Source organism: Microtus pennsylvanicus, chromosome 13, assembly GCF_037038515.1.
Source record: "Microtus pennsylvanicus isolate mMicPen1 chromosome 13, mMicPen1.hap1, whole genome shotgun sequence".
NCBI classification, from domain to species: Eukaryota; Metazoa; Chordata; class Mammalia; order Rodentia; family Cricetidae; genus Microtus; species Microtus pennsylvanicus.
Genome location: NC_134591.1, coordinates 74551709 through 74695887, shown reverse-complemented (window position 1 = coordinate 74695887; position 144179 = coordinate 74551709). Strand labels below are relative to the sequence as shown.

Genomic DNA, 144179 nt, shown 5'->3' with positions numbered 1-144179 from the left:
CCTGGTGCCCTCCACTTAATAGCTGCCTGGCCTTATAAAAGGAAGGGGGATCTGTCAGGAGCCGTTTCCTCCTAGGATTATTGCAGGAACCATCACCCTGGGGAGTCTGCAGAGAACCACACAACCCTAATTGTGTTAGGAATCATTCTATTGACAGAGCCTACCCCACACCCAAATTGGCTGTTAATGGAGAGCTATCTGTTAGCGGAACCCGCCGCACATTCCAAACTATTTAGAGAACTAGGTGAACTCAACCTGTGAACTCTTGGCCTACATGACCTGACCGAAGGTAACCTCCTGGCCTACGTGACCGTGGACCATGGGGCAAGAATCCATGCCCCCGCCCCCATCCCAAGCCAAACTCCTTACCCTATATAAGCTGTACCCCGTCTCTAGTAAACAGAGGCTCTGACAAACCTAGCATTGCATCCTTCTTCTCTCTTAGCCCATTATCTTCCAGATAGTGCCTCTCCGGGACCCTGGAATAACTGAACTGCCAGGTGGGTTACAAACCCTAGACTAAGTAACCCGCCAAGGCAATCAACAGTTTCCCTGACATCCTTTCCTCAACACTGCCATGTCCTGGTCCCACAACTTCAATGCCAGTGTCACCCATTTCCCACTAACTCAATTCTTTCTATGCACCCATCAACCTTTCTCTAATGAGCAATTATCGGCACCCTTGGGGCTGGTCACAGGTGTCTTAGCACAGAGCTCATCTCCTTGGGTGTACAAGGTTGATAGTGCATAGCCTGACATTCAAGGACCTCCTAACCTATAAGCCAAAGGTGGGTTATTTGTCTGGAGAAGCTCTCTTTATCCTTCCTTACCTGAGACAATCAGCCAGGCTGCCAACTAGAGCAGGAGAATAGTGGATATAGAGATGCTGGAGACAGTGGAATTTGGGTAATTGTGACACCAATTTGTTCATGCACTCCTCTTCCAGCTCTTCCGATCCACTGAGGCTTGAATCCTTCTGAATGTACAGCAGATGGAGGGTGTGAAGGTTTCTCATCTGTCTCAGGTACGGTCCAAAAGGACCCAGGCCTTCTATCTATATATATATCTCAACTTCGGCTCCCACACACAGTGGGGATCTACAGACTTTAAGAAGTCTATGGCAGTGGGAAAGTATTCTGATGTCAAAATCTCAAGCTTTAGACAGCATAAATGAACAGAACCTTTTCTCTGCTGGGCCCATCGCCACAAGTATGTGGTATATTCATGGCACTCGATGTTCATTATTTTTGGGTCAGTTACCACATTTAATTATTTCTTTACTCCCGAGTAAGGACACATCACAACTGGCCTCTTCTGTCTCATGACCTGACAAGAACAGTTCCCTTATAGGTTCCAGTCGTTTTGCTCCAGAAACCAGGGTCCGTATTTGTCAAATCCAAGGAGCAATCTCAGCAAATAACATACATATTACAGTCTTCTTATCCACATCACACTTAAGCTCTCCATTCCAAAAGTTTGCTTTTTCCTATGCATAGAATCAAGGGCAGGGCTTCATGCTCAGGGAGGCATCCTCAGCCCTGTCCCATGTCCTTCCATTCCCCTTAATCCCAGCCTCATTCCACATAAAACTTTGACAAATCCTCTTGAGGGATTCTTCAGTGGCTGTTCTCTTTTGTGTTCTCCACATTTACCATTATTTGCCAAGAGGCTGAGACCAGGCCAAAGCCTCTAAAATCCTCTAAGCAGATGCTATTAGAATTCTCAACCCTCTTTGACCAAATAGTCCTTGGCGCCACATGTTTTTCCTTGCACACACAGAGCCTCCTCCAACCGAGCTGGATCTTGCTTACCGGGGGCAAGGCTCCTCTGTAATCAGCACATCTAGTCCATCAAGCAGAGCTTTCAAAGTCTCCAGGTGTGGGGTCTTCATCAGGACTCCTACCGGAAGGCATGTGATGGCCAGGCAGGCACCATGGCCCGCAGGATGTTGGTCTGATTGTTCCTGAAGGCCACCTCAAATGTTGCTGGTGACAGCAACCAGGGCAAGCCCACCAGAGCAGAAATGGCCAAGGCCTCCTTCTTCAGTAGGCTCTCGAATGCTAGCTGCTGGAGTGTTGGTGGGGCTTGATCTCTCATTGTGACTGGTTTCATGAATAATGATCCTGGGGAAGCAGGCAAAGAAAGAGACCATTCATGATTATAAACTTAGGAAGTCCTTCTGCACACACAGGGAGCTGTCAGGGCAGTCAGTGCTGAGGGATTGTTGAGATTTCTGTTTACCAATTCTCATCACCTTCTGCTGGATATAAAGCAACAATTCACCTCATTGTGGTGTGTAGTCTCCCCAAAGAAAGAGGACAACAGGAAAAAAGAAAAACAAAACTAAAAAGGAGAGGACTAGAGATGGAAACGATTATTCACATTCTGGAGGAAGGAAACTCACTAGAACACTGCCACAACTGTTTACTTCTGGAGCACCAGAATGGCTTCCTGAGTTCTTCTGAAACTAGTAAGACTGAAGGGGTAGGATTTCTAATTAAATGTCAGCTGGACACTGAATGGAAGCAGGTTGCTTTCTGCAAATTCGAGGACATTATAGGTTCCATGATCAACAGATGCAAATACCCTGGCTGTTTAGAACTCACTGTGAACCCTGGCGGTCCTGGAAATCTCTGTAGACCAGGGTGGCCTCAAACTTAAAGATCCACCTCCCTGTGTCTGCTACATGCTGGGATGAAATAGCATTCCAACACCTCCTGTTAGCGAAGATCTTTTCCCATTCTGTAGGCTGTCGTTTTGTTTGTTGACTGTGTCCTTTGCTTCACAGAAGCTTTTCAGTTTCAGGAGGTCCCATTTATTAATTGTTTCTCTTGGTGTTTGTGCTGCTGGGGTTATATTTAGGAAGTGGTCTCCTGTGCCAGTGTGTTCAAGTGTACTTCCCACTTTCCCTTCTGTAAGGTTCAACATTCAATTTATTCATACTGAGTGTATCTGAAAAGCATAGTTTTTTTTCCTACGGGTTAGTGACCAGCCTCCCAGATGGACAGCTCAGATCTTAAAGTTTTCACGTTTACATTTATTTATTCATTCATTCATTCATTTAATTATTTATGATTTTTTGAGACAGGGTTTCTCTGTAACTTTGGAGCCTGTCATGGGACTAGTTCTTGTAGACCAGGCTGGCCTCGAACTCACAGAGATCTGCCTGCCTCTGCCTCCCAAGCGCAGGGATTAAAGGCATATGCCACCACTACCCGGCCGATGTTTATTTTGAAATATACAATGAAATCTTCTTAAAACACTAGTCCTGTTTGCCTCATCTCAAATACTAAATAAGTCATATCATCACTCACCCACACACAGCAAAACACTTGCCCTAAGTTTGTCTTACTTTCTCTGTAGTCCATTTCCACTAAAAGAGCCTTGCTAGCCTGCACTCGGCAGAACACTCCCACACTGACATTGCAGGTTCTAAATTGCAATCTAAGTTGAACACTAGGAGAATGGTATAAGAAGAATTTACCTATAAACACAACATCACTTCCCAGTTTCTCTTTGCTTCAAAGATAATAAACAAGACTTCTTTATAGGCTCTATGGGCTTATAAAATGAGTAAAGCAATGTAGGGAATCAGAGATAAACCAGAAAAAAGGGTCGAAACAGAGTATTGATCTGCTTGAACGGAGGACCAGGGAAAGAGATCATGTTTAGAAATCTAGTACTAGACTTCTCATTAAAAATGATTGCCTGGGGGGAGGAGTGACAGGTCTTGTGTGTTATTAGTAAAGAGGTACACAGGTCTGGTTTTCTTTCTGAGTCTTTTGAATACTTGAAAATCAGCATTCAACATGGAAATGAACTGTGGTTCTTTGAGGAACTGGGTGGTGTTGGAGCAGTAGGATTCAGAAAATTTCTGGGTTAGGCCTGAATAATGGATTTCAAGACAATGGAAGCATAGGCTTTGGTTAGATATTTTGAACCTGTCTCTTGAGTAGAATAGGCCCCACTGTGTGTGCTGTGTGGTGCTCAATTGCTCTAAACACGAAGCTGGTTTTCCCTGACATGGACTCGGTGAAACAATTCCCAGTGCAGAGCCATGAATTCTGACTTTGTGAGTCCTACTGAACCAATGATGCATGTCTCACTGTGGATCATCCAACAAAATCCACTGACATCATTTCTAAAGGTGTTAACATAAACAAGTTGATATTGTAGCCACGGGAACAAATTTTCTCAAACTGGCATCTTCCCAGGGGCCTAATTTCCACAAAATGAGTGAGTGATGTCATGAAACTGGCATAACTGTCCTTGTATCTATTTATAAACCAAATTTCATCACATGTTTTTGGAAATCAGATGCAGAGCCTCAGGGAAAAGAGTGCCAAAGTTCTCTCAATGGATAAGAAAACAACTGCACACACACAAAAAGAAAGGATTCGTGAATGCATAAGTAGTTTCTCATATGGCCACAGAAATAAAAGCAGGTGATGATAACCAGGTGCCGACTGGATGTGCTGATCTGCATGGAAGTTCATAATTCAACTGCCCAGGCTTAGAGCAGACAAACATGCTTGCTTTGGTTTTCTTCTTTTTTGCTTCAGAACATTTTACCTCAGGAGCCCGGTTTCATTCATCCCAGGTGCTTCTGGAGAATGAAGCAGAATGAAGAGAACGATGGAGTCTCATTAACATATCATGCCTTCCTTACTAGTTCAACAAATAGAACAGATGCTGCTGAGGATTTGGAAGGCATTTTGCATGAAGAGTAAGTGCCTTTGTATTTTCTATGTAAATGTCATCATGGATATTCCATGAGGGGTCTAGTGGATGAACAACTGAACAATGCCTTGAATCTTCTGCCCTCTTCTCCCAACCTGCACAAAAATAAATAACACCACATTTTTTTTAGAGACTACACGTTATTTTTCTACTTTCAATTTTTCCAGAGAATGTTCTATTTTTCTCCCAGACACTCTCCAAATTACCAGACTGGGTGCTGTGTGAAAAAGGACTCTATACCTTTTCCGTTATATATAGCCTGCCTCTTCGCAGTTTCCACAGCACAGTAGCAGATGATGCCTCATCAAAAGAAAGCCCATTCTGTTTCAATGAATGCCATCCTAAGTGGGTAGAGGTAATGGCCACATACTCACCTGATGGACATTCCATCAATGTGTGGGTCCTATGTTCATTGCTAGGACAACTAACATTTGTGGTACTGCTAGCCGTGGAGAGTTTGCGCATAGAGTTTCAGTTACTCTCTCAGATATTCTGCATGTGGTCACACTAAAACTTTTAAAGGTGCATTAAGATTGGAAGGAGGAGACCTGTCCACTCTGAACTTCCTATGAGTTCCTGTTCTCGATAGTTCACATATATACCTGCACAACCACTGGGCTTCAATTTCAAAGTCCATTTCTTCACTCAAACGTTAGCGTAAAGAAGGAATGTATAGAATGTAAATGATAGGTTTGTGTTCTTTGAAAAGCGAAGCTGACACTAATAGTGGTGACTGCTCACTTCTGCTGTCACGTGCTTTAGTGACAGCTGTGGCATTTGATAGTGATTATGAACAATTTCCTTTTCTCAAATGGCCCCTGAGGACACATCTCTACCCCTGGCCATGGTCTCCCTCATACTTCACTTCAGCTGGAACTGGGTTGGGCTGACCATCTCAGACAATGATCAGGGTATCCAATTTTTCTCATATTTGAGAACAGAGATGGAAAAAAGTATGCTCTGCTTTGCCTTTGTGAACATGATTCCGCTCAACATTCATTTGTACATGTCAAGAGCTGAAGTGTATTATAACCAAATCTTGACGTCATCCTCAAATGTTGTTATCATTTATGGTGAAACAGATAGTACTCTATCTGTCAGCTTTAGAATGTGGACATCTCGAGGTATACAGAGAATTTGGGTCACCACCTCACAGTTCGATGTCAGTACAAGTAAGAGTGACTTCTTGCCTGAATTGTTCCATGGGACTCTAGCATTTGCACACCACCATGCTGAGATTTCTGGTTTTAAAAATTTTATCCAGCCGGGCGGTGGTGGCACACGCCTTTAATCCCAGCACTTGGGAGGCAGAGGCAGGCGGATCTCTGTGAGTTCGAGACCAGCCTGGCCTACAAGAGCTAGTTCCAGGACAGGCTCCAAAACCACAGAGAAACCCTGTCTCGAAAAAACAAAAAACAAAATACAAATTTTTTTTTATCCAGACAGTGAACCCTCTCAAATACTCAGATGAATACCTGGCAGGGCCAGAGTGGATGAACTTTAACTGTGGAGTCTCGGCTTCTATGTGTAAGACACTGAGGAACTGCTCATCCAACAGCTCATTGGAATGGCTGATTGCACAGACATTCGATATGGCTTTTAGTGATGACAGCTATGACATATACAATGCTGTGTATACTATGGCCCATGTCTACCATGAGGCACTTCTTCAGCCAATGGGCAATCAGGAAGTACACTTGCCTAACTGCCTGAAGGTGATATTTCTATTTTTTGATACTCCTTGTTTTCTATATCAGTCTTTATTAGAGTCTCAGCTGTCCCATTCTAGTGGGTTAGGATATATTTCCCCATTTGGAAAGATTTTTGAACATTTTTCCTCTTGAGGAAGTAAATTTAGAGGTTTGGAAAAATCTCAGTTGCAAACATTGTGGGGTGGGAGACACAATTTCTCAATGAAAACCCGTGATTCTGTTATAGAGCACCTGACTATCTTCACCCCTGTTGTAATACTGGAAACATAGGAGTTTTCTTCATTAATTCTCTCCATGATAAAAAGATGAGCTTTTGTTCCTTAATTGTCAAATATGTGGTGATCAGTGTAGGGGATGGTTTGCACAGGTGTTCTAAACTGATTCTGCCCCAACTCTGACCTCTGGAAAACTCACGTGTGTGTGAGTGGATGGTTCTTATAGTGTATGGGTGGATATTTGTGTGTTTCTCTGTGCATCTGGGTATATCTGTTTGGATGTTAAATATTTGTTTCTAGCTATCTGCATATCTACCTGTCTGTATAAGTAAGAATAAATTGGTCTTGTGTCAATGTCTTTCTCTATGGGTGTATTTCTGTGTGTCTCTCCCTATGAGTATTTTTCAGTGCACGTGTCTACAAGTGTCCATGTGTTTTCTTTGTCTGTTTTTGTGGTTGTGCTTGTACTTATGCATATTTATGTTACTGGGTATGAGCGCCTTTTGGTGAATGTGTTGTAGATATGTATGTCTGTGTTTCTGTTCCTCTGTATGTGTTTCTGTCTGTCTTTGCATTTGAGGATAAATTTGTCTCTGTCAATGTCTCCCTGCATGGCTCTTTATATCTCTGTATGTCTCCTTGGGCATATCCATCCATGAGTTTGTGAACATGTGTGTGGGCCTGTGTATGGTTTTTTTTGTTTCTCTTTCTCTGTGTGTGAGTACATAAGTCTGTCTCTGTGTGCCTGTATATTCATATCCTTTCTTGGGTTCAGGTGTATGTATGTGTAAACAGTATATGCCTGTATTATGTATGTGTTTATATATGCATACGAGTCTGTGTGTGTATGTGTTTATGAATATTTAATACTTACCATTGGTGTCTTCATGTTTGTCTGTGCTTATGTTTGCTAGTTCCCCTGAAAAAATAAAATTCTAGGACCATTATTATATTTCCATTTATCTACTTGCTTTCATTGACACATTCAATGAAGCCAAGTTGTTGACATTCAGCATGCTGGTGTTCTACAGTGTCTGGGTCACCTTTCTTCCTGCATACCATAGCACCAAGGGCAAGGTCATGGTGGCTGTGGAGGTATTCTCCATATTGGTCTCTGGTGCAGGCTTGCTGGGGTGTATTTTTATCCCTAAGTGCTACATAATTTTGTTAAGACCAGAGAGAAATTCTCTTAAAAGGTTAAAGGAGAAAACATCTTCGTGAACTACCATTTCCTAAATTAAAAGTGAAAGCTGTAGTTTTGGGAAAAAAAAACTGTTATGATACAATGGAAGATGTAGGTATTAGCTAGTGACTTTTACTGTTTCTTCTAATGAAGATGCCTAGAATTGACATACATACTACTTATCTGAACATAATCTCTTGGAATTTTCCATTAAACCACTTAATTAATAAGACCTAGCTATTGGATATTACTGCATCATGGAAGACTTTTTTTGCTCTAATATACATTCAGATTTAAAATATACTACAAGTCCTTCTATTGATGTCTGAGTGAATGTGTGCATTTTACAGCCAGTGAGTATTGAGACTAAAGATTCACATCCTCCATCCCTATACTTTTCCCCAAATTCACTATATCTCTATTACCCTTCAAAAAAGTACAGGACTCCAAGAAACAACCACTCTACAGGGATAAAATATACAGTGAGACAAGACAAAAACCCATTTTGTTAAGTGTTTCTGAGAAATTTGAGTTTTTCTTTTGAGAATATTCAGTTAGTTCGGGATCCATTCAAAATTACAATCTTTGGTTTTTGATATATATATTCTCTTGAGTATTCAATATATCTTGGATATTAGTCCCTCTGTCACATGTTGAGTTGCTAAAAATATTTTCCCGTTATTTAGGTTGCCTTAGAGGAGCTTTTCAGTTTGATGAAGTCCTATTTATGAATTGCTGGACCTATTATGTACGCTATTGCTGTTTGCTTTCCAGAAATTCTTCTACCAGTCCAATGATTTTGAGGCTCTTTCCCACTTTCTCTTCTACCATGCTCAGTGTTTCTCTTTTTATGTTGAAAAGTTTGATAAATTTGGACTTGAGTTTTGTACAGGATGATCAGTATGGATATATTTATTTTCTTCTATATGTAGACATCCAGTTGAACCATCACTTTTTGTTGAAGATTCCATATTTTTTTTTCAAATATGCTTTTCTGACTTGTCAAAACTAGGTGCCCTAGCTGTATAAATTTATATCTAGGCTTTCAATTGAATTCCATTTGATTGATTTGTCTCTGTTTATACCAATGACATTTTTTAATAGTGAAGGATTTTAGTACAACTTGAAATCAGGAATGCTGAAACTTCCAGAAGTTCATTTATCATTCATTATTATTTCAGCTATTCTGTTATTTGTTGTTTATCAATATGAAGCTGAATAATTTTCTTTGGATACCTGTGAAAACTGAGTTAGAATTATGCATTCTGATGGTAATCTTAGCTCTGTTTTTCCTGTTTGAGTTCCTAAAGTTTTAACTTACTGATATTTTTCACTTTGGGTCCTTTTTACTAATTATTGACTTCATTTACATTTATTGGTCTTGGAATGTTTCTTTAATTTCCTTCCAACTTGTTTGTGTTTTACTGAATTAGATTTGTAGACAAATGGATGGAACTAGAAAAAAAATCATTCTGAGTGAGGTAATAGGTGGTTATTAGGAGGAAGGTATAGGATAACTAACCTACAATCCACAGTGCCAAAGAGTCTAGGTAACAAGGTAGACCCAAGAGGATTGCATTAATTTCACTGGGAATGGAAAATAGAAATTTTCTCCTGGGTAACTCGGGGGCTGGGAATTATCAGATGGAAGGATGGGAAGTGGATGGAGTTGTTTGATTAGACTGAGTGTATGAGGTAAGTTAGAGGCAGCCTGGAGGATGAGAGTAAAAAAAGAGATATCTTCATAGAAGGAACCATTACGGAGTTTGGGAGAACCCTGGTGCCAGTATGATCTTCAAGAATCCACAAAATGACCCCAAATAAGACTCCTAGCAATACTAGAGAATGTGAATGAACTGGCTATCTACTGTAATTAGACTGAGACTACCCTAATTGCTCTCAGAGACACTCTATCCAGTAACTGATGGAAGCAGATGCAGAGGTCCACAGACAAGCACTCCATTGATCTTGAGAGTCCTACAGAAGAAAGGGAGAAGAGATGGATTAGCTGAACCAGGTTAGTCATGATGGGGGAACCCACAGAGATAGCCAACCTGAGTTCACTGAGCCTAATGGATGCTATACCAAGAGTTACAGAGCTTGCATGTCCCGAACTTGGCCTCTGCATGCATGTGTGTGACAGTTGTGTAGCTTGGTCTGTTATTAAATTTCTAAAAGTGAGAGCAGGACCTATTCTTGATGCTTAGCTGACTTTTGAAAATATGTTCTACATGCTGAATTACCTTGTCCTGCCTGGACTTATGGAGAAGAGTTTAGTCATGCCTAAACTTGTTTAGTACAAGTCCATGAGAGGCTTGCCTCCTTCTGAATGGAGATGGAGGAGAAAGAAACAGGTGGGGAGTGGGGTAGATAGGCAGAAGGAGGAGACCAGAAGAGAGGAGGGGAAAAATAAATGTAAAATAAATGAGAGAATATTATTTAAACAAAATTGAAAAAAAATCAATTTCTGACATAAGCTAAAATAAACCCCATCATATTCATACAGGCTATATTAAGGTCTTGTTATTGGGCTTCTGCTATGTTGGAATATTTAAAGGCTGCAGTGGTAGTGTTACAGGGCACTAGTGGAGACATATGGCCCTGGCTGGTTGTCACTGTGTTCTATGGTGATGTCTAGATATCTAGGATTAGGAAGATTGCACTTTTAGGTTCTGATATCTGTTTTTTTTCCCCTTTGATTAGTGGCTGTTTTGTTTCTTGGTTTCTGTTTCTTCTCTGGCTTTTAGGAGAGTGATGGGTGTGTGGTATCTGGTAGGAAATTTTCTGTTGACCTGATTGGTGTGAATAGTGAGGGCGTTAGACATGGCACTGAGGAATGGGGATAGGCTAGGAGTCTGAAGTGTTTCCAAGGAAAGGGAGAAGAGTGTTCAAACAGGATATGTTCATTTAGTCTTCTTGAAATGAGGATACAAGGTAAAGAGAAGACACCAGAGGAGGTCTGGTATAAGACAGCGGATAAAACTGAGTATTTCCATAAGGAGGTATAGTGCTGAGTTAATGATCTACACATAGTCTACCTTCTTTCCTGGCAGCAGTAGTATTTTCGGTAGCAGGGCATGTCTTCTGGGCTTTTGGGACTGTGATAAAGCTAAGTAGAGTGGCTAGGAGGGGAAGATTCCTGGGGACCCTTGGGAGGTGGCACAAGGGCTAGAGAAGGCTGAAGAAGATGTTCCCTTTTGGAAACCCTTCCTCAACTTCATCGGTTATGGATGACCCTGGGTAGTGCCGCAGAAATCAGGACACAGGGGATGCAGAGTAGGAGATACAGCTGCATACTTTATTGCAAAGCCAGTGCTCTTTTTATAATACTCAAATCACGATTCATACTAGGTTTCCATAATACATGAAAATAGTTTCATAGACTAGAAACTTGGTTGCAAATAATTTCAAGAGCTCCATGCCCTAGCTAATCTAAACAAAAAGCTCGGTGTTATGGGAAAAACTCTTGTTATAATATACTATGTAAAAACACCTCATCAGAAGACAAACCACAACCTAATCAGAGCCTTTGAACTACAGTGCACATCTGTGTTCTCAAGGACTGACCATTGGCAAGGCACTCTACTGATGGGAGAGGTTTGCCTCCTCCCAACTTGGTTTGCCAAGCCTATCAGCAAGAATGCTGCCTCAAGTCTCCCTTGCACAGAGTTTTTATGCAGTACAAAAGAGACCCTGTACAGTTCCTGAGCGAAGCTCAATGTGAGCCTAAGGTTATGTGTCTGTGGGAAAAGGGGAAGGTGCAGATCTTCGCTCACCTACCTGGGTTCCTAGTGAGAATGGCCTGTGGTTTCGCCTTTTAGCTTCTTTTGAGAACATGTATTTTCAGTGGGAAATTGTACCGACGAATGTGGGCATTGGATTCTCCTTAGATGATATGGACTACATAGAGTTTGAGACAAATACAGGAAAATTCTCCTGTGTGGAGGGTAATAGATATTCTTTAGTAACTGAAATGAGGAATTCAGTTTTGTTGCTTTTCTCTAGATCCTGTTGAAAACTAGCAATCCACATGTATCATGTCCATAATCACTGACTTTGTGATGAACTGACGTTGTTGGGATGAGTTTTGGATATATAGGTAGGGACATGACAGGACATGCTTTTTATGGGAGCATATTAAAACTTTCGTTTAGATGTTACCTTAAATATTTCCAATGTTCTAGGCTGTGCCGGGAACTGTGTATTGATGTCTTTCTCACAATCATCAACTGTTTTATATTTGTCTTTTCACCTCATACATTGTCTGAAAAAAAAGTTGAATAAAATAGTCAACTGACAGAATAAAAACACATCTAGGTTTCTTGAGACTTCACACTCTGGAGTTTTGTTGATAGTTATTAATCCTTTCAAATAACTATTGAAATGCCCAGACATGCCTTACACTCTATTTATTTATACTTATATGACAGTGTTGCTAGCATATACATGTGTGCACCATATGCAACCTTTGTGCCTATACCGTTGTAATCTCCTAAAACTTGAGCTTTGCTAAGTTGTGAGCCATGATATAAGTGCTTGAAATCATACCTAGGTCTTCTATGAGACCAGTCCCTCTTCTTAACACTAAGCTATCTCTCTCTGTCTTCAAGTTCACAGTTTAAAAAAACTGGGAAACCAACTAGAAATTCGAAAACTTTGATGCTACACGACATGATATATGGCTTCCTAACACTGTGGGAACATGTAGGAAGAGAATATTAATGGAAAGGTGTCAGCCTAACTAGAGGGCAGGGTCACATCTTTTACTACAACTAACTTTAATTAGCCTGACTTCAGATAAAACCTCAGCCGTAAGGGACAACAGTCCTGCAGCATTTAAGAGGGCAGCCTGTTCTCCCAGAGGGTCAGTGCTCACTTCCCAGCACCCAAATGGCAGCCAACAAAAATTATAAAGCCAATTTTTCTAAGCTCTATTCTGGTCTCTGTAGTTACTGCATGCATATTAGAGGACACCCTTATGCAAGAATTGGAAATACAATATTTTTAGAGAAGAAATATAACACTTACAATGTGGGGTCAGAGATATTTATATTGCAAAAATAAAGGTCTGTGGTAGTTTCTACTATTCAGCGGTTGTATTAAGACCCTGTTTTCCATCAATGGAGATCTCACAAATGCAGAATTTCCATGGACAGCATCACCTAAAATTCATAATACTGCAAGAGAGCAAGTTAATGAGCTGTTCTTCCCTTACCAATTCCTCAACTGTGTCTATATAGTACACTTAGTGTTGTAGGGTCTTATGTCATATGCATGAACAGAGCCTCAGTCATCTCTTCTCACACCTCATGTCCCCCTGTAGATTGTGGAAATTCCCATACCTTAAGATCACAATGAAACTCAGAATCACAGTGCAGAATCTTTCTAATAGTTTGAGTATATATCCAAAGGATACTCAATCGTGCCACAAGGACATGTGCTCAGCTATGTTCATAGGAGCATTGTTTGTCATAGCCAGAATGTGGAAATAACCTAAATATCCCTCGACTAAAAAATGCATAAGGAAAATATGCTATATTTACACAATGGAGTACTACAGAGCAGAAAAAAATAATTTTATTTTGAAATTTGCACTCAAATGGATGGAGTTAGAAAACATCATATTGAGTGAGGTAACCCAGACCCAGAAAGACAGTTATCACATGTACTCACTCATAAGTGGTATTTTTTTCTTTATTAAATATTTCTGCCTCCTCCCCACCACCGCCTCCCATTTCCTTCCCCCTCCCCCGATCAAGTCCCCCTCCCTCGTCAGCCCAAAGAGCAATCAGGGTTCCCTGCCCTGTGGGAAGTCCAAGGACCACCCACCACCATCCAGGTCTAGTAAGGTGAGCATCCAAACTGCCTAGGCTCCCACAAAGCCAGTACGTGCAGTAGGATCAAAAACCCATTGCCATTGTTCTTGAGTTCTCAGTAGTCCTCATTGTCTGCTATGTTCAGCGAGTCCAGTTTTATCCCACCCTTTTTCAGACCCGGGCCAGCTGGCCTTGGTGAGTTCCCAATAGAACATCCCCATTGTCTCAGTGTGTGGGTGCACCCCTCGTGGTCCTGAGTTCCTTGCTCGTGCTCTCTCTCCTTCTGCTCCTGATTTGGACCTTGAGATTTCAGTCCGTCATAAGTGGTTTTTAAAAATAAAGAAAACCAGCCTACAAATCACAATCCCAGAGAACATGGACAACAATGAGAACCCTAAGAGAGACATACATGGATCTAATCGACATGGGGAGTAGAAAAAGACAAGATCTCCTGAGTAAATTGGGAGCATGGGGAACATGGGACATGGTTAAATGGGAGGGGAAAAGAAGGACGGTGAGCAGAGTAAAATGTAGAGATCAATAAATAAAATCAATAAAAAGAGCATTTTGTTGTAGATGCTTATTGAATAAGGTCTTCTGCAAGAAGAGCACACGTATTAAGTGCTGAAACAACAATCTAGCTCCTATAATATTCTTTTCACCTGTATATCAAATCATTCCTCTCTCTTCTAAGTTCAACTCTTATAACTCGTAGCATGCATGAAGATCCTCTTAACATCCTCTGCAAGGTAGACTGTTGTTTTATCTTCATCTGCAGACCTGAGTTCACTCTCTCACAAATATCCTGTATTTTCCTCTCACTTCTCTACTGCCATAAAACCATTCTTTCACCCAGATAGTAAAATAATAACTAAGACTTTATTTTGAGCACTTTGTATTTTAGAGCAGAAAGGTTACTTCCACACCGCAGTATTACCTACTGGCTAGGTCTTGTGAGAGGAATGGCAGAGAGGCAAATTAGGGGAGATATTGTAGACATCATTAATAGTCATGAGAGGAAACCGTGAGAGCTGTTCTGAAAGAAATAGGTCTTGCAATAGAATCCAATATTTGGTGGTTATGAACCAACTATGGATCTAACAGAGTTCATGAAATATGAGTTTAGGAAGAATTTTCCCTGATATTTTAAAGAGAGATTCTCTCTGGTCTTAATAAAATTGGAATGCACTTGGGAAAAAAGATGCATCCCAATAACCCTGCGATAGAAGTCAAGACGGAGACAAAACCACAGTCACCATGACATCGTCCTCGGTTCTATTGTATGCAGGGAGAAAAGTGACCCAGACCCTGCAGAACTCCAGTATGCTGAATGTGAAGAATTTTGCTTTTAGAATCTGTCAGATTGATTCCTAGGTAGGAAATGCACACTGAAGCTCCCCAGAGCCCAGCAAGAAAAAAACAGATTTCACAGTACATTCTAGATGCTCTGATAAAATGACTTAGATTGGTGAATGCACAGAAGTTGAATTCATTAATCACAGCTCTGCTGAGTGTTTTGAAAATCAGATCACGTGGACCAGTGCCCCCTGAGGTCACTGTCTCTTTTATGAATGAAGCCCTCAAGAGAGATGAAGACTGTTTCTTCTACTTGGAGAATATATGTTATAAGTTTTCTGGTTTGCATTTGCCAGGCAATATAAATTACCATAGAAACAATACTAAATTTAATAAATAGATGTTGTTGAATATTATTTTAACTACACAAAGCGGTGTTACATTTGGTTATTCTGCAGAATATTGCTGCAGCTATGTAAGATGTGTTACTTTTGTTTGTGCTGTGTTTGTTTAACGATAAAAAGATGTGCTGCATTTGTTTCACATTGCCTGTCTGCAGCATCTGATTGGTCCAATAAAGAACTAAACAGCCAGTAGCTAGGTAGAGAAAAGATAGGTAAGGCTGGTGGGCAGACAGAATAAATAAAAGAAGGCTCAGCTGAAAAGGCAAAGACAGGAAGAACGAGAGAAGAAGGTGGAGAGAGCATAGGACATGCCCATAGCAAGGAGCCTGGCAGTCAACAGCCAGCCCGAGATAAGGGAGCAGTGAAAGGAAGATGGACAGAAGGGAGAAAGATAATGAGCTCCAAGGCAAAGGGAGATAGAAGAAAACAGGTCCCCAATCACCACTGGACCCAGCCTCCGATTTGGGCTATGGTATTTTACCAACCCTTTGGCTAAAACAGGGCACACAGGTATCAACAATCTGATCTGCTAATTGTAACATCTCAAGGGCTATGCAAGGAACCATTGAGCTGTTTCACTACATAAGAGGCGTTAGCAATATTAACATGTCACACAAATGAAATGATAAAACTGTGAACAAGACATTTGTTGTACTAGCCATAAGTCCTCCTGCTCCTTCAGCAAATCCTACCAGCGTGTGCCACAAGAACCGGCCCAGGCAGCATGCAGGCTCGCTCAGAGACCTTCTGCAGCTACTACACGGATTTCTCGGTGCTGCCTGAAAGCCTAACGCATCCCTCTCCCTACAACAATGAGAAAATATTTTTACCAACTCCACATCTGACAGACGTCTAATATCCAAAATATATGGAGAACTCAGGATACTATAAATCAAAACAAAGACTACAATATTAAATGGGTCCTGAACTAAACAGAGAATTCTCAAAAGGGAAACTCAATTTGCTCAGAAACACTTAACAAGATGTTCTTTTTTCCTTGTCTCACTGTACATTTTTTTTTCATGTAGAGTGGTTGTTTCTTGGAGTCCTGTACTTTCTTGAAGGGAAATAGAGATATAGTGAATTTAGGAGAAAGTATAGGGATGGATCATGTGAGTCTTTAGTCTCAATGCTCACTGGCAGTTAAAGACACATATTCACTCAGACATCAATAGATAGACTTTTAGTTTATTTTAAATCTGATTGTATATTAAAGAAAGAAAAAGTCTTCTGCAATGCAGCAATGTCCAATAGGCAGGTCTTGTAAATTAAGTGGATGAACAGAAGATTACAAGAGATTACGTTCAGAAAAGTAGTATGTGTGTCAATTCTTGACATCTTCATTAGAAGAAACAGTTCGAGTCACTAGCTAATGCATACAACTTTTATTGTATCATAACAAGTAGTTTCATATCAAAACTACAGCTGGCAGTTTCAATTTAGGAAATTGTTGTTCAGGAAGACGCTTTCTCCTTTAACTTTTTAAGAGAATTTCTTTCTGGTCTAAACAAAATTATATAGCACTTGGGGATAAAGATACACCCCAGCAAGCCTGCACCAGAGGCCAAGATGGTGAAGACCTCCACAACCACCATGACCTTGCCCTTGGTGCTATGGTAGACAGGAAGAAAGGTGACCCAGACACTACAGAACACCAGCATGCTGAATGTCAGCAACTTGGCTTCATTGAATGTGTCAGGGAGATTCCTGGCCAAGAAAGCCACAATGAAGCTCCCTAATGCAAGGGAGCCATGGTATCCCAAGACACAATGAAATGCAATCATTGAGCCCTTGTTACACACAATAATGATGTGACTGTGTTCACTCTTGGCATCAATTTCAATAAATGGAGGAGAAACTCTCAGCCAAATTGCACAGAGAATAATTTGGATGAGGGTACAGATGACAATGATGAAATCGGATGCCCTTGGAATCAGGTAGAACCTCATCTTTCTTCCGGGTATTGTGACTTTGAAAGCCAGAAGCACAGTCACTGTTTTGGCCAACACAGTAGAAACAGCCACACTGAATGCTACTCCAAATGTGATTTGCTGCAAGATGCACTTAGCTGCACTGGGATGGCCAATAAAGAGCAAGGGACACAGGAAACAAAAGATGAGTGAGACGAGCAAGGTGTAGCTGAGATTCCGGTTATTGGCCTTCACAAGTGGAGTGTCATGGTGCTTTATGAAGATACCAAGAACCACAGATGTGAAGGCAGTGAAGCACAAGGCCATTAAGGTCAGAGCCATCCCCAAGGGGTCTTCATAGGTCAGAAAGCTCACTGTTTTGTCAATGCAATGGATGTGTTCTGCATTGGCATACTGGTCCTCAGGACACTTTACACACTGATCCACATCTGATGGAGAAAAAAACTATGATTAGTGAATCTTGAACATTTTTCTTTACATTTTAATAATTATGTATTGAAATGAGCATTGCAATATCTGCACTTGTGCTGAGGAGGACATTGAAAGATAATGCTGCATAGCAATACTTCCATTTCACAATACTCATTCCTTATCTCTTCACGGAATGAATCCAAACAATCACTACTTTTTTCTATTAAATGTGTGTTAATGTCATCATTTGTCATGTTATATTGAAAGATGTTTTTAGTAGAAAGACAGGAGATAGAGAAGGAGGGAGAAGGGAACAGAACAAAGGAGAGAAGGAGTGGATATTTGGACCAAGAAGACAAATCTTTCTCTGATTAGAGTAGAAACAGGTAATTTATAAAGGTAAAAGGGTTACCCCATTTTAGGATAAAGTGTTAAATTGGATTATCATGTTAATTAGGACAGTCATGAAGGATTTTTGTTAGCTTGACCTCACATTTTGATATCTGGACAATGATAGTCAATCTCAGGTGGAGGAAGTGGATGATTAAGGCAATAGATCTTGGTGACTAGCTTTGAGAATGTAATTGTCTTAGGTTTTATATTGCTTTGAAGAGAAATGATGACCACGACAACTCTTTTAAAGAAAAACATTTAATTGGGTGTCCTATAGTCAAAAGTTCAGTTTATTATCATCATGTTGGGATATGGTTGTATGCAGATGGACCTGGAGTTATAGAAGGGGCTTTGAATTCTGTTTTTATCCATTGGTAACAGAAGTAAACAGACTCACTGTGTGTTCCTTAAGCATATATGAAACCTCATATTCTGCCTCCACAGTGTAACACTTCATCCAATAATACCATATCTTCCCCAAAGAGACCAAATAACCTAATAGGATCACTCCCCATGATGTCATGGGGGCAAATTTTATTCAAGCAACCATAGTAATCTAATGGTTTATAGAAAGGCAAATGGAATGTGAGAGAAGGACAGGGTTTGTTAGAGATATACATATACTGTAGATGGCTACAGTCCTTTCAGAATCACTAATTTGTCTGTGCTTACATGTAAAGTATCAAAAGAGATGGTGAATATGAGGTCAGTTGGGTTTATATGGTGTAAGTAGGAGGGGGAAATGAGAAAGGAAGGTTATATAAATATAATTTTGATGTTGGAAAATGCAAACAAAATGAAATAAATTAAATAAGTTTGCCCTTAGCTGTGTCGTCATCTGATAGTAAGGATGCTCTATTCCTCAGTATGTTTCATAACAAGCAGCAACATGGCAGTTCCCATGAGTGGCAAGCAGTTGAGAGATCTGCCTCCAGGCTGCATCCCCACCCTTGATGTGAAACAATGGTTTGTATTCTGTCAATTATATTTTAAATAAATGTTGTTTGGCCAGTAGCCAGGCAGGAATTATAGGTGGGACAACCAGACAGGAAGTAAAGGAAGGTCAATGAGAACAGGAGAATTCTAGGAAGAAAGAAGTCCATTCCTCTTCAGTCCTGGCCCAGCCACAGGCAGCAAGCAGGCACCTGAATATTCTCTCCTTGGCCAGTAATCCCATGTAACCTTAGAAGACTGCATAGGTACAAGTGCAAACTCAGCAGTTGAAGATCATGCATAGACAGGAGCCATACTAGATGGAAAACAGACTACTTAGGCACTGCCATGACCCACACCTGTTAGAAAAACAGATGAGTAAATGCCAACACAAGAATACATTCAACAAGTGAACGAGCATTATGTAAATGCTATTGATCTCAGCATTTCCTTCAACAGTAAGACCTGAGCATTCCAATACAGCTGAAACACAAGAAAACAGTCTTCAAAATAACTTTAGGAAAATGGTAGTGGCTCTTAAAGGGGAAATAAAAAATTTCCCTTAAGAAATCAAAAAAGGATAAAGAAAGTATTGGGAGAAATCAATAAATCCCTTAAAAAACAAATAAAGCCAAGAACAAACAGTCAAATAGGTAAAGGAAACAATTCAAGACTTGAAAATTGAAATAGAACTATATACAAAACATAAACTGATGGAATTCAGGAAATGAAAAATATGGCTAAGTGAACAGGAACTACTGATTCAAGCATTATGGACAGAATACAAGAGATGGAAGAGACAATCACAGATGTTAAAGATACAATGGAGGAAATAGATTCATAAGTCAAAGGAAATGTTAAATCCAATCAATTCCAATCATAGTATATCCAGGAAATCTGTGGCACAATGAAAAGACCAACCCTAAGCATAATCAGGATAGAAGGAGAAGAATCTCAGTTCAGAGACACAGAAAATATATTTAACAAAATTAAAAAAAATCCCAACCTAAAGAAGGGCATGTGTATGAAGGTACTAGAAGCTTACATAATACCAAATTGGCTAGACCAAAAAACGGTCCCCTCACCCCATAATAATCAGACACTAAGCAAACAGAATGAAGAAAGAATTTTTTTTCTGACTTAAATATGTTTATTTAAAAAAAGAAAAATGTGGTTATGGAGATAAAGCTGCCTCTTTATCCTACAACCATGAAGAAAGAATTTTAAGAGCTACAGATGAAAAAGGCCAAAAAACATATAAAGGCAGATCTGTCAGAATAACACCTGACTTCTCAAAGGAGACCCTACAAGCTAGAAAGTCCTGGACTGATGTTTTACAGACAATAAAGGACCACAGATGCTAGTGCAGAATACTATGCCCAGAAAAACACTCAATCACCATAGACAAAAAAGCAATGTATTTCAAGACAAAATGAGATTTAAACAATACCCATCCACAAACCCAGCAATACAGAAATGCTATAATAAAAATTCCAACCCATGGAAGCTTGCTAAATCCATGAAAACACAGATAATAAATAACTCAAAACAGCAAAACTCAAAAGAAGAGAAATTCAAACACTAACACCACCAAGGCCGAAAAACCACCAAGAATTAATAATTTCTGATCATTAACCCTTCATAGTATCAATGAACTCAATTTCCCAATAAAAAGAGATAGGCTAACAGAATGGATTTGAAACCAGAATCTATCCTTCTGTGGGTTACAGGAAACACACCTCAACCTCAAAGACAGACATTACCTCAGAGTAAAAGGTTGGGAACAAAATTTCCAATCAAATGAATCTAAGAAGCAAGGTGGTAAAACTATCCTAATATCTAAAAAAAAAAACCTTCAAAGTAAAATTACTGACAAGAGATGGAGAAGAAGAACAGTTTATATTCATCACAGGAAAATCCATCAAGATGAAGTCTTAATTCTGAACAACTATTCCCTAAATACAAGAGTGCCAACATTTTAAAAGAAACGTTTCTAAAGCTTAAATCACACATCAGACTCAAAGGGTCTTATGAGACTACTGTGAAATATTTTTACCAAAACACAAAAGAACGTACTTTTTTTTTCAGCATCTCATGGAAACTTATCTAAAATTGACACACACTTGGTCATGAATAGAATCTCAACAGATACAAAGAAATTTGAATAACTCCTTGTATTATATGGAACAAGTATGGGTTAAAGTTAGAGTTCAGCAGCAAGCAATACAAGCCAAAAAAATTGTACAAACTCATGGAAATGCTCTCAACTGAACCATCACTGGGTCAAGTAAAAAAATATAGAAAGAAGGGGCTGGAGAGATGGCTCAGTGGTTAAGAGCATTGCCTGCTCTTCCAAAGGTCCTGAGTTCAATTCCCAGTAACCACATGGTGGCTCACAACCATCTGTAATGAGGTCTGGTGCCCTCTTCTGGCCTGCAGGCTTACATGCCAGATAGAATATTCTATATATAATAAATAAATAAATATTTAAAAAAAATATAGAAAGAAATTAAAGACATCCTAGCATCCAATGAAAATGAATCCACAACATACCAAAACTAATGGGAAACTAGGAAAGTATAAACTAAGAGGGAAGTTCATAGCAGTGAGTGGCTACAGAAAGAATTTGGAAAACCTAGTGTTGTGGTGACGATTCTACTGCAGGGAGATGATGAACTGAGAGCTTTGGCAAGCTGGGAAAACACAACATGTTACACAGAAAAAACAGTTACTGTTTTCAATGCATAACTTTCCAGAGTCAGAAACTCAGTGAAGATCTTGTGAGAGTTCATTGAGTGAATCTGTGAAGATGAAGTCACATTTGTATTTTGAGATGATAGGATGTTGAGATTCCCAAGCTGTGAGATACATACATGCCATGGAAAGCTGCATACAGGGAGTGGAACTAGCAAAAGAGAGACATGTATAAAAATTTTCAGGAATAGAATTAAGTAAGCTCATCTTAGTTTATGGTGTCCCAGCCTTGGTAGAAGAGTTGATCTAGACCAGGGACATTTGCAGAGGCAGAACTGAGCCAGCAACCTGGGTTTGAGCAGAGCTGAGACAGCAAACTCCACAGGAGCAGGTACAGGGGAGCAACCACTGACCAAGTGGGGCAGAGCCAGAGACCACTGCAGAATCGGGCATGAATCTGGGACCTTCCAGGGAGTAGACATGACCCAGAACCCCTGCAGGTCTGTGTGTGAGTCTGGGATCTCTGAGGGAGTAGGCCTGAGACAGGTCCTCTGAGGGTCCAGGCACACCCAAGTCTGGAATCTCTGGAGGGGTAGACAGAAACCAGAGACCTTTGCAGGACAAACCCTGAGCCAGGGTCCTTTGCAGAAGCAGATCCAGACCAGGAACATTTACAGAAACAGGTCTGAGTTGTCAGCCTAAGCCAGAACAAGCCTGAGACAGCAAAATCCATGGGAGAGGGGATAACCCCAGAAGCGCTGAGTGACCTCCAGGAACACGGAGTGACCAATGGGGTAACTAGACCCATGGTAATGAATGTCCCACAAGGAACAACCATCTGAGCCTTGGATCCACTGGCACCTAGATTAATGACCAGAGTCACAGACAGCCCAAACCATACTATTTAGAATAAAAGATGAGTAGACAAGGTGAGAGTACATGCAACACCATAAAGCACAATACACCAGTAAAATCTAGAGACCCTTCAACAGCAAGACAGATGAAGCAGAAGAAAAGGACCTAAAAAATAACTTCATTGGAATGTTTGAGACTCTTAAAGCAGAAATGAGACATTACCTCACAAAATGGAGGAAAAGACAGAAAAAAATTTGGAAGACAAGCCAGGCGGTGGTGGCGCACGCCTTTAATCCCAGCACTCGGGAGGCAGAGGCAGGCGGATCTCTGTGAGTTCGAGACCAGCCTGGTCTACAAGAGCTAGTTCCAGGACAGGCTCCAAAACCACAGAGAAACCCTGTCTCGAAAAACCAAAAAAAAAAAAAAAGGAAGACATTAGCAAATCCCTTAAGAAAACCAAGAAAAAACAATCAAAAATATGTAAGAAACTATTCAAGACTTACTAACTGAAATATATACAATAAAAAACACTCAGATTCAAACTGCCTCTGTGTTTGTTTCTGTTTGTCACCACCAAATCATATCCCACCTGGTCTTCCAGCAGCCATGTCCCACAAGAACCCCATACCAAGCTGGGTTGGTTGGTGGCAGGAGACTGTCAGTGAGTCAAAATGGCAGTGTACAGAAACCAGGGAAGATAGGGAGGAGGGATTATATGAGCAAGGGAAGCGTTGTGGGACAATGGTCTGTACCCTGTCCATTTTATTTTAAATAAACACTGATTGGCCAGTAGCCAGGCAGGAAGTGTAGGTGGGGTGCAGAAAGTAGAGGCACGGCAACAAGAATTCAGGGAAGAAGGAATTCTCAGTCTGCAGTCGTAACATGGTGCAGAGCAAGCAAGATGTGACTGTCTGGCCGAAAAAGGCACTGAGAAACATGGCTAACATAGACAAGAATAATGGGTTAATATAAGTTATAAGAATTAGTTAATAAGAAGAGCATTAGATACTGAGACAATAGGTTAATAACTAATGTAGACCTCTGTGTATTTCTTTGGGAATTAATGACTGAGGGAACTTGGCAGGACAGAAACCTCAGTCAACAGGGGAGGATGAAGATCATGACAGGGAAACCCACAGAAATAACTGACCTGAGCTCAAGGGAGTTCATGGAATCTGTACCAACACCTAGGGAGCTAGCATAGGACTCTCCTAGGCACTCTGCATGTGTCTAACTGTTGTGTAGGCTGGTCTGTTTATGGGATTCCTAGCAGCGGAGCCAGGATCTATTCATGGCACATGAACTGGACTTTTGGAACATATTCCCTGTAGTGGGATGGATTGTCCAATAAAAAAGGAAAGGTCTAGCTTCTGCCTTAACTTGGCATGCCAGGCTTTGTTGGCTTCCATGGAAGGCCTCATCATTTCTGAATGGAGACAGGAGTGGATGTGGGGGAAAAGAAGGGATTGAAAAAAGAGGAGGAAGGAGAAACTATGGTTGGTGTATGAAATAAATAAATGAAAAAACACCCACCATCCTATGAGCTTACTTAAAACAAGCTAGCAAATAAATAACAATGAAAACAAATGTCGAAGAGGAGCAGTAACTCTATCACGGAGGGTAGAATCCTCTCTACATATTTAGCATAAAAAAGCCCTACATCTTGATGCCATCAATTTGTGAACAGACAAGCTCCTTCCTTCTTCCTTTTCTGTGAGATACAGACCCAGAGCGTACTCAAGGGGGAAATAGATACAGATCTAGCACCATGAGGACAAGAACAGAAGAATACTCAAGTAAGAGTGATAGCACAGTAAATGCCATTTACTCTTATGAATTTTTTCATTTAAAGCCAATTCATGCCGGGCGGTGGTGGCGCACGCCTTGAATCCCAGCACTCAGGAGGCAGAGGCAGGCGGATCTCTGTGAGTTCGAGACCAGCCTGGTCTACAAGAGCTAGTTCCAGGACAGGCTCCAAAACCACAGAGAAACCCTGTCTCGAAAAACCAAAAAAAAAAAAAAGCCAATTCATTAGATGCTGTTTATTCCTTTGGTGTATCTTGTATGTCTGAGTGCATAGAGGCCAGATGGTTTGGGAGGTCCTTCTGTTTATGTGTTGCTTTGATTGGATAATGAATGAAGGACTGCTTTGGGCCTGCGCAGGGAATAGACGTAGTCAGGTAAAGCGAGGCAGAATGCTGGGAGAAAGGAAGTAGAACGAGAGAGAAGCAATGGAGCTGCTGCTAGGGACAGATGGTTGAAAACTTTACCCAGTAAGCCACGGCCATATAAATATGGCTTTATATTTATAACAATAGTATTTATATTCTACATATAAATAGAAATAGGTTAAATTATTATGTAAGAGTCACTCAATTAGAAGCTAAACATAATGGGCCAAATAGTGATTGAATGAATACAGTTTCTATATAATTATTTCAAGTCTGGGCAGTTGGGATGAACATGCAGTCTCCCCCAACAGTCAGAAGACAGTTTCTAGAAGTTCATTACCTCTATTTATTACATGAGTCCTGGGGTTGAACTCATAATTAGCTGTAGTAGCAAGGGAATTAATTACTTTGCCATATTATTGGCCATAAATATGCTTTAAAGACTTTTATTTTATTACATGGGGTGAGAACCATAGAGAAAAACAAATGTCATCTGTATATACCCAACACTAAACAAATATCATTTGACTAATAAGAGCTTGTACGTAACAACACCATTCAGATAATTGTGACTAAGGTACTTTCATATCAAACTGTTTTAATATGATATTTGTGACATTATTAAGTGGGTGCTATACATAAAAATATTGAATGTAGGACTCCAGATATGTTCTATATCATGTGTTAGTACTTATCAATATTCCATAGAGTTCAAATCACATTGATCCTTTGAAAAGAGGGTCTCTGGATATTATATAAAGTCTTCTGTCTCATATTTAACTGTGTCTGATTTAACTGTACAAGTAATTATTCCTTTTTTCATTAACCATACAGAGAACTTGCAATTGGTTCCTAACACCCACATAACAGAGTTCTATAGTGAGAGGCTGTGAGAAGGACTTCCCACACCAGAGCTTAGTGGATCTGATGTCCTCTTCCAATCCCCATTGCTTCTTCAATGTACATGGTGCCTATAAATGTCTGTAGGGACACATACACACATGCAGTTACGTACATGGTGCCTATATGTCTGTAGGGACACATACACACATGCAATTAGATTATACAATCACTAGGAAGGACCTTGTTCAGATTTCTCTCACACTGCAGTTTGCATATCAAAACTGTTTCTTTGAGAAACTGACATATGCCATGAATTTTCAGTGAGTCAAAGATGTATGTCATAACAAACAGTGTGACTTAAAGGGGCATTGATATTGATCACATTCCAATAAATCTAACTTAGGAAAGGGGTATATTCTATCTATGTAGCAGATTTTAGACCCTTTGATCATCCGTGTGTATGTTAGAGAGGATGATCAATGTGAAGAGTTTATCTTGGCAGTAAATACTCACTTGTCTCATTAGAAATTTCATTTTCTGGGCAAGGACTGCAATCAAAACAGCAGGCTGCCATTCCCTCCTTCCTGAACTTTCTGAATCCAGGACCACAATCAGCACTGCACACAGAGGGCGGCATCTGAGGAAAATCAGACAAATGATGTTATTAGGAGATCTGCCTATTCATTATATAACTACTATAAATTACCTTGATAAAATATCAATAATTTTATATTATATATACCAAAGAGTGACCATATTTCACTTAGCATATTATAGAATGCCAATTTATGTGAAAGTGTAGAAACAATTTAATATAAAATTGATAGTGTCACATTGCTGGAAATTTAGGAAGAAGAATGAGTTGTTCACTCTGGACAAATAAACATGACAGAGCATGCAAAGAATTTTTTTCTGGGGCTGGAGAGATGGCTCAGAGGTTAAGAGCATTGCCTGCTCTTCCAAAGGTCCTGAGTTCAATTCCCAGCAACCATATGGTGGCTCACAACCATCTGTAATGGGGTCTGGTGCCCTCTTCTGGCCTGCAGGCATACACACAGACAGAATATTGTATACATAATAAATAAATTAAAAAAAACTTAAAAAAATAATTTTTTTCTAATTAATTTTTGCAACTTGACACAAAGTTTATTTAAAATATAGAGGGAACCTTAACCAAAAACTTCATTCCATTTTGTTAACCTGTAACCATAACTGCAAAGCATTTTACTCATTGGTATTTGATGGAGGATGCTCAGTCCACTGTGGGCAGTTCTGTCCCCTAGGCAGGCTGTGTGAGAATTCAAGTGGAAGAAGCCAGGAAGCAGTGCTCCTTCAGGATCTGTACTTTAGTTGCAGTCTTCAGATTCCTGCCTTGTCTTCCCTCAACTCTAACCCATGAGTCAAACCAGCCTCCCCTTCTCAGGTTGCTTATGGTCTGTTTAACCACAGCAATAGCATAGCAAGCTGGGACGAATGGAGAAATCAAATCTGAGATAGCACACATGAACTTCACTAAAATCATCCTGCAAAGCATGACATAGTATAAAAAAATAGAAGAATAGGTAGAGCCTGGTGCATTTTTAGCGATGAATTGCTGAGTTGATGTGCACTGAGCTGGAAGGTGGAGTGTTTCCTGAGAATAAAGTGCCTGACACAGGCTGCAGACACTGCAGAACATGGATAAAAGTTAAATAACTTGAAATTAATTGAATGATTTCTTAAAGTTTAAAATCAAATATCTTCATATCATTAAAAACCTGGTGATAGGGCTCTTTCTGCTGCTTCAGAAAGCTGCTAATACTGCAGCCTCACATTGCATGCTCTGTTTAGTGCTGAGTTCAGTGTTGAGACTGCAGTGTGCACAGGATGCACAGGCTCATTCATATTCTCAACAATATGGTTAGGGACAAACATTCCTTTGTTTTCACAGTGTAGTGGTCTTAGACCTCACTCCTTCTATAGACTAGGCTGACCTAGATCCCACAAGGCTATGCCTCTTCTGCATATTCAGCTCCTGAATGCTGGGGTTAAACATGTATGCCACCAATGGACATATTCCTTCTCTTCTTTTGTTTTTCATGGTTGCAATTTCCTTTTATACTTACTAAAATATTAAGGACTATTTTTTAATGAGAGTAGAGAAGATGTATATACTTGTCTACTTTTTGCCCGTGTATTTTGAGGTGTGGTCTCCATATGCATTTTTAGCTGGCTTGGACTTGCTATGTAGGCCAGACTTGCCATAAAAAGACAGGGTTTTGACTGTCTCTGTCTCCCAAAAGTTTTGATTAATATATGTACCTCAATATACAACTGACCTAACTTAGGATTTTAATGGAAATTCTTGAGTTTCTCTTCATGTAGGATAATGTTGTCAAATGCTTTGTCACAGAAATCATTTCTAAAGTGACTGGGCTGTAAAATATTAATTAATCAAAAGAAAACCTGATTTAGTCAAGATGTGATCTTTCTTTTGTGTCTGTTTTTTTTTATTTTCACTCTGAATGAATGCTGAAATTATTATGTGCACTTTCTGCACATATTTGGATGGTCCTCTAGTTGTATCCATGAGTCTATATATGTGCCACGTTTACATCTGTATATGTTGAACCAAACTTGTATCTCTGAAATGCAGTCATCTTTACCAGAGGAGCAGATATTTCTGTTGTCTCGTTGAGGTTTTGTGCTTTTTTTGTTTAATTTTCTTTTTTGCAGAATGAGGTTGGATATTTGCTTAATGGGTTATGGAAGGGTTATTGCCAACCTTGATGTTTATGTATTTTGACTAGAGAATGGGAAGATTAACAGTAAATTGGTATTGATAATTATTAACTAATTGTAATTGCTCATTGTTGTTATTGCAATATTTGATACTTTTAATAGTTGTTTATCTGTGTGGTGTTCTAGTGCTGTCTTTATATACTTTGATCACTTGTATTTATCTTATTTTTGAGGTTCTATTAGTTCTTCAGGGGTCTTCCATAATAGTGTTAGAATGGTTGTGAATTCCAATAATTTGTGTTCATCATTGAATTTTGCTCTCTCTCTGTATTAGTTACGATTTTTAGGAGTAACAAACTTACAGAACAGAACTGTCTCTGTTTCTGTCTCTATCTCCGGCTCTCTCCTCTATATATACAGATATGCAATTTATTAGAATGTCTTGTGATCTAGCTAACCCAATAATTGCTGGATATGAATGGAAAGTTCAAGAATCCAACAACTTCTCAGTCCATGAGGCTTAATGCCTCAGCTGATCTCCATTATACACTGGAATTCCAAAGAAATACCCTTAATGCCAGTGAAATAATGAACTTGGGAACAAGCAGACAAAGAGCAAATGTTTTCTTTTTTTATTTCCTTATATGTGATTCCAGCAAAGGGTGTATCCAGGATAAGTGGTGGATTTTCCTAAATGAAATGATCTGGATTAAAGTTGTGTCTTCCCAACTGAAAATCCAGATAAAAAACTACTTTCCACACTTAAAAGATCTCAATTAATAGCAGGTTCTCTTTGTCTCTCTCGGTCTCTGTCTCTGTCTCTCTTTCAGTCCGTTGGCCTTCCTTTCTATATATCATACTTCTTTTCCTTTATTTTTTGTTTTGTTTTTAACTACAAAGTTTATCTTTCACCCTGGCTGTCCTGGATCTCACTGTGGAGACCAGGTTGTCCCCCACTTCAGAGATCGACCTACCTGTGCCTCAAGAGTTCTGTGATTAAAGGCATGCATCACTCCTCCTCTTTGTAAGGTGTTTATTTCCTATCTCAAAGATAAGATATGCATAAGAAGTGGATCGTCCCACTTCACATTAAGCAAAAATCCCTTTCAGTTTTGCTCTGCATATTTGGGTTTCATTGAATTCTAAATACTGTCAACTTGATACTCAAGAGGAGGCAACACAGTCTCCTTCATTTATGACAGAGAACTTTGTTGGGTAGAGTATTTGGGGTTTGGCAGTTATGAATCTAACTGCTTCAATTCTGTTACTGATACTGTCCCATTTTCAGAGAGTTCATGAAAAAATCTACTGTAATCCAGGTGGGGAATTTCTATGAAATGCACTTCTTTCCTGACCTTCAACTTCTTCTCTTTGTCCTGTTATTTTTTTTTTTTTTTTAGTTTTTCGAGACAGGGTTTCTCTGTAGCTTTGGAGCCTGTCCTGGCACTAGCTCTTGTAGACCAGGCTGGCCTAGAACTCACAGAGATCCGCCTGCTTCTGCCTCCCGAGTCCTGTTATTTTGAATTCAAAGTAAACTATATCAGGGGAAGGTTCTCTTCTGATATAATGTGTTTTGTATTTAAATGCCTCCTGTTTCTAGATAGCCACATGTCCCATGGTATTCTGGAAAGTCACTGTTACATATTATTGAATATACTGTTGATGCTTATGGTGTATCCTTCTCTTCTGGCAATAGGTTAAAAATTGGATCGTTTAATTTTATCCTATTGGTCTCGCACTTCTTTTATTTTTTCTTATTTTTATCTTCGTCATAGTTTCAGACCTCTATTTTCACCCTGGTCTTTGAGACTTGCCACCCTGTCATCATCTTGAAGTATTCTGTTGGTGAGACTTTTCACTGATATTTTTAAATGATTTCATTTGTCTTTCCTTTCCATATTTTAGTTTGAATTTTTTATTATTTTGTACCTTTTGGGATGTATCTGTCACATGCTCACACAGTTCCATATTGTGTGTAAGTTTTGTGAACTCCTTGCTTTGTTCTGGAGGTTGTTTGACTTTCAATGTCATCTTTGAAGTTTTTGTTCAGTATATCATTGAACACACTCTTGTTTAAACTTCTGACTCTAATATTTGTTGCATGGATGTCTTCATAGTTTCTTCACTTGTTTGTGTATTGAAATTTGCATACCTAGGAGTATAGCCCTGGTTGCATAGTTCGTAATCCTCTGGATTCCTTCAGTGGATCTTTTCATAATGCTCAAGGGAGGCTAACTTACAACACATGTGAAATTCCATTGCTGCTCTCTGAATGGACATGTAGTTCAGTAGTTAAACCTTCAGATCAAATGTCCTTTTCCCTGAGAATGACTCTCCTCATCACTCTGAGAAAGGATATTAACTGTAGATCTCATACTACCTGGGCAACCTGAGATATAACTTCAGATGAAGCTTGAAGTCTCTCTTGAAGTCAACTCCTTTAAAGTTCTAGCCACTTTGTAGTTTGGGAGTTTGATTGAGATATCTTAAAATCACCTTCATGAGAATTCTTATCTATAACATACATAGAACCCATAGAAGAATATACCATTTATAAATTTCCAGAAGCACATTTCTTTACTACTAATACCTCCACACAAAGAGATAAGGAAACTAGATACACACTTGTTTGTTTTGGGTGAACTATGAAAGAATTCATGGGACCAAGAAATGTTCCTCTAGTGAGAAATTTCTTTTACAGTATAAGCTTCAGTGCTAGAGACACGGCTCAGCTGTCAATAACAATTGCTCCTCATGAGCAGATGCAAGATTCATTTGTAGTTCACCCTGTGTAGAACCAAGTTGTCTCCGGTTTCGTGGAAATCAAAAACATTTTTCTGACATGCATATGCACCACACCTTCCAGTACTGCACAGACTACATGCAGATAAAACTTATACCAACAGAAAAGAAAAAGACAGAAAGATAAAACAAGATTACAATTCATAAGGTTTCTAAATGGGTCAAAAGATGTTATGGCAATGCAGGGCTAGATGTATTCGCAATTTAGAACATGTTGGCAAAAATGCTTAAAGCAAATTATATAATAAAAATGAATGATTGGCATATGTTTATTTTACTCATCTCTTACAATTAGCCTCAGTCTCTCAGCATCTGTGTCAGAGGTGCAGCAGAAAAGAGGAAAACCCCTTTGTAGTTATCAGAATGGGACCAACAGAGTATCTCTCAGTTGCAGGAAATAAAATTTAATAGTGGTAACCACCAGGTTGCTATTTATTTTAAAAGCTTGAAACGTGTTCTGATATGATAAAAATCACAGTATACATGTATGAAATCCTGAAACAATTCATAAAATGTCACATCAAAAAAGTAAAAAGAAGAAACATTTTGTAGGAGGCTAGAAAATGGCTCCTAAAGTGACGATCTATTTTTACTAAGTTACATGGAAGTACAAGTGCACCCACGTGACAGTGTTCCTGCTGTGTAATGTAAATCAGCACATCACGTCAGACCTACCTGTCTACTTCCTGTGGCCCACTCTGGAGCGTCTTCATAGAAATGGAGCTGTTGACCATGTGGGAAATATGGGCTAAACATTCCTATCTTCACCTTCAGTCCAAGACCATTTGGGAAATTCCAAATCTGGAAAATGTCATACTCTGGCTGCAATTTTTCTTTCTGGTTCATATTCACTCTGTCCCCAACTGGATTAGTGAAGTGGGTCTTCCTAAGTAAGGAGTACATCTGAAAGACAGGCAGCATTCTTTAGTGAATGTACCCTTCCTTAAAGTCAGAAAATATATTCTGATTTCATCTTTAATGCAACTTTCTTGAATGTCTCCAGGTGAGAAATCCAAATGAAAGCAAGTAGGTAAATGGAAATATAATAAAAGTCCTAAAATTTTATGTTTTTCAGAGGAACTAGCAAACATAAGCACAGACATACATGAAGACAGCAATGGTAAGTATTAAATATTCATAAGCACATACATACACAGACTCATATTCATACATAGATACATACATAATACAGGAACATACTATTTACACATACATACACCTGAACCCAAGAAAGAATATGAATATAGAGATACACAGAGACAGACTTCTGCACTCACACACAGAGAAAGAGAAACCACAAAAACATACACAGGCCTATAAACATGCTCACAAATTCATAGATAAATATGCACAAGGAGACATACACAGATATAAACAGTCATGCAGGGAGACATTGACACAGACAAATTTATCCTCAAATGCAAAGACAGACAGAAACACATACAGAGGAACAGAAACACAGATACACATATGTACAACACATTCACCAAAACACGCTCATACCCAGTAACACAAATATGCACAAGTGCAAGCACAACCACAAAACCAGACAAATCACACATTTTGGCACTTGTAGACACATGCACTGACAAATACACATAGGGAGATGAAGGTGAAGGCATAAGTCACAAACAATCCCACACCAGTTTGGAATTATTATTAATAGAACGGTTATTTATTTAAAGGAGAAAAAACTTACAGAACACCATCCCAGACAACAGCCCTCTGCGCAATCAGGCCAGAAGCGGAGCAGGAAGTAAGAGAGAGAAAGGAGGGAAGTGGCCGCTTTTTTAAACAGAGAGACCACGCCCCAGTGAGCTGGTATCTCATCGGCTATTGTCTGGAGGAGCGGAAGGACCCCCTCCCCCCCCGCAACACATCCCCCTTTTGTTTAAGTAAGAGAGATCTAAACCTACTACGAAATTATATACAATAAGTACAAATATCCTATTCTAACTAGCTTAGGTCTTGTATAATAAATAACTTGGCCAATTCATGAGAGAAAAGTAACTGCATTTATATAGTCTTCAACCCCATCGAAGATCTGAGGAGGGAAATAATGTTACCTGGGTAATTAGGAAGTTCAGTAAAATGACTTCCAAAACAGGCAACAAATCACAGAGACAACTAGCTACCTGGGCAATCACCCAAAGTCACGTTTGCAGCGTTGAAGCAACCAACTTTGGCTAAGGCCTAACATAACTGACATACCATTATTAAAGGCAAGAAACTTTTCAAAACTATCTTACCCTGTCTTGGCAGGATATGACAGTCCTGTTTAATCCATTGATGCACGCTCTGTATCTCTGTCAGTGGTTGAGGTATGAGCATTTCTTTGCCCAAAGGCCAGTTCTGCCAAAAACAAAGGCTCCAGGTGGAGTGTCTTTGGTGCTCAACATTCTCTCAGGAATAGATCGGTGCTGCCAGGAGCAATTGTATCTCACTATCACAAAGCTCTGAATTAGATTAAAGGCCATTTTCTGCAGCTCTTTGAAGAGGTTGAAGATTATCTATTTATACTGAGTATAATCTCTATGTATCTAAAAAACCTGATTAGTCTAATTATAAATGTCAAACTTAGATGACTATTGATCTATATAAATCTCAATATCTATCTAACTTAAAGACTAAGATAATAAACAACTGTGTAACAAATGAGGATATTGACCTCCAAATATAAACAATGTACAAATATACATTGTAATATGGTAAATATATATCAATACACAAACAATATATAAGTATCTTAATCAGAGGTAGAAATGTACACTGCAATATGGTAAATATATACAATATATATCAATACAATATATGTCAATACATAAAAAATGTTTTAAACAGAGGTAGAAACATGCATGCATACAATAGTCAATTTAATTTAACTTTGTATCTATATAAGAATCGATACCACCGGGTGGTGGTGGCGCACGCCTTTAATCCCAGCACTCGGGAGGCAGAGGCAGGCGGATGTCTGTGAGTTCGAGACCATCCTGGTCTACAAGAGCTAGTTCCAGGACAGGCTCCAAAACCACAGAGAAACCCTGTCTCGAAAAACCAAAAAAAAAATCGATACCAATGTATTTGTCTCAAAACAATAACTCACAAGTACCAATAAGTACCAATCTATTATCTCATTATCCCTCTTTCTTCTCCAAATGATCCCCGAGCTTATAAAATTCCTCCCCCAACCCTCAATCATATACTAATTATAATCAACCCCTAAATGATGTCCCTAACCCAAGGGCAAACTTTACTGGGAGAGGGGATGTCGTCCTCTAGAATTACTTCCAGCCATCATGGGGGCGACATTCTTTCTGTTCTTTCTGGGGGATCCTGTGAAAGTAAAATGATGGTTAAATTTCAAGATCAATGTCTTTTAAAATTGCAAATAGTCTCTGAGTATTTTGTGGAGGTCTGGCCAGAATGTTGTACAAGATGTGCACCATTTCAGCTAACCAAGTTGGAACTGTCTTGTGCAGCTGGTACCCAAAACAGGTCTTGTAGTAGCACTATCAGTATCATGATGTCATATCAACCAGGTAGAGTTGTTGTTATGGGGCACCATCTTCTTCCTGGAAACTTCAAATGTCACTGCAGGAGAAACTCATTGTTCATTGTGAAAAACTTAAGCATTAATCATATAGACATATATATATTCAATGAAAGGATGATAGATATATTCGATGAAAAGTATGATAGATATGAAGAAAAGCAAAGATGTTTTCTAAACTCATATTTCTTTCTGTCCCATATCATGGCTCTTGACATGAGACAGAAACTCCAGAAACTCTGGGTTTTTCTCCTACCAACAGGCTTGGAATTGGAGAGGGACTGAGCCATAGTCCAACTTCAAAACCAGCTCAATATATTAATAAATAAATGAACATTAATACATATTTAAATATAAGAGTAGAATAATTTTACTTACGAGACCTGTTTGATTTTCTTGCCCATTCTTATTGGGTTGTAAATAGTTTCCATCTGTCAGTATTCAAACATCCAGGGTCCCTTGAATTTTTTGAAGATGAGTGTTTTCCTGCAGAGATAAGAAGAGAACCCTGCCCCCGTACTATATCTTTTTTTTACCACCTGTATGAATATCATCATTGTGGATGAGCTGTCATTTCTCCTTTCCAAGAGGTTTCTCCTCTTTAAATCGAAACTTTATTAATTTTGATGGTATCCACAATTTTTCTTCCCCTGTGAAAACAAGAGCAAAACCCCCTCCCCAATGTAGCACATCTCCGGGCTTCCATTGAGAGGACAGCACATCTTTGAAATAAATTGGTTGATTTAGTTCAGCAGACTTTTCCATTATCCAATGTCTTTCTTCTGCTGTCATTCCTTTCTCATTAGCATTAAGAAAATTCAAGGTTAATAAAGCATTATGCAATCTATTTCTGGGGGTATTTTCTGTCCCTTTCTGTTTGTTCAGCATGTCCTTTATAGTACGATTTGATCTTTCTATAACTGCCTGACCTGTAGGATTATTTGGTATACCTGTAATATGTTTTATATTATAATAATCAAAAAAGCGTTTCATTTTCTTAGATACATATGCTGGACCATTATCTGTCTTTATTTGTGCAGGTATACCCATGATGGCCATAACTTCCAATAAATGTGTGATTACTGAATCAGCCTTTTCTGAGCTCAGGGCAGTAGCCCATTGAAAACCTGAATACTTGTCTATGGTGTGGTGAACATATTTTAATTTACTAAATTCCATAAAGCAGAACACATCCATCTGCCAGATTTCATTTCCCTTAGTACCCTTTGGGTTACTCCCTGCAGGCAACGGTGTTTGATTATAGAAAGAATAAGTAGGACATCTCTTTATAATGTCCTTAGCTTGTTGCCATGTAATGGAAAATTCTTTCTTTAGGCCTTTACTATTGACGTGATGCTTTTTATGAAATTCTGAGGCTTGCAACATGCTTCCAATCAATAATTGATCAATCTCAGTGTTGCCTTGGGCTAGAGGACCAGGCAGACTTGTATGGGACCTGATATGTGTTATGTACATCAGAAAAAGCCTGTTCCTGATTATGTCTTGTACCTGGATAAACAATGAAGTCAACTCCGTGTCATCTGGTATAAATTCAGCGGTTTCAATATGCAAGATAACTCTTTCTGCATATTGTGAATCTGTAACTATATTAAGAGGTTCTTTAAAATCCCTTAGCACCATAAGAATGGCATATAATTCTGCCTTCCGGACAGAATTATAAGGGTTTTGTTCTCAATTCATCTGACTTGTAACCTGCTTTCCCTGATTTATTTGCATCAGTATAGAATGTACGGCCTCCAGTTATTGGAGCATCACGTACAATTCTAGGAAGAATCCAAGAAGTTCTCTCTCTCTCTCTCTCTCTCTTTTTTTTTTTTTTTTTTTTTTTTTTTTTTGGTTTTTCGAGACAGGGTTTCTCTGTGGCTTTGGAGCCTGTCCTGGAACTAGCTCTGTAGACCAGGCTGGTATTGAACTCACAGAGATCTGCCTGCCTCTGCCTCCAGAGTGCTTGGATTAAAGGCTTGCACCACCATCGCCCGGCTAAGAAGTTCTCTTTATGAGGTTAAGTCTACCACTTTTGGGATAGTTGCTATTAATTTCTCCCAAAAAATTAGCACAAGCTCTTTGCCATGGTTCATTGTCTTCCCATAACTTTTTTATTTCTTTAGTAGTAAAAGGCACTATAATTTCTGCTGAGTCTATACCTGCTAGTTGACGAAGTCTCAGCTTACCTTTTATAATTAATTCAGAGACTTTTTCCACATAAGTTTTTAATTTTTTACTTGGTTTATTAGGTATAAATATCCACTCTAAAATAATATCTTCCCTCTGCATTAGAATCCCTGTAGGAGAAATTCTGGAAGGCAATATGACTAGGATGCAGCTAAGATTTGGGTTCACCCTATCCACATGTGCCTCCTGTAATTTTTCCTCAATCATTGTCAGTTCCTTTTCTGCTTTGGCTGTCAGTTTTCTTGGACTATTCAAATCTTTATCACCATCTAAGGTTTTGTTTAAATGAACTATTAGATCAGGTGTTATCCTAATAGCTGGTTGTAGACTGGAAATGTCTCCTAACAATCTTTGGAAGTCATTAAGAGTCTTTAACCAGTCTCTCCTAATTTGTGCCTTTTGCATTTTAATTTTCTCTAACCCTATTCTGTAACCTAGGTAATTAATAGAGTTTCCTCTTTGAATCTTTTCAGGGGCAATTTGTAATCCCCACCTAGGCAAGACTTTCTTTACTTCAAACATCCTTTCTAAAGTATCTTTATTTGAGTCAGATAACAAGATGTCATCCATGTAATGATAAATGATGGACTTGGGGAATTGTTTACGAATTATTTCCAATGGCTTACTTACAAAATATTGGCACAATGTAGGACTATTGAGCATACCCTGTGGGAGGATAGTCCATTGATATTATTAGGCTGAGAATTATTATAAGTAGGCACTGTGAAGGCAAATTTTTCTCTATCCTTTTCTTGTAATGGTATAGTGAAAAAACAATCTTTCAAATCAATAACTATAAGAGGCCATCCTTTTGATAATAGAGAAGACAAAGGAATTTCAGATTGTATTGGGCCCATAGGTTGAATTACCTTGTTGACAGCTCTTAAATCTGTCACCATTCTCCATTTACCAGATTTATTTTTTACAACAAACACAGGAGAATTCCAAGGGCTGGTTGATTCTTCAATATGGTGAGCATCTAGTTGCTCTTGCACCAGCTGTTCCAATGCCTGTAATTTATTTTCAGCTAGAGGCCACTGTTTGATCCATATTGGCTTCTTAGTTAGCCATTTTAAAGGTAGGGCTGTTGGTACCTCTAAAGGTTTGGTATTTGGTGTATTTTCTTGTACAGCCTAAATGGCTGGTGACCTTTTTTCATAATACCTCATCATATCTTTCTCAGAATTATGAGTTCCTGGAACTACAGGAATGTTAATCTGGGTATTCCATTGCTGTAGCAGGCCACAGCCCCATAAATTTATTGCAATATTGGCTATATATGGCCTTAGTTTTCCTATTTGCCCTTCAGGCCCTATGCATTCAACCCATCTTGTGCTTTGTTTTACATGAGATAGGGTTCCAATTCCCAGGAACTGAACGTCTACCTCTTGAAGAGGCCAATTCAGATGCCAAGATTCTGGAGTGATGATACTTACATCCACACCTGTGTCTAATAAGCCTTCAATAAAAGTGCCATTTATACAGACTCTTAGCTTTGGTCTTTGATCGTTTGATCGTTAATAGAAGTCTGCCAAAATATACGTTTACTCTGTCCTACTGAGTTTTTGACTCATGAGTTTTTTGACTCATCCTCCATGTGTAATTCATCATTTAGACCAGTATTACTTTTTACAGCAGAAATTGGAGCTTTTAATTTTCTTGGTGAGGCATGTTCTCCACTGTGACTGGGAATGACTGGGCCACTGTTGGCTTGGGGGCCTGCAAGAGGCCCCTCAAGGAGTTTCCTGATGATATCGGATTGCCCTGTCTGTCTGTTGTTGACCTGCATTTGTTGGACCAATGCTGGCCTTCAAAGCATCTCCTACATATACCTGAAGGCCGAGGTCTCCTATTTTTGTCATTCCCAGAGGAGATATTATTCCTAGAAATTCTTTGCCTGCAATCCCTTTTCAGATGTCCTATTTTACCACAATTAAAACACCTGGCAGTTTGATGTCTCCTCATTGCTTTGGAAATCGCTTCTCCTACCTAAGATTCATCATTATAGCTAAACATCTCAACATTCATCATATGCTGAATACATTCATCCATAGTTGCCGATCTAGACTTTAAAGGCTCAATTATCTTTTTGCAATCTATGTTTGCATTCTCAAAAGCTAGAAATTCAAGAAGTATTCATCTAGCTTCTGGGTCTGTTACCCCTATGTCCAGAGCCTTAATTAATCTTTGCAAAAAGTCAATAAAGGGTTCTCTCTGTCCCTGCCTAATCCTGGTATATGATTCAACCCTTTTTGCTGGATCTTGTATCCTATTCCAAGCATTTAAAGCTGCTTGGTGACATAGACACAGTACTTCATCATAAAGAGCTCGGACCTGTGGATCAGCATATTCTCTTGCACCAAGAATTTGATCTTGGGAAACCTCCACACCTTTTGCTCTTCCTTGCTGTTCCATATGTTTGGATTCTTCTCTGAAATAGATTCCAAACATCAAGGAAGGTCCATTATCTAAAACTGCAGACACTAACTGATGTAAATCATGGGGGGTAGCTCTAGCATTAGAAGCCCAAGTCCTTATCATTTCCCTAACATATGCAGAGTGCAAGCCAAAATTAACAATAGCTTGCTTAATTTCTTTCAGATCATTCATTGCTATTGGCGTCCATCTAGCTTTTTTGACTCTCTTTGAGCCTTTAGAAGTTGACGCTTTGTCAGAATTAAGTATAGGGTATGTCGCTAAGACCCTGGGTAAGCCAGTTCTAATAGCTGGTGGCGGCATTGTATCCTGTCCTTGTGCCTCCTTACTCTGTTCACCAGCTCCAATAATTTCTTCAATCTTTTCAAACCTTTTTATCATTGTCTCTCTTATATCCTGAATCTCCTGACCTGTATATGTTTCTAGTGATTTCACTGAGGTATCAATTTCTTGGTCCCCATTCTGCACCTGTGATTCCAAAGCTTTAATTTTTTCCTTCAAAGATGACATGTCCTCCCTAAACTTTTCTTGTATATCATGTAGATTCCCATCTTGGAGGTACATTCTATCTGTTACCTTATCAAAACTTTGTGATAACGTCTGAACGTCAAATTCAACAGCCTGAACCCTTTCAGGTAACTTTCTAGTACCCTTGGATATGGAAGCAATTTTGTCTATTATAGTATCCACTTGTTCAGATAACCTCTGATTTTCAATAATTTTAATCCTGTCAATTAGTTGTTCATTATTAGTTTGTAAAGATTCTATCGTTCTTAGGAGTGCCATATTCTTCTGTTCATTATTAGTCTGTAAAGATTCTATCGTTCTTAAGAGTGCCATATTCTTCCTTAATGATAGAATATGGAAAAGAAAACTGAAACCTAGTAACAAGCAAATTATGGTATCCCCATAATCATATAAACCTTGTATGATGTAATCCGTTGTATTAGTAAACAAAGCAGTAAAATTTGTGTTAGAAACGAAAACTGCCATATTGCCTATTATCCAGCAGGTGGCGCTGTTGCCGAGTCACGACAAAAAGGGGGTCTTGTTTCAGTGTCCGCCTTAGTAGATGTTAAAAACTAGAAAATGCGAGTTTCTTAACAAAGTAAATGTAATTAAATCAATTCCATAGACGGAACCAGAAACCCAGAATACAGGGGTAGAGAAGAGCAACCTGGAAGCCGCTTATGCCTCCACATGAGAGAGTCGCCCCGAGGGGTTGCAGCTTTTGGCAACTGCTTGTGCTCTCGTTCGCACCACTCAAGCACTGCACTTGCAAGGGAGATTTAAAAATGACTCAGAACAGAGCAAACTACACGGGCCTGAGGAGTTTAAATCCACGTGGGGAGGCAAACGATAGGGTGCCTGGGGACTTGAAGTCAATCTGAGGTGTCTAAAGGGAAAATATAAAGAACTGCAGCAAGAAAAGCCACTGCTTGATAATTTATGTTAAACTGCTGGCTCCACACACAAGGCACAGGCTGCAAGGCACAGGCCGCGGCTGAGGGAGGGAGGGCTCACACCAAGCCGAGCTGGTGGCAGGCAGCCGAGAAGGGGAAGGAGGGGTCCTAAAACCAAACGTTGGGGGCTGGAGAGATGGCTCAGAGGTTAAGAGCATTGCCTGCTCTTCCAAAGGTCCTGAGTTCAATTCCCAGCAACCACATGGTGGCTCACAACCATCTGTAATGGGGTCTGGTGCCCTCTTCTGGCCTGCAAGCATACACACAGACAGAATATTGTATACATAATAAATAAATAAATATTTTAAAAAAAACAAACGTTGGGCGCCAGATGAAGGTGAAGGCGTAAGTCACAAACAATCCCACACCAGTTTGGAATTATGATTAATAGAATGGTTATTTATTTAAAGGGGAAAAAACTTACAGAACACTGTCCCAGACAACAGCCCTCTGCGCAATCAGGAAGGGAGTCTAGTCACTGGAAGCGGAGCAGGAAGTAAGAGAGAGAAAGGAGGGAAGTGGCCACTTTTTTAAAGAGAGAGACCATGCCCCAATGGGCTGGTATCTCAGCGGCTATTGGCTGGAGGAGTGGAAGGACCTCCCGCAACAGAGAGAGACACACAGAAACCCACCCATAGAGAAACAAATTGGCAAAAAAAAAAAAAAAAAAAAACAATTTATTCACACTTATAAAGACAGGCTGATATGCAGATAGATATAAACACATATTTAACATCCAATCAACATACCCAGAAAGAACAGAGAAACCTACAATCATCCACCCATCCACTATAAGAACCATCCATTAACATACACTTGAGTTTTCCAGAGGGTTGGGGCAGAATCAGTTTAGAACACCTGTGCAAATGATGCCCTACACTAATTACCACATATCTGACAATTAAGGAACAAAAGTTCATCTTTTTATCATGGAGAGGATTAATAAAGAAGACTCCTATGTTTCCAGTATTACAACAGGGGTGAAGATAGTCAGGTGCTCTATAACAGAATCATTGATTTTCATTGAGAAATTGTGTCTCCCAGCCCACAATGTTTGCATTTGAGATTTTCCAAACCTCTAAATTTACTTCCTCAAGAGGAAAAAATGTTCAAAAATCTTTCCAAATGGGGAAATATATCCTAACCCACTAGAATGGGACAGCTGAGACTCTAATAAAGACTGATATAGAAAACAATGAATACTATCAAATAGAAATATCACCTTCAGGCAGTTAGGCAAGTGTACTTCCTGATTGCCCATTGGCTGAAGTAGCATCTCATGGTAGACATGGGCCATAGTATACACAGCATTGTATATGTCATAGCTGTCATCACTAAAAGCCATGTCGAATGTCTGTGCAATCAGCCATTCCAATGAGCTGTTGGATGAGCAGTTCCTCAGTGTCTTACACATAGAAGCCGAGACTCCACAGTTAAAGTTCATCCACTCCAGCCCTGCCAGGTATTCATCTGAGTATTTGAGAGGATTCTTTGACTGGATAAAATTTTTAAAACCAGAAATCTCAGCATGGTGGTGTGCAAATGCTAGAGTCCCATGGAACAATTCAGGCAAGGAGTCACTCTTACTTGTAGTGACATCGAACTGTGACGTGGTGACCCAGATTCTCTGTAAACCTCGAGATGTCCACATTCTAAAGCTGACAGATAGAGTACTATCTGTTTCACCATAAATGATAACAACATTTGAGGATGACGTCAAGATTTGGTTATAATACACTTCAGCTCTTGACATGTACAAATGCATGTTGAGCGGAATCATGTTCACAAAGGCAAAGCAGAATATACTTTTTTCCATCTCTGTTCTCAAATATGAGAAAAATTGGATACCCTGATCATTGTCTGAGATGGTCAGCCCAACCCAGTTCCAGCTGAAGTGAAGTATGAGGGAGACCATGGCCAGGGGTAGAGATGTGTCCTCAGGGGCCATTTGATACAGAAAAGGAAATTGTACATGATCACTCAGGGTAGGATGGAAGGGTCCGTAGGTAAGCTGAAGGAACTAGGAAACAGAGCAGCATGAGGTAGCACGCACTGCTAAGGACTTGTTAAACACACTTTTCTGCAAAGAGTTCTAAAACACCCTCCTTCTGTTACATCTTCCCTCATCTAAATTATAAACTGTAAATACAGAAGTCCCCTAAAGTCTCTGAATAGTACCCAAGGACTAAACAGTTTGAAATAAGTGTAGGCCTCTCCTTCTCACATTTTTCTTAGCACCTGAGAATGGCAACAAGGGAGACAGGATTTCTTGCAAACTCCCACCACACAAAAGCTTACCTGCTGAGGAAGGAAGCTGTCCATGAGTTTCCAATGCATAGAAGATACTACCGAGTTTGGTCCTGTAATCATAACTATACAGGTCTTCATTTTCTTACAGTGATAATTAGGATATATATAATCAGTATCTTGAATATATTGAAGGCAACTGCGATTTTATTGTATAGTCTTACACCCCTTTGACAAAATTTGAAATAGCAAAGACATATTTGGTAAAAGATCAGGGTCCCTGTTGACTTCATCCACGGAAAAAATTAAAGCCAATACAAACTGATAGTTTTCCTTTGGTGTTCTGTAAAATGATACAGTGTTTAATGGGACAAAGACCTACAGAAAATCATGTGCAATGAATACAAGGACTATCTGTACTGAACGATATTCCCAACCACCCCCAATGTTTGAAATGAATCTTCTGTGTTGTGATGTTCAGATGACATAAGAAACTGGAAGCTTGAAAAACTTTAAAATTTCGTGAGAGTGCATCTCCAGTAAAGAAAATGTGCCATCGTCATCTTTCACAGAAAACCTTGTCCATCTCTGTTTTTTGAGTGCGTGCTCAAAAGGTAAAGATAAGGCCACAGACTTTGACCAAAGAGTAAACATGGTCATGGTTTAATTTTTAAATTATTGAACAATAAAGATGCACATGATGTGTGAACCATTGAATTTACTGTATTTTCTGTGAAATTAACTGAATTGGCTAAGGCAGTCAAAATGTCTGATGAGTGTAAAGTAGTATGAACAATATTTGGCTCTTCTGCTTACAATTAGTTATAATCAGTGGGCGATATACTTAACATATTCCATCCTACCCATCTTCATCTTTGTGTTTCTTGTTTATCTTTTTCAGAAATAAAATCTTTTTTAAGATACATTTTTAAATGCATTCAAATACCAGAGATGTATTTTGTAAATATGTATGTTTGTATGCATCTGTGTATATGGACAGTATTAATGCACATTTAGGCCATAAATAATGAATGGATTCCATGGTTTCAAATGATTTTTTTGTTGTAGACTAGACTCGCCTCAAAGGCATTGGGCTATACCTGCTCCAGATACTGAGTGAAGAAATTCTTTCCCAATATTGTTCACCTATTTTATGTTTACACCACTATGCCATATACTCAGTCTGGGTGTATCTGACCAACATAAATATTCTTCTAGAAAATATCTTTCCAGATATCTTTCCAATTGTTATAAAAGGAGCAGCAGGTCACTTCCAACCACTCAGCTCCCCACTAGCTTTACCAGAAATAATTACACTGAAATTGTATCCATTTAAAAATTGCCTGGCCCATTAATTTAACCTCTTATTGGCTAGCTCTTACATGTTGATTCAACCCATTTCTAATAATCTGTATTGCCACTTGACTATGGCTTACCAGTATGAGTATAGCCAGCATTCTTCTCGGAGAGAAAACGCATGGCGTCTTCCACTCTGCCTTCTTCCCAACATTCTGTTCTGCCTACTCTGCCCACCTAATTTTCTGCCCTATCAAAAGGCCAAGGCAGTCTTTTTATTCAACCAATGAAAGTAACACATAGACAGAAGACCCTCCTACACCATCGAATTACAATAACAATAGCATCCTACTGGGATTTATATATGCCAGCATTACATATTTCCAAAATAGAAGACCTTAGTTGTAAAGTGTATGGAAATTATTTATGGAGTTTCATGTAATAACAATGGGTAAGTAGTCAGTTGGAAGAGATTTGTGTTTCTGTATATGGGAAGAATAGTTGTTGTTTCTTCATAACTCATTGTATTTAATCTAACCATTAAATATCAAACATGCATTATCATTTTGAATAATTAATTCAAGTTAAATACAATCACTTTACCACTTAGAAATTGTACCATTGTAGTGATTGTATGTATGAAAATAGGTATTTATCTATATTTTTATAAAATAATGAATTTAGAATATTCTTTATTACCACACAGAAAATATAACATTGAAAGTTTCGGTAACTTGCAACAGGAATCTGAGATTAGAACTTGTGAAACTCAAACACGAAGTCCTATAAACTAAGTATTAAGAAACATCTATGATTTGAGACAATAAAGCGACCTAGTGGATTAAAGTTCTGTGTTTGAAACCAGGTCTGAACAATTGATAAAATTGAAATATGTATATTTCAAAAGTTGTTAAAATGGGCAGAAATAATTAATAAAGTGACTTGCAGAAAAACAAGAGAGGTCAATGCGATATGAGGGTTAGAGAATAAACAACTTAGACATGGAAGGAAAAGACACATGCCTCCTACAGAAGGACAGAGGTGAAGCTGGTAGGTACCTCCTCTATCCCTGTTATATGGTAGTGACAACTCTCAAATGCCACAGCTGTCACTAAAGCAAGTGACAGCAGAAGTGAGCAGTCACCACTATTAGTGTCAGCTTCGCTTTCCAAAGAACGCAAACCTATCATTTACATTCTATACATTCCTTCTTTACGCTAACGTTTGAGTGAAGAAATGGACTTTGAAATTGAAGCCCAGTGGTTGTGCATGTTTATATGTGAACTATGGAGAAATAGGCTCTAAGGAAGTTCAGAGTGGGCTGGTTTCCTACTTCTTGTCTTGATGCATTTTAAAAGTTTTAGTGTGACCACATGCAGAATATCTGAGAGAGTAAATGAAAATCTATGTGAAAGCTTGCCACAGCTAGAAGTACCACAAATTGTCCTAGCATTGAACATAGGACTTACACATTGATGAATGTTCATCAGGTGACTTGTACCCACTTAGGATGACAGTCATTGAAACAGAATGGGCTTCTTTTGATGAGGCATCACCTGCTACTGTGCTGTGGAACCTGCAAAGAGTCAGGCTATATGTGATGGAAAAGGCACAGAGTCCTTCCTCACACAGCACCCAGTCTGGTAATATGGAGAGTGTCTGGGAGAAAAATAGAACATTCTCTGGAAATTTAAACGTAGAAAAATAACATGTAGTCTCTAAAAGAATGTGGTGTTTTTTTATTTGGGTGCAGGTTGGGAGAAGAGGGCAGCAGATTCAAGGCATTGTTCAGATGTTCATCCTTTTGGCCCCTTGGAATTTCCATGATGACATTTACATAGAAAATACAAAGGCACTTACTTTTCATACAATTGGCCTTCCAAATACTCCACAGCATCTGTTCTATTTGTTGGGTCAATAATGAAGGTATAATATGTCAATAAGTCGCCATCATACTCTTCATTCTGCTTCATTCTCCAGAAGCACCTGGGATGAATGAAACCGGGCTCCTGAGGTAAAATGTTCTGGAGCAAGAAGAACAAAACCAAAGTAAGCATGTTTTTCTGCTCTAAGCCTGGGCAGTTGAATTATGAGCTTCCATGCAGATCAGCACATCCAGTCGGCACCTGGTTATCATCACCTGCTTTTATTTCTGTGGCCATATGAGAAACTACTTATGCATTCACGAATCCTTTCTTTTTGTGTGTGTGCAGTTGTTTTCTTATCCATTGAGAAAACTTTGGCACTCTCTTCCCTGAGGCTCTGCATCTGATTTCCAGAAAACATGTGATGAAATTTGGTTTATAAATAGATACAAGGACAGTTATGCTAGTTTCATGACATCACTCACTCATTTTTGTGGAAATTAGGCCCCTGGGAAGATGCCAGTTTGAGAAAATTTCATCCCATGGCTACAATATCAACTTGTTTATGTTAACACCTTTAGAAATGATGTCAGTGTATTTTGTTAGATGATCCACAGTGAGACATGCATCATTGGTTCAGTAGGACTCACAAAGTCAGAATTCATGGCTCTGCCCTGGGAATTGTTTCACCGAGTCCATGTCAGGGAAAACCAGCTTCGTGTTTAGAGCAATTGAGCACCACACAGCACACACAGTGGGGCCTATTCTATACAAGTGACAGGTTCAAAATAGCTAACCAAAGACTATGCTTCCATTGTCTTGAAATCCATTATTCAGGCCTAACCCAGAAATTTTCTGAATCCTACTGCTCCAACACCACCCAGCTCATCATAGAACCAGAGTTCATTTCCATGTTGAATGCTGATTTTAAGTATTCAAAAGACTCAGAAAGAAAACCAGACCTGTGTACCTCTTTACTAACACCACACAAGACTTATCACTCCTCCTCCCAGCCAATCATTATTAATGAGAAGCCGAGTATTAGATTTCTAAACATGATCTCCCTCCCTGGTCCTCCGTTCAAGCAGATCAATACTGTGTTTCGACCCATTTCTTCTGGTTTATCTCTGATTTCCTACATTATTTTACTCATTTTATAATCCCATAGAGCCTATAAAGAAGTCTTGTTTATTATCTTTGAAGCAAAGAGAAACTGGGAAGTGATGCTGTGTTTATGTGTAAATTCTTTTACCATTTTCCTAGTATTCTATTTAGTTTCCACTTGAAACCTGGAGTGCTCTGCTGAGTGTGTGCTGGAAAGCATCTTTTAGAGGAAATGAACTACAGAGAAAGTAAGACAAACCTAGGGCAAGTGTTTTGCTGTGGGTGATGACATGATTAATTTCGTATTTGAGATGAGGCAAACAGAACTAGTGTTCTCCTCAGATCTCAATGTATATTTCAACATAAACATGGACTGGGCAGTGGTGGCGCACGCTTTTAACCCCAGCACTCGGGAGGCAGAGGCAGGCAGATCTCTGTGAGTTTGAGGCCAGTCTGGTCTACAGAGTTAGTTCCAGGACAGCTAGGGCTGTTACACAAAGAAACTCTGTCTCACCCTTTCCCCACAAAATCCCCCCAAACCAAAACAACAACAACAACAAAAATAGAAAGGCTAGAAGCAAGGAAGAGTGGTACATACCTTTAAGGCTAACACTTGGGTGTCAGAGGCAGGTCAATCTCTTTGAGTTCAAGGTTAACCAGGGCTACATAGCGAGTCCCTGTGAAAATCAATTTAAAATAAAAATAATCATAAAAACGAACACACTAGAGAGGCAGTCTAGTTGTAATGTGATAGTCTATACTGATAGCTTCAATCCCCACCACTAAGAAAACCAATAATAGAGAAACTTCTCCTTAGCCTCTTCAGGAGCCTGGTGAGCCTAACTCACTGCACCTGGAAAATGGTCTCTGCAATGGAGACCCTAACAAGAGGCTCTTTCAGCTTTATTGTCAGAAGGACTCCTGTACCAGAATTGGCCCCTTTAGGGGAAGAAAAGGATGAGAAGCAGGGAGCACTTTCACCACTGTTCAGTGGGTGAGCATAGATCAGGGACACAGTTTTATAGAACCCTAGAGACACTGCCTTGAATAGTCGGAAAACAGAACTAAAGAGTACATCTAGGAGGCAGAGGCAGGCGGATTTCTGTGAGTTCGAAGCCAGCCTGGTCTACAGAGTGAGTTCCAGGACAGGCTCCAAAGCTACACAGAGAGACCCTGACTCAGAAAACCAACAAGCAAAATGTAGAAGTTGGGTGGGGCACCGTGCTGCCATAGGCTTAACACTGAGGGTTGAGTGTGCTACACAAAAAAACCCTGTGTCCAAAAAATAAATATACTTGAACAGTACTGAGGGGTTCTTTGCTTTAATCCTAGTACTCAGGTGACAGGGTCTTGGGGATCTTTATGAGATACCGGTCACCTACAAACCAAAAATCTAGTGACCAACCACCCATTAGAATTGCTTCATAAATAAGAAAAACAAAAGCTGGCATGGGAAATACTGTGCAGAAAGCATTTGCTTGTCTTTGACAGGCTTTCCTGTAGCTGGGAGGAGGCTTAGCAGACCCAGGTGCATGAAACCTGGGCTCCCACATCCAGTTTTATGCTGTGTTGAGAATCCAACATGCCTCCTCGGCAGGCATTCTCCAAAGTGAAAAACCAGGCCCAGCCCAGGAAGCTTGTATTTTTCACACTGTAGACATCTATTGTCAAGTCACTTTATGACTTCAAGTCCTGAGTTTTTCTTGAGACAGATTTATGTATCAAGATGGGATTCCATCATGTATCCTTTGACCTCAAATCATGCCATGATTGTCAATGTTTATCACAGTGCGCAGTCGCTATTTGGCTTTTAAGCTTTGACTGGAAAGAAAGTCATAAGGCAATATAATAAGGCCTGTGTTCCCAGCACTTCAGAGGCAGTGCCAAGGGGATCAGGAGTTCAAGGCCAGCCATGACAGCCCATTGAGTTTGAGGCTAGTGGGTTTCATTAGGCCTTTCCTCAAAACACCAGACCAAAACAATGTCAGGCACCAAAAGGCTAAGCGAACATCTCTGGGTTGAACATGAAGCTGAATTTGAGTAAAATTGAGTGTGAGAGGCAGAAGGCCTCTCCCCCGATCCAGGTGTGTCAGACAGTAGCCGACTCCCAGCAGATCATGGCAGTGCCTCTTGGCCCCAAAGACCCCAGCTCTCAGCTGGGATCCTCTGCAACTTTTAGTGACCTTCACTGCTCCCCACGTCAAATCCAGAAGCAGGAACCAGTAAGATTTTGGAATCCCACCCACTTTATCATGATTGAGCTTTACCTTTCTTGTTTGATGGAATTGTACATCTGATTTGGAAGGAAAGAAATGAGAGAGTGTGAAGATCAAGCCCTGCTCAACATCTGCAGAACTGTGACTTTCCCTCGGGAGGGACTGTCAGAGTTCCGTGTATAAGACGAGCAAGGTTTAACATGATGCCAACGTTAGAAAAGCCATCCCTGAAGATGTAAGGGGGATATTTCAACACATCGAGATATGAATGAAGCCTGCTGGGTGAATGCACCTGTAATCTTAACACTGAAGGCAGAGGCAGGGGCATCAACACAAGTTTGTTGCCAGCTTGGTCTGTGTAGTGAGTTCTAGGCCAATCGGACTATAATTAGTCCCTGTTTAAGAAAATACCCACAGAGTCTGGACATCATTCATGTGTTAGTTTTTTTGTCTTTGGAGTCTTGCTTGTCCAATTTGGACAGCATACTGTCAGCAGTTGACAATTAAAGCAAACTCCATATGAAATATCTTCAATGCCCATTATCCTTTTTTGAAATAATTTGGTGCTGCCATGAGTAGACCTGTCTCGCTTTTATGAAATGTCTCGTGTGACTTAAACATCTTAAATGCCATATTTTGTAAGTCTCTGAAGTGTTTGTATACCAACCATTTAAAATATATCTCAGGGGCTGGAGAGATGGCTCAGTGGTTAAGAGCATTGCCTGCTCTTCCAAAGGTCCTGAGTTCAATTCCTGGCAACCACATGGTGGCTCACAACCATCTGTAATGAGGTCTGGTGCCCTCTTCTGGCCTGCAGACATACAGACAGAATATTGTATACATAATAAATAAATATTTAAAAAAAATAAAAATAAAATATATCTCAGTCTGATCTTAAGAAACAAAGCTAACAAGGCCACACATTTGTCTGTTACATGACTAACTACTAACCTGTGTATTTTAATTATCCAAAATAATTTTACTAATAATTTTCAAGGACTAGAAATTGACATCACATCATTAAATGAGCTGCACAGGTATAATACCTTAAACATGAGTAGAAACATATATACAGTATAATAAAAATAAACTATAATTTGTGTCAATATACAAAAATATCTTAGACAAGAATAGAAGCATAATAGAGTATGACAAAATAAACCTAAATTTGTATCCATAAACAAAAATCCATACCAATTAAAACATTTAATACTAATAGTTGCTTTTTTAGTTTAAAGGTAGATTTAATAATCGACCCTTTTCTACGATTCTCCCTATATACCTCTGTTTTCTTTTCAGAATGAGTTCCGTGAATTTAATCCCCTTTTCTTACTTTCTTTCTTGCCCATGACAAATAAGAACTTATAACCAGCCCCGCTAAAGCAATCACCAACATACATAATCCATCAAAAGACTACTCGCTGCAGCTCTTGGGAGTGTGGGCATCCTCTTCCTAAAATTACTTGCTATTGTCTGGGGGTGATGGAATCTTTAGGGTACCCTGAGAAAATCAAGATAATGGTCAAGCTCTGGGAGAACTAGCTGTAGTCTAGTCTCAGTGTGATGGGGAGTAGGGCGTATCTTAAGTCCTGACTGGAGTAGTCTAGGAGGTTGAACCTTCTTTGCTAACCATTTTGAAGTTGTCATGAGCAGTTTGTCATCTAAAGTGATCTTTGGATGATGTTTGGCAGCTTATTGTCATTGCCACAATCCAAGTGGAATCATCATTGTGGGGTCCCTTCATCTTCTTAGAGACTTCAAAGGTCATTGCCAGGAATGGTCATGGGTCACTCACTGCAGAAAACTCAAACATTTTAAATATCATATGCAATAATTTACTAAATACATCTGGGGTACACAAGCTTAATTCCCAGAATCAGCCCAAAATCATGCACAGGAAGCTAGATGAAGCCTATTTCTAAAATTAGTACCCAGCCACTAAGGCCAGCTGGCCTGGGTCTGAAAAAGCATGGGATAAATCCGGACTTGCTGAACATAGCGGACAATGAGGACTACTGAGAACTCAAGAACAATGGCAATGGGTTTTTGATCCTACTGCACGTACTGGCTTTGGGGGAGCCTAGGCAGTTTGGATGCTTACCTTACCAGACCTGGATGGAGGTCCTTGGACTTCCCACAGGTCAGGGAACCCTGATTGCTCTTCCAGCTGATGAGGGAGGGGGACTTGATTGGGGGAAGAAGAGGAAAATGGGAGGCGGTGGCGGGGAGGAGGCAGAAATCTTTAATAAATAAATAAATAAATTTAAAAAAAACAAACAAAGTCGGAAAAAATAAAAAATAAATAAATAAAATTAGTACCCAGGTCAGGCAGTGGTGGCACACACCTTTAATCCCAGCACTTGGGAGGCAGAGGCAGGCAGATCTCTGAGTTCGAGGCCAGCCTGATTTATAAGAACTAGTTCCAGAGCAGGTTTGAAAGCTACAGAGAAACCCTGTCTTGAAAAAACAAAATAAATAAATAAATAGATAAAACCAGGCTGACTTATTGTTGCCTTCCAACTGTACGGGCTGAATGACATCAGCCAGGCCCACCAAGCTCCTGTGTGGATGGATTCCACCTACCTGAGTCAAATAGGATCAGTCTGGACTAGAGATATCATCCCTGCTGCACCAGACTTGAGGACCAATGCTGGCTTGGGGGTGGCACCCACCCATATGATAGTAATGACATCAGGCAGGCAGCAGTTGTCTTCTTGCAAGCACAGGTTTTGATGCCCTGGCTGGCCTTCATGTGGCTAAAAACTGCCTGGGCCAAATGGCATCACAAAAGGCCTATAGATGTCTGTATGCTTGCCAAGGACTTGTGGACCCGGCATGGCCTCTTATTGGCTAGCCACCATCTGAGGGGAATGACATAAGGTGGGCACATGAATGTCTTTCTGCCGGTCAAGGCCTCGAGGACCAAGGCTGGCAAGTGGGTGATTGACAGCTGCCTAAGTCAAATGGCATCAGATGTGTTGGGAATGTCTTCCTGCCAATCCAGGTCTCAAGGACCCATGTGGGCATGTTGCAGGCTTCCACTCACTTGAACTGAAGGGGATCAGGTAGTCCAATGGATATCTTCATACCAGCATGGGTATTGAGGTCCTAGGATGGCCTGTGGGTAGTAAGCACCAACCTTAGCTAAATGGCATCAGGTGAGTAAAAGATGTCTTTCCATCAGTCCATGCCGTGAGGACCCAGCCTCTCCTAGTGGTATCTTCCAAATCGTGTGACCTGAATGGCACCAGGCAGGCCAGTGTTTGTGTTCATGACAGTTTAGGATTGAGTGGAATGGTCCAAAGGGGGTTCATGGATATCTTCCTGCTAGTCTAGGCCTTGAGGAACCCAGCTGCACTCTGAGTGGCTTCCACCCCCTTAGCAGAATGGCTTCAGGTGGCTGGAGAATGTTTTCTCATCATCCCAGGCTGTGAAGACCTAAACTGACCTTTCAGTGACTTTAACCCACATGAATGGAATCTTCTGAGCGGGCCTGTGGATGTCTTCTCATATACCAGGGACCTGAGGTCTCTGGCTGGCCAACAGATGGTTAGCACCCACCTTAGATGAATGAAATCAAGTGGGCTGTGGGTGTCTTCCTGCTTTCCCTGATCTCGAGGACCCAGCCTGACCTGTGATTTGCTATCACCATCATGAGGAGAATGGGAGCAGCAGACCCACGTATGTGTTCCAGTCAGCCTTGGGTTTGGAGAAACTAGCTGACTAGTGGGTACCTATCACTAGGTTGAGTCAAATAGCTTCAGGTGGGCCATGGATGCCTTCCTACTAGTCCAGGACTTGAGAACTCACGCTACTCTTGTGGGTGACTTTCAACCCCATGAAATGAATGGCACCAGGCACGCCTTTGGATATCTTCCAGGCTGCTCAGGCCTTGAGGACCCAGGCTGGCCAATATGTAGCTAGCACCTATCTGACCAAGATGGTGTCAGGTAGTCTGTGGATGTCTTTGTGTCAGTCCAGCCCTTGAGGACTCATGCAGGCATGTTGCAGGCTTCCAGCCACCTGAGCTGAATGAGATCAGGCAGACCCGTGGATGGCTTAGTGTTAGGCCAGACCCTGAAATCCCAGTCTGCTCTAGAAAATCCCCTAAGTTACCTGCCCACTTGGGCATGGCCTCTTAGAGTATAAATGCCAATGTAAAGCCCCTGTTCCCTCTCGTCTGGCTGCTGGATTGGGTTCCTGTTCCCTGTTTGTGCAGAGGACTGTGATCTGTGAGTCTGCCCCTTACTAAATAACCCTTTATGGTACTCCATTCTGAGCTGATGTGGGATTTTGGTTTAGTGTCCATCTTCACCTGGCGCCCATTCTGCAGGACACGGAAGACAGTGACCGACAAACTGCCAATATAGCTGGAATTGCCTTGGAAATTTTCTGCTTCGTGGAAAAGTATTCTGGACATTATAGACTTGTAGGCTGAAGATGGATGCTCCAATGTTACAGAACTTTGGGTGACTGTCCAGGCAGTGAAATGGCTCTGTCAATTCTAGAGTTGTAGAAGTTGCTTACAATGAACTTCCTGTTGACACAGGTAATATTATATCCTTCTGGAGTCTTTGATGGAGTTGAAGAACATATAGTTTTAATTATAGTTTTCCTTAGTTATGATTAAACATAAAGTAGATATGAACAATGTAATTGTAATTTTGCTTGATACCTGTTTTGTTATATGTAATTTTACTGTGTTAATGTTAAAAACTTCCTTTTTATTTAAATAGAAAAGAGGAGGTGATGTGCGATTCTTCTCCATATGCTGTGAATACGACTGAGTAATAAAGAAAACTGGCTTGGCCTGATAGAGTACAGTAGAGCTAGGTGGGGAAAACTTAACTGAATGCTGGGAGAAAGGAGGTGGAGTCAGAGAGCAGCCTTGTAGCACCACTGGAGACAGATGCCAGAACTTTACCTGGTAAACCACAGCCTTGTGGAGATACACAGATTAATAGGAATAAGTTAAATTAATATGTAAGAGTTAGCCACAAAGAAGCTAAAGCTAATGGGCCATGTAGTGATTTAATTAATACAGTTCCAGCCTGTGGGTGGCTTGCTGTGATGTGAGCTAGAATGCAGGAGGTGACTTATGGATACCTTCCCACATTATCTAAAGCTTAAGAACTCCTGCTGGCCTGTTGGTGGCTTCTGTCCACCGAAGGGAAATGGCCTCAGGTGTGCCCATGAATGTTTTCAGCACCAGATGGCCCGTTGATGTCTTCTCACCAGCCTAGGCTTTAGTACACAAGCTGGCCTAGGGAGGCTTCTAACAGCCAGAAAGAAATGACATCAGGTGGTGGCATGGATGTCTTCCTGCCAGTCCAGGCCCTGAGAACATATGCTGTCCTATTAGAGACATATGCCAAATAAGGTTAGGCAGGGAGGGGGAGTCCTACTGAGAAAAGGAGTTCTTCATTTTGGGCCAAACCTAGAGATGTTTGTGGACATAATGAACTAAAATATTAAATGCAGGCGTCTTCAACATCTTCCTGTCTTATTTTCTGATGGAGAGGTGTGATCCTAGGCTTTGAGAGTCTTATAACCTATATCAGAGGGGTCCAAGGTCTGATCCTGGACCATGAGTTGGTAGGTAGTAATTCTAGTAATGGTGGTAATCTTTCATTGGAGAAATCGTATCAGGCAGGTAGCAAGAATCAGAATAAAACATATCACAACTAGGGGGTTAATAAGTGGCAGGAGCCAGGAAAACAAAACACTATTGAGCTAACTTAAATGTACAATGGGTTAAAATATTGAAAGAAAGTTTTTATGAAGTTTTTTTTGAGGGTTTTAACATTGTTTTCAACAACGTTTGATTCATTTACAAAAAGCAGGTTTCTTCTCCCAATACTATGCAAGCTCCCCCATGTACAACAGTTATTGAGTCTGATACTCTTCTGTTTTGGAACATGACTCCAGCAAAAGAACTCATCTGTTGCTAGAAGGATTCAGTGCTGTCAGTTGTGGATGCACTGCCTGATTGAGTTCGTTTCTAAAGTCTCCAGACAGGCGTTGTGTCTGGGTGACAGCAGCTGTCGCTGTCCCAGGAGGCCCAAGGGAGATGGGAAGCCTACTAGTAAAGGGTGGCTTATCTCTTGTCATTTTCTGGTTTGCAGCCGTAGTGTTGGATCCTGTTTCTCACAGAGATAGACCTGTGGAATAATCCCAACAGGGTATAAAACCCTGTCAGGGTCATGTCTATGCAAGGGGATCTTTCCCTTGTCTCTTCCTGACATGAGAAGAAGACGGGGTAATGCACAAGTTAGGCTAGAAACAGTGTCGTTGGCAGCACATCGCTGGTCCGTTCTTATAGGCCTAGGAAAAAGACAAAGGGGTGATGTGGGAGTGTCATATCAATCTGTTGATTTCATTGGCTAAGCAATAAAGAAACTGCTAGGCCCATTGGATAGGCCCACCCTTAGGTGGGTGGAGTAAACAGAACAGAACGCTGGGAGGAAGAGGAAGTGAGGTCAGACTCCACAGCTCTGCTCTCCGGAGCAGACGCAGGAGAGACGCCATGCTACCTGCTCCAGGGAAGACGCAGGCTATGAAGCTCTGACCCAGGATGGACTTAGGCTAGAATCTTCCCGGTAAGCGCACCTAGGGGCGCTACACAGATGATTAGAAATGGGCTAAATTAATATGTGAGAATTAGCCTAGAAGAGGCTAGATAGGAATGGGCCAAAACAGTGTTTAAAAGAATACAGTGTCCGTGTAATTATTTCAGGACATAAGCTAGCCGGGCAGGCGGCTTGGGGTGTTGGGGACAGAGCCCCGCCGCCCATATTACTACAAAGGGGTACGGTAGACATTTGACTACAAAGGAAAATGTCATGAAGGTTGAGGCAGGTGTCATTTCTTTTTGTTTGTTTGTTTTTTGTTTTTTCGAGACAGGTTTTCTCTGTAGCTTTGGAGCCTGTCCTGGAACTAGCTCTTGTAGACCAGGCTGGCCTCGAACTCACAGAGATCCACCTGCCTCTGCCTCCGAGTCCTGAGATTAAAGGTGTGCGCCACCACTGCCCAGCTGCCGGTGTCATTTCTTTTGGTCATCTTTATTACAGAGGTATTTGTGGCACTGAAGCGAGCACTGGATGTGCTAGAGAAACGGAAGAAATAGGGAAACTGTGGTGCCTAGAAAGAAAATGGCCCCCAAAGGGAGTGGAAATATTAGGAGGAGAGGCCTTGTTAGAGGTGGTGTGGCCTTCCTGGAGGAATTGTATCACTGCTGAGTGGGGCTTTGAGGTTGCCTATGCTCAAGCTCCTCCCATTGTCATAGACCACTTCCTATTGCATGTAAGATGTAGGACCCTCAACTATCTCTTTAGCATTATGTCTGCCTGCACAGCACCACGTTCCACAATGGAGACAATGCACTGAACCTCTGAATTGTAAATGAGCCGCTCCAATTAAATATTTTCCTTTATGAAAGTTGTCACAGCAAAGGCACAGCCTAATAAACCAGTTGGAAGAACAGATGTGTGACTGGCCTTCCAGCTGAACTGCCCCAACCTCTAGACCTCAAGACCCAGAAAAATATCCCTGCCCCTCCCACTCCTGTCTCAGAAGGAACAAGGCAGCTTGGTCTTGTTCCCAACTCAGGTGGAACTCCACTGCCCTCATGCAGTCCCCAAAAGCCAATCCGCAGGTGAGAGACCTGCCTTCAGGCAGCTGGACCCACTGGATTCAGTTTCCTCAAGACCCTCTCCACTACCCAATCCTACCTACCGCATCATCCTCCCTACAACCAGCCCTCCCTGCGACTCCATCAGACTACACAGCAACAGGCGCAACCCACAGCATTTGGAAGAACAGATTCCACAGGCAAAGGTACAACTCACAGCAGGCAGAAAAACAGGATGATATGCTAGATCCCGGCATCCAAACCCTCGCAAAGCTCAGCTGGGAAAACCCTACTGAACATGAAGACTTGCCAATCACCAGAACCCCTGGCAATTCAGGTCAGAAGTCAATAAAGACAACAGATAATAAAAGAACAAAGAATCCATCCAAAAAGGCAACATGAGAATCAACAGCCATAACTATAATCATCCCAAACCCACATTCATAAACACCAGGGTAAGAATACACTCAGCAACAGAAATGATAGTATGGCACCAGCATAAGCCAGGGATTCTACAGCAAGACCTGCACATTCTGATGTAGTTGAACACAGGACAATAATCTTAAAAAACTTTATGAAGGCCGGGCGATGGTGGCGCACGCCTTTAATCCCAGCACTCGGGAGGCAGAGGCAGGCGGATCTCTGTGAGTTCGAGACCAGCCTGGTCTACAGAGCTAGTTCCAGGACAGGTTCCAAAGCCACAGAGAAACCCTGTCTCGAAAAACCAAAAAAAAAAAAAAACTTTATGAAGACTATAGAAGCCCTTTAAAAATGAAGAATTCCATTAAAGAAATCTGGGAAAAATAAAAATCACAAGAAATCTCTAAATCCCTTAAAGAAAGCCAAGACAAAAGCAGTCAAACTCGTAAAAGAGACAGCTTAAGGTGTGAAAACTGAAATAGAAGTAATAAAGGAAATACAAACCAAGGGAATTCTGGAAATGGAAAATCTGGGTAAGCGAACAGGAACTATAGATGCCAGCATCAACAACAGAATGCAAGAGATGGAAGAGATGGAAGAGATAATCTCAGGCATTGAAGATATGATAGCGGAAATAAATTCATTGGTCAAAGAAAATGTTAAGTCCAAAAAAATTCCTAACAGAAAACATCCAGGAGATGTTGGACACCATGAAAATACCAAACAAAGAATAATAGGGATAGAAGAATGAGAAGGATTCCAGCTCAAGGGCACAGAAGATATATCCAACAAAATTATAGAGGAAAACTTTCCCAACCTAAAGAAGGACACACCTATAAATGTTCAAGAAGTTTACAGAACACCGAATAGACTGCACCAAAAAGGAAATCCCATTGCCACAAAATAATAAAAACACTAAACATATGGAATAAAAGAATACTGAGGGCTGGAGAGATGACTCAGCGGTTAAGAACATTGCCTGCTCTTCCAAAGATCCTGAGTTCAATTCCCAGCCACCACATGGTGGCTCACAACCATCTGTAATGAGATCTGGTGCCCTCTTCTGGCCTGCAGGCATACATGTAGACAGAATATTGTATACATAATAAATAAATATTTTTTTAAACAGTTGTATTATTTCCATAAAAAAAAAGAATACTGAGAGCTGTAAAGGAAAATACCAAGTAAATAAAGACAGACTTAATGGAATCATACCTGACTTCACAGTGGGGACCCTAAAAACCCAGAAGGTCTTGGACAGAAGTTTTGCGGACACTAAGAGACCACAGATGTCAGCCCACACTCCTTTAACCAGTAAAACTTTCACTCACCATAGAGAAAACAAGATATTTCCTTACAAAACCAGATTTAAACAGAAAGTACTAGTAGAAAAACTCCAACCCAAAGAAGTTAACTGTTCCCAAAAAAACACAGGCATTAGATGATCTCACATCAGCAGAAACCATAGTAGGGACACACACACGCTATCACCACCACCACGACCAAAACCCAAACAAAACAGGAATTAACAATCACTGGACTTTAATATCTCTTAATATCCATGGACTTGATTTGCCTATAGAAAGACACAGGCTAGGGGCTGGAGAGATGGCTCAGAGGTTAAGAGCACTGACTGCTCTTCCAGAGGTCCTGAGTTCAATTCCCAGCAGCCACATGGTGGCTTACAGCCATCTATAATGAGACCTGGTTCCCCCTTCTGGCTTGCAGGCACACGTGGAAGGAATGCTATACACATAATATAATAAATAAATATTTTTAAAAAAAGAAAGACACAGGCTAGCAAAATGTATAATATAACAGTATTTGGAGCTAGAGAGATGGCTCAGTGGTTAAGAGCACTGGATGATATTCCAGAGTTCCTGAGATTAATTCCCAAAAACTATATGGTATCTCACAATCATCCGTAATAAAATCTGGACCCCTCTTCTGGCATGTAGGCAGATATAGAGGCAGAATACTGCATACAATATAAATGAATAAATCTTTTAAAAAAGAAGAGAGCCAGGCAGTGGTGGCGCACACCTTTAATCCCAGTACTCGGAGGCAGAAGCAAGTGGATCTCTGTGAGTTCGAGGCCAGCCTGGTCTACAAGAGCTAGCTCCAGGACAGGAACCAAAAAGCTAAGGAGAAACCCTGTCTTGAAACAAAATAAAAAAGAAAAGTGTATACATCCTTCTACTGATTACAAGAAACACACCTCAACTTTAAAACAGAATTACCACAAAATTAATGGTTGGGAAAAGATTTTCTAATCAAATGGACCTAAGAAGTAAGCAGGTGTAGCTATCCTAATATTTTACAAATTAAACTTCAAACTAAAATTAATAAAAAGATAAAAGGGACATTTCATATTCATCAAAGAGAAAATCCTTCAAGATGAAGGCTCAATTCTTCATCTATGCCCTCAATACAAGGGCACTCACATTTGTAAAAGAAATCTGGAATCTAATACAAATCTCATACATTAATAGTGGGAGACTTCATTTTTACCAGTGGACAGGTCTGCCAAACAGAAAATTAATGGAGAAATAAGGGAAATAACAATGTGAGGAATTAAATGGACATAACAGATTTCTACAGAACATTTCAACTGAACACAAAAGTATATACCTTCTTTCAGCACCTGATGGGACCTTCTCTAAAAAGGACCACGTACTTGGTTACAAAGCAAATCTCAACAGATTCAAAAGTATGGAATAAAAATCTGGAAACACAAGAAACTAGGCATCAAGACACAAAATAATCTCATAAAAATTGGGGTACAGATTTAAATAGACAATTCTCAACAGAAGAGTCTCAAATGGCCAAGATACATTTAAAGAACTGTTCAACATCGTTAGCTACCAGAGAAATGAAAATCAAAACGACTCTGAGATATCGTCTTATACTTGTCAGACTGGCTAAGATAAAGCATGTTAATGACAGCCTATGTTGGAGAGGATGAGGGGTAAGAGAGACAATCCTCCACTGCTGTGGTAGTGCAAACTTGTACAGGCACTTTGCAAATCAGTATGGCAGTTTCTCTGAAAATTGGAAATCAATCTACCTCAAGACCAAGCAATTCCACTCTTGGGTATATACCCCAAAGGATGCTCAACCATACCACAAGGTCACTTGCTCAACTATATTCATAGCAGCATTATTTGTAATAGCCAGGACCTGAAAACAACCTAGATGACCCTCTATTGAAGAATGGATAAAGAAAATGTGATATATCTACACAATGGTGTATTATTCAGCAGAAAAACATTTATACCATGAAATCTGCAGGCAAATGAATGGAACTAAAAAAAATTTATCTTGAGTGAGGTAACCCAGACTCAGAAAGACAGATATGGCATGTACTGAATCCTAAGTGGACAGAAGATGTAAAGCAAAAGATAACCACACTACAATCCTCAGCTCCAGAAAAGTTACATAGCAAGGAGGACCATAATTGGGACACATGTATCTCCCTGGGAAGAGGAAATAGATGAGATATCCTGGGAAACGGGGGGAGAGTAAAAGAGAGAGAACGAGGGGCTTGAAACATAAGGAATTAAGTGGCTGAGATGGGGGCAGGATGGAGGGGCAGAGTAAGGAGAGAGATATTTTGATAGAAGAGACTGTTATGGAACAGGGAGAATCCTGGTGCTAGGGAAATTCCCAAGGATCCACAAGTCTCCTAGAAATTCTGGAGAGGGTGCCTGAACTGGCCTTCCCCTGTAATCAGATTGGTGACTACCCTAATTGTTATCATAGAACCTTCATCCAGTACCCAATGGAAGTAGATGCAGAGATCCACAGCCAACCACTGGGCCGACCTCTGGGACACCAGTTGAAGAGAGGTTAGGGGATTATATGAGCAAGGGATGGGGTGGGAGAAATCATGATGGGAAAACCCAGAGAGACAGGTGACCTGAGCTGGTTGGAGGTCATGGACTTTCGATGGACCGCTAATGAGCAGGCAGAGGACCGGCCTAGGTCCTGTGCATGTGGGTGACGATTGTGTGGCTTGGTCTGTTTGTGGGGATACATGAAGGGAAAAGGGGGGAGGTGCAGGTAAGTTCTTGTTATGTAGCCTTGACTTCTCCAGTACTGGAAGCTGTTTTAGATATTTTGATATATTCTGCTCAGCCCATGCTTGAAGATGTAAAATGTGAATTTAGTTTGAATTCCAGTGAGTGTAGGTAGGCAGGTTGGCTGTTGGGTAGAGGGAATCTTCTTGATTGGGACTTTTTATATGTGTAAGTGCAAAATCAATAGGGGCGTGAATAATGAAGCTTTCAGCATTGTAGGAGGACAAGAAAGAAACAGAGAGAGGAGAATGGGGAAGTCAATGAATAAGAACAAAGAAAATTATGTGTATGTGTGAGAATGCTATAGTGAAATTTCAACAGTTCAATTGTTAAATGAGGTTGTTCTAGTTCATGTAGGTTATTTGTGTGTGTGTGTGTGTGTGTGTGTGTGTGTGTGTGGTTGTTCTAGTTCATGTAGGTTATTTGTGTATGTGTGTGTATGTGTTAGGATTTACTTTATTTTACAAGTGTTTGCCCTGGTGGCAGGTGAGAGCCCAAGGCAAGTGAGGGACAGACAAAAAGGTTATGCAAAAAGAGTTTAAGTGATAAGTTTACTGACAGATGGGGAGAGGGCAGAGAAGGGACCACTCTCTGGGGACAGCATCTGCAGAAACAGGAGAGGGAGAGAGAAAGTGAAATAGGTGGAGATGCATCTTTTAAAGGGACATATTACTGTCTGCCATGCATACAGGCAGGAAACAGGGTGTGACACTGTCGAGAACCTAAAAAGCTGCATCAACTGAGAGTGACTTCAGATCTCAGCAGATGGATTGATGTAAGACTCCTATTGAATGGCATTTGACATCTCTCTACCAGGGGATATGCTAAAGAAAGGGCTCTTCCTAGCCAGCTGTGCCCATCCCACTGTGAGATTAGGTCTCTGAATGTTGGTGTATTGGAAATGATGTCAACTTGAAATGCTAGCAAGGGTCAAATACAAGGACATTGTCCCTCTTGGTTATCACTTGGTACCCAATATTACTTGGGTGTGTAGTATCCTTGAACATTGCTTCAGTCATGGTTTAGGGAAATAAGCACAAAATGATAAATGAGTGTAGGATTCTATTCATCATTTTCTAACAACAAGTCTGATTAAGAAAAATGTGGCACCAAATTAGACGAAGGGAATAGGGTAGCTTCAGGGACAGCAACACCAAAATACAGAAAATACAGTTGCAGGGCTAAAGTACACTTCTTAGAGACCAAGAAAATGAAACAAGCCCAAGTAATGAATATTTTTCAAGGATTATGATTACTATTATGTATATTATTATGATGCAGGGTTCTGTCTGTCACACGAGAAGAGGAGACCCGATCAGAGGATTGAGCTATCATGTGGCTGCTAGGAATTGAACTCAGGTCCTCTCGAAGAGCAGTCAGTGCTCTTAACCACTGAGCCATCTCCTCAGCCCCTCTAAAAGATATTTTTATGTGAAGGTCACCAGCCACAACCAAGGGTAGGAACTTTGAAGAATAAGGCCCCGCTGCTATGAGGCTTACAAGGCTTACAAGCCTGGCCTCCTGGTAATGGTTAGCAATCTTAGAACTCAGACGTCTAGACTGAAGGGTCTGAGGTCATGTGCCCTGGGTCCCAACGAATTTCATGGCCCATACAGCTTTGAGACTTACAGGTGAGTAGGATGAAGAAAGAAAAAACAGAAACAGAGAATTCTGGGAATGAGTGGACTGTGTGCTGTGAAGCTGACACCAGCAAACCAGAATCACAGCACATTTATTTGGTGCAGTGGACAGAAGGGCACTGCTCCTCATGGTAGGGGTGGGTCTCTGTGGGGAGCAGTCTAAAGGTTCAATAATCCAAAGGATTTCAACCATAGCTCATACGAGTATTCCCTCGGCATCACGGGGCAATGTGCCGCAGCAGGATTTCCCCAGCAATGGCTGCCCTTCAGGTCATAGGCATAGCGCACATAACATTTACAGCAGACGGCTGCGTTAAAACAGACTGCCTTGAGCTGTCTTTCGGACCTGAGTATATCCAGAAGCTGAGGACCAAGTTCATCAAATCTGCGTCCCAGCACTCGGCATCCATCATAGCACTCCAGAGGGACAGGGTATGTCTCTTCGGTTAGCTTGTTCAGCTTGGCTGTGTGGTGAAGCAGTTGCTTCAGGATGGGTAGAGACAGTTCATTCATGTACAAATCAATGCGGAGGAGCTGGGAGCATTGACTCAGGGCAGGCATCAAAGCACTCAATTGAGAATCCTTCAGCCGACATCCGGCCAGGTCAAGGGTTTGCAAGGTGTCTTTTACTCTCTCAAGGAGATAGCCAAGTGGCTTAATACTCCTGTCCAACATTGTGTAAGACAGGTTCAGATGTTTAAGTGCAAAAAGGTTCAGGCATTGGGGCAGGTAATCCAAGTCTCTCTGTATTATGTAACAATGAGTGATGGACAGGGTCTCCAAGGGTTTCTTCAGGCACCTAGAGAGAGAATGAGATTTCTGTCAGATGGAGTTGAAGAGGATGGTTAGAACTGACAAGGTAGCAGATGGTACTTCTCCCGCATCCATTCTGAAGGGGGTCAACGCCCATGACTCTCCCTTTTGTGGTCAGCTCACAAAAATCACAGAAATCTAGCATGGGCCAGGCTCAGGCCACAGGAGAAAAACCAGCGATTTTCCTATCAGGAGGAGTGAATATGGTGACTGTAAGGACTACCTACCCCCAAGCGAGCTTCAGTGACACCATAGTGGTTTCCCCGTAGGGTCCCCTGACTGACATCCTTTCCTCAACACTGCCATGTCCTGGTCCCACAACTTCAATGCAGGTGTCACCCATTTCCCACTAACTCAGTCCCTTTCTATGCACCCATCAACCTTTCTCTAATGAGCAATTATCGGCACCCAGGTGCCTGGTCACAGGTGTATTAGCACAGAGCTCATCTCCTTGGGTGTACAAGGTTGATAGTGCATAGCCTGATGTTCAAGGACCTCCTAACCTATAAGCCAAAGGTGGGTTATTTGTCTGGAGAAGCTCTCTTTATCCTTCCTTACCTGAGACAATCAGCCAGGCTGCCAACTAGAGCAGGAGAATAGTGGATATAGAGATGCTGGAGACAGTGGAATTTGGGTAATTGTGACACCAATTTGTTCATGCACTCCTCTTCCAGCTCTTCCGATCCACTGAGGCTTGAATCCTTCTGAATGTACAGCAAATGGAGGGTGTGAAGGTTTCTCATCTGTCTCAGGTACGGTCCAAAAGGGCCCATGGCTTTTATCAATATATATCTCAACTGCAGCTCCCTTACACAGTGGGGATCTACAGACTTTAAGAAGTCTATGGCTGTGGGAAAGTATCCTGATGTTAAAATATCAATCTTTGGACAGCACAAATGAACAGAATTTTGTCTCTGCTGGGCCCATCGCCACAAGTATGTGGTACATTCATCGCGCTCGTTCTTCGTGATTTCTAGGTCAATTATGACACTTAAATATTTCTTTACTTGCGAGTAAGGACACGTCTCCACTGTCTTCTCTCTCGTGAACTGATAAAAGATTTCCCTTTCATAGGATTGACTCTGATTGACACAGGAATCCTTATTTGTCAAATCCAGCACTCTGATTTTCCTGCGGCTGTGGGAGAAACAGGTAGCAATCTCAGCAAATAACATACATATTACAGTCTTCTTTTTTTCTTTTTTTTAAATATTTATTTATTTACTTATTATATATACAATATTCTGTCTGTGTGTATGTCTACAGGCCAGAAGAGGGCACCAGACCTCATTACAGATGGTTGTGAGCCACCATGTGGTTGCTGGGAATTGAACTCAGGACCTTTGGAAGAGCAGGCAATGCTCTTAACCACTGAGCCATCTCTCCAGCCCTACAGTCTTCTTCTCATCCACATCTCACAACAGCTCTCCCTTCCAAAAGTTTGCTTTTTCCTATGCATAGAATCAAGGCCAGGACCTCATGCTCAGTATAAAGAGAACTTTACCAGGGAGGCATCCTCAGCCCTGTCCCACGTTATTCCATTCCCCTTAATCCCAGCCTCATTCCACCTGGAACTTTGAGTGACAGACACCCTTGAGGGATTCCTCAGTGGCTGTTCTTGTGTTCTCCACATTATTATTGCCAAGATGGCTGAGACCAGGCCAAAGCCTCTAGAATCCTCTAAGCAGATGCTATTAGAATTCTCAACCCTCTTTGACCAAATAGTCCTTGGCCCCACATGGTCTTGCTTTGTACACACAGAGCCTCCTCCAACCAGGCTGAATCTTGCTTACCGGGGGCAAGGCTCCTCTGTAATCAGCACATCTAGTCCATCAAGCAGAGCTTTCAAAGTCTCCAGGTGTGGGGTCTTCATCAGGATTCCTACAGGAAGGCATGTGAATGGCCAGGCAGGCACCATGGCCCGCAGGATGTTGGTCTGATTGTTCCTGAAGGCCCTCTCAAATGCTGCTGGGAACAGGTTCCAGGGCCAGTCTGCCAGACTAAAAATGGCCAAGGCCTCCTTCTTCAGTAGGGTCTCGAGCACTAGCTGTTGGAGTGTTGGTGGGGCTTGATCTCTCATTGTGACTGGTTTCAGGAATAATGATCCTGGGGAAGCAGGCAAAGAAAGAGACCATTCATGATTGTAAACTTAGGAAGTCCTTCTGCACACACAGAGAGCTGTCAGGGCAGTCAGTGCTGAGGGATTGTTGAGATCTCCATTGACCAATTTTGATCACCTTCTGCTGGAGTTAAAACCACGATTCACCTCTTTGTGGTGTGCAGTCTCTCCAAAGAAGGAGGAGGACAAAGGAGAGGACTAGAGATGGAAACGATTATTCACATTCTGGAGGAAGGAAACTCCCTAAAACACTGCCACAACTGTTTACTTCTAGAGCACCAGAATGGCTTCCTGAGTTCTGAAACTAGTAAGACTGAAGGGGGTAGGATTTCTAATTAAATGTCAGCTGGACACTGAATGGAAGCAGGCTGCTTTCTGCAAATTCAAGGACACTATAGGATCCATGCATCAATCGACAGATGCAAAGACTTTTTTTTTCTTTTTCAATTTCAAAACAAGATATTAACCCTGGCTCTTTGGAATTCACTGTGAACCCTGGCGGTCCTGGAAATCTCTGTAGACCAGGGTGGTCTCCATCTCAGACATCCACCTCACTGTGTCTGCTACATGCTGGGATGAAATAGCATTCCAACACCTCCTGGCTTGGAACTCACTGTGAAGCCCAGGCTGATCTCAAACTCACAAGTATCAGCCTTCCTCTGCTTCCCTACCGCTGGGATTTAAGGCATGCTCAAGAATATGTAGTTTGGCTCTCTCTCTCTCTGTCTTTCTGTCTCTCTCTCTCTCTCTCCCAGCCTCACTTCAGAAAATTGGCTCCTGCCTCTCTCTCCTTTCCCCTCTCCCTTCGCCTTTTTCCTTACATCACCCACTACTAAGCTCTATATCCCCCACACCAAAGAAAAATACCAATCTTAAATTGACAAAAAGATCAGCATTGTCAATGGGAGGTTGGCGGGGTGGCACGCACCTTTAATCCAACATTCAGGAGGCAGAGGCAGGCAGATCAGGGCCAGCTTGGTCTACAGAGCTACTGCCAGGACAGCCTACAAAGCTATGTAGAGAAACCTCGTCTCACAAAAACATTGAATCTAATTTCCTTTGTTTAGTTGTTTTCCTGACCATTATCCATAACTTGTAACCAACCCACTAAACAAAGACAGACCTCCATAATCCAATTTTGGGAAATGGGGGCATAGTTTTCCAGTGTGTTTCCTCCTGATTGGAGGAACTGATTATCTTATGGGGGACACAAAGAACGTTTAGGATTATGGTCAAGTCCTGATTGGATTATTCGGTGAGGCCGGATCATCTCAGCAGCAGTCTTGAAACTACTGTGGAGGTGAACTCAGACGAAACAGCAACAGAGGTGCTCTAAAGCATTGGATCATCTGGGCCATCTGTCCCTATGAGATATTTCAGGGGGTCTCTCTTGAACAATCCTTATTTTTTTTAAACACTGAATGAACCCACAGCCTCTCACTTCATGTGGAACCAAAAGCAAAACTTCTCCAAAGTAAAATATCCTTTGGATTAAAAATTTTGACCTCACGGCCTTTTTCAAATATCTAGGTTGGACTAATTCCAGCAGACTTCCATCTACTCAAATGTCTTTTAGCGCTGATTTTGGCTTTTTGAGATAGGTTTTCTGTGTTTCTTTGGCTGTCCTGGATCTAACTCTAGACCAGGCTGGTCTTGAACTCAGTTCTCCCCATCTCTGCTTCCCAAGTGCTAGGACTAAAGGCGTGTGCCACACCCATCTCCTTTATTTTAAGGGCTTCATCCTTTTTCTCTCGCAAGCCTACATGTATTTTTGAACCCATTGTAAACCATTTATAGCCCTTTCGCCCCATCTGAATCTGTCTTTCCTGCATCTCTATCTTGTTCTGACCACAGAGTCTCTAATCTGCTAAACAGCATGGCTAGAATTAGAGCTGCAGCTTTGGCAGCTGGTTCTGCTCCATTCCTTGGCTTCCTAATAATAATAGTCTAGCATCATAGTGACCCTAGCAGTAGCCATGTTTTTGTTACAAGTCTGGCGTTAAGGTCCTAGTCACTACCAAGAAGCCCGTGTACTGCTCATTGACACCATTTAAGTGTAGGTGAAAGAGAATCTCAAAAGAGCTGTGAGGAAACCAGGCATAGTGGCACCAGCCTTAAATCCCAGCACTAGGGAGGCATAGACAGGCAGATCTCTGTGAGTTCAAAGCCAGGGTGTCACTGAGTGTGTGGACAGCCAAAAGTACAGAGAAACCCTCTGGGAGTTTATTGCTGCTAAGGCTTAGTCAGAAAGCTCCTTTAAATAAAAAAAAAGTAAACACAGCCTTCCTGAAAAAAAAAAAAAAAGATGGTTATGAAAAAGCTGCACTTGACCATGTGGCCAGCGCTTTAGGTTCGGCCTCTTCCTGGGGCTGGAAGATGGCCACCTCACTTAATTACATCTTCTGGTTTACCAGCTTTCTGTTATTGTTGGTTTCCTCATGTGGGTGCCAGTCAGGGTTGCAGCAAGGATAGGCACAGCAGGAGAGGAAGCTAAACCAGGGAGGATGGGAGCTGGGATCACAAATGCTTCTCCTGAACCCAGGTGGGTAGTTTTTGGCTCAAATTCCTGGAGGTAAAATTCCAGTCCCTGAAATGGTGGCCAAAAAAGACTCAGGCAAACAACTTTTTCATAAACTCGCATAAAAAACAATTGGATGCTAAATGAAGCAGGATTAGTAAAAACTCAGAGAAATTGGGTTCAACCTAAAGATCTGAATAGCAATGCAGCCAGTCTCTGTCTCTTACCCAAAGCTCAAGCTGAAAATGGTGATCTTGCCTCCAGGAATCTCAGAATGAGACTGTGAGAGCTGTCTCCTTCCATTTTATAATCCTCTCTAGAGCTGGGATTAAAGTCATGCACTGCTGGTTTCTATGGCAACTAGTGATGATATTGGGATTAACGGGCTGTATTACCAATGCTTGGCTGTAAGACTGACCAATGTGGCAATTTTACTCTCCAGAGGCAAGCTTTATTTATTAAAATACAATCGAAGCTGGTCTGTGGTGGCACACGCCTTTAATCCAAGCACTTGGGAGGCAGAGGCAGGCGGATCTGTGAGTTCGAGGCCAGCCTGGTCTACAAGAGCTAGTTCCAGGACAGGCTCCAACGCCAGAGAAAAAAACAAAAAATACAACTAAAATGCCACAACACAGAAGACTAGAGAAAGGAGGGAAAATTCACATTCTAGAGGAAGGAAACTCACTAGAACAATAAATACCACAACCGTTAATACTTCCAGAGCACCAGAAGAGCTTCCTGAGTTCTTCTGTTTTTTAATTTTTAATTGGCAGGATTTTGAATTAAATGTCAGCGGATAGCTCAGCCTTTTCATTTGGACACTGAATAGATGGAAGCAGGCTGCTTTTCCTTAAGTTTGAGGACAGTATAGGCTCCAGAAAGAGGAGTCCCTGCATCAATCAGCAGATGCAAATTACTTTGTTTCATTTTCTACTTAGATACAAGGTAGTAACCCTGCCATTGTGGAACTCACTGTGAACCCTGGCTCTCCAGGAGATCCCTCTGGAGACCAGGTTAGCCTCCACCTCCCTCTGTCTGTTCCATGCTGGGCTCAAATAGCATGCCAACACCTGCTGGAATGGAACTCACTGTGTTGACTATGCTGACCTCAAACTCAGAGACCACCCTCCCTCTGACTCCCTTGTGCTGGGATTTAAGGCATGCATACGAATGCGTGGCTTTAGGGCCAAAGTGGCCCATGCCTTTAATCCCGCAGGCCTTTCAATAGGCGGGCTGTGGTGGCACACGCCTTTAATCCAAGCACTTGGGAGGCAGAGGCAGGCAGACCTGTGAGTTTGAGGCTAGGCTGGTCTACAAGAGCTAGTTCCAGGACAGAAGCCAGAGAAACCCTGTCTCGAAAAAACAAAAAAGAAAAAGAAAAAAGAGAAAGTAGGAAATACACTTGGAAGCGTTGGCACAGGACACCACTTCCTAAATAAAAATAATCCCAGCAGCACAGGCAGGACCTCCTGCAACTGAACACTTCTGCAAAGCAGGAAGAAGACAAAGGTCAACAAGACAAAACTACAGCCTACAGAATGGGAAAATATCTTCACTAACCACACAGACAAGTCTGATCTTCAAAATATACAAAAAACTCAAGAAACTGGTCACCCAAAGAACACATAATCCAATAAAAAAATAGAGTACAGACCTAAACAGACAACTTTCAGAGGAATCTAAAACGGCTGGAAGACACTTAAGGAAATGTTTAACACCCTTAGTCAACAGAGAGGTACAAATCAAAACTCTGATATACTATCTTACACCTGAAAGAGTGGCCAAGATCAAAAACACCAATGGCAACTTATGCTGGAGAGCTTGTGGGGAAAAAAGAACACTTCTGCATTGCTGGCAGGAATGCAAGCTGGTACAACCCCTTTGGATGTCAGTGTGCTGATTTCTCAGGAAATTAGGAACAACCTTCCTCACGACCAAATAATACCATTTTTGGGTATATATTCAAAGAATGCTCCATCATGCCAAAAGGACGTTTGCTCAACTCTGTTCATAGCAGCTTTGTTATCATAGCCAGAACCAGGAAAAATCCTAACTGCCCCTCAATCGAAGAATGGATAAGGAAAATGTGGTACGTTTACACAATGGAGTACTACACAGCAAAAAAAAAATAGTGACAGCTTGAATTTTGCAGGCAAATGGATAAAACTAGAAAACATTATTTCGAGTGAGGTAACCCAGAAACAGAAAGACAGTTATCATATGTACTCACTCATAGGTGTTTTTTAAGCATAAAGCAAAGAAAGCCAGCCCACAAACCACAAACCCAGAGAACCTTGACAACAATGAGGACACCAAGAGAGTCTTACATAGATCTAATCTACATGGGAAGTAGAAAGTAGAAAAAGACAAGATCTCTTGAGTAAATTGGGAACATGAGGACCTTGTGGGAGAATTAAAGGGTGGAGGGGAGAGGCAGGGAGGGGAGCAGAGAAAAATGTAGAGCTCAATATATATCAATAAAAAAAGCTCCAAAAGCAAAAGAAACAGAATTCCCTGCAAATGATAAGAATACACACAGTATTTGAAGCGCAGACGAGGCTAGACTGGGCTGCATAGATGGTGGAGCTAAGGGACTTACCTGAGTTGGATACTGGTAGATAGGCCTCCAAATCCAGGCGGGGAAAGTCGTGTCTCCAGGTTTCAGAGACTCTGAGGGTTTCTCTGGCCACTCTGACTCTTTATAACCCTTTCCACTGAACCCGCCTCTTTGTAGTCACACCCTCCCAGACTAATTCCATACTCTGATTCTAAAACTGAGTCTAATCTAACTCCATCTGGGATTTGTTAATGTAGGATCAGATCTAAACACAGGAAAAAACTTAGACTATAACTATGATTAACTTATTTATTGTAAACAGCCAGAAGTGGTACACACCTTTAATCCCAACCCTTAGGTGGCAGAGGCTGGCAGGTTGGAGTTCAAGGCCAGCCTAGACTAGAGTCTAGAGTCTAGGATAAACAGAGAATTAATCTTTCTTTCTTTCTTTTTTTCTATATATTCTTTCCTTTTTTTTCTGAGACAGTGTTTTTCTTGTAGATTTGGAGCCTGTCCTGAAACTAGCTCTTATAGACCATACTGGCTTCAAACTCACAGAGATCTGTCTGCCTCTGTCTCCCAAATGCTGAGATCAAAAACATCAGCTACTACTGCCCAGCTGAGAATCTGTTCTTTGAAGAACATAAACACATAGATAAATAATCCATCCATTGCTCCAGTCCAGAAATACTGAACTGTTAGTTTTGCATCTATCTATCTAATGTTTGAATTTTTTGAGACAGGATTTCATCATGAATCAAAGATTAACTGGCACTCTTTATTTTGCCCAAAATGGACTCAACTATCAACAATAGTCCTGTACACTGTTAGAGCCGCCATACCTGTCTGGGATTTCTTTTTTTTTTTTGGTTTTTCGAGACAGGGTTTCTCTGTGGCTTTGGAGCCTGTCCTGGAACTAGCTCTGTAGACCAGGTTGGTCTCGAACTCACAGAGATCCGCCTGCCTCTGCCTCCCAAGTGCTGGGATTAAAGGTGTGCGCCACCATCGCCCGGCCTATTCCATAATTTTTTATCTGTTAAGATTTGCTTTGTGACCGAGTACTTGGTCAGTTTTAGAGAAGGTTCCACTGGGTGCAGAAAAGAAGGTATATACTTTTGTTTTCAGTTGAGATCCAGGAGGGTGGGCTCCCAGGCCCCAGTTACACTGCTGGATCTCATAGTGCAGGTGCTGCTAAGGGATGAAAACCTTGGCCATCTATGTCCTGAGTACCTGCCACAAGCTCTTTCCATCACTGCTCAAGGGTGACTTCATTAACACACAAATTAACACCCAGGAGGCAATGTCACAGCTTGGCCCATTCCCTGCCTCACTGTGGGGTCTTCAATGAAGACGTCCCACCTAGAGACTTTCAAGGCTGTGCTGGGTGGAGTGGATGTGCTCCTAACCTGGAAGATTCATCCCAGGAAAGCAATGATAAAGAGTTTCTGGAACACACTTTGTAGATCAGGCTCACCTCAATCTCAGAGATCCACCTGCGGCTGTCTCGTAGAGTGCTGGGACTAAAGGTGTGTGCCACCACTGCCTGGTGCCTAGAGCCACTTGTTTTTTTCTGAGACAGGGTTTCTTTGCAGCTATGGAGCCTGTCCTGGAAGCTAGCTCTTGTAGACCAGGCTGGTCTAAACTCACAGAGATCCACCTGCCTCTGCCTCCCGAGTGCTGGGATTAAAGGCTTGCACCGCCTCAGCCTGGCTTCCTACAGCCATATTTCATAGAGACATTTTCTCAATTTAGGCCCCTCCTCTCTGACGACCCTAACTTGTATCATGTTGACATAAAACTCTCCAGTACAGCCGGGCGGTGGTGGTGCACGCCTTTAATCCCAGCACTCGGGAGGCAGAGGCAGGCGGATCTCTGTGAGTTCGAGACCAGCCTGGTCTACAGAGCTAGTTCCAGGACAGGCTCCAAAGCCACAGAGAAACCCTGTCTCGAAAAACCAAAAAAAAAAAAAAACCCAAAAAAAAACCTCTCCAGTACACCACCTAACACAGTTATCCCAGGGATAAGCTGGTTTTTTTTTAATCTACTAATTTATTATGTATGCAGTATTCTTCATATTCTGTCTGCATGTATGCCTGCAGGCCAGAAGAGGGCACCAGATCTCATTACAGATGGTTGTGAGCCACCATGTGGTTGCTGGGAACTTAACTGCCCTTTGGAAGGGCAGGCAGTGCTCTTAACCACTGTGCCATCTCTCCAGCCCAATAAAGCTGAATTTTGTTTGTTTGTTTTTGTTTTTATTTTTGGGACCGGGTTTCTCTATAGTTTTGGTGCCTGTTTTGGAACTAGCTCTTGTAGACCAGTCTGGCCTCAAACTCACGGAGATCCACCTGCCTCTGCCTCCCTAGTGCTCTGATTAAAGGTGTGGGCCACCACCGCCTGGCCCGATAAGCTGTTTTTGCTACCACACCAAACCATTCTCTTTTACATTAGGGAGCAGTGGGCACCTGAGGTGTGGTCAGCCACTAGATTTAACAGTGAGGGGGGCATCAGCATGTCTGTGCATGGTCTTAATTCCACTCTCCCTAAATTGAGGTCTCAGAGGACCACCCAGGGATCAGAGGACTGAACTGAGGTAGGAGATGTATAGAGGGCTATCATACTATAACACTAACTGGGTGGGTAAGAGCTACAGAGTGGGCTGTGAGCTAAGGGGATGGGAACAGGCATAAGAGACACTGAAGGAGATGAGGACTCACAACTGCATGGTCCCCTGAGTGAGCATTTTGCTCAGATCTGTGTTAACAGGAAAGAATTCCTGCTGTGGGTGAAGGCCTATTCTGAGGAGTGAGGTAAACCGGAAGTGCATGACTCTGGCCTGGAAGGTGAGGGTAGGAAGAATATTATGAACAGAAAGACATAGGCTCTGTTGATACAGGGGTCAGTTTTTTTGTTTTTTTTTTTCCGAGACAGGGTTTCTCTGTGGCTTTGGAGCCTGTCCTGGAACTAGCTCTTGTAGACCAGGCTGGTCTCGAACTCACAGAGATCCGCCTGCCTCTGCCTCCCGAGTGCTGGGATTAAAGGCGTGCGCCACCACCGCCCGGCTTTTTTTTGATTTTTCGAGACAGGGTTTCTCCGTAGCTTTTGGTTCCTGTCCTGGAACTAACTCTTGTAGACCAGGCTGGCCTCGAACTCACAGAGATCCGCCTGCCTCTGCCTCCCGAGTGCAGGGATTAAAGGCGTGCGCCACCACCGCGCGGCTTATACAGGGGTCAGTGAGTTAGGTCAGAGATCAGCAGTCGCCCCCCCCCCCAACCCGCAGTTGCTAAGGCTTGGTATTTAGCCAGTTTGGCCTCTCTTACCCTGTTTGATTCTGTAACCTTCAGAGGCACACAAATGGTACAAACTGCCCCCTCCCTGTGTGTGTGTGTGTGTGTGTGCATGTGTGTGAGAGAGTGCTTTCATTTGGTTACAGTTTGGTGGGTTTGTGGGAGGGATATTTTCTTTGCTTGGGTTTTAGAGTTTTGTTGTATTGGGTTTTGTTTTTTGAAACAGAGACAGGGTTTCTCTGTAGCTTTGGAGCCCTCCTGAAACTCACTCTGTAGGCCATGCTGGTGTCAAACTCAGATCTGCCTCTCTGCCTCCTGAGTGCTGGGATTAAACATGTGTGCCATCACCATACCCTGGTGCTTCTGTTTTTTGAGAAAGAATTTAAAGTTGGATGGGTGGAGGGAAGAAGATCTGGAAAGACTTGTGGGATGGTTGGTGAGATGGCTCAGAGGTTAAGAGCACTGACTGCTCTTCCTGAGGTCCTGAGTTCAATTCCCAGGAACCACATGGTGGCTCACAACCATCTGTAATGGGATCTGGTGCCCTCTTCTGGCCTGCAAGCATACATGCAAACAGAACACTGTATACATAATAAATAAAAAATTAAAAAAAAAAGACTTGTGGGAGAGGAAGAATATGATTTAAAGTTTTTGAAGTTAAAAAAATGGGGGGAGGCCGGGCGATGGTGGCGCACGCCTTTAATCCCAGCACTTGGGAGGCAGAGGCAGGCGGATCTCTGTGAGTTCGAGACCAGCCTGGTCTACAAGAGCTAGTTCCAGGAGAGGCTCCAAAACCACAGAGAAACCCTGTCTCGAAAAAACAAAAAAAAAAAATGGGGGGAGAAACCCTGTCTTGAAAAACCAAAAAATAAAAAAATAATAAATAAAAAAATGGAGGAATGGACAGAAAAAAAAATCTATCACCTCAGACTGCACAGCCACCTTCAAGACTGCCTGAAGCTGGGTTGGTTGTGTTCTCATTGAGTCCCTGTAGAGATGGGAACCAGCTTAGCAGAACAGACTCCAGGCTGGCACTCCACACTTTTCCACTGGCTCCTCTGAGGCCTTTTGTTTTTCCTGCAAACTCTCCTGCCTCTACTTCCCAAGTACAGGAATCTGAGGAGTGCCTTGTCCCTCGCCCACCCTTCACAGAAGCTTGAAGGACCTTTGGAATCCCACTTGCACTGGGCTGTGGTTTGCACATTCCTTTAATACCAGCACTGAGACAGCAGAGAAACAATTTCATGAGTTCCAGGTCAACTTGAGATAAAGAGACCATTGTTATAAGTGTTCTTTAGTATTTAGTGTTGGGACTATGTGTGCATGACACAGCACTTGTCTTGGCCAGTGTATTTATCTCAGCACTTTCAGAAGCCTCTAGATTACACGTTAGGCTTGGTAGTGGGAGGAGGGACTACAAGTAGCTGAGAGCTGGAGAGATGGCTCAGTGGATAAGAGCACACTGGTTGCTCTTCCAGAGGCAGAATGTTGTATACACGACATGATCTTAACTTCTAAGCCATCTCTCCAGTTCTCCACATATATGTATGTTTTTGAGAGTTTCTTTATGCAGTCCTGGATATCCTGGAACTGGCTCTTAGATGAGGCTGGCTTCAAACCCTGATTTACCAGCCTCTCCACTGCAAGGATTATAGGCCTGCACCACTACCTCCCGGGCCTCCCTTATATATTAACACATATAGAAATGAAAACAAGAGGGCATGAAACAAAAATCTTTATTGCTACAATATACAAATACAGGGAGAGTGCAATGGGTAGACTTAGGCACTCATTAACAAAACAGGTTTACTCCAGACATCTACAATACAGTTCTTAAGGTCTATCAATCCTTTAAAACAAGACAGGGACATTTGTCCATATACTGGAGACCTTTATGTTTAGGGACAGCCAGAGGAATGGAAGCATCAAATAGTGCCCCACAGACACGCAATTTACCATGGTGACATACTTCAGAAATCTCTGCGTGTAGGGTAAAGCAGGAGGATTTCAAGGCCAGCCTGCGCAACATACCACTATGAAAGAGACGGAGAGGGAGCAAGCTCTGTGGCTTATCTGTGACCTCCCAGTACAAATGGACTAGATAGAATGCCTCGACCATTCCATTCCCCAAACCTCATAGGAGCGCAGTGCTCGTTTTAGGCTGGAAACTTTGTACACAGAGGTACTAAGCAGACACACAGTGGGACATAACCGACACCCAGGCAGAAGACAAGCTCTCCTGCCTTTACTTTCATTAATCAGGATTCTCTCAAGGTTAAAGGAACAGAACTGATAGAACTATATATAGTAGAAATAGATGAACTTTAGTAGACCAAGGATGTAGGAGTCGTCCATCCACAAGGGTGGAAGTCTCTTACAGTTCCCTTCTTCCATATCTTTTTATATATGCTGCCAAGAGAAGGCATGGTTTCAACACAGGATGGGTGTGTTTCCTCAAATAATGTGATGAAGAATCTCACCTCACAGGAATGCTCAGCAGCATGGGTTCTAGTTGATTACAGGCATAGCCATGTTGACAAACCAGGTTAGCCATCAGAGACGTCTAGAGATCTTGGACAAGGAGTCAGGGAACACAGGGTCTTTCGAGCTCAAGAATCAAAGGAAAACCATAGCACTGAATCCAGGTTAATGGCATGGAAGGACACCAGAACACCCAGTCAAAATCAGACCCTTCCTCTACAACCACCATGTAGGAGAAAGTCACTTACGATCATGTCCTGGCAAAACCCTTTTAGAAAATGCAAAACTGGGGCTAGAGAGACAGCTCTGCAGCTCGGAGTGCCTGTTCCTACAGAGGACCCAGGTTAGATTCCCAGCCCCACACGGTAGTTCACAGCACCTGTAACTCCAATTCCAGGGAATCCAATCCTTCATCTGACCTCCACAAGCACCAAGCACGCACATGTGCAAGGAAACCCCTCACACCCTTGATGAAATACCTATTGCTAGGTTTTCAATTCTCAGTATCAAGAAGCAACCTTCCCCACTTACTGCCAACAATGACAAAGTCTGGTCTCCAGGTCATAGATACAGCGCTGACAACATTTGTGACACATATGTGTAGCAAAGGAGACTCTCTTGGGCTGCCTGACAGTAATCAGTGTATCCATGAGCTCAGGACAAAGTTGAGCAAATCTTCCCACACGGACATCACCCCTGTCATCATAGCATTCTAGAGGGGCAGGGTACAGCTCTTGGATTAGCTGGTTGAGGTTGGCTGTGTGATACAGAAGGTCTTTCAGGACAGCCATGGAGATATCATTGTCATAGAAATTGACCCTAGTGAGTTGGGAGCACTGGCTCAGGGCAGGCAGGAGGGTAATGAGCTGAGAGTCCACCATCCAGCAGCCCTCCAACTCTAGGGTCTGCAGAGTGCCCGCAACACTGTTTAGGAGATCACGGAAAGGTGTAGGATATAGGTCAATTAATTTCACAAGCCTCAGATTCAGGTGTTTCAGCTGATAGAGACTCTGACTCTGGGACAAGGAATTCAAGTCTAACTGTGAAAGCTTGCACACAGTGATGGATAGGGTCTCCAAAGGGGTCTTCAGATACCTAGGGAGAGACCAAGAGATTAGTTCTGGCACAATGAGATGGAGAGAGCTGCTGTTAGAGGTAGCATAGAGGTAAAGGTGACCACTTGTTTAGAAGTCATGCAACTATATAATGGAGATCAATATCCAGGATCGAGGATGCTGCTTATTGGGGAGTCTCACTATTCTTGGCAGAGAGAGAGGCCTTTAGTACCAGTAATGGGACTTCTTCAGTCCATGGGTAGCAGCTTCCATTACTATGAAGAGGAGAACCTGTGCTGGCCACATTAGCCCAGGGCGCACACTGGAAAAACTAACCCATGAAAGATCTGGAAGTCTTGAATCATCTTTTGCCTCCCCCGGAACAGTCTCTGCCCTTATTTGGCTTCTCTTTTTTTTTCCCCTTTTTTTTTAAATATTTATTTATTTATTATGTATACAATATTCTGTGTGTATCCCTGCAGGCCAGAAGAGGGCACCAGACCCCATTACAGATGGTTGTGAGCCACCATGTGGTTGCTGGGAATTGAACTCAGGACCTCTGGAAGAGCAGTCAGTGCTCTCAACCTCTGAGCCATCTCTCCAGCCCCCTTATTCAGTTTTTCTTTTTTTTTTAAATATTTATTTATTATGTATACAATATTCTGTCTGTGTGTATGCCTGCAGGCCAGAAGAGGGCACCAGACCCCATTACAGATGTTTGTGAGCCACCATGTGGTTGCTGGGAATTGAACTCAGGACCTTTGGAAGAGCAGGCAATGCTCTTAACCTCTGAGCCATCTCTCCAGCCCCCCCTTATTCAGTTTTTCATCCCTACCTCTCACCCACACAACTGGTATCACTCATTTCTACCCATCTCTATTCAGGCCCTACATGTGGGAAGTTAGAAGACACACAAATGCCAAGCACCAAGTTCCCCCGTGGATCTGTGGAGGTAAGGATCCTCTCTAGTTCTGGGCCCACTGTTCTGACCGCTTAGACAGAATCCCAAGGAAGAACACAGAGCACATACTTCCTACATCTGATGCCCTCCCCAGTTGGTCTTGTAGCAGGACTGCTCAACCCATCTCCTACTTGGCTCAGCCTCTGCTTAGTGAGTGGCCACTGAACAAACTGAGCTCCCAAATCAGTTAAGATAGAAACAAAACCCGACTTAGACGCTGCAGTGACTCCATGATTGTGAAATCCAGTGGCTGGCTGGCTTCACTCAGGTACCCACTACTCTCTTTGCCACCCCACCTTACCTGAACAACTGTTTCATGTGCTCACTGGAAAAGTAGATGCCATTCATGGAGAGATGCTGCAGACAGTTGAGTTTAGAGAACTGAGAAACAAACTTAGTGATACACTTCTGTATGTCTGAGGGTGTATTTAGAACCTTAAAGGTGTTCTTGTGGATCCGTGTTAAAAGGAGTTTTTGAAGATTTCTCATCTGGTCCAGGTAAGATACAAAATGCACCAGAGTGGACAGACTCCAACCTGTATTCAGTTCCAACTCCTGGATGCTGTCAGGCTGGAAAACCATCAGGACTTTCCTGACAGTGTACACGGGCAATGCCCAGATCTGCATCTTCACACAGCACAGCCTGATGAAACTTCTTCTCTGCTGGGCCCACTGTAACAAGTATGTTTGCTGTTCATTCAGATGGAACCTGAGGCAAAGGTCTGCGACCACCTTCAAACGCCGCCTCAGGGCATATCTAGGAGAGCGCTTCGCTTGCTTCTTACCCACAGCCTCTGCCGAGCACTCCCCATCCTCTGTGCCAGCCCAAACATCCCAGAAGTTGTGCTGCACATTCCTCAAGTCGAGCACCTGGAGCTTCCCCCTCCTGTGAGTAAGACAGGTAGAAACGGTGGAAGATATAAAAGACCAAACCCAGCCGGGCGGTGGCGGTGCACATCTTTAATCCCAGCATTCCTGAGGCAGAAGCAGGAAGATCTCTGTGAGTTTGAGGCCAGCCTGGTCTACAGAGGCAGCCAGGGCAGTCAGAGAAACCCTGTCTCGAGAAACAAATAACAGTAACAAACAAACAAACAAAGACCACACCCAGGCCAGGTTTTCCTCTCCATCTCTACTGCCACCTGTTCCCAGCTGTTCTGTGTGTTTATGATTCTCCGTCCTGGGTCTCCCAGAGCAGCTCCAGGCAAGGGCTCTTTACCAGAACTGCATATAAAGACCTGTCCAGCTTCCTCCCTGCAGTGACTCTTTTTTATTTTATTTTATTTTATTTTCGAGACAGGGTTTCTCTGTAGCTTTGGTGCCAATCCCAGAACTAGCTCTTGTAGACCAGGCTGGCTTCGAACTCCCAGAGATCCGCCTGCCTCTGCCTCCTGAGTGCTGGGATTAAAGGTGTGCACCACCCCACCACCGCCCGGCCCTGCAGTGACTCTTTTTTTTTTTTTTTTTTTTTTTTTTGGTTTTTCGAGACAGGGTTTCTCTGTAGCTTTGGAGCCTGTCCTGGAACTCCCTTTGTAGACCAGGCTGGCCTCGAACTCACAGAGATCTGCCTGCCTCTGCCTCCCGAGTGCTGGGATTAAAGGCGTGCGCCACCACCACCCGGCTCCTGCAGTGACTCTTGACTCAGTCTTCCACTTCTAGAACCTGGGAGAGCCAGGGTAAGGCTTGTTTCACTGTGGCCACAACTGCTTTAAGCTGGACTCCATACCCAACTGTCCTTTTATACTAGGGCTCAACAGGAGTCAAGGCTTCTGCAATCTTCCATGATAATACCATCAAAATCCTCTCATCTACCTTTGACCTCATTCTCCCTTACCCCAGATGTCCTTCCCCTGTACCATGCCCACCATTCCTCCCTACCTGGATCTTGCTTACCTGGGGAGCACCTTCTGTGTTCGCAGCATGTCTACTCCATCCAGGACAGCCTGCAAGGTCTCCAGGTGGGAAGTCTTCATGAGGGTCCCCACGGGAAGGAAGCTGAACGGCCAAACTGCTACCATAGCCCTCAGAATGTTACTTTGTCCGTGGTTGAAGGCTTCCTTGAACAGTGGTGGGAACAGCACCCTGGGCAGGCACTGCAGAGCAGAGATGGCCAGGGCTTCATCCCTCAGCAGGCTCTGCACTGCCAGATGCAGGAGTGTGGGTGGGTCCTGACCACTCATTCTTCAGATCCTCAAGCTGAAGCAATCTGGTGAAATATAAAGGAGGCTATGTCTTAGGAAACCCCACTTCTCACCCGTCTTAGTTACTGTGATGAGACACCATGACCAAGGCACCTCATAAAAGCATTTAGTTGGGGCTTGACTACAATTTCAGAATGCTAATTCAAGACCATCATGGTAGGTAGGCATGGCACAAGAACAGTAGCTTACAATCCATCTGCAAGCCAACTGCAAAAGGAGGGCCTGGCATGGGCTTCTGAAACCTTAAAAGTCCACCCCTAGTGACATACCTTCTCAAAAAGGCCACATCTCCTAGTCCTTCCAAAACATTGCACCAACTGGGAACCAAACATTAAAATATAGAAACAGCATATGACCACACCTTTGTAACTGTGCTATCTAAATCCAGCCACGGTTCCTCCAAATTCAATTCCCTCTGGGACAGGGTATCCAGAAACCTAAGATTTAAACCCCATCCTTTTATGGCAACAGGGACACTAATCACCTCTCAAGATGTTCATGGCAAAGCCAAGGAATTATTTCATGTTGGGAGCTATAGATCCCTGGCCCCTTGACTTTCTTTGCCTGCAGCTGCTAGGAGCAGCTTGATAGCAGACTGGTGGGGCCTGCAGCTGCTAGATCCCAAGAGCTGGGCGTGGCTAAGGATCCCTGTATAAGCTGTCCCTGAGCACAACAAAGTGGGACATTTGGCATTCTTCTATCAAGGGTAGCCCGTGTCCCTCCACCTGCCTCTAGCCCCGCACGTCTCCTTGCTTGTGTGTGTTTAAGTCTCGGCTTAGGCTGGTTTGCGTACTGGCCCTGTAGTGGCATGGGCGCTACAGGACCGTTTTCGTTTCCGGGTTTTTATAATCTCATGCCTAACCTTCCCAGATTATGCTTGTTTTATTTCTTTATTATTTTGGATATTTGAGACAGGGTTTCTTTGTAGTTTTGGAGCCACCACTACCCAGCAACTTAACTGCTCTTGTACAGGACCCAGATTCAATTCCTAAACCTGCATGATGGCTCACAACTACCTGTAACATAGCACCAGTTCCAGGGCATTCGACAGGCACACGTGTGGCACACATACATGCATGCAGGCACAAAGTAAAATAAATAAATCTAAAAAAAAAAATTTAAACCTGGGTGGCGGCAGCACTCATCTTTAATCCTAACATCCGGGAAGCAGAGACAGGTGGATCTATGTGAGTTCGAAGCCAGCCTGGTCTACAGCATAAGTTCCAGTAAAGTCAGGACTGTCCTAACAAAAAACCTTGTCTTGGGGGAAAAAAAAGGAGCAAGCCGGGCAATGGTGGCGAACACCTTTAATCCCACACTTGGGAGACAGGCAGGCGGATCTAAGCCTGGTCTACAAGAGCTAGTTCCAGGACAGGCTCCAAAGCTAGAGAAACCCTGTCTCGAAAAAAAAAAAGCCGGGCAGTGGTGGCTCATGCCTTTAATCCCAGCATTCGGGAGGCAGAGGCAGGTGGATCTCTGTGAGTTCGAGGCCAGCCTGGTCTACAAGAGCTAGTGCCAGGACAGGCTCCAAAGCTACAGAGAAACCCTGTCTCAAAAACAAACAAACAAAAAAGGAGTACTGGCTGCTCTTCTGGATGACCTGAGTTTGGTACCCAGCATCCACATGTTGGCTCACAACCGCCTGTAACTTCAGCACCAGGGGCTCTGCCCTCTTCTAGCCTTCATGAGCACCAGGCAAAAACACCCATACACAAATAAAATTTAAAAATAAGAACAAAATAATTTTTTAGGTACTGGGGACTCATCCTAGGGCCTGGCCCATGCTAGACAAGTGCTCAACAGTAAGCTACATTTCCAACATTTATTTCACTTCAAGCAGAGACAAGGTCACTTTGTGTACCCCGTAACAGCCTGGAACTGGGCTTTCTTTCCCCATTGTGTCCCTAGTGCTCTGATTCCAGGAGTGCTAGCAGCCCACCTAGCTTTGTTTTCATTTGAAAGGCAGTCTTGCTAAATTGACCAGGCTGAACCAACCACATTCCTACAGCTTCAGTCCCCAGAAGAGATGAGATGTCTTGAGTTACCAAAGCTCATTCCCAGTACTGTTGTAAAGAAACTTCAAGCCTGGGCTTCATGCCTAGCACACATACAAAAAAAAAAAAAAAAAAAAAAAAAAAAAAAACAAAACAGGAGAGGAGTGGGGGAAAAAAAGAGAAAGAAAGAAAGAAAGAAAGAAAGAAAGAAAGAAAGAAAGAAAGAAAGAAAGAAAGAAAGAAGCCGGGCGGTGGTGGCGCGTGCCTTTAATCCCAGCACTTGGGAGGCAGAGGCAGGCGGATCTCTGTGAATTCGAGACCAGCCTGGTCTACAGGAGCTAGTTCCAGGACAGGCTCCAAAACCACAGAGAAACCCTGTCTCGAAAAACCAAAAAAAAAAAAAAAAGAAAGAAACTTCAAGTTATAAAGCCACACAACAACTTAGTAAGTATAATTTAAGGGACTGCAAACTAATTAACCAAATGTAGAGCCAGAAAGTCAGGAGTTCAAGACCAGTCTGGAATTAATGAGACTTTGAGACTCAAAAGTCTGTTTGTTTCGTTTTGTTTTGCTTTTTCAAGATTGGGTTCCTCTGTGTAGCTTTGGAGTTTGTCCTGGAACTCACTCTGTATGACCAGGTTAGGCTCAAGCTCACAGAGATCCACCTGCCTCTGGCTTCCAAGTGCTTGGGATTAAATGTGTGCATCACTAGAGTTTGGCAAGACTCAGTCTTAAACTTAACATAACCAAATAACAACAACAACAAAAATTCCATTCAACGGGCATTTCTCATTACAGCCTGGTCTACAGAGCAAGTTCCAGGATAGCTAAGGATACACAGAGAAACCTTGTCATGAAAAAAATAAATAAAATCCAAACACTAATGAGGTAGAATTAAGAAGATCAGCTACTTAAGGTCAGACAAGACTACATAAGACCATGTCTACAAAATAAAATAAAAGTTTTAAGTCACATATGATGGGACAGTCTAGTAACTTGTGTCCCAGTTCTAGGGAGGAATATCAAGAGTTCAAGGTCAATCAGACAGTGGTGGTTTTAGCTTTTAAGCCTTTAATCCCAGGACTCAGAGAGGCAGAGGCAGGAGTCCAGCCTGGTATGCTAAGCATTCAGGACAGTCAGAGATTTAACAGGAAAACCTGGCGGCACAAAGACACACACACACACACCATGAAAAGCAAACAAACAAATAAAAACCAAACAACAAAGAAGAGCCCCAGTTATATAGTGAGCTAAAGATCATCCTTGGCTACACAAGACTCTATTTCAAACAAAAATTGTGGGTTCCACTTCAATCTGTTCTGCATGTGACTATCTCTAAAATGAAAGGGAATTTAAAAATAAGCCTGCAACTCACCATGTAAACCAGGCCGGCCTCAAACTCAAGAGATCCTCCTGCCTCTGCCTCCGGAGTGCTGAGATTAGCCAGGCGGTGGTGACGCATGCCTTTAATCCCGGCACTCGGGAGGCGGAGGCAGGCGGATCTCTGTGAGTTCAAGGCCAGCCTGGTCTACAAGAGCTAGTTCCAGGACGGGAACCAAAGTTACAGAGAAACCCTGTCTCGAAAAAAATAAATAAATAAATAAATAAATAAATAAATAAATAAATAAATAAATAAATAAATAAACAGAGTGCTGAGATTAAAGGCGAGCGCCGCCACCGCCAGGCTGTTTACAATTCTAACAGTCTGAGGCCTTCCTAGAGACTGAGACCCTATGTGAATAACCAAAGAGCATAAATTCTAAACAAGTGAAAGCATAATTCATATTCGAGTAACTCCACTATTCGAGTTCCAGCATGGGGAGGAGGAAGCAGAACTGCCAGGAGTTTAAACACACTGGCAAACACACAACAGTACGGAGGCTGAGGCGGGGGCTGAGGCGGGAACTGCGAGTGGGGGCTGGGAGTGGAATGTTTGACTTCTGGCCCAACATGAGCTACATTCTAGGCAAGCCTGGGCAGCATAGGCTGCCGCCCCCGCCTCAAAAAAAATTAATAAAAATGAAACCAACAGATTAAGAGCGAAAGACATTTAATATGTTGGCATACTTATTAGTAAGGGCAATTGACACCTTGAGTCAAATGCCCCTGAATCAGTGTGCTCGGATGGAGGTCACTAACTTACCAGAAACAAGCACTAATTACAGAACTCAGAACCCCAGAAGAGTCAGGCAGCCACTCCAAGCTTGCGCTCCAAGGCTGTGAGTGTCTTTCCCGGCTCCTCTGAAGACTTTTCGGCCATCTTCACTTCACACTTCCGTCCTGAAGCTTTCGCATCCGGTGTTCCGCCTTACACTTCCGGGCTGAAGCTTCTCCTCACCCCCACCCCCACTCCACCCCCGCCCCTCCGCGTTCCGTCTCATACTTCCTGTTTGTAGCCCCGCCTGCCAACCACAAGCTGTTACCCGATTGGATGACTGAGTCTCCGCCCTGTCTGGGCTCTTTCTGGCTCTGGATTTCGATGCGAATGTTCTTTGAGCTGTTGAAAAAAAAAAAAAAAAAAAAAAAAAAACGGGAAGGTTCGCGAAAGGAGGCCCGCCTTTGATTCCAGCCCTCTAGAGGCAGAGACAGGCCTATCTCTGTGTGTCCAATGCCAAGTTCTCTAGGGCTGAGAGGGAAAAACAAAGAACCTGAAAGCCACGGGAGGGGCTGGAGAGATGGCTCAGCGGTTAAGAGCACTGACTGCTCTTCCAGAGGACCCGGGTTCGATTCCCAGCACCCACATGGCAGCTCACAACTGTCTGAAAATGCAGTTCCATGAGATCTGACACCTTCACACCAACAAACATAATAAAGTTAAATAAATAAAAATTTAAAAAAAAAAAAAAAAAGAAAGCCACGGGAAATGGTGACTAGTGCGCGCCTTTAATCTCAGCCCTCCGGTGGCCGATTCAGGCAGATCACTGTGAGTTCAAACCCAGTCTGCTCTACATAGAGACCGCCAATATAGCCAGATCACGATAGTGGAACATTGTCTACGAAACAAAAAACACCATTAAAATTTTTAAAAACACTGGGCGGTGGTGGCGCCCGCTTGTAATCCTAGCACTAGGGAGGCAGAGGCAAGCGGATCACTGTGTGTTCAAGCAGCCTGGTCTACAAGAGCTAGTTCCAAAGCTACAGAAAAACCCTGTCTCGAAAAACCAAAAAAAAACAAAAAACCTTGGATTTGTGAAAGTCAAAAACCCAATCTCTATCACTTATTTGATTGTTTGATTTATATTGTTTTACTTGTTTACTTATGCCCTTCATTTTGGATTTGTTCCTTAAATGAAAAAAAGTAAAAATAAAAGGAAAGGACGGTAGTGTTCCTAGGTATGATGGAGTTTGGTTAATGTATTTGATGTATTTGTTTTACTTATTTATGCACTACATTTTTGGTTTCCTGAATAAACAAAAAAAAAAAAGGTATGACTGTTCCTAGACCTGGTGGAGGAGAAGGTTACTGTAGATAAAAGGGAGAGCACAGCTGGAGGTAGAGACGTTGGGGAGAGTCCAGAGTGACCCTGAGCCAGGTGAGGAACCAGGAGACAGAAAGGAAACCAGATGGTGGCGCACGCCTTTAATCCCAGCACTCGGGAGGCAGAGGCAGGCGGATCTCTGTGAGTTCGAGACCAGCCTGGTCTACAGAGCTAGTTCCAGGACAGGCTCCAAAGCCACAGAGAAACCCTGTCTCGAAAAAAAAAAAAAAGAAAGAAAGAAAGAAAGAAAGGAAACCAGATGCTGCTGCAGTCAGGAGGGCAAAAGGTCCAATAAATAAATAAAAGGGGATGTGGGGCAGGTAATCAAAATAGCTGGATTATACTGAAAAGAACCTCTGGGAAAAGGGCACCCTAAACACTGGGGTAGAGGATACAATCAGGAACTGAGGGATGCTGGAGAACCCAGTGGCCAGGTCCGTTCTGATGTGTTAAACAGGCACCTCAGCCATTCGTCCCAAGGTTTAAGACTTAACATTTCCCAGATGGGGTCTTGCCCATCTTGGTTTGAAACTCCAACTCTTAGCAATTCTCCTGCCTCGGCCTTCTTCCTGGAGTGGTTACGGTTGTGAACCAACAGACCTGGCTGAACTATATTCATTTGTGGCCCCCCTAGTTCTAACTGTGAGTCGGGGGGGGGGGGAGGATGTTACTCTGTGCCTGGCAATAGACATAGAAAGTATAAAGCTGGAATTGTTGTTGACAATAATTATGAACATGTCCTGGAATTAGGGATTGAGCTGGATGCTCTACAATTCACCTGCTGTGACAGCCACTGAGAAGGCTGAGGCAGGAGGATGGCTTGTATCCATTAATATTGTGACAAGGGACCCGGAAAGGGAACTGAGTTTATAGAGTACTTGCTGCCCAGCAGCCTCAAAATTCTCTGTCCAGCAAGCACTGTGCTTACCAAACAGGACGCTGCAGGGCATACCTGTAATCCCACAACTCAAAGAGTTGGAATCAAAGGGATCAGGGTTTTTTTGTTGTTGTTGTTTTTCGTTTTGTTTTTTCTTTTTTTTTCTTTTTTTTTAAGCTGTTTTTTTTTGTTTTTTCAAGACAATGTTTCTCTGTAGCTTTTGGAGCCTGTCCTGGAACTAGCTCTTGTAGACCAGGCTGGCCTCGAACTCAGAGATCCACCTGCCTCCCAAGTGCTGGGATTAAAGGCGTGAGCCACCAATGCCCAGCTGTTCTTGTTTTTTTTTTTTTTTTGAGATAGGGCCTTGCTCTGGAGCTTGCTATAGCGCAATAAGTAGACCAGGTGGATCTTGAACTCAGAGACCAACTTGCTTCTGCCCCCTGGGGCTAGGATTAAAGGTGTGCACCACCACACCCCAAGAGATTTTTTTTCCATTGAGATAGGCTCACCCCCTGTAATTCGGGTGGGGCTCCTACTCACAGTGATTGGTCTGCTTCTTTTGTCCTTGCCACTAGGCAGATAAGACAGGAGGCCTGCAAATTCAAGTTCTGCCTGAGCCACAGAGTAAATCTGCTTCCGAGACATGGCAGGGTGGTCTCAAACTCACGGAGATGTGCCTGCCCCCGCCTCCTGCAGGGTAGGATTAGAACAATTTCTGTTTGTTGAGAGAAGATTTGCCTGCCTCTGCCTCCCGGGTGCTGGGATTAAAGGTGTACACCACCACTGCCCAGCTTGACCTGACAATTTCTTAAAAACAAAAATTTTGTGTTGCTGTCAAATGAGAAAGGCCTCTTGGATTGAAATTTATTTTTACTTTGGGATCTTATGTGAAAAAAACACTGCATCCACACACCCTGTGCTGAAGATTAGAGGTCCAAGCCTCTAATGCGAAGGAATCTGTTTTCATGTTTTTGAGTGGTTTTTTGTTTGGTTGGTTTGGTTTTTGTTTTTTGAGACAGGGAACAGTCCTGGCTGTCCTGGAGCAAGCTCCTGTAGACCAGGCTGACCTTGAATTCACAGAGGTCCACCTGCCTCTGCCTCCGGAGTGCTGGGATTAAAGGCCTGTGCCACCACCACCCGGCAGGCCCAGCAGGATTTGTTTTCTTAAAATACGTTCACCAGGCACAATGCCTTGTAACCTTGGGGGTCAGAAAAGGGCATCAGATCCTCTGCAACCAGAGTTACACACATGATTGTGGTCTGCCATGTGGGCGTTGAACACAGCTCAGACCATCTGTCAAAGCAACAGTGCTTTTAGCCATTCAACCATTCAACCATCTCCTCCTGCTGTGTCCAGGCGATTCTGAAGAAAAACCCTGTCTCGAAAACAACAACAAAGAAACACCCTTCCACAGCTGCGTCGTCCTAGAACTCAGAGATCCGCCAGCCTCCACCTACCTTATGCTGGAATTAAAGGCGTGGACTGCCTTCTCCCGGCCACAGCCGCATTTTTAAAGACTTGATAAAGGCACTGACTAACCACCTGAATCCCATTCTGTGCATCTGAATGGTAGGATTGCCCTTCTTTTGTTTTTTGGTTTTCTTCTTCTTTTGCTTTTTTTGAGTTGTTTTGTTTTGATCGAGACAGGGTTTCTCTGGAGGTTTGGAGACTGTCCTGGAACTAGTTCTTGTAGAACAAGCTGGCCTCAAACTCACAGAGATCCACCTGCCTCTGCCTCCTGAGTGCTGGGATTAAAGGTGTGTGCCACCACCACCAGGCTGAAAACGCCTTTTTAAAAAGATTATTATGTATACAGTATTTTTTCTGCACGTATTTCTGCAGGCCAGAAAAGAGGGCACCAGATCTCATTACAGATGGTTGTGAGCCACTATGTGGTTGCTGGGAATTGAACTCAGAACTTCTGGGCCTTCTCTCCTGTACCAAAAATGCCTTTCTTTCTTTCTTTCTTACATTAAATGCACACACACATAAAATAAGTAATAATGTAAAACCATTAAACTGCCATTCAGTTGGAGTTCCGTTCCTTTGTTTGGGTTAGATGACTGTCTTGCTGTGTACCCAGACTGGCATCAAATTTACAATCCTCCTGCCTCATTCTCTCAAATGCTAAGCATGGTCACGGCAAGTTCCAAAGCTTTTGAAAGTAAAAGTGGGCACCGGGAGCTGGAGAGATGATGGCTCAACAATTTACAGCTTGTTTGTGCTTCTCTTCCAGGTGACCAGAGTTGAGTTCCCAGCACTCACACCGTACAGCTCACACTCCCACACGCAACTCCAGCTTCAGGGGATCTTACCACTCCCTCTTCTAGCCTCTGTAGGCACCTGTACCCATGTGTGTGCACGTGTTTGTGTGCGTGTGTGCACACACACGCACACAAACACAATTTTATTAGTAACTTCGCCCATTTCAGATTCTCAGCTGTTCTCAGCCAGGTCCCGTTAGAAGAATAAAGAGGAAAAGTCGGCTGACATTTGCCTTCTGTTGAGGGGGTGAGTGGTGATCAGGGCTCAGCATTCAGTCTCGTGTACCCCCACAGAACAAGATTTGGAGGAGCAGAGGTTGGGACTGGGGTTGGAATAATGGTGGAAGTGATTGTGAGTCCACCATGCTGCCAGGGAGGGTACCGCAGCGGACACTGTCAGAGACTGAGTGGAATGAGGTCTCCTCCGCTGTCCCAGCACGGACTCTCAGCCTGCTGGGTTCCCGCTGTGTAAGAGAGAAGGGCTCCAAATCTTAACCTGAAAGGACGGCAGAAAACAACTCGCAACAGTTAGAGAAAAATTCTACCATTCAGATTCCAGCAATAGAAACATATCTAAGACACACAGTTATGTCTGGAGTCTCCTGAACATTTCTAAGTTATATCCAGGAATTAGAAGTGAACACAATGTAGAAGCTGCATTCCCTGGCAAGGTTCCCCTCTAACATAGGCCAGGAGGTAACTATTCAAAAGCTTTTTCTCTAGGGCTTCACAGAGACCATAAATTGAACAGAATAAATGTGTACAAACCTGGAAGAGGGGTGCTGTAGTGTGAAGTTTTTTTTGCTCTTTTACACTTTGGCATTTTGGACTTTTGGGGAGCCCACCACCCAGCTCTCAAATCACACATGGAGGCTTGTTCTTAGATATGAATGCCCTGCCTTACTTGGCTTGTTTCTAGCCAGTTGTTCTCATCTTAAATTATCCCAGCTACCTATTGCCTCTGGGCTTTTAGCTTGTCTATTTCGGTATATCTTACTTTTATGATGTGGCTGGCTGAATGACTGCCTGGGTTTTGATGTCCTCCTCCCCTTCTTCTCTTGTTGCTCCTCCTCTTCCTTGTTTCTCTCTTTTTTTTTTTTTTGAGACAGGGTTTCTCCGTAGCTTTGGAGCCTGGAACTTCCTCTGTAAACCAAGCTGGCTTTGAACTTACATAGATCTGCCTGTCTCTGTCTCCCGAGTGCTGGGATTAAAGGCATGTATCATCACTACCTGGCCTCTCCTTCTATTTATACTCTCTGCCTGCCAGCCCTGCCTATCTTTGCTCTGGCCTTGCTATTGGCTGTTCAGTGCTTTATTAGAGCATCAGGTGTTTTAGACAGGCCACGAACCACAGCCTCACAAAGTTAAGCAAATGCAGCATAAACAAAAGCAACACATCTTTACACATTAAACAAATGTTCCACGGCCTGAACAAAAACAACACACCTTAAAATAATATTTCCCAACAGGGTGCATTGCCACAATCATAGTCCAATCACCCAAATCCATCGCTCTCTGACATCTCTCTATGAATGGTGTGCATTTCCTCAATTTTGTTTGTTGGGGAAACAAAGTCAGTGAGGGTGAGTTGTCCTTTCTTTCTTAGGAAGCCTGTCTACACTAAGGGGACAAGCAAGAGAGGAAAGCACTGGAGGAGGGGAGGGCTCACCTTCACAGCGTCCAGGAGCTCTGGCTCAGCAGCTCTGACTAGGTACCAGCCTGCCTCAGTCTCCCATCTCTGAAAGGCTGAACGTAGGTAGGGGCTGACGAGAAGAACAACAAGGGACACTGGGAGTGAGGCTGAGCTCTAAGGGAAGCCTTGTGAACAGGAGCAGAGGCTGTTCTGGGGAGCCCAAGGTTGGCACACCCAAGGATGGTGCCAGTTGTCTCCTTGTTGGTCCTTCTGTGTTTTCCAGCTGACGTCATCTGTCCACTGATGTGGTTTTGTGCTAGACAGCGGAAAGGAACTGCAGAGCTGGGGACTGAACCAGTCGTGATGATGTACATCCTCTGTCTAGCGTGAGAAGACTAGATGACTAGAGTAAGCAGGTGCTCCATCAGGGAGTGTCCTGGGCTTGACCCTCCCATTGTGCTCAGAATGACCTTGAGCCAAGCCTTCCTCTTTTTGTTTGAGGCTGTAACCCGCTCTCCACTACTGTCCTGGCCTAGCCCGCTTTGTCTCTCTTTTCTCAAAACCACTCTCTGGGATATTCACAGTAAAAATTTGTCATTACCAGGCCCCAAGTATCCATCAGCTCAAATGCCTGAACTTGAGTGCTGTCAAAAAAATTCCAGCCGGGCGGTGGTGGCTCCAAAACCACAGAGAAACCCTGTCTTGAAAAATAAAAAACAAAAAAATTCCAATTAGATTTTGGACCCCTCTAAGTTCTGCTAGAAAGAATCACAGCCATTCTGTAGACCCTGGAATAGGAGGAGTATTATATGTAGGACTCCAAGCCAGCCCTGAACCAATACTCCCAGCTCACTGAGGTCAATTTCCATGGAAACTATATCTGCATGCCTGCCCTGAAGAACCTGATACACCACACATTGTCAACCAAGCCAACTGACCCTGGAGTTGTACTCCGACCTTTTCAAATGGTGGCTTGGGTGGTTTCCTTGTGGAGAGATTTACTCGGCTTGGTCCTGAGCTCACAGATACACTTAGGGCCATAAGGTAGCCCCAAACAGCCTGGTTTTCTACGAGTACCTGCCTTCAATGTAATGGCCATTCCATCTATCACCTGTGTTTATCTTCCTGTTGGCAGTAACTAGAGGAAGGTTACTTCTGGACACTGAGAAAAGAAATTCTAGTGTCTCATTTAGGGGGCACAGAGAGTGTTCCTTTACAGGCTGTAGCACAATTAGTAAAAACCCAGAGACAGATATTGGGGTTCAACCTAGAGATCAGAAAAGCAAAGCAGCCAGCCACTGGCTCTTACCTTTACCTAGGTATGAAATGGCAATCCTGCCTCCAGGAATGTGGGCTGTTGAGTCTTCAGGATTTGTGGAGAGGAGATAGTGTAATGGATTAAGTAAAAATGCTGCGGCTGGTCCTGGGCAAGGGAGCTATGGGACGAGCAAGAGACAGAGACATGGATAGGCACACCCTGCTCTCTCCTGAAGAGGCAGCTTCAGCCTCGCGCGCCATTCTCCCCACTTCTCCCTTTCCTCCCTCTCCCCCCCTCTCTCTGTTCTTCCCTCTTCTTCCCTTAAACCCTCTCCCCTTCCCTTCCATAACCCACTGAATAAAATTCAACCTCACTCTGCATGGTATGCCTATCCATGTCTCTGTTTCTCGCCCCCCCCCCCACCCCACATGGCTCCCTGCCCGGGACCAGCTGCCTTCTAAGAGCTGTGGCATGGTCTCATGGCCCACTGCCCGCTGTAGCCACTCAGGAACCCGCAGCATTTTTACTTAATCTCTGTCTCTTGCTCGTCCCATAGCTCCCTTGCCCAGCACCAGCCGCAGCATTTTTACTTTAATTTACGACTGGTAAATGAGACACTTGCAAACACAACCCATACAACAAGTGTGCAGGTCATAGGATAACTTGACAGGGTCTGTTCTAGTAAATCTCAGGTCACTAGGCTTGTCCCTATGTGCCTTTATCCTCTGAGCCATCTCCCAGTCCCAAGATGTCACTTTAGACATCGTTCTTTTAGGTCTTAAAGAAGACAACCGCATGCTGTACAGTGGTGATGTACATCATTCATCCCAGCACTTTGCAGGCAGAGGCAGGTCTTCGGAGTCTCTGCCCCCCAAGTGCTGGGATGAAATGCGTGCAACACCACCACCTGGTGGAATAGCTGAGATCTTGAAAACCCACAAGTTCAGAGATCCAGTTAATAATTTAGGAAGACCATGAGAGAAATCTGCCCATGTATTTGGAGGCCTTTGTGCGCAGGTGGCCAGCTAGAGGTTAGGAGCAACACAGTCCCACAGAAATATGGCTTATAGTCTCGGTATGGTAGGACCTGCCTGTGATGCCATAGAGGAAGCAGAGGCAGTATTATATTTGCGTTACAGCTTAGCTCTTCCCCAGACCTCTTTGATATGTTGGCTTATTTATTTGTTTATGTTTAGGCTTTCAAGACAGGGTTTCCCTGTATAACAGTCCTAGCTGCCCTGGAACTAGCTCTTGTAGACTAGGCTGGCCTCGAACTCACAAGGATTCACCTGCCTCTGCCTCATGAGTGCTGGGATTTAAGGCGTGCGCCACCACCGCCTGGCCTATGATATGTGAGTTTATTTGGGTCACAGTTGGAGAGGATACAGTTCACGGAGAGAAAGGTGTAGTATCAAGAGTCTGAGCAGGTCCAGTCAGGGAAAAGGGATGCGAATGTGCATGTTTTTTTTTATTGTTGTTTGGTTGGTTTTGGTTTCGGTTTGGGTTTTTTTTTTTAATTTTATTTTTTATTATTTTTTTTTATTTTCGAGACAGGGTTTCTCCATAGCTTTTGGTTCCTGTCCTGGCACTAGCTCTTGTAGACCAAGCTGGCCTTGAAGACACAGAGATCCGCCTGCCTCTTCCTTCCGAGTGCTGGGATTAAAGGTGTATGCCACCACCGCCTGGCATGTTCTACTCACTTTTCTGTTTTTAATTCACTCCAGGACCACACCTATAGGATGGTGCCACCCACTCTAGGTGAGTCCTCGTCAGCTAAATTTCTCTGGAAGCAGTCTCATGGTACAAAAACCAAGTCCGACTCCTGATGATCCCGGGTCTTACCTTGATAAGGTCTTGGCAACGTTGACCATTACAGTGAGCAGAGGGTCCCTCACAGTGTCCTAGACTGCCAGCTTCTGCTACTCCTCCATACTGGTCCATTGGACAGTGTGTCTGCCTTACTACCCAGTCTGCATGTCTGTATATATTACCCTGATATGACAGCCTGGTTGTATATTTTGATGCTAAGGGCTCTTGGACTTCGGTTTCATTAGTCAAACAACATGGTGCCTTTGTCTTCCCTATGTCCCTATGGTCACAGAATATCCTCCTATGGACATTGTTTGAGGTCAACATGACCTCTTTTTCTTTCTTTCTCTTTCTTCTTTTTTCACTAGGTAGTCTTGTCTGGCCTGGAACTCACAGAGATCCACTTGCTTCTGCCTCCCAAGGACTAGGATTAAAGGTGTGCGTCACCATGTCCAGCTTATACCATGACTACTTCTAATAAAAAAAATCCCCGTGTTAATTTTCTTTCAGAGAAATTAACCAGTGCCTGAAACCTACTTCTCTGTGCCCCCTTGAGGACACAACCCACCCCGATCTCATTTCTCAGTGCCCAGGAGTAACTTTTCAGATGCCAAGCAGGACATAGTCTGGTCTCCAGGTTACAGGCACAGCACTCAGCACATTTAGGGCAGACTTCAGTACCAAAGCTCATCTTCTCAGGCTGCCTTATGTCCCTCAGCATATTCATGAGTAGAGAACAAAGTTGGGCAAATCTTTAAAATGAGCTGACCACCCAGCACTCGGGAGGCAGAGGCAGGTGGATCTCTGTGAGTTCGAGACCAGCCTGGTCTACAGAGTTAGTTCCAGGACAGGCTCCAAAGCCACAGAGAAACCCTGTCTCAAAAAACCAAAATAAAATAAAATAAAATAAAATGAGCTGACCATAGTCATGGCACTCCAAAGGGCAGGGTATAGCTTATGGGTCAGCTGGCTCAGGTTGGCTGTGTGGTTGCAGAAGGTCTTTTGGGATGAGCATGAGTATGTCACTGTCCTAGAAACTGACCTTGGTGAGCTGGGAGCGCTGGTTCGGGACAGGCAAAAGGGCACTAATGTGGCAGTCCTCCAGCCTACTGTCTTCTAATTCAAGGCTCTGCACAGTGGCTGTAAGGCTCTCTAGGAGAACTTGGATGGGCTTCAAACATAAATGATATAATGGAGCATCACTGAGGTTCCGGTGTTTGATCTGCCAGAGGCTGACATTGGGATACGTGGTTCAAGTCTGACTGTGTGAACAGGCAGAGAGTGATGGACCGAGTCCCCAAGGGGCTCTTTAGGCACCTAGAGAGAGACCAAGAGGTTAGGTGTGGCAAATGGTATAGGAATGTATTCTTGGCAATGTTTATCTTGAGTAGAGGGGACCACTTGACCCAAGGTCAATGGGTCATATTGGAAGTCATATACCACACATTGGAGGTCAGTACCACAGATCCTGCCTATGAAAATCAGCAGATGCAAGCTACCCCTCTGGGCTGAGGTGTCTGCCTATCACTTGATACTGGTACAGCCCATCACTCTACAACTTCCTTTCATATGCAGAAAGCCAGAGTGCTGTCTGCATCAGGCCAAAAAGGCACAGATGATGGACCAACCCAGCCAAGACCTATCACTGTGTACCAACTGCGGGACTCACCTACTCCCTACATCTAAGAACAGCACTGTCCCTGTTCACAGTACTTCTTTGCCCCTTACCCTCAACTCCAGAGGCATTTTTCACCTGTTCAGTCCTTATCTGGGCTCAAAAAAAGCTTTTCACACAAGGGGAATTAGAGGCAGACCTAGCTGCTGGCCTGGAAACTGGGGTAGGGGGGAGTATTAGCTTCTTTCTGGGCTCCCTGTTCTCATCCCCTTAGCTGAGACAAGCTTCCTATGGCCATCTAGCATGGGAGTTCTCTACTCCTCCCCTACCCCGGTTCAGTCTTCTGCTTCCCGAGTGGTCCTCTGAGACCCTGATGCAGGGAGAGCAGAAATAAGATCATGCATAAGGGTGCTGATGCCTCCCTCTCTGTTAAATCCTCAGTAGCTGGCCAACAGCACATGCCCACTAACCTCCAATGTAAAAGAGCAAGGTTTGCTGCAGTCGCACGGCCAGCTCTCTGTCCTTCCTTACCAGACCAAGTGTTTCATCTGGCCAGTGACAAAGTAGACCTGGCTCATGCAGAGCTGCTGGAGACAGTGGAGTCTGGAGAACTGAGGAAGAAACCGGCTGGCATACTTCATCTCTGGAAAGGCTCTCTCATCACAGCTGGTATTCGCATAGACTCCTACAACAAGGATTTCGAAGATTTCTCATCTGGCCCAGCTAAGGTGAAAACTATGCCAGGACTCCCGGCTGCCACCATAATTCACTTCCAGCTCCTGGATACCGTCTGGCTCAAACACTTTCAGGAGCTCTGTGATACTATGGGCAAGCAACACCTAACTCTGCAACTTCCCGCAGCAGAGCTGCAGGGAACCCTTCCGTGGCTTGGCCCACTACAGCAAGTAGGTATGATAGCCATCAAGTTTGTGGAAATTGATGCAAAGGTCTATTATTATCTTCAAGGGCTGTCTCACCTCCGATCCTGAAAGATCCTCCAGTTGTTGGTCCTTCCTTGTGACCTGTGGTAAGCAGGCATGATCTTCAGCTCCAGCCCATACATGCCAAAAGTTGTGAGGCTTGGCCCCCAAATCCACCACTTTTAGCTCACATGTCCTGTACTTACAACAGGTATCCATTTCACTAGACAGGCCAGCATGGTTCTCAGCCTCTGCTTTAGTCTACATCTCAAAGTCAGCTGTTCCCTTTGTGCACTGCTGGGGATACATGAAGGTTTTCATGCATGGGCTCTTATAACCCTCTATTTTATTCTCTCTATTTGATTACCCTTGAACCCAATCTGGTCCTACTTCTGGTTTGATTGTAGGAGGAGGCATGGATAAGCTCTTTTTACTTTGGTTGTATCTAAGTTCTAAGCTGTGCCCCATATCCAAGAGTCCCGTACCAGATTGCTCAGCAACAGTCAACAAACACCGAAATAGTGCCGTCGGGTATCTGATTCCGTTTTACTCTACACTATCTGACCCCAGTTGTCTCTTCCTTCCACTGCCAGAGTCCCTCATCCTCACTACCTGGGCCAAACCTGCGTGAGCAGCATATCCAGGCCATCCAGCAGAGCCTTCAAGGTCTCCAGATCAGGGGTGTTCATCCGTGATCCCACAGGGAGGCAGGGGAAGGGCCAGGTGCTACCATTACCTTCGCAATCTTCGTGAATCCGCCAGTGAAAGCCTCCTTGAACAGTGATGGAAACAGCACCCTGGGCAGGTCCTGCAGAGCAGAGATGGCCAAGGACTCATCCCTCAGCAGGCTCTGCACTGCCAACTGCAGGAGTGTAGGTAGGACCTAGAAGCTCATCTTTTTGTTTTGTTTTGTGTTTTGTTTTATGTTACATGGTTTCTCTGTAGCTTTGGAGCTTGTCCTGGCACTTACTCTATAGACCAGGCTGGCCTCGAACTTACCAAGATCCACCTGCCTCTGCCTCCCAAGTGCTGAGATTAAAGGCATGCACCGCCACCGCCGGGCCTGGAAGCTCATCTTGGTGGCTCTTCAAGACATATCTTGCAGAAGTTTCCAGAAAAAAAAATGCTTCAAGTCAAGGACTTGGGAAAGTCTACTTTATCACAGCAACCAACTCAGGGCCACAGTCACTACTACGGCAATGAAGAAGATGCTCGTTTACCCCCACTGCACTCAGCACCTCTTGGTCTCAAGGCCAAACTCTTCCTAATGACAGCATCGGGATCCTTTCACAAGGGCCCACATTCCCTACTGCTGCATCCAATCCAACCATTGTTCCTCTCCATCCATCCTCACTGGGAAGTGGATACCTGGGAGCCTGAAGGCTGAGGACTGTCCGTTGATGGTGAAGAGGCTGTGCTGAGCTCTCTTGAGCTTGATTTTAACTCTAGCACTTGGGCTTTCACAGGAAGTAAAAGAAACACCCTACACCGAACCTTCCCATGGTGTCCATTCACCCTGCTGAACCCAGCTGGCACAACTGAGGGAATTTGGGGCAGCATTATATATTGTCTTCAAATACTTCCAAGCAGCCAGGCGGTGGTGGCACATGCCTTTAATCCTAGCACTCAGGAGGCAGAGGCAGGAGGATCTCTGTGAGTTCGAGGCCAGCCTGGTCTACAAGAGCTAGTTCCAGGACAAGCTTCAAAACTACAGAGAAACCTGTATGGAAAACAAAAAACAAAAAATGACATAAACCCAAACCACAATTCAAGATCTTTCATTGACTAACACGTATAAGATCATATTTTCAAGACAGGAGACCTCTCATTCAAAACATAAACGACAAATCATATGCTAGGTGGTGGTGGTACACGCCTTTAATCACAGTGCTTAGGAGGCAGAGGCAGGCAGATCTCTGATTTACAGGTCAGCATTCTTTACATACTGAGGTCCAGGTCAACCATTTTCTGTAGAGAAGCTAGCTTAAAAAAAATTGTCATAGGCCTGGAGCGGTCATTCAGGCTGGAGCCTTCTGTCCTTGTGACAGAAAGGGAATACAACCTTGGTTTCCCCAGAAAGTATGGGAAAGTTTCAGGCACTGTTAGCTCAGTGGACATCCTTTGGAAGATGAAATCATGGGACGGGGGTGGGGGGAGGCATGTCCAGAGAGCATCATGACTCCTTAGGGAAGTGAATTGTATACAAGCCTTGAAAGCTCCAGAGTGCCAGCTGCGGCAATTTGGAAGAAAGCAAGGTGAGGAATGTATCCCTGGCACCATGGTGGCCACTACCTGGAACCTTTTCAGATTTGGCCCCATAGGGATGGTCCCCAAGCAACACTGAGTCCCAGAGTCTATTGCCCTGGTGTAGTAGGAATGGCGGGACGCCACCCGGCTCCTGCATGGCTAGCTTTATACCCGATAAACACACAAATTGTATTCTTTTAAACACTGCTTGGCCCATTAGCTCTAGCCTCTTACTGGCTAATTCTCACATCTTGATTAACCCATTTCTTTTTTTGTGTGTGTGGTTTTTCAAGACAGGGTTTCTCTGTAGCTTTGGAGCCTGTCCTGGAACTCCCTTTGTAGACCGGGCTGGCCTCGAACTCACAGAGATCCGCCTGCCTCTGCCTCCCAAGTGCTGGGATTAAAGGCGTGTGCCACCACCGCCCGGCGATTAACCCATTTCTGACAATCTGTGTAGCACCACGAGGTGGTGGCTTACCAGAAAGGATCTTAACCTGCATCCATCTTAGATAGGAGTGCTATAGCCTGTGTCTCACTTCACTTCTTCCCAGCATTCTGTACTGTCTACTCTACCTATCTAATTTTTCTGTCCTATCAGGCCAAGCAGTTTTCTTTAGTAATTAACCAATGAAAGCAACAGATAGAAGACCCACCTCCATCACCCTGGAGTCTACAAGTCCCTTCAAACACCAGTGAATGTAATGAGAGCAGGACTCAGAGAGACAGGCTGGCTCTAATGGAGGCAGGAGGATTGCAAGTTCAAGGCCTGACTGAAAAATGAAATAAATTATAAACCACTCTCAACGGAAAGCCGAAGAGACTCCGGTTATAGCCTTTATTTGAAAGGAGTGCACCACTGTGCCTGGCTAACAACTACAAGATGGCTCAGTGGTTAGGGAGCCTGTGTTCTTGCAGAGGACCAGGGTTTGATTCCCAGCACCCACCCAGGAGCTCACAACCACGTGTAACTCCAGTTTGAGGGAATGACATCCTCTTCTGGATTCCCAGGTACTGCATGAACGTGATACACAGACAAGCAGGTGAAACACTCACGTGGAGTCAACATGCTTTTCAGAAACAGATACACAGTCTTTAGAACACATCAGAATTTACTAAATAACAATAAATCTGCATACTACATCAATTTTGTTGTCTAAAACTATGATCTTACTTAATAAAATTCAAAAATTGTTCCAAGCTTAATCACACATTACACTTCAGACAATGAAATGCAGGCCACCGTGGAGCTAAGGGTGAAAGAAGTGGAGATGCCAGGCTTGGTGGGGCAGGATCCTTCCAGCACGGAGAGGCAGAGGCAGGCCATGGTTTTCTGTGAGCTGAGAATAGCCTTGTTGCATACCAGGTTACAGGACTACCAAAAGAAACAATCTCAAACACCAACAACTACAAAATTAAGAAGGAGGCTGTAGATGTAGCTTAGTTGTAGAATGTACATTGCTTGCTTGCCTGGTAAGCAGGAAGCTGTATGTTCGGGGCAGGGATTTGGTTCTCTAGGTAGACACTGATAACCAAGATCAATTCTAGGTCCCTACACAACTAACTCCTAAAAATTGGTTCAGGACCCCCCAAAACATAAGCACTAATTGTTGTACATGTTAACACACACTATGGAAATGAAAGCTCTGGCCATGTTTTTCCCAGAAAAAAACCTGATAGGGTTAACATCTACTTGCCCTATTCCATTCATAAACTCATAAGTGACAGGATTTTGGAGTGTAAATACATGATTTACCATGTATGTCACAGTAATGCTGGGTGGCAGTTGACTCACAGACAAGACAGTCATCCAGCCTCAGCAAGACAAGCCAATTGTTAAATGATTTTAGGTCTATGGAGTATAATGATTAAGCCTGCATGTATGTTTATACACCACATGTGTGTCTCATGCCCCGGAGGCCAGAAGAAGTCATCTGATCCTCTAGAACTAGAGTTACGGATATCCCACATCAGAGGCATGAGGAAAATCAAACCAGGTCCTATGCAAGAATGGCAAGTGCTCTAAACAGATGAGCCAAGTCTCCAGACCCCACAAACGGCAGATATTAAATGCTACTATTTTCCTGAGGAACGCAAGGCACAGCCACACAATTCTTTAACAGACAGATAACCAGGTCTGGTGATACAAGCCTATTCTCAGCACTAAGAAGGTAAAGGCAGGACAACCAAAAGCCATAGGACTGTATTAGATTAAAGATGGACACCAGGTTAATCCTCCAGGGAGAACTAACTGAGGTTCCAGTCTAAAACCATGTGTGGCCGGGCGGTGGTGGCGCACGCCTTTAATCCCAGCACTCGGGAGGCAGAGGCAGGTGGATCTCTGTGAATTTGAGGTCAGCCTGGTCTACAAGAGCTAGTTCCAGGACAGGAACCAAAAGCTACGGAGAAACCCTGTCTCGAAAAAACAAACAAACAAACAAATAAATAAAACCATGTATGATGTATTTTCTCAGACACCTGTGTATTGCTTTGCTCCCAGGTGTCCACAGGAGAGCTTGATGTGTGCTTGATATGCCCAACAAGTCCCAACACATCATGCGCACATCACAACACACATCCCTCCAAACGCGAAGACAATGCTATGGTTCTTCAACAGTTCTCCGCTTATCTCTACACACTCCAAACAAGGCTGGACTACCACCTCAAAGTTCTGGGGACAGATCATCACACCCAGGGATGAAGACTACCGTTGACCCTTCTGATCTCAAGGTTATCTCATGATCTCTCAACTCCCTCAAGAAATTCCCCGAAAAATGGTTTCCACAGAAGTTAAACCACATAAGCTGGGTACAGCACCTCAAGGAGGACAGGATGGCACTGAGTTGGCAGTCCAACAAATGGCAGTTCTCCAAGTCCAGAGATAGCAAAGTAGATGCAGATTTTCGCAGCACAGTTTGCAGGGGCTCTAGGCTAAAATGAGGCAGTTGGACCCCTTTCAAACTCAGATGTTTTAGCTGGCTTGTGCACGGGAATTCAGCCATGTTGGCCCAGTCTGAGTTTGAGATCAAACAGTTAGTCACGGACAGAGTCTCTAAGGGCGTCTTTAGGCACCTACAAAAAACCAAGAAGACAGTTTTGGGAATATGCATGTGGTCCAAGATCCTTTTAATCACACAAGGAAAGCCAGTAGCCACCATGCTCCATGACAGAGTCTGCTCAATCTAATCTGTACTGAGGACTTTCACCATCACGGTAGGATCAGCTCAACCCAAGACAGCAATTCCCTTCCACACAGGGAGGACCAAGGCAGGCAGGATCTGCCTATGGGTTCACAGACCTGCCTCTTCACAGCACTTCAGCCCGACCCCAATTCTCAACTGGGACATCACACTTCCAATATCCTTACCCTCTGACATCCAAACAAAGCCGGGTATGGTGGTCCACACCTGTGCTACTCCTAGGGCGCTGAGACAAGAGGGGGGCTGAGGGGAGTACCAGCCAATCCTATTCCCAATCTGCACCACAGACACCTCATCTCCAAACCCAGCCTGTCCTAGATGGAGAACTGGAAACAAGCTGAGCAGAGCTCAGGGTACAGAGTCCCCCCTACACGGCTCTCCTCCTTTACCTTTTTCCCATTCACCTTAGACACTTACTAAGAAAGAAATCAGACCCCATTCTTACTAGATCTCATTCCTGAGAGGCTTCCTAGCATGGTACCTCTTTCTAAACCACCAACCGCAGCTCAGCCCTACTCCTTTGGATTAGTAGCTATGTGAGACTCCGCTCCAGGACAGCAGAGTCAATACAATGCTCTGATATTCTCATGCTCTGGCAAGGTTAATCTACCAGGGCTACGGAGAGCAGGTGGTCGCTAAGGTCTAAGGAACAGGATTTGCTTGATGACCCTCCTTACCAGAAGAGCTGGTCTAGGTGATCCTCTAGGAAGAAGACATTATCCAGATGCAAGGCCTGGAGGTGCTTCAGTTTGACAAACTGCAAGGTGAACTGGGTAACAACATGCTGTTTCTCCACTGGTGTGCGACAGTCCCATGGCCAAAGGCTGGAGAGCAGGAGACTGCGCAGGTACCTCATACGACCCAGGTAAGGGGAAAAGTTAAGCAGGCAGGTAAGATCATTCATATTATACAAATGCAGTTCCTGAACAGAGTTCAGGTCCAATTTCCTTAAGACATTTTCGTGGTAGTAAGTAGCCAGAGACCAGATCCCTAGATAGTTACAGCACAGACACAGACCTTCTCTCTGAGCCACCCACTCAACCACAAAGGACTCCAAGGACTTTAATTGGCATTGCGTCAGGACCAGGTCTATAACCACCTTCACCTGCGGCTTCACCTCCGTTTCTGAAAGACCCACCGCTGCTTGCTTCTTACTCCAGTCAGGAGCCTTGAACACAGGCCAATTGTCCCACATCCTCAAAGGCATTCTCCGTAGATCCAGCACCTTCAGTTTGCACCTCCTGGGGTAGAGCAGGGAAGATCATCAGCATGGAGGCTCTAACCACTGCTCGATTCCCACTCCCTTCGCCTTAAGTCCAGCCAGTCCCACTCTAGTGCCTGTATGCACAGTGACTGGGTCTTTCAGTCTCTGCTGATTCATGATTCTTGCATAAGCCACAGCCCTTTACCAGAGGGCTCAGCAATGGCCAAAGCCTCTGGAGTTCTCCAAGTTGGTCCCCCTAAACCTCCACACCACTATAAGTCCACTCTCTTACCCTGATTCTACCTGTCCCCAGCTGTCTCTGCTTTTTAATTCCCAAGGCCTTCCTTCAGGGCATCCAGATCTACTCACCTGTGAGGAACCTTCTGGCAAAGCACGCTATCAAGCCCAAACAGAATAATCTCTAAGATTCTCCCGTAGGAATCATTTCTGTTGATCATGGCTCCTAGTGGGAGGCAGGGGAAGGGCCAGACCTGCACCATTGCCTTCACAATGCTAGACTTTTTCTTTATGCAGGCCATTTTGAACAGTGATGGGAAAAAAACTGAGGGTATATTGTCCAGATTAGAGATTGCCACAGTCTTGCTCCTCAGGAGGCTGTTCTCCGCCAGCTCCTGGAGTGTGAGTGGGGACTTGAAGCTCATCCTGATGAATCTTCAGTAAGAAGGTTCCTGGAGCAACATTTAGAAAGATACTCTTTCAGTCAGGCGGTGGTGGCACACACCTCCTTTAATCCCATCACTTAGGAGGCAGAGGCAGGCAGATCTCTGAGTTTGAGACCAGCCTGGTCTACAGAGCCAGTTCCAAGACAAGCTACAAAGCTAGAGAGAAACCCTGTCTTGAAATACCCCCCAAAAATAAAAAAGAATGAAGCCCATCCTATGAAAAGAGTGCTGAGACACTATTCTCATCCATGAGGGGAGCTAACCCTGGGACAGTCATTGCTCTGAGAACGGCACAGACCTCAATTTAACTCACTCCACTCAATGCTCCAATGGACCACAAACCCTTCGAACTTCCTGCTGATCCCAGGAGAATGGTCTCTCGAGCATCCATGACCACAGCTCATCTCATGACCACCCATTTCCAGTTTGTGCGCTGCATCTCATGTCCAGTGAGAAGTGAGTCCTGCACATCCTAGAAGCTAAACTCGAGGTTCGGGGAAATATGTGTCCTTCAATACCCCATAGGGCCAGGAGTGCTGGCATGCAGGCGCCATCCCTGCACTCAGGAGGCAGGGAAGAGGGGGAAGAAATAACTTAGAAGGAAGGCATGGTTAGAGCTGAGAGTTGAGAGAGGCCTATAATCTCATCAATTGGAAGGCAGAAGATTCAAGGGTTTGAGGCCAGCCCCGGCTACATAGACAATTGGATGTTGGCTCAGTTTACTTCAGATCTAGACTTAAACAAGAAATATCAGCCAGGGCTGGGCAGCGGTGGTGCACATCTTTAATCCAAGCCCTTGGGAGGCAGAGGCAGGTGGATCTCCGTTAGTTCGAAGCCAGCCTGGTCTACAGAGAGACTTCTACAACTGGCTCTAAAGATATACAGTGAAACCCAGTCTCAAAAAAAAAAAAATCTAGGGGGCTGGAGATATGGCTCAGTGGTTGGGAGCACTGACTGCTCTTCCAAAGGACCCGGGTTCAATTCCCAGCACCCACATGGCAGCTCACAACTGTCTGAAGATCCAGTTGCAGGGGAATCTGACAAATTCACACCAATGCACATAAAATAAAGTTGTTTTAAAAAAAAATCTTCCTTATCTCTAACCCTAAACAGAAAGCTTTATAAATCCATACCCTGGTTTGGGAACGTTCACCTCCCTGGTGCCTAGGCTCAGACACCCTGGGGTCTGCTGGCAAACAATGCTGCAGGCTGAGAACTCCTTACTGCAATGACATCAGCATTCTAAAATGCAACCGCCGCATCCACACTGGAAGTTCCGTGTCAGCATCTGAATTTTGGCTTCTGTGTTGAGACAAGATCTTCCTATGCAGCCTTGGCTGGCCTCAACTCACTATTTAGGCTGGATAGCTGGCTCAGTGGTGAAGAGACCATGTTGTTCTTCTAAAGGGTCTGGGCTCAGTTTCCCAGTACCCACCTGGTGCCTCACACCATCCTTAATTCCAGTTATGATGCTCTGATGCCTACCTCAGAGCACCAAACACGCATGCAGGCAAAACACTCACACATGGGCTGGAGAGATGGCTCAGTGGTTAAGAGCACTGGCTGTTCTTCCAAAGGTCCAGAGTTCAATTCCAGCAACCACATAGTGGCTCACAACCATCTGTAATGAGATCTGGTGCTCTCTTCTGGCCTGCAGGCATACATGCAGACAGAATACTGAGAACATTGTATACATAATAAATAAATAAATAAACACTCACACGTAAAATGAACGTCTTCTTTTTAAAAAAAATCTTACGAGGCTGGCCTCCAATTCACTGTGACCTACCTGGCACTCTGCCTGAATGCTGAGATTAAAGTTGTGCGCCACCAAGCCTGGCCAGCAACATTTTTTATTTTGTTTTGTTTATTGAGACAGGGTTTCTCTGTGAAACAGTCCTCCCTGTTCTGGATCTCACTCTGTAGAGATCCACCTGTGTCTGCCTCCTGAGTGCCGGAAATAGGGCCCCACACTGACCATAAAACTTTTTTAAGATGTGGCATAGGGGAATGGAACTCAGGTATCCAACTCCCTCTGAGATTTAGGAAATATTTTGATCCAATCTATTAATATATATATATATTTTTTTGGTTTTTTTCGATACAGGTTTTTTTTTATTGCTTTGGAGCCTGTCCTGAAACTAGCTCTAGTAGACAAGTTTGGCCGGAAAGCATAGAGTCCCACCTGCTTCTGCATCCCAAGTGCTACCTGTGGGAAATTCTGTTGTTGTAAACGTCAGTATTACATGTGAAATGCTAATCCTATTACCTCAGCCTTTAAGGACTACAATGGTAGGCATGCACAGCTAAATTATTTCTTTTTCTTTTTGGTTTTTGTTTTGTTTTTTGTTTTTGTTTTTTGGTTTTTTGAGACAGGGTTTCTCTGTGGCTTTTTGGAACCTGTCCTGGAACTAGCTCTTGTAGTCCAGGCTGGTCTTGAACTCACAGAGATCCGCCTGCCTCTGCCTCCCGAGTGCTGGGATTAAAGGCGTGAGCCACCAACGCCCGGCCTTCTTTTTGGTTTTTGGAGACAGAGTTTTGCTGTATAACAGCCCTAGCTCTCTGGGTACAAACTCTTGTAGACCAGGCTGGCCTAGAACTCCCAGAGATCCCTGCCTCTGGGGTGAAGAGATTAGGAGATTAGAGGCATGCACCACCACTGCCTAACTAAACTAAATTTATATTAAACTAAATTTGTATTTGTTGAGTAACTAAACTAAATTTGTATTAAAATATCTCAGCAAGTAGATTTACATTATTTTTATGGTGCTGAGCACTAAACATGAGTGTCTAATATGTTAGGGATTTTTACTAGTAAGCTACATCACCAAATTCTCAATTGAATCTTATTTTTTCCATTTATTTATTTATAACCTCATTGACACAGAGTATCTCTGTGCCAACGGGGCAATTTTACTAGTGGCCAACATCACCAAGCTCTCAATTAAATATTTACTTTTTTTGTTTTGTTTTTTTGAGACAGGGTTTCTCTGTGGCTTTGGAGCCTGTCCTGGAATTAGCTCTGAAGACCAGGCTGGTCTCGAACTCACAGAGATCTGCCTGCCTCTGCCTCCCGAGTGCTGGGATTAAAGGCGTGAGCCACCATCGCCCGGCAATATTTACTTTTCATTTATTAAAATAAACATTTGAGCCGGGTGGTGGTGGTGCACGCCTTTAATCCCAACACTCAGGAGGCAGAGGCAGGAGGATCTCTGTGAGTTCGAGGACAGCCTGGTTTACAAGAGCTAGTTCCAGGACAGGCTCCAAAACCAGAGAAACCCTGTCTCGAAAAACCAAAAAAAAAATGCACACAAATATGTAAGCATATGAATTAAACAAACAAAATAAGGGCTCCAAGCCAGGCTTGATCTAGAGATCACACCTGTAATGCCAGCATCTGAAAAGTTGAGGCAGGAGGATTCCTATTTGTTCTAGGAGAGCCTAGGATACAAAGACCCCACCTGGTGATGCTTCCACCTCCATTTGCAGGCTAGGATTAAAGGCACTGATCAGGCTCAGATAGAATTACACAGACCTAGGAGGGGCCAGAGGCCCAGGTTCAGATGAAGGTTTGAAGACCCAGCCCCTCTCCATCCGTCTAGGAGTCTAGGAGGGAACCTGCACCAAAAAGCCCTGTCTAGTGAGGATCTTAGCACTAAAATGGTAATGGTTGTTAGTCTAAGAAGCCAAAGTTCAAAACAAGCGATTTTTGATTGCAGAAGCAGCTTGTTTGATCGAGCGCATGCCTAAGGCTCAACATACATGGGATATAGCAATTCGGATGTGCAAGCTAGGGAATCAGAAGTTCAATTCATGCCTCAGTTAAATAGGTTCAATGACGAGCATTTAATCCTAGCACTCCCGAGAATTACATGTGTTTGGATAGGCAAGTCTCCAGTGCGCATCTAGATTAATAGGGAATGATTCGGGATCAAATGATCCTGCTGCCTCGGCCTCAGCGAGTAGGTGAAATCCTCGTCTGCTACCACTAAGTTCTTTATTATTTTCTGATTTTTTGGGTTTTGAGACAGCATTTTTTTTTCTGTGACTGCCTTAGCTGTCCTGGAACTAGCTGTGTACCATTGTACCAGGCTGTCCTTGAACTCACAAAGATTTGCCTGCCTGTGCCTCCTGAGTTCTGGGATTAAAGGCATGACTGCCTCTGCAGGGCTAAAGTGACTTACCAGAGTTGGACAGGAGAGAGATCCACAGTAGGGCCAAGAAGTGGCTCCGGTCTCCAGGACTGTCTTCTTCAGTTCCTCTGTTGACCTGGCTGGCTGGAAACTCAGTATGTAGTCTAGGCTAATTTCAAACTCGGGATGACCAGCCCCCCAGCCTCGGGCACTCCACGGGCTGCATAAATTTACACAGAAAGTTCTATTCCACACCCCTTAAGCAAGGCCAGAATGAACTACCAATTGCCACCTGATTGGCTGTTTCAGTCTCCACCCACTTCATCTGAATTTGGTTTTTCCCAAAAAAGTTTGCACTTTAGCCAGCTGTGGCAGAACACCTTCTTGTTAAAGCCAGGGGGGAGGGGGGCGCTGGCTCACGCCTTTAATCCCAGCAGTTGGGAGGCAGACAGGCGGATCTCTGTGAATTGGAGACCAGCCTGGTCTACAAGAGCTGGTTCCAGGACACGCTCCAAAAAAGAACACCTTCTTGTTTGTTTGTTTGTTTGTTTTTGACAGGGGTTCTCTGAAGCTTGAAGCCTGTCCTGTGAACTCTTATAAACCAGGCTGGCCTCGAACTCACAAATATCTGCCTGCCTCTGCCTCCCGGGTGCTGGGATTAAAGGCGTGTGCCACCAACGCCTGGCTGGCAGAACACCTTCTTAACATCAGAGCCCCAGACTGGGGGTTTCTGCAACTTTGACACCAGCCTGTTCTAACTAAATAAAGCTAGTTCCAGAACAGACTCCCAAACTACAGCAAAACCCTGTCTCGAAAAAAACCAACCAACCAAACAAACAAACAAACAATAAATAAATAAATAATAAAAGTTAAAAAATAAAAAGAAGCAAACAAAAGAAAAGGCAGCCAAGCAGTGGTGGTGCACATCTTCAATCCAGGCAGAGGCAGGCAGATCTCAATGAGTTTAAGGCCAGCCTTGTCTACAAAGCAAGGTCCAGGACAGACAGGACTCTTATACAAAGAAACCCTGTCTTGAAAAAAGCAGGAAATAAAAAGAAAAGGAAAAACCTGCAGGCACAGTGACAGAGTACTTTGTTACATAGAGCGAAGAGAATCCAGCACCGACCAAGGTACATACTAACAGTCCAACCTGGGCTACATGAGACCCAGTCTCAAAAATGATTGATATATACCTGACATCATTCCTGCAAAATTCTTTGGCCACTTCAAAACAACAAAGATACTCCACAGTGAGGCAGCCTAAGGAGGAGAGCCAGATCCTGTCCACAGAAAACATTAGCAACGCTTTACCAGTGCCATTGCGGTTTTTCTCTTTATTTCTGTTACTGACACAAGGCTTTGGTATGAGCAATCCAGGTTGGTGTGGGACTTGCTATGTAGACCAGGCTGGCCCTGAGAGATGAGTTTCAGCCTGTCCAGTGCTGGCTCACAGAGCAGAAACACCACAGCTGGCAACCTAGATTTTAGGAGCCATGCTTTTTCACCCCACGTTTTTATAGAAGTTGGGTGTCAAATTGGAACTTTATCTGTAAACCAGGCTGGCCTCGAACTCACAGAGATCCACCTGCCTCAGCCTCCCAAGTGCTGGGATTAAAGGCGTGCGCCACCACTGAGTCCAGTTTGTTGTTGTTGGTATCAGGGATTGAACTAGGGCCTTCTGCATGCTCTCCAAGCGCTCTACCACTGAACTATATTCTCATCCCATCCCAAGTCCCATTCTTTAGGAGACAAAGTCAGTTCCATAGCCAGGGGCCCCCATAAGCCTCCTGCCTTGCCTGGGGAGTTCATAATATTATTGATGTGTACCACTACACCTGGGGACCCGTCGAGTGGTTTTTAGGTGGTAAATCTGTCTTTTATTCCTGGTGGATGTTCAACCCTTAATTCAATCTCGAATGTCTCTTGGCCATTAAATCAGAAAATGGGACTGGCAAATGCAGCTTTGGAGACAGTATCCCCGGAAGACAGTATTTGGGCAGACTTAGGGGCCTTCATTGTACTGTTGTTTCCTCTGTGTTCATAGGATACACTTGTGACTGCGTATGCAGCACAGAGTAGTCATTTGTATGCATATCTCATAATGAAATATATTACGTCCATTTTTCTTCATGAAGCCTGAGGCTAAAGCCCAGTGCTTCAGGTGTGCTAGGCATGGAATCTCCATCCAGCAACATCCCATCTATCTCCGCATAACTCACAAAACCTCGTTTACTAATAAATTTAAAAATCCAAGTCTAAGGTATGTGTGGTGTTGTGTCTTTAATCGCAGCTGTCAGATGGCAGAGACTGGTGGATCTCTAGGAGTTCAAGGCCAGTCTGGTCGACAGTTGGAGTTCCTCAAGAGCCAGGACTGCCTAGACACCCAGTCTGAAAACAAAACGAACAATCAAACAAAAAAGGTCAACTCCGGATGACACAGATAACAAAACTGATTAAACAAACAAACAAAAAACAACAACAGAACACAGTTGGGTTGTGGTGGTGCGCACCTTTAATCCCAGCATGTGCCAGGCAGAAGCCGGCTGATCTCTCTCAGTTCAAGACCTGTCTGGTCTACAGAAACCTAGTTTCAGCCTGCGTTACATAAACAAATCCTGTCTCAAAAAAAAAAAAAAAACAAAAAAAACAAAAAAAAACTGCCGTCGTGAGCAACCACACTCTATTTTCCACAATTTTCTTCATTTTCTCCTCCTTCATATTTGTTTATTTATATATTTTGAGATAAGGTATCTTTATGTATTTCTGAATGCCCTGGAACTGTCTATGTAAACCAAACTGGCCCAGAATTGGCAGAGATCCTCCTGCCTCTGCGTCCTGAGAGCTGGTATCAAAGGTGTCTGACACTACACCAGGCATCATAATTTTATTTCTTTATGTTGGTGTTTGGTATTTTTTATTGATTTTTATTGAGCTCTACATTTTTCTCTGCTCCCCTCCCTGCCTCTCCCCTCCCTTCCAACCCTCCTCCAAGATCCCCATGCTCCCAATTTACTCAGGAGATCTTGTCTTTTTCTACTTCCCATGTAGATTGGATCTATGTATGTTTCTCTTAGTGTCCTCATTGTTGTCTAAATTCTCTGGGATTGTGGTTTGTAAGACGGCTTTCTTTGGTTTATGTAGACTAGACTGGCCCTCCATAATGAGATATTCCCCTGCCTCTGCATCCCCAGTGCTGCAATGAAAAGTGTGGGCCCCTACACCTAGCTCGATCCTTGGTATTCCATGACACTTTAGTGGGAAACACCCGGTTTCAGAATCAAGATGTTGAACATGTTTGACATGCAGAGGGGATTTCTGCTCTTGGCTTTTCCTAAGCTTTAAGCTGAGGAGCTTTTTGCCTTCGCCTGAAACACTGAGAGCTAAATTTAGAAAGGCCAACAACTCTCTGATCATTCCCTCTCCGGGAACGAACTCTGGAGATGACATCACCAGGGAACTGTTTTTATTTGCAAGAGAGAACGTAAAAAACTGCTTCTGCTCCCAGCTACTGAGATCAAGGACCTGTGCTCCCATCATGGCTCCGCTCCCTTTTCATTTTTAAGTTTCTATAATGTGGAGCTGGAGGGATGGCTCAGTAGTTAAGGACACTGGGTGCTCTTGTAAAGGACAGGGGTTCGATCCTCAGCACTTGGTCACTCACTACCATTCTAAACTGTAGTTCTGGGGCTGGAGAGATGGCTCAGAGGTTAAGAGCATTGCCTGCTCTTTCAAAGGTCCTGAGTTCAATTCCCGACAACCACATGGTGGCTCTCAACCATCTGTAAAGGGGTCTGGTGCCCTCTTCTGGCCTTCAGGCATACACACACACACACAAAAAGACAGAATATTGAATACATAATAAATAAATATTTAAAAAAATAAAATAAACTGTAGTTCTGCAGAATCCCCTCATATTAGTATCCAGGCATCCGTACTGGCCTGCCCTTGGGGTCCTGACAGGATACATCCTCAGCCGCAGCCACTAAGAGCACCCTATGTGCACATTCACTATGTTCCTTCCCACGACCAACGGCAGGGTTTCTCTGTAGCTTTGGAGCCTTCCTTGGACTGACTCTGTAGACCGTGCTGGCCTCGAACTCACAGATATCCACCTGTCTCTGCCTCCCAAGTGCTTGGATTAAAGATGTGCACCACCACCTCCAGGGTACATTCCCTTTTAACAGGTAGGCCTTGCCCACCTATCTCTATTTTTCTGTGATTCTCTCTCTCTCTCTCTCTCTCTCTCTCTCTCTCTCTCTCTCTCTCTCTCTCTCTCTCTCTCTCTCTCTCTCTTGCTTTCTTTTACTGTTCCTGTCTCCAGAGGCCTTACTCTCCCCTCCCTTTTTAGGTTCCCATTTACCTAATTTACAAAAAAAAAAAAAAAAAACAACTCCATGTTAGTTGTGTTGCATGACGTCTTTCTCTTGTGTAGCACTTTTTCAGTTAAAACACACCAACCTTTTATGACTCCTTGGGCAGCAGGTACACATGTGGGTCACAAATATACATACAAGCAAAGCACACATACATATGAAATAAAGATAATTAGTAAAGCTTTTCAAATTAGCTTATATCAACTATGCATAATAACGCGTTTATATAACATTTTGCGGTAAATATGTATTTTGAGTATATTCCACATCCATGTTTTGTGTGGTCCAGAGAATTATCTATCATATTCATATTTTCTGCTTTGAATAGGAGCTCAGTCACCACTGTCCATCTCCACTAAGTACCTCACTTTCATCAGAACACCCCATTTTGATCAGCCTAGTCAGGGTTTCAGGGGACATTAGATCTGAGACAATACAGGGAACTCTGACTTCTCTATCTTCAAATGTGCAGACTGAGGATTCTGGGCTGACTCCAAGTGCATCTTGGTCATTACTTCAAAAATCCATCCTTTCTGCCTTTGAATTTGTTGTTTTGTTTGAGATAGAGCCTTCCTTTGCTGCCCAGGCTGGCCTAGAACTGGTCATGTAAGTCAAGCTAGACTCAAACCCTAGATCCCCCTGCGTCACCCTCCTGAGGGCTGGGCTTATCAGTGGGTGCCACCATGCCTGGGTTCATATCAATTTATTATTTTTTGTGTAGTTTTTGAGACAGGGTCTCATTATGTAGCCATGGTGGCCTTGTATTTCCTATTTTAACTTCCAAGTAGCTGGTATGAATAGTATGAACTACTGAGTTGTTCTTTTGTTTATGTCCACTTAAAATATTCTTTAAAAAATATTGTGGGCTCTTCTCTATTTTTTTTATTACTTTTGGGGGTTTTTTTTGTGTTTTCTTTTTGGTTTTTCGAGACAGGGTTTCTCTGTGGTTTTGGAGCCTGTCCTGGAACTAGCTCTTGTAGACCAGGCTGGTCTCGAACTCACAGAGATCCGCCTGCCTCTGCCTCCCGAGTGCTGGGATTAAAGGCGTGAGCCACCACCGCCCGGCTTTTATTACTTTTTAAAAAACAAAACTGCCGGGGGGCTGGAGAGATGGCTCAATGATTAACAGCATTGCCTGCTCTCCCAAAGGCCCTGAGTTCAATTCCCAGCAACTACGTGGTGGCTCACAACCATCTGTAAAGAGGTCTGCTGCCCTCTTCTGGCCTTCAGGCATACACACAGAATATTGTATACATAATAAATAAATAAATAAATAAATATATTTTTTTTAAAAAAACCTGTCATGCAGTGATGGGGAACACCTTTAATCCCTGATGTGGGATTCCCCTCTGTATGCTGTGAACACCACTGGATAATAAAGAAAATGCTTTGGACCTATAGCAGGGCAGAAGTTAGGGAGGTGAGGAACACTAAACTGAATGCTGGGAGGACAAAGGAGTAGTCAGAGAGAAGCCATGTAGGCCCTCCAGGGAGGGACACCAGAACCTTAGCCATTGAGCCACAATCATGTGGCAATACACAGATTAATGGAAATGGGTTAAATTAATATGTAAGAATTAGTCAATAAGAAGCTAGAAACAATGAGCCAAGCAGTGATTTAAATAATACAGTTTCTGTGTGATTATTTCAGGGCTAAGCGGCCGGGAATTAACTAGTGGCCTCCTCCAACAAATCACAGCACTCAGGAGACAGAGGTGGGCTGAACTCTGTGAGTTTGAGACCAGGCTGGTCTACAGAGCAAGTTCCAGGACAGCCAAAGCTACATAAATATAACTTGTCTAAAAAAAAATATTAAAAATAATGTGTGTTTTGCCTACATATATTTTTGTGTTCCACAAGCATTCCAGATGCCCCATAGAGGTCAGAAGAGGGTCAGCAACTGGAGACATAGACAGTCATGAGCCATCATATGGATACTGTGAATTACCAGGTCCTTTGAAAGAGTACCCGGTAATCTAAAAAGCAGAAAATCTCTAGATCACTTTATTATTGTGTTTCCTTTGTTTTTTGATTGTATTTTTATTTGTTTGAAAAGGCATAATGGTGTATGCCTTTTAAACCAGTATTCCAGAGCCAGAAGCAGGAGGATCTCTGTTAGAGGCCAGCCTAGTCTACAAAGTTAGTTCCAGGACAGGACATAATAAGATCCTGTCTCGAAAACAAATAAACAAAAACAAAGTGGGGTGGGGCTGGAGAGATGGTCCATTCACTAAGAACTCTTGGTTGCTCTTCCATAGGAACTGAGGTCTGGTGCCCTCTGAGGTGAGAAGAGGGTGTCAGGTTCCCTGGAACTGGACTCATTAATGTTTGTGGGTGCTGGGATCAAACCTGGGTCCTCTGCAAGAACAAGTGTCCTTAACCAATGTTGTTGTTTATTCTTTCTTTGTTTTGGTGTTTCCCATCTCAAAAACCAAATAATTGAAAAGTAAAGCCACAGTCTTTTCTTCTCTATCTGTTTTCTAGACCCTGATGCAGCACAGGAAATGCCCTGTGTCACACAGGCATCATCCTCTCCTGCTGAGAATGGATCTTTCCAGATGCACAGTGTTGTTTTCACTCTGGCTGAACTGAGGTCTAAAGACATCGACTCAGGAAGCTGAGGGCTGAACTGGGGTGGGGGATGAGTCCAGCTTACCATGCTAGACAACCAGGTAAGCGGGGTGGGGGATGAGTCCAGCTTACCATGCTAGACAACCAGGTAAGCGGGCCAGATCGAGAGAAGCTGGGTTGTGTTTTCCTCCACAGGAAATATGTCTGAGATAAAGGGATAGACACAGGAAAGGAATGGGGACACTGAAGAAAGGGGGTCTCACACCTGCACTATGGCCAGGGCTTGTAGGAATAAGCACCAGCCGCTGTAATTCTCTATGGGTCAAAGGCTGTTTTGTGCTCATGGGTAATGAGAGATACGGAGCGTGGTGAGGGACAGTCGGGAAAGCATTATGAACAGGGACAAAGGATGAACCGAAGCAGAGATCAGTGAGTTTAGCAGACCCCCAAGCCCCAGGCTGATGTGGTCTCTTGTCAGCTCCGATGCTTCTGTAGTAGGTCATGAATGAGCTTCAGATTTCACTGCATCCCTACCTTCTGCCATTTCGGGAAGGCACGTTTGTACAAACAGTTCCTTGAACCATCCAGGACCCCATGAGGATGTGCTGGGTGGGTGTTCAGGAGCATGGTCAGTCATCCCTGGGACTGGAAGGTAGTAGTTGAAAAGGGAAGCTGGGGGCTGTAGAAATGGTTAAGAGCACGAGCTGCTCTTGCAGAAGGACCCAGGTTTGCTTGGAGCACCCAAATGGCTGCTGGCAATCATCTGTAACTCAGTTCCAGGGCAACACCCTCTTTGTAGCTTAATAAAAAATGATCAGGAGACAGGCTCTCTTTAGGTTTCCTTGGATGATATGAACTTTGTACCCCAAGAAATTTGCGGCCCTCCTATCCTAGGCTTCAAGTAGCTAGTACTACAAGCTGGTACCACCTAGCCTGCTAACCTGACATGTTTTCCTTCCTTCGTCTCTCCTTCCTTTCTTCCTTCTTTCTTTCCACTTCCTCTTCCTTTCCCTTTCTCTCCCTCCCACATCGTAGATCTTGTTTCACATCTGGCCAAGTTGACAGTCAGCATTAACCACTCCATCTGTGATACTGAATAAGAAAAGAATCGATGTTGGATAAGTGTTTACATTTGTAGACACCGTCCTGTTCTACCAATAAGTGAAGAAACTGCAGGGTCTTGGCTCGTGCACACTGCAGCACACTTTATGGAATGCACTAGCAGGAGGTGTTGTCAAGAATCCCAACAGTCTTGATGCTGTGGCAGTAGACTTGAGCGTTAGAGGCAAGTCTAGGCTAGAGAGTGAGACCCAGTTTCAAAAAAAAAAAATCGAAAAACCAAGACCCTACTACCCTGTCTTTCATCCCAGCACTCAGAAGGCAGAGACAGGCAGATGTCTGTGAGTTAGAGATAGCCTGGTCTACAAGTGCTAGTTCCAAGACAGGCTCCAAAACTACAGAAAAACCAAAAAAAAAAAAACAAACAAATAGCCGGGCAGTGGTGGCTCCTGCCTTTAATCCCAGCACTTGGGAGGCAGAGGCAGGCGGATCTCTGTGAGTTTGAGACCAGCCTGGTCTACAAGAGCTAGTTCCAGGACAGGCTCCAAAACCACAAAGAAACCCTGTCTCGAAAAACCAAAAAAAAAAAAAAGTAGAGGACAGTTTCATACACTGTGAGCTCAGCAGACATCCTTTGGAAGATGAAATCACGGAGCTCATGAACAGAAAGCATCATGACTCCTTAGGGAAGTGAATTGTATCCCAGCCGTGAAAGCTCATGAGAGGACCAGCTGCGGCAGTTTGGAGTGTTAGAAGGAAGCAAGGCAAGGAATGTATCTCTGGCACCATAGTGACCACTACCTGGTACGTTTTCAGATTTGGCTCCAAAGAGATGGTCCCCAGGAAACAGAGTACCAGAGTCTATTGCCCTTGAACCTACAAGTTCATTCACAATACAAGTGAATGTTAATGAGAGCAGGACTCAGAGAGACAGGCTGGCTCTAATGGAGGAAGGAAGCTGAGGCAGGAGGATTGCAAGTTCAAGGCCTGACTGAAATACAGAATGAATTCTGGACCATTCTCTATGGAAAGCCGAAGAGACTCCTGTTATAGCCTTTATTTGAAAGGAGTGCACCACTGTGCCTGGCTAACAACTTCAAGATCGCTCAGTGGTTAGGGAGCCTATGTTCTTGCAGAGGACCAGGGTTTGATTCCCAGCACCCACCAAGGAGATCACAACCACATGTAACTCCAGTTTGAGGGAATGACATCCTCTTCTGGATTCCCAGGTACTGCATGAACGTGATACAGAGACAACCAGGAAAAACACTCATGTGCAGTGAACATACTTTTCAGAAACAGATACACACAGTCTTTAGAACACATCAGAATTTACTAAATAACAATAAATCTGCATGCTACATCAATTTTGTTGTCTATAATTCACTAAAACTATGATCTTACTTAATAAAATTCAAAAATTGTTCCAAGCTTAATCACACATTACACTTCAGACAATGAAATGCAGGCTACCGTGGAGCTAAGGGTGAAAGAAGTGGAGATGCCAGGCTTGGTGGGGCAGGATCCTTCCAGCACAGAGAGGCAGAGGCAGGCCATGGTTTTCTGTGAGCTGAGACTAGCCTTGTTGCATACCAGGTTACAGGACTACCAAAAGAAACAATCTCAAACACCAACAACTACAAAATTAAAGAGGAGGCTGTAGATGTAGCTTAGTTGTAGAATGTACATTGCTTGCTTGCCTGGTAAGCAGGAAGCTGTATGTTCAGGGCAGGGATTTGGTTCTCTAGGTAGACACTGATAACCAAGATCAATTCTAGGTCCCTAAACGACTAACTCCTAAAACTTGGTTCAGGATCCCCCAACACATCAACATAACCGTTGTACATGTCAACACATATTATGGAATTGAAAAACTATGGGCTTCTTTTCCCCAGAAAAAAACCTGCTAGGGTTAACATCTACTTGCCCTATTCCATTCATAAACTCATAAGTGACACGATTTAGGAGTGTAAATACATGATTTACCATGTATGTCACAGTAATGCTGGGTGGCGGTTGACTCACAGACCAGACAGTCATCTAGGCTCAGCAGGACAAAACAATTGTTAAATGATTTTAGGTCTATGGGTTATAATGATTAAGCCTGCATGTATGTTTATGCACCACATGTGTGTCTCATGCCCCGGAGGCCAGAAGAAGTCATCTGATCCTCTAGAACTAGAGTTATGGATGATCCCACATCAGAGGCATGAGGAAAATCAAACCAGGTCCTATGCAAGAATGGCAAGTGCTCTAAACAGATGAGCCAAGTCTCCAGACCCCACAAACGGCAGATATAAAAAGCTACTATTTTCCTGAGGAACGCAAGGCACAGCCACAGAATTCTTTAACAGACAGATAACCAGGTCTGGTGGTACAAGCCTATTCTCAGCACTAAGAAGGTAAAGGCAGGACAACCAAAAGCCATAGGACTGTATTAGATTAAAGATGGACAAAGGTTAATACTCCAGGGAGAAACTAACTGATGGTTCCAGTCTAAAACCATGTGTGATGTACTTTCTCAGACAACTTGTATTGCCTTTTCCTCTTGGGTATCCACAGGAGAGCTTCATATGTGCATGAAGCTTAATATGTGCTTGATATGCCCAACAAGTTCCAACATATCAAACGCATATCACAACACACATCCCTCAAAACGGGAAGACAATGCTATGGTTGTTCAACAGTTCTCCCCTTATCTATACACACTCCAAACAAGGCTGGACAACCACCTCAAAGTTCTGGGGACAGATCATCACACCCAGGGATGAAGACTACCGTTGACCCTTCTGATCTCAAGGTTATCTCATGTTCTCTCAACTCCCTCAAGAAATTTCCCGAAAAATGGTTTCCACAGAAGTTAAACCACATAAGCTGGGTACAGCACCTCAAGGAGGACAGGATGGTACTGAGTTGGCAGTCCAACAAATGGCAGTTCTCCAAGTCCAGAGATAGCAAAGTAGATGCAGATTTTCGCAGCACAGTTTGCAGGGGCTCTAGGCTAAAATGAGTCAGTTGGACCCTTTTCAAACTCAAATGTTTTAGCTGGCTTGTGCACGGGAATTCAGCCATGTTGGCCCAGTCTGAGTTTGAGATCAAACAGTTAGTCACGGACAGAGTCTCTAAGGGCGTCTTTAGGCACCTACAAAAAACCAAGAAGACAGTTTTGGGAATATGCATGTGGTCCAAGATCCTTTTAATCACACAAGGAAAGCCAGTAGCCACCATGCTCCATGACAGAGTCTGCTCAATCTAATCTGTACTGAGGCCTTTCACCATCACGGTAGGATCAGCTCAACCCAAGACAGCAATTCCCTTCCACACAGGGAGGACCAAGGCAGGCAGGATCTGCCTATGGGTTCACAGACCTGCCTCTTCACAGCACTTCAGCCCGACCCCAATTCTCAACTGGGACATCAAACTTCCCATCTCCTTACCCTCTGACATCCAAACAAAGCCGGGTATGGTGGTCCACACCTGTGCTACTCCTAGGGCGCTGAGACAAGAGGGGGGCCGAGGGGAGTACCAGCCAATCCTGTTCCCAATCTGGACCACAGACACCTCATCTCCAAACCCAGCCTGTCCTAGATGGAGAACTGGAAGCAAGCTGAGCAGAGCTAAGGGTACAGTGCCCCCCCCCCTACAGGGCTCTCCTCCTTTTTCTTTTTCCCATTCACCTTAGACACTTACTAAGAAAGAAATCAGACCCCATTCTTACTAGATCTCATTCCTGAGAGGCTTCCTAGCATGGTACCTCTTTCTAAACCCCCAACCACAGCTTGGCCCTACTCCTTTAGATTAGCAGCTATGTGAGACCCTGCTCCAGGACAGCAGACTCAAAACAATGCTCTGATATTCTCATGCTCTGGCAAGGTTAATCTACCAGGGCTACAGAGAGCAGGTGGTCGCTAAGGTCTAAAGGAACAAGGATTTGCTTGACGCCCCTCCTTACCAGAAGAGCTGGTCTAGGTGATCCTCTAGGAAGAAGACATTATCCAGATGCAAGGCCTGGAGGTGCTTCAGTTTGAAAAACTGCAAGGTGAACTGGGTAACAACATGCTGTTTCTCCACTGGTGTGCGACAGTCCCATGGCCAAAGGCTGGAGAGCAGGAGACTGCGCAGGTACCTCATACGACCCAGGTAAGTAGAAAAGTTAAGCAGGCAGGTAAGATCATTCATATTATACAAATGCAGTTCCTGAACAGAGTTCAGGTCCAATTTCCTTAAGACATTTTTGTGGTAGTAAGTAGCCAGAGACCAGATCTCTAGATAGTTACAGCACAGACATAGACCTTCTCTCTGAGCCACCCACTCAACCACAAAGGACTCCAAGGACTTTAATGGGCGTTCTTTCAGGACCAGGTCTATAGCCACCTGCACCCGCGGTTTCACCTCCGTTTCTGAAAGAGCCACCGCTGCTTGGTTCTCACTGCAGTCAGGAGCCTTGAACACAGACCACAGATCCCACATCTTCAAAGGCATAAACCGTAGATCCAGCACTTTGAGTCTGCACCTCCTGGGGTAGAGCAGGGACGATCATCAGCATGGAGGCTCTAACCACTGCCCTATTCCCACGCCCTTCTCCTTAAGTCCAGCCAGTCCCACTCTAGTGCCTGTATGCACAGGGACTGGGTCTTTCAGTCTCTGCTGATTCATGATTCTTGCATAAGCCACAGCCCTTTACCAGAGGGCTCAGCGATGGCCAAAGCCTCTGGAGTTCTCAAATTTGTTCCCCCAAAATTTCTACCCCACTATAAGTCCACTCTCTTACCCTGATTCTACCTGTCCCCAGCTGTTTCTGCTTTTTAATTCCCAAGGCCTTCCTTCAGGGCATCCAGATCTACTCACCTGTGAGGAACCTTCTGGCAAAGCATGCTATCAAGCCCAAACAGGATAATCTCTAAGATTCTCCTGTAGGAATCATTTCTGTTGATCATGGCTCCTAGTGGGAGGCAGGGGAAGGGCCAGGCCTGCACCATTGCCTTCACAATGCTAGACTTTTTCTTTATGCAGGCCTTTTTGAACAGTGATGGGAAAAAAACTGAGGGTATATTGTCCAGATTAGAGATTGCCACAGTCTTGCTCCTCAGGAGGCTGTTCTCCGCCAGCTCCTGGAGTGTGAGTGGGGACTTGAAGCTCATCCTGATGAATCTTCAGTAAGAAGGTTCCTGGAGCAACATTTAGAAAGATACTCTTTCAGTCAGGCGGTGGTGGCACACACCTCCTTTAATCCCATCACTTAGGAGGCAGAGGCAGGCAGATCTCTGAGTTTGTGGTCTACAGTTCCAGTTCCAAGACAAGCTACAAAGCTAGAGAGAAACCCTGTCTCGAAATACCAAAAAAAAAAAGAAGAAGAAGAAGAATGAAGCCCATCCTATGAAAAGAGTGCTGAGACACTATTCTCATCCATGAGGGGAGCTGTTGTAATAGGAGAGGCGGGGCTGCGTGCCCAGCACCCGGCCGCCTGCTAGCTTATGCCCGAAATAACAACACACAAACTGTACTCACTTAAACACTGCTTGGCCCATTTCTATCTAGCCTCTTCTAGGCTAATTCTCACACCTGGACTAGCCCATTTCTAATAAGGTGTGTAGCATCCCAAGGTGCGCTTACCAGGAAGATTCTAGCCTTCGTCCATCCTGGGTCGGAGCTTCATCACGTGTGCTTCAGAGAGCAGAGCTACCATGTCTACCAGGGAGAGGGGAGCATGGCGTCTCTCTGAGGCGTCTGCCCCCAAGAGGAGCTGTCGAGTCTGAGCTCACTTCCTCTTCCTCCCAGCATTCTGTTCTGTTTACTCCACCCACCTATGTTCTAAGCTATGAGGGCCAAGCAATTTCTTTATTGCTTAACCAATGAAATCAACAGATTGATATATGACACTCCCACATCAGGGAGCTAACCCTGGGACAGTCACTGCTCTGAGAACAGCACAGACCTCAATTTAACTCACTCCACTCAATGCTCCAATGGACCACAAACCCTTCGAACTTCCTGCTGATCCCAGGAGAATGGTCTCTCGAGCATCCATGGCCACAGCTCATCTCACGACCACCCATTTCCAGTTTGTGCACTGCATCTCATGTCCAGTGAGAAGTGAGTCCTGCACATCCTAGAAGCTAAACTCGAGCTTCGGGGAAATGTGTGTCCTTCAATACCCCATAGGGCCAGGAGTGCTGGCATGCAGGCGCCATCCCTGCACTCAGGAGGCAGGGAAGAGGGGGAAGGAATAACTTAGAGGGAAGGCATGGTAAGAGCTGAGAGTTGAGAGAGGCCTATAATCTCATCAATTGGAAGGCAGAAGATTCAAGGGTTTGAGGCCAGCCCCGGCTACATAGACAATTGGATGTTGGCTCAGTTTACTTCAGATCTAGACTTAAACAAGAAATATCAGCCAGGGCTGGGCAGCGGTGGTGCACATCTTTAATCCAAGCCCTTGGGAGGCAGAGGCAGGTGGATCTCCGTTAGTTCGAAGCCAGCCTGGTCTACAGAGAGACTTCTACAACTGGCTCTAAAGATATACAGTGAAACCCAGTCTCAAAAAAAAAAAATCTAGGGGGCTGGAGATATGGCTCAGTGGTTGGGAGCACTGACTGCTCTTCCAAAGGACCCGGGTTCAATTCCCAGCACCCACATGGCAGCTCACAACTGTCTGAAGATCCAGTTGCAGGGGAATCTGACAAATTCACACCAATGCACATAAAATAAAGTTGTTTTAAAAAAAAATCTTCCTTATCTCAAACCCTATACAGAAAGCTTTATAAATCCATACCCTGGTTTGGGAACGTTCACCTTCCCTGGTGCCTAGGCTCAGACACCCTGGGGTCTGCTGGCAAACAATTATGCAGGCTGAGAACACGCCTACATTCCCAAATATTATTTATAAATATTCTTTTATATTTAAAGGGGGATATGATATAGATCGAATAAATTGCAATAAATCTTGATTTATTGATATATGTATTTCTGCTCTTGATTAAGGTATTGTGATTGTGTAGTTCATTTAAAAATGTAATGTATAATTAGGAAATATAGGTTACTAATGGATAATCATTGATAATAGTCAAGCTTGCAGTCATGTTAGATTTTCTAGATATATAGAGACATATTTCAGTTATATAGGCATTCTTCATATCTTTCAAGACTACAGTATATGGCATTTAATAATTTAGGGTTTTTCATGACAATAAGACGTGTCTGCTCCTGGCAGCACCAGCTACTTCAAGAGAAAAATGGGCATGAAAGAGGCTCCTTATGAAGTTTGATAGCCATTTGGGCAAGAAACTGCTCTTGCCTGGATTGATGCATACACTGGACATGCAGTACCCACAGAGAGAGGACTGCTGAACTTGCCTAAAACTGAGATGATCCTTCGGGGTTCCTGTTTCATAAAAGAGTCTGTGAGAGGGCTGGAGAGATGGCTCAGAGGTTAAGGGAACTGACTGCTGTTCCGGAGGTCCTGAGTTCAATTCCCAGCAACCACATGAAGAGTCTGTGAGACATTCTGCAGGACACAGAAAAAAGTGACTGAACTGTCTTTAAAATTTCCGGCTTCATGGACATGTCTACTGGATACTATAATCCTATAGGCTGCAGATAGATGCCCCAGTGGTACAAAAGAACTTTGAGTGACTGTCCAGGCAGTGAGATGTCTCTGTCATTACTAGAGTTGGAAGTTGCTTACTTTTCATTTACTTAGATAATATTATATCCTTCTGCAGGCTTTGATGGAGTTGAAGAATTTATAGATATAGTTTTCCTTTGTTATGATAAAATATAAAATAGATATAAATATTGTAACTGCAATTCTTGTTTGATAACTGTTTTGTTATATGTAATTTTACTAGTTTAAAGTGAAAGCCTTTCTTTTTCGTTTAACAGAACAAGAGGAAATGGTGTAGGAGGTTCTTCTGTCTGTGTTGTTTTCATTGATTGAATGAAGAAACTGACTTGGCCTTTTGATAGGGCAGCACTTAGGTAGGTGGAGTAGACAGAACAGAATGCTGGGAAGAAGGGTAGAGAGAAAGCGGCCATGAATATGCCAGGTCAGACATGCTGAATCTTTCCCGGTAGGCCATGACCTTGTGGTGACACACAGATTATTAGAAAAGGGTTGAATCTAGGTGTGAGAATTAGCCAATAAGAGGCAAGAGCTTATAGGCCAAGCAGCAATTTAATTAATACAATTTCTGTGTGCTTATTTCATGTTTCAGCAAGCCAGGCAGGACAAACAAACGGCCCCCACTCCTCTACTACAAGAGTTTTCCTGTATAACAGCCCTAGCTGTCCTGGTACTGTAAAACTCTAAGATAACTCTAAAGCCATTTCTGACAACTCTGAGGCCATTTCTCAGCAGTAGTGCCCCCCCTTCCCTGGGAACCAAGGACCTAACAACTACACATGCACATATTAAAATGTTGGGACAAGATAACCCACAGATGTTTTAACTCGGTCCCTGGGAAAGGGGCAAAGTGACCCTCAAATGTTTCCTCTTACGTCATCTGACCTGGCAACTGCTCTCCAGCCAATTGTTGGCAATAGCCCTTTGAATAAGCCAATCACAATAATTAAAGAACACCCCCCAGACTTCCCTCTTGTTTCTGTGGCTTTTTTGCTTTAAAAGTAGCCTGTACCAGCCATTCAGGGTCTTTCTGGCTTCTCGGATACTGAAAGACCCTGTTATGACAGAATTAATAAAAATCCTCATGCTTTAGCATCAACTGTGGTGTGAGAGATGGTCTCTTGAAGCGACTCTTCCTCAGTAATTGGACTCTAGGGTCCAACAGTACTAACTCTTGTAGACCAGGATGGTCTTGAACTCCTGGAGATCCTCTTGCCTCCCAAGTGTTTGAATTAAAGGTAACTAAACCAAATTTTTTTTCAAGTTTATTTTTTTTTTATTTTTTATTTATTTATTTATTTATTAAAGATTTCTGTCTCTTCCCCGCCACCGCCTCCCATTTCCCTCCCCCTCCCCCAATTAAGTCCCCCCCCTCAGCCCAAAAAGTAATCAGGGTTCCCTGTCCTGTGGGAAGTCCAAGGAACCCCCACCTCCATCCAGGTCTAGTAAGTTGAGCATCCAAACTGCCTAGGCTCCTACAAAGCCAGTGCGTGCAGTAGGATCAGAAACCCATTGCCATTGTTCTTGAGTTCTCAGTAGTCCTCAATGTCCGCTATGTTCAGAGAGTCCGGTTTTATCCCAGGCTTTTCCAGACCCAGGCCATCTGGTCTTGGTGAGTTCCCAGTAGAACATCCCCATTGTCTCAGTGTGTGGGTGCACCCCTCGCGGTCCTGAGTTCCTTGCTCGTGCTCTCTCTCCTTCTGCTCCTGATTTGGACCTTGAGATTTCAGTCCTGTACTCCAATGTGGGTCTCTGTCTCTGTCTCCTTTCATCGCTTGCTGAAGGTTAATATTCAGGAGGATGCCTATATGTTTTTCTTTGGGTTCTCCTTATTTAGCTTCTCTAGGATCACTAATTATAGGCTCAATGTCCTTGGTTTATGGCTAGAAACCAAATATGAGTGAGTACATCCCATGTTGCTCTTTTTGGGTCTGGCTTACCTCACTCAGGATAGTGCTAAACCAAATTTTTAATAAACTATCAGCAAGTAGATTTACATTGTTTTTATGGTGCTGAGCACTGAACCTGAGTGTCATATATGTTAGGGCATTTTTATTAGTAAGCTACATCCCCCAAATTCTCAATTGAATCTTTTTTTCCCATTTATTTATTTATAACTTCTTTGACACAGAGTATCTCTGTGGAACAGCCCTGGCAGACTGGGCAATTTTACTAGTGGCCAACATCATCAAGCTCTCAATTAAATATTTACTTTTCATTTATTAAAATAAACACTTGTTTATTTATTTGTTTGTTTATTCAGACAGGTTTCTCTGCATAATAGCCCTGGGTGACCTGGAGCTAACTTTATACACTGAGCGGGTCACTCAATCAGAGATTAGCCTGTCTCTGCCTCCCTAAGTGCTGGAATTAAAGGTATGTACCACCACCGCCTGGCTCCAAATAAGTATTTTAAATGGCAAGGATTGAATTTCTGTGGGGAAAAAAGTTTCTTAAAGTCCAGAGTGAAGATTCACATCATCACCCAAACACTCGTAAAGCTGGGGTCGTGGGACCTACACGACTTCCAGGCTGCCCAGTGTACGGGCCTGTTAACCTAGCACTCTGAGTGGAAGCAGGATTGGAAGACCAAGGTCATCTTGCACAGTGGGTTCAAAGCCATCATGGGCTACAAGACTGTCTCCAGTAACAACAAAACTGGAAAAATAAAAGTGTGTTTAATATGAACACTCTTAGGGCTGGGGGTAGAGGCAGGACGATTTCTGTGAGTCAAGGTGAGTTCCAAAACAGCCAAGGAGAAACTCTCTCAAAAAAAAAAAAAGAAAGAAAGAAAGAAAAGAAAAATAAGGCTGGGTTTCAGGACAGCCAGGGCTACAAAAAGAAATCCTATACCCTCCCCCCAAAAAAAATCAAACAAAACCAAAAGACAAGCTAGGCAGTGGCGGCAAACACCTTTAGTCCTAGAACTGGAGAGGTGGAGGCAGTTGGGTCTCTGAGTTCAAGGTCAGCCTGGTCCAAGGAGTGAGTTCCAGGACAGCCAGAGCATCTACTCAGAGAAACCCTGCCTCGAAAAAGCAAAGCAAAAAAGGACAAAAACAACAACAAAAATCAAAATATAAAAAGATGAGCGACCTGCCGCAATGGTGCGTGCCTTTAATCTCAACAATCCAGCGGCTGGAGTTGATCTGTCAGTTAAGGCCAGCCTAAGCGGCAGTGGACTCCAGTCTCAAAAATACAGAAATCAGGCTGGAGGTGGTGGGAGACACCTTTAATTTCAGGACTTGATTCAAATAGGCAGTCAGATCAAGGTCAGCCTGGTCTACAGAGTTCCTGGACAGCCAATGCTATGTAGAGAAACTTTGTCTCAAAAACAAAAATGTACACAAATCTGTAAGCATATGAATAAAATAAACAAAATAAGGGCTCCAAGACATGCTTGATCACGCCTGTACTACCAGCATCTGAAAGGCTGAGGCAGGAGGATTCCTATTTGTTCTAGGAGAACCTAGGATACAAAGACTCCACCTGCTGATGCTTCCACCTCCATCCACAGGCTAGGATTGAAGGCACTGGGCACTATGCCCACTTTTATAAAGCTGCCTACCACCCCTTCCTGACTATAGGCGGGTGCCACCTCACCCAGATTGCCTATTAAATTGGGAAAACATCTGCTCACCATAGACAGGACTCAAGCAGAAGACCAAAGTCAAGAATGACCCTACCCAATTGTGGCTCATGAACCAGTTAACTGATCAGGCTCAGACAGAATTACATAGACCTAGGAGGGGCCAGTGGCCCAGGTTCAGATGAAGGTTTGAAGACCCAGTCCCTCTCCATCCGTCTAGGAGGGAACCTGCACCAAAAAGCCCTGTCTAGTGAGGATCTTAGCACTAAAATGGTAATGGTTGTTAGTCTAAGAAGCCAAAGTTCAAAACAAGAGATTTTTGATTGCAGAAGCAGCTTGGTTGATCGAGCGCATGCCTAAGGCTCAACATACATGGGATATAGCAATTCGGATGTGCAAGCTAGGGAATCAGAAGTTCAATTCATACCTCAGTTAAATAGGTTCAATGACGAGCATTTAATCCTAGCACTCCCGAGAATTACATGTGTTTGGATAGGCAAGTCTCCAGTGCGCATCTAGATTAATATGGAATGATTCGGGATCAAATGATCCTGCTGCCTCGGCCTAAGCGACTCGTCTGCTACCACTAAGTCACTAAGTTCTTTTTCCTTTTTTTTTTTTTGTTGTTGTTGTTGATGTTTTTTTTTTTTTTTTGTTTTTTTTTTTGATTTTCGAGACAGGGTTTCTCTGTAGCTTTTGGTTCCTGTCCTGGAACTAGCTCTTCTAGACCAGGCTGGCCTCGAACTCACAAAGACCCGCCTGCCTCTGCCTCCCGAGTGCTGGGATTAAAGGCGTGTGCCACCACCGCCCGGCCCACTAAGTTCTTTTTATTTTCTGGTTTTTCGGGTTTTTTCTGTGACTGCCCTAGCTCTCCTGGAACTCTCTCTGTACCATTGTACCAGACTGGTTCGACTTTCAAAGATTTGCCTGACTCGGCCTCCGTAGTTCTGGGATTAAAGGCAGGACCGCCACTGCCGGGCTAAAGTGACTTACCAGAGTTGGACAGAAAAGAGAGGTCCGCAGCAGGGCCTCCTGCCTCGAAGACTGTTTTCTGCGGTTCCTCTGTTGATCTAGCTCGCTGGAAACTCAGTATGTAGTCCAGTCTAACTTCAAACCCACAGCGAACAGCCAGCCAGCATGCCTCGGGTTCCACGGGCTTCTGAAGTTTCCACGCCCCGAAGCAAGTCCAGACCTCACTACAAACTGCTACCTGATTGGCTCTTTTAGTCTCCACCCACTTCATCTGAATTTGGTTTTTCCCCAAAGAGCTTGCGTCTAGAGCCAGCCTTGACAGGACGCATTCTTTTCCTTTTTCTTTCCTTTTTTTTTGTTTATTTATTTATTTACTTTGGTTTTTTGGTTATTTTGAGACAGGGTTTCTCTGAAGCTTTGGAGCCTGAGCTGGAACTAGCCCTCGTAGACAAGACTGCCCCCCGCTGCTTCCTGAGTGTTGGGATTAAAGGCATGTGCCACCACCGCCAGACTCACAGAACACCTTCTGAACACCAGAGGCCGTAGCTGGGGGTCTCTGCGACTTTGACAGAGCCTGCTTTAACTAAATATTGGCTTCTGGCCTCCAGCCAGGCCTACTTGATGAAACCCTGTCTTTTTAAAAAAAAAGGGGGGGGGGCTGGAGAGATGGCTCAGCGGTTAAGAGCATTGCCTGCTCTTCCAAAGGTCCTGAGTTCAATTCCCAGCAACCACATGGTGGCTCACAACCATCTGTAATAGGGTCTGGTGCTCTCTTCTGGCCTTCAGACATACACACAGAAAGAATATTGTATACATAATAAATAAATATTAAAAAATAAATAAATAAATAAAAATTAAAAAAGGGGGGGGGGACGGTGCCCATCTTTAATCTCTGTGCTCAGGAATCTGAGGCAGGAGGATCTCCGTGCGCAAGCATGTGCGCATGCTCATACATGAGCAAAGGCACAGGCAGTGTTTGAACCTTATCTGTGTTCCCCAAAGGTAAAGAATTAAGATGGAAGCCGGGAGGTGGTGGTACAGGCACCAGGCACTCCGGAGGCAGAGGCCGCGAGATCTCAGTGAGTTCAAGGCCAGCTTGTTTACTAAAGCTAGTTCCAGGACAGTCTCCAAAACTACAACAAAACCCTGTCTCGAAAAACAAAAACAAAAATAAATAAATAAATAAATAGTAAAAGTTAAAAAAATAAAAAGAAAGAAACAAACAAAAGAAAAACAAAGAAGGGAGGGAGAGAGGAAAGAGTAAGAATGAAAAGGAAGGAAGAAGGGAGGGAGGGAGGGAGGGAGGGAGGGAGGGAGGGAGGGAGGGAGAGAGGGAGGGAGGGAGAAAAAACGGAAGGCAATAAAAAGAAAAGGCAGCCAAGCAGTGGTGGTGTCCATCTTTAATCCAGGCAGAGGCAGGCAGATCTCAGTGAGTTTAAGGCCAGCCTGGTCTACAAGACCTAGTTCCAGGACAGGCTCCAAAGCTGCAAAGAAACCCTGCCTCGAAAAAAAAAAATCAAGTTCTTTTTGGTCTTGTGGACATTAGGCATGAACACAGCATCCATACACATTAAATAAAGAAAAGGTTCTAAAACCACAAAATAAAAATAAACTAAAAAAATGTATTACATTTTATGTAGATGATGTTTTGCATGTTTGTTTGTATATGACCGCATGCTTGTCCCGTGCCCTCTGAGGTCAGAAGAGCGTGTCAGGTTCCCTGAAACTGGATTCATTAATGTTTGTGGGTGCTGGGATCAAACCTGGGTCCTCTGCAAGAACAAGTGTCTTTAACCAATGTTGTTGTTTATTCTTTCTTTCTTTGTTTTGGTGTTTCCCATCTCAAAAACCAAATAATTGAAAAGTAAAGCCACAGTCTTTTCTTATCTGTTTTCTAGACCCTGATGCAACACAGGAAATGCGCTGGGTCACACAGGCATCATCCTCTCCTGCTGAGAATGGATCTTTCCAGATGCACAGTGTTGTTTTCACTCTGGCTGAACTGAGGTCTCAAGACATCGACTCAGGAAGCTGAGGGCTGAACTGGGGTAGGGGATGAGTCCAGCTTACCATGCTAGACAACCAGGTAAGCGGGATAGACAGAGAGGCTGGGTTGTGTTTTCCTCCACAGGAAATATGTCTGAGATAAAGGGATAGACACAGGAAAGGAATGGGGACACTGAAGAAAGGGGGTCTCATACCTGCACTATGGCCAGGGCTTGTAGGAATAAGCACCAGCCGGCTTAATTTTTTATGGGTCAAAGGCTGTTTTGTGCTCATGGGTAATGAGAGATACGGAGCGTGGTGAGGACAGTTGGGAAAGCATTATGAACAGGGACAAAGGATGAACCGAAGCAGAGATCAGTGAGTTTAGCAGACCCCCAAGCCCCAGGCTGATGTGGTCTCTTGTCAGCTCCAATGCTTGTGAAGTAGGTCATGAATGAGCTTCAGATTTCACTGCATCCCTACCTTCTGCCATTTCGGGAAGGCACGTTTGCACAAACAGTTCCTTGAACCATCCAGGACCCTATGAGGATGTGCTGGGTGGGTGTTCAGGAGCATGGTCAGTCATCCCTCGGACTGGAAGGTAGTAGTTGAAAAGGGAAGCTGGGGGCTGTAGAAATGGTTAAGAGCCACTGTATACTGGCTCTCTTGCCCTGCTCAGAGCCCCAGCCCCATGACTCAGGGCTCTTAGAGCTGTGCTTCTTATGCTATAGTGTAAAATAATTAATATTAAAGTTTGCTACTTGAAAAAAAAAAGAAAGAAATGGTTAAGAGCACGAGCTGCTCTTGCAGAAGGACCCAGGTTTGCTTGGAGCACCCAAATGGCTGCTGGCAATCATCTGTAACTCAGTTCCAGGGGCAACACCCTCTTTGTAGCTTAATAAAAAATGATCAGGAGACAGGCTCTCTTTAGGTTTCCTTGGATGATTTGAACTTTGTAGCCCAAGAAATTTGCGGCCCTCCTATCCTAGGCTTCAAGAAGCTAGTACTACAAGCTGGTACTGTTGTTCTTTTGCCGAACTACAGTTCCCAGCATTCTCCTGGATACGGACATTTCCCAGAAGCCTTTGTATACCTCGTTTAAAAGCGAGGTTCCTACAACCTCCTTCTCTTCTCTTTTCTCCTCTTCTCCTTTCTCCCCCGCCGCCTTTCCTACTGTGTTGGCACACCCTCACCTGCCTGTTACCCCTCCCCCATTAAAGTGCACCCACGTGGGACCGCCACATGTCTGTGTCTTTTCCTCGCGCAACCGTCTTTGCCCTCTACCCTGCAGCCAGGCAGAAATTAAGAACAACAGGTACCACCTAGCCTGCTAACCTGACATGTTTTCCTTCCTTCGTCTCTCCTTGCTTTCTTCCTTCTTCCTTTCCCCTTTCTCTCCCTCCCACATCGTAGATCTTATTTCACATCTGGCCAAGTTGACAGTCAGCATTAACCACTCCATCTGTGATACTGAATAAGAAAAGAATCGATGTTGGATAAGTGTTTACATTTGTAGACACCGTCCTGTTCTACCAATAAGTGAAGAAACTGCAGGGTCTGGGCTCGTGCACACTGCAGCACACTTTATGGAATGTACTAGCAGGTGGTGTTGTCAAGAATCCCAACAGTCTTGATGCTGTGGCAGTAGACTTGAGAGTTAGAGGCAAGTCTATGTAGTAATATGAGCGGCGGGGCTGCCTCCCCAACACCCAAGCCGCCTGCCCAGCTAGCTTTTGCCCTGAAATAATTACACACAAACTGTATTCTTTTAAACACTGCTTTGGCCCATTCCTATCTAGCCTCTTCTAGGCTAACTCTCGCACCTGGACTAGCCCGTTTCTTATCATCTGTATAGCACCGGTCTTACCGGGAAGATTCTAGCCTAAGTCCATCCTGGGTCGGAGCTTCATAGCGTGCGTCTTCCCTGGAGCAGGTAGCATGGCGTCTCTCTGAAGCGTCTGCTCCGGAGAGGAGAGCTGCGGAGTCTGACCTCACTTCCTCTTCCTCCCGGCATTCTGTTCTGTTTACTCCACCCACCTATGTTCTAAGCTGTGAGCCCAAGCAGTTTGTTTTATTACTTAACCAATGAAATCAACAGATTGATATATGACACTCCCACATCAAGTCTAGGCTAGAGAGTTAGACCCAGTTTCAAAAAAAAAAATCAAAGAACCAAGACCCTACTACTCTGGCTTTCATCCCAGGTCTTAGAAGGCAGAGGCAGGCAGACGTCTGTGAGTTAGAGATAGCCTGGTCTACAAGAGCTAGTTCCAGGACAAGCTCCAAAACTACACAGAAAGAAACCAAAAATAAATAAAAACAAATAAAAAACACCATGACAAAAAAACCAAACCACAATTCAAGATCTTTGATTGGCTCATCAGTTTCAAGGCAGAAGGGGAGCTGTCACTCAAAACATAACCAACTTATGATTTGCTGTGTGGTAGTGGCGCACACCTTTAATGCTGGCACTTGGAAGGCAGAGGCAGGCAGATGTCTGATTTCCAGGTCAGCATGCTTTACATACTGAATTTCAGGACAACCACGGTTATGTAGAGACCATGGGGGAAAAAAAATTTAAAAAAATTGTCAAAACTCTGCAGTGGTCATTCAAAAGACTGAAGCAGAATTGGTGGAGCCTCCTGTCCTTGTGACAGAGAGGGAATACAACCTTGGTTTCCACAGAAAGTATGGGAAACTTTCAGACACTATCAGCTCAGCTGACGTCCTTTGGAAGAAGAAATATGGGGCTCATGAACAGAGAGCATCATGACTCCTTAGGGAAGTGAATTGTATCCAAGCCGTGAAAGCTCATGAGAGTACCAGCTGCGGCAATTTGGAGTGTTAGAAAGAAGCAAGGCAAGGAATGTATCTCTGGCACCATAGTGACCACTACCTGGTACGTTTTCAGATTTGGCTCCAAAGAGATGGTCCCCAGGAAACAGAGTACCAGAGTCTATTGCCCTTGAACCTACAAGTTCATTCACAATACAAGTGAATGTTAATGAGAGCAGGACTCAGAGAGACAGGCTGGCTCTAATGGAGGAAGGAAGCTGAGGCAGGAGGATTGCAAGTTCAAGGCCTGACTGAAATACAGAATAAATTCTGGACCATTCTCTATGGAAAGCCGAAGAGACTCCTGTTATAGCCTTTATTTGCAAGGAGTGCACCACTGTGCCTGGCTAACAACTTCAAGATCGCTCAGTGGTTAGGGAGCCTATGTTCTTGCAGAGGACCAAGGTTTGATTCCCAGCACCCACCAAGGAGCTCACAACCACATGTAACTCCAGTTTGAGGGAATGACATCCTCTTCTGGATTCCCAGGTACTGCATGAACGTGATACAGAGACAACCAGGAAAAACACTCATGTGCAGTGAACATACTTTTCAGAAACAGATACACACAGTCTTTAGAACACATCAGAATTTACTAAATAACAATAAATCTGCATACTACATCAATTTTGTTGTCTATAATTCACTAAAACTATGATCTTACTTAATAAAATTCAAAAATTGTTCCAAGGCTAATCACGCATTAAACTTCAGACAATGAAATGCAGGCTACCGTGGAGCTAAGGGTGAAAGAAGTGGAGATGCCAGGCTTGGTGGGGCAGGATCCTTCCAGCACAGATAGGCAGAGGCAGGCAATGGTTTTCTGTGAGCTGAGACTATTCTGGTTGCATACCAGGTTAAAGGACTACCAAAAGAGACAATCTCAAACACCAGAACTACAAAATTAAAGAGGAGGCTGTAGATGTAGCTTAGTGGGTAGAATGTACATTGCTTGCATGGTAAACAAGAAGCTATATACCCAGGCCAGGGATTTGGTTCTCTAGGTAGACACTGATAACCAAGATCAATTCTGGGTCCCTATAGCACTAACTCCTACAAATTGGTTCAGGACCCCCCAACACATCAACAATAACTATTGTACATGTAAACACACACTATGGAAATGAAAACCTATGGGCTTCTTTTTCCCAGAAAAAAACCTGCTAGGGTTAACATCTACTTACCCTATTCCATTCATAAACTCATATGTGACAGGATTTAGGAGTGTAAATACATGATTTACCATGTATGTCACAGTAATGCTGGGTGGCGGTTGACTCACAGACCAGTCAGTCATCTAGGCTCAGCAGGACAAAACAATTGTTAAATGATTTTAGGTCTATGGGTTATAATGATTAAGCCTGCATGTATGTTTATGCACCACATGTGTGTCTCATGCCCCGGAGGCCAGAAGAAGTCATCTGATCCTCTATAACTAGAGTTATGGATGATCCCACATCAGAGGCATGAGGAAAATCAAACCAGGTCCTATGCAAGAATGGCAAGTGCTCTAAACAGATGAGCCAAGTCTCCAGACCCCACAAACGGCAGATATTAATGCTACTATTTTCCTGAGGAACGCAAGGCACAGCCACACAATTCTTTAACAGACAGATAACCAGGTCTGGTGGTACAAGCCTATTCTCAGCACTAAGAAGGTAAAGGCAGGACAACCAAAAGCCATAGGACTGTATTAGATAAAAGATGGACACCAGGTTAATCCTCCAGGGAGAACTAACTGATGGTTCCAGTCTAAAACCATGTGTGATATATTTTCTCAGACACCTGTGTATTGCTTTTTGCTCCCAGGTCTCCAGGGGAGAGCTTGATGTGTGCTTGGTATGCCCAACAAGTCCCAACACATCATGCGCACATCACAACACACATCCCTCAAAACGGGAAGACAATGCTATGGTTGTTCAACAGTTCTCCCCTTATCTATACACACTCCAAACAAGGCTGGACAACCACCTCAAAGTTCTGGGGACAGATCATCACACCCAGGGATGAAGACTACCGTTGACCCTTCTGATCTCAAGGTTATCTCATGTTCTCTCAACTCCCTCAAGAAATTCCCCGAAAAATGGTTTCCACAGAAGTTAAACCACATAAGCTGGGTACAGCACCTCAGGGAGGACAGGATGGCACTGAGGTGGCAGTCCAACAAATGGCAGTTCTCCAAGACCAGAGATAGCAAAGTAGATGCAGATTTTCGCAGCACAGTTTGCAGGGGCTCTAGGCTAAAATGAGTCAGTTGGACCCTTTTCAAACTCAGATGTTTTAGCTAGCTTGTGCACCAGAATTCTGACATATGGCCCAGGCTGATTTTGATAGCCAACAGTCAGTCAAAAACAGGTTCTCTAAGGGCGTCTTTAGCCACCTACAAAAAAACAAGAAGACAGTTTTGGGAATATGCATGTGGTCCAAGATCCTTTTAATCACACAAGGAAAGCCAGTAGCCACCATGCTCCATGACAGAGTCTGCTCAATCTAATCTGTACTGAGGCCTTTCACCATCACGGTAGGATCAGCTCAACCCAAGACAGCAATTCCCTTCCACACAGGGAGGACCAAGGCAGGCAGGATCTGCCTATGGGTTCACAGACCTGCCTCTTCACAGCACTTCACCCCGACCCCAATTCTCAACTGGGACATCAAACTTCCCATCTCCTTACCCTCTGACATCCAAACAAAGCCGGGTATGGTGGTCCACACCTGTGCTACTCCTAGGGCGCTGAGACAAGAGGGGGGCTGAGGGGAGTACCAGCCAATCCTGTTCCCAATCTGGACCACAGACACCTCATCTCCAAACCCAGCCTGTCCTAGATGGAGAACTGGAAGCAAGCTGAGCAGAGCTCGGGGTACAGTGTCCCCCCCATACACGGCTCTCCTCCTTTTCCTTTTTCCCATTCACTTTAGCCACTTACTAAGAAAGAAACCAGACCCCATTCTTACTAGATCTCATTCCTGAGAGGCTTCCTAGCATGGTACCTCTTTCTAAACCACCAACTGCAGCTCAGCCGTACTCCTATGCGGGACCCCGCTCCAGGACAGCAGATTCAAAACAATGCTCTGATATTCTTATGCTCTGGCAAGGTTAATCTACCAGGGCTACAGAGAACAGGTGGTCGCTAAGGTCTAAAGGAACAGGCTTTGGCTGAAACCCCTTCCTTACCAGAAGAGCTCCTCCAGGTGATCCTCTGGGAAGAAGACATGATGCAGATGCAGGCACTGGAGGTGCTTCAGTTTGAGAAACTGCGAGGCGAAGTGGGTGATGAACAGCTGCTTCTCCACTGGCGTGATATAGGCAAGCAGCCAGAAGCAGGAGAGGAGGAGATTGCGCAGGTACCTCATACGACCCAGGTAAGGGGAGAAGTTAAGCAGGCAGGTAAGATCATTCATGTAATACAAACGCAGTTCCTGAACAGAGTTCAGGTCCAATGTCTCCAAGACATCTTTATGGTAACAAGTGGCCATGGACCAGACCTCTAGCTTGTTACAGCACAGACATAGACCTTCTCTCCAAGCCACCCACGCAATGACAAAGTACTCCAAGGACTTTAATGGGCTTTCCTGCAGGACCAGGTCTATAACCACCTTCACCTGCGGCTTCACCTCCGTTTCTGAAAGACCCACCGCTGCTTGGTTCTCACTGCAGTCAGGAGCCTTGAACACAGACCACTTGTCCCACATCCTCAAAGGCATAAACCGTAGATCCAGAACTTTGAGTCTGCACCTCCTGGGGTAGAGCAGGGACGATCATCAGCATGGAGACTTTAACCACTTTTCTATTCCCACGCCCTTCTCCTCAAGTCCAGCCAGTCCCACTCTAGTGCCTGTATGCACAGTGACTGGGTCTTTCAGTCTCTGCTGATTCATGAGTCCCGAAGAAGCCAGAGCCCTTTCCCAGAGGGCTCAGCAATGGCCAAAGCCTCTGGAGTTCTCAAATTTGGTCCCCCAAAACCTCCACCCCACTCTAAGTCCACTCTCTTACCCTGATTCTACCTGTCCCCAGCTGTCTCTGCTTTTAATTCCCAAGGCCTTCCTTCAGGGCATACAGGTCTACTCACCTGTGAGGAACCTTCTGGCAAAGCACGCTATCAAGCCCAAACAGGATACTCTCTAAGATTCTCCTGTAGGAATCATTTCTGTTGATCATGGCTCCTAGTGGGAGGCAGGGGAAGGGCCAGGCCTGCACCATTGCCTTCACAATGCTAGACTTTTTCTTTATGCAGGCCTTTTTGAACAGTGATGGGAAAAAAACTGAGGGTATATTGTCCAGATTAGAGATTGCCACAGTCTTGTTCCTCAGGAGGCTGTTCTCCGCCAGGTCCTGGAGTGTGAGTGGGGACTTGAAGCTCATCCTGATGAATCTTCAGTAAGAAGGTTCCTGGAGCAACATTTAGAAAGATACTCTTTCAGTCAGGCGGTGGTGGCACACACCTCCTTTATCCCATCACTCAGGAGACAGAGGCAGGCAGATCTCTGAGTTTGAGACCAGCCTGGTCTACAGAGCCAGTTCCAAGACAAGCTACAAAGCTAGAGAGAAACCCTGTCTTGAAATACCCCCCAAAAATAAAAAAGAATGAAGCCCATCCTATGAAAAGAGTGCTGAGACACTATTCTCATCCATGAGGGGAGCTAACCCTGGGACAGTCACTGCTCTGAGAACAGCACAGACCTCAATTTAACTCACTCCACTCAATGCTCTAATGGACCACAAACCCTTCGAACTTCCTGCTGGTCCCAGGAGAATGGTCTCTCGAGCATCCATGGCCACAGCTCATCTCACGACCACCCATTTCCAGTTTGTGCGCTGCATCTCATGTCCAGTGAGAAGTGAGTCCTGCACATCCTAGAAGCTAAACTCGAGCTTCGGGGAAATGTGTGTCCTTCAATACCCCATAGGGCCAGGAGTGCTGGCATGCAGGCGCCATCCCTGCACTCAGGAGGCAGGGAAGAGGGGGAAGAAATAACTTAGAAGGAAGGTATGGTAAGAGCTTAGAGAGTTATGACAGGCCTGTCAGCCCTTGAAAGTAGAATAATCAGGGGTTTGAGGCCAGCCTTGGCTACATAGAAAATTGGATGTTAGTTGGACTTACATCAGATCCAGTCTTAAACAAGAAATATCAGCCAGGGCCGGGAGGTGGTGTCATATGCCTTTAATCCAAGCACTTAGGAGGCAGAGGCAGGTGGATCTCTGTGAGTTTGAAGCCAGCTTTCCAGAGTTCTAGCACAGCCAGGTTTACAGAGAAATCCTGTCTCTAAAAATATAAATACTCTTCCTGTTTTCAACTCATAAATAGAAAGCATTATGAATCTATACCCAGGCTCCAGGAACGCTCACCTTCCCTGACGCCTATGCTCAGACACCCTGGGGTCTGCTGGCAAACAATGCTGCAGGCTGAGAACTCCTTACTGCAATGACATCAGCATTCTAAAATGCAACCACCGCATCCACACTGGAAGTTCCGTGTCAGCATCAGAATTTTGGCTTCTGTGTTGAGACAAGGTCTTCCTATGCAGCCTTGGCTGGCCTCAACTCACTATTTAAGCTGGATAGCTGGCTCAGTGGTGAAGAGACCATGTTGTTCTTCTAAAGGGTCTGGGCTCAGTTTCCCAGTACCAACCTGGTGCCTCACACTATCCTTAATTCCAGTTATGAAGCTCTAATGCCTACCTCAGAGCACCAAACACGCATGCGCTGCATATAAATGCACGCATGCAGGCAAAACACTCACACATAAAATGAATGTCTTTAAAAAAAATTTAATGTGTAGACCAGGCTGGCCTCCAATTCACACAGATCTACCTGGCTCTCTGCCTGAGTGCCGAGATCAAAGGTGTATTCCACCAAGCCTGGCCAGCAAGTTTTTGGGGTTTTTTTGTTTGTTTGTTTATTTTTGATATTTGTTTTTTGAGACAGGGTTTCTCTGTAGCATTGGAGACTGTTCTGGATCTAGCTCTTGTAGACCAGGTTGGTCTCGAATGCACAGAGATCTGCCTGCCTCTGCCTCCCGAGTGCTTCGATAAAGGCGCATGCCACCACTGCCTGGCTTGTTTTGATTTTTGAGACAGGGTTTTTCTGTGAAACAGTCCTGGTTGTCCTGGAACTCACTCTGTAGACCAGGTTGGCCTCAAACTCAGCCCCTCTCCATCCTTCTAGGAGGGAACCTGCACCAAAAAGACTTGTCTAGTGAGGATCTTAAAACTAAAATGGTAATGGTTGTGAGTCTAAGAAGCCAAAGTTCAAAACAAGCAATCTTTGATTGCTGCAGCAGTTTGGCTGATTGAGGGCACGCCTTAAGGCTCAGCATAAAGAGGAAATAGCAACTAGGAAGTGGAAGCTAGGGAATCAGAAGTTCAATTCATTCCTCATTTAAATAGGTTCAATGACTCAGCATTTAATCCTAGGACTCAGGACTCTTGAGAATTACAAGTGTTTGGATAATCAAGTCTCCATTGGGCATCTAGATTAATATGGAATGATTCCGGTTCAACGATCTTATGGCCTTGACCTCGGTGAGTAGGTGAAATCGTGGTCTGCTACCACTAAGTACTTTTTTTTTGCCTCTTTAGTGTTTTATTATTATTTTTATTTATTTATTTAGGTTCTTCGAGACAGGGTTTCTCTGTAGCTTTGGAGCCTGTCCTGGAACTAGCTCTTATAGACCAGGATTTCCTCGAACTCAGAGATCTGCCTGGCTCTTCCTCCCAAGTGCTGGGATTAAAGGCGTGCGCCACCACTGGCCCACAGGCTTTTCAGTTTTCAAGACAGCGTTTTTCCTGTGTCCGCCACAGCTGTCCTGGAACCTGTGCACCAGGCTGGCCTCAAACTCACAAAGATTTGCCTGCCTCTGCCTCCCGATTTCTGGGATTAAAGGCATGGCCGCCACTGCAGGGCTAAAGTGACTTACCAGAGTTGGACAGGAGAGAGATCCGCAGTAGGGCCAAGAAGTGGCTCTGGTCTCCAGGACTGTCTTCTTCGGTTCCTCTGTTGACCTGGCTGGCTAGAAACTCAGTACATGGTCAAGACTAACTTCAAACTCACAGCGACCACCCCACCAGGCTAGGGCACTCCACGGCCTGCAGAAGTTTCCACAGAATGTTCTACTTTCACGCCCCCTAAGGAAGCCCAGACCCCACTACAAACCGCCACCTGATTGGCTGTTTCAGGCTCCACCCACTTCATTGGGATTTTTGATTTTCTCTAGCGTCTACAAGTGACTACGGCAGAACACCTTCTTAACAGTAGCTCACGAGGCTGAGGCAGATGGGTCTCTGCGACTTTGACCCCAGTATGGTCTAACTAAATATTAACTTCTAGGCTCCAGCCGGGCAGTGGTGGCGCACGCCTTTAATCCCAGCACTCGGGAGGCAGAGGCAGGCGGATCTCTGAGTTCGAGACCAGCCTGGTCTACAGAGCTAGTTCCAGGACAGGCTCCAAAACCACAGAGAAACCCTGTCTCGAAAAACAAAACAAAATAAAAAAAAAGTAAAACAAAAAAAAAACTTCCAGGCTCCAACCAGGCGTACTTGATGAAACCCTGTCGTTAAAAAAAAAAAAATGGCGGGTCAGGACAGTGCCCATCTTTAATCTCTGGGCTCAGGAAGCAGAGGCAGTAGGATCTCCGTGAGCAAGCGTGTGCCCGTGTGTGTATGCGCGCACACACACACAGTGTTTGAATCTGATCGGTATTCCCCAAATATAAAGAATTAAGATGAAAGCTGGGCAGTGGTGGTGGAGGCAAGCAGATCTCTGTGAGTTCGAGGCCAGCCTGGTCTACAAGAGCTAGTTCCAGGATAGGAACCAAAAAGCTATGGAGAAACCCTGTCACGAAAATCAAAAAAAACAACAACAACAAAGATACTCCACAGTGAGGCCGCCTAAGGAGGACAGCCTGATCCTGTTTACAGAAAACATTAGCAACGCTTTACCAGTGCCATTGCGGTTTTTCTCTTTATTTCTGTTACTGACACAAGGCTTTGGTATGAGCAATCCAGGTTGGTGTGGGACTTGCTATGTAGACCAGGCTGGCCATGAGAGGTGAGTTTCAGCCTGTCCAGTGCTGGCTCACACAGCAGAAACATCACAGCTAGCAACCTAGATTTTAGGAGCCATGCTTTATCACCCCAGGTTTGTTTGTTTTATGTTGTTGTTTTGTTTGTTTGTTTGTTTTTGGTTTTACAATACAGGGTTTCTCTGTAGCTTTGGAGCCTGTCCTGGAACTAGCTCTTTTTTGTTTTGTTTTGTTTTTTTCGAGACAGGGTTTCTCCGTGGCTTTGGAGCCTGTCCTGGAATTATCTCTTGTAGACCAGGTTGGCCTCCAACTCACAGAGATCCACCTGCCTCTGCTGGGATTAAAGGCAGGAGCCACCACCGCCCAGCCACACCACGTTTTTGTAGAAGCTGGGTGTCAAATTGGAACTCATTCTGTAACCTAGATTGGCCTTGAACTCACTGAGAACCACCCGCATCAGCTTCCTGAGTGCCCGGATTAAAGGCTTGCACCACCACCTCCAGGGTACATTCTCTTTTAAAAGGTAGGCCTTAAGAGCATTGCCTGCTCTTCCAGAGGTCCTGAGTTCAATTCCCAGCAACCATCTGTAAAGATGTCTGGCGCCCTCTTCTACACACAGACAGAATATTATATACATAATAAATAAATATTAAAAAAAAAAGGTAGGCCTTGTCCACCTCCTATTTCTCTCTCTCTCTCTCTCTCTCTCTCTCTCTCTCTCTCTCCCTCTCCCTCTCCCCCTCCCCCCTTTCCTTCATTCCTTCCATTTCCTCCTCTTCCCCATACTCCCCACATTGTATTCTCTGGTTCCACATCTTGTCAAGTTGATAGTCAGCATTATCCATTACATCTGTGATATTGAATAAGAAAAGAATGGATATTGGGTAATTGCCTACATTTGTAGACACAGTCCTGTTCTACCAACAAGTGATAGAAACTGCAGGTGCTGAACTTGTGGACAGTGCAGCAGACTTTATGGAATGTACTAGAAGGTGGTGTTGTCAAGAATCCCAACAGTCTTGATGCTGAGGCAGTAGAATTGAGAGTTAGAGGCAAGTTGAGGCTAGATAGTGAAACCCAATTTCAAAAAAAATAAAAAATAAAAAACCAAGACCTTACTACCCAATCTTTAATCCCAGCACTTGGGAGGCAGAGGCAGGTATATCTCTGTAAATTCGAGGCCAGCCTGGTCTAAAAAGTGAGTTCCTTGACAGCCAGGAAAGTTACACAGAGAGACCCTGTCTCAACAAACAAACAACAAAACAAAGCCCAAAACAAACAAAACAAAAAAACAAAAATAAATATTCAAAACAAACAAACCAACAAAAAAAACCAAGACTCAAAAATGCCATGAAAACAGAAGGAATGGAGGGAGGGAGGGAAGAAGGGATTGAAGGAGGAAGGAAGGAAGGAAGGAGGTGGTGAAAGAAAGGTTGGCTTCTGAAATGTATAATCCAGAGCTATGGACTGAGTGACAGATCGTGAGACAGTGGAGAACTGTTTGGGCCCAGGATGAGGCAGCCCTGCAAGGCATGGATGAAGCTTGGCCTCGAGTGTAACCTACTGGACGGGTTCCACGTCTGCTTCCTTCCGTGGGTCTGGCAGAAATAGTGCCGCATCTGTACTACAAATTGGTGCCTTGCCCATTCCCTGGATCAGGTATGTCCAGAAAGCACTGCAAGTGCTTGGCACCCAGGAGCATGCAGGGAACCTTAACTGGAGTCTGTTGGCTCTGGAACCGTGTGCTCTTTAACTGGCTACTTGCTACTAAGACTGAGGACCTGGGCTTCATTCCTGGAACCCACATGGTAGAAGGACAGATCCAACTCTTGTAAGGTGTCCTCTAACCTCCACAAACATGTCTGTGAATGAATTTTTATCCCTGGGCTATAGGTAGTTTAGTCTGTAGAGTGCTTCCTACACAAGCATAGGACCTGAGTTCAGATCCCAGGCACCTACGAAAAAGCCAGGCTTGGTGTCTCTTTATCCCTGGACAGGTAGCAATGAGCAGATCCCTGAAGCTTATGACCAATCAGCTTTCCAGTGGGGTCTAGACTCTCTGTCTAAAAAAAAAAAAACAAACCCAAAAACAAGGGACAGAAGATCAAGGGAAATCACACACCCATGCACACATACACAGACTACACATATATACATACATGCATACACACATGTACACACAGAGAGAGACTACATACACATAAAGACATGCATACACAGACTACACACTACATACACTCACACACATGCACCTATGAACACACATTCACACATATACACACATGTGCACACACAAACTACACACACGCACATATGTACACACAGACTACACCCACATTTACACATGCACATATGTACACACACACACATACTCACTCTATCCTTTAAGTTACAACCTTGCAGTTTGACCCATACAAAAGACAATGAGACGACGTTCATTTAGGGCTTCATATACAGTGAGAGTTCGCTAGCGCAACTTCTTTTTCCTGGCAGAGGTCCACACATTCTCCATCCTCTATACCCAATAACAGGGAAGAGAGCAGAGATACAGGCACAGGAGGAATCAGCTTCAATGTTCTCCATGTAATCATCTTTC

At 43.6% G+C, this 144179-nt stretch overlaps 5 protein-coding genes and 4 pseudogenes across 5 annotated transcripts; 1 reads left to right on the top strand and 8 right to left on the bottom strand.

The window, feature by feature from the left end:
- Window positions 1–2097, bottom strand: part of LOC142833346 (oogenesin-1-like) — a 9743-nt pseudogene extending 7646 nt beyond the window's left edge.
- Window positions 2098–5423: 3326 nt separating this feature from the next.
- On the top strand, window positions 5424–8747 carry LOC142833345 (vomeronasal type-2 receptor 116-like; annotated as a pseudogene).
- An 8058-nt stretch (window positions 8748–16805) lies between these two features.
- On the bottom strand, window positions 16806–43336 carry LOC142834493 (vomeronasal type-2 receptor 116-like). The gene is given in 5 exon segments (XM_075947217.1): window positions 16806–17725; window positions 26111–26234; window positions 31796–32023; window positions 41985–42782; window positions 43061–43336. Coding segments are annotated over 5 exon segments (2160 nt in total). The 5' UTR covers window positions 43151–43336.
- Window positions 43337–63418: 20082 nt separating this feature from the next.
- On the bottom strand, window positions 63419–66152 carry LOC142833344 (oogenesin-1-like). The gene is made up of 3 exons (XM_075944628.1): window positions 65866–66152; window positions 64631–65209; window positions 63419–64058 (listed from the first exon to the last, which is right to left on the bottom strand). The coding sequence occupies exons 1-3, from the start codon at window positions 66150–66152 to the stop codon at window positions 63419–63421; spliced, it is 1506 nt and encodes a 501-aa protein (XP_075800743.1).
- A 10123-nt stretch (window positions 66153–76275) lies between these two features.
- On the bottom strand, window positions 76276–85532 carry LOC142833515 (PRAME family member 8-like). The gene is made up of 4 exons (XM_075945020.1): window positions 85386–85532; window positions 80941–81253; window positions 79352–79936; window positions 76276–78129 (listed from the first exon to the last, which is right to left on the bottom strand). The coding sequence occupies exons 2-4, from the start codon at window positions 81225–81227 to the stop codon at window positions 77562–77564; spliced, it is 1440 nt and encodes a 479-aa protein (XP_075801135.1). The 5' UTR covers window positions 81228–81253; window positions 85386–85532; the 3' UTR covers window positions 76276–77561.
- Window positions 85510–98429, bottom strand: LOC142833343 (PRAME family member 10-like; annotated as a pseudogene).
- Window positions 98430–102005: 3576 nt separating this feature from the next.
- Window positions 102006–104408, bottom strand: LOC142834476 (preferentially expressed antigen in melanoma-like protein 1). The gene is made up of 3 exons (XM_075947155.1): window positions 104116–104408; window positions 103220–103783; window positions 102006–102414 (listed from the first exon to the last, which is right to left on the bottom strand). The coding sequence occupies exons 1-3, from the start codon at window positions 104406–104408 to the stop codon at window positions 102006–102008; spliced, it is 1266 nt and encodes a 421-aa protein (XP_075803270.1).
- Window positions 104409–119298: 14890 nt separating this feature from the next.
- LOC142833341 (preferentially expressed antigen in melanoma-like protein 1) lies at window positions 119299–121706 on the bottom strand. The gene is made up of 3 exons (XM_075944627.1): window positions 121414–121706; window positions 120518–121081; window positions 119299–119707 (listed from the first exon to the last, which is right to left on the bottom strand). The coding sequence occupies exons 1-3, from the start codon at window positions 121704–121706 to the stop codon at window positions 119299–119301; spliced, it is 1266 nt and encodes a 421-aa protein (XP_075800742.1).
- A 13828-nt stretch (window positions 121707–135534) lies between these two features.
- LOC142833340 (preferentially expressed antigen in melanoma-like protein 1) lies at window positions 135535–137925 on the bottom strand (annotated as a pseudogene).
- Between the last annotated feature and the right edge of the window lie 6254 nt (window positions 137926–144179).

Bases quoted from the DNA above. Each gene is read 5' to 3' on its own strand.
- LOC142833344 (XM_075944628.1), bottom strand. From the start codon at position 66,152: ATGAGAGATCAAGCCCCACCAACACTCCAACAGCTAGTGCTCGAGACC. The intron at 65,210-65,865 runs GTAAGCAAGATT...TTTCTCCCACAG, and splicing joins ACAGAGGAGCCTTGCCCCCG to CCGCAGGAAAATCAGAGTGC. The intron at 64,059-64,630 runs GTAAGGAAGGAT...TTCTCTCTCTAG, and splicing joins AGCCTGGCTGATTGTCTCAG to GTGCCTGAAGAAACCCTTGG.
- LOC142833515 (XM_075945020.1), bottom strand. From the start codon at position 81,227: ATGAGTGGTCAGGACCCACCCACACTCCTGCATCTGGCAGTGCAGAGC. The intron at 79,937-80,940 runs GTAAGCAAGATC...TCTTACTCACAG, and splicing joins ACACAGAAGGTGCTCCCCAG to GAGGGGGAAGCTCCAGGTGC. The intron at 78,130-79,351 runs GTAAGGTGGGGT...GTCTCTCCCTAG, and splicing joins CACATGAAACAGTTGTTCAG to GTATCTGAAGACCCCTTTGG.
- LOC142834476 (XM_075947155.1), bottom strand. From the start codon at position 104,408: ATGAGCTTCAAGTCCCCACTCACACTCCAGGAGCTGGCGGAGAACAGC. The intron at 103,784-104,115 runs GTGAGTAGATCT...GCTCTACCCCAG, and splicing joins TGCCAGAAGGTTCCTCACAG to GAGGTGCAAACTGAAGGTGC. The intron at 102,415-103,219 runs GTAAGGAGGGTC...GGTTTTTTGTAG, and splicing joins CACCTAGACCAGCTCTTCTG to GTGCCTAAAGACGCCCTTAG.
- LOC142833341 (XM_075944627.1), bottom strand. From the start codon at position 121,706: ATGAGCTTCAAGTCCCCACTCACACTCCAGGAGCTGGCGGAGAACAGC. The intron at 121,082-121,413 runs GTGAGTAGATCT...GCTCTACCCCAG, and splicing joins TGCCAGAAGGTTCCTCACAG to GAGGTGCAGACTCAAAGTGC. The intron at 119,708-120,517 runs GTAAGGAGGGGC...GGTTTTTTGTAG, and splicing joins CACCTAGACCAGCTCTTCTG to GTGCCTAAAGACGCCCTTAG.